The 102542-nt window shown below is 41.6% G+C and overlaps 5 protein-coding genes across 5 annotated transcripts; 2 read left to right on the top strand and 3 right to left on the bottom strand.

Annotated features, from left to right (window-relative positions):
- Nucleotides 1–10135: 10135 nt before the first annotated feature.
- lrrc41 (leucine rich repeat containing 41) lies at nt 10136–17817 on the bottom strand. The gene is made up of 10 exons (XM_064989263.1): nt 17404–17817; nt 15681–15767; nt 15393–15457; nt 14251–15064; nt 13773–14006; nt 13231–13395; nt 12802–12903; nt 12400–12528; nt 11861–11933; nt 10136–11576 (listed from the first exon to the last, which is right to left on the bottom strand). Exons 1-10 carry the CDS (start codon nt 17546–17548, stop codon nt 11357–11359), a joined length of 2034 nt encoding a protein of 677 aa, XP_064845335.1. The 5' UTR covers nt 17549–17817; the 3' UTR covers nt 10136–11356.
- Nucleotides 17818–26269: 8452 nt separating this feature from the next.
- Nucleotides 26270–28815, top strand: LOC135556242 (proteasome subunit alpha type-7-like). Its single transcript, XM_064989262.1, has 7 exons — nt 26270–26484; nt 26870–26996; nt 27155–27279; nt 27597–27719; nt 27932–28051; nt 28292–28354; nt 28455–28815. Exons 1-7 carry the CDS (start codon nt 26383–26385, stop codon nt 28548–28550), a joined length of 756 nt encoding a protein of 251 aa, XP_064845334.1. The 5' UTR covers nt 26270–26382; the 3' UTR covers nt 28551–28815.
- Nucleotides 28816–33981: 5166 nt separating this feature from the next.
- On the top strand, nt 33982–54228 carry LOC135556853 (transcription initiation factor TFIID subunit 4B-like). Its single transcript, XM_064990282.1, has 6 exons — nt 33982–34364; nt 46425–46614; nt 48815–48950; nt 51076–51216; nt 53807–53896; nt 54211–54228. Exons 2-6 carry the CDS (start codon nt 46556–46558, stop codon nt 54226–54228), a joined length of 444 nt encoding a protein of 147 aa, XP_064846354.1. The 5' UTR covers nt 33982–34364; nt 46425–46555.
- A 2289-nt stretch (nt 54229–56517) lies between these two features.
- On the bottom strand, nt 56518–71604 carry LOC135556852 (uncharacterized). The gene is made up of 5 exons (XM_064990281.1): nt 70048–71604; nt 68047–68240; nt 67706–67850; nt 67223–67528; nt 56518–58545 (listed from the first exon to the last, which is right to left on the bottom strand). Exons 1-5 carry the CDS (start codon nt 71602–71604, stop codon nt 58384–58386), a joined length of 2364 nt encoding a protein of 787 aa, XP_064846353.1. The 3' UTR covers nt 56518–58383.
- Nucleotides 71605–89257: 17653 nt separating this feature from the next.
- Nucleotides 89258–99643, bottom strand: LOC135556240 (aquaporin-4-like). Its single transcript, XM_064989261.1, has 5 exons — nt 99561–99643; nt 98316–98796; nt 97645–97809; nt 94992–95072; nt 89258–93105 (listed from the first exon to the last, which is right to left on the bottom strand). The coding sequence occupies exons 1-5, from the start codon at nt 99641–99643 to the stop codon at nt 92839–92841; spliced, it is 1077 nt and encodes a 358-aa protein (XP_064845333.1). The 3' UTR covers nt 89258–92838.
- Between the last annotated feature and the right edge of the window lie 2899 nt (nt 99644–102542).

Below are 102542 nucleotides of genomic sequence, written 5' to 3'. Positions count from 1 at the left end.
TTTGCTTCTTGAAACTCCCCATCCCGGATCCGGGATCGTGACTAAAGCCTCAGGCTCATTAGCATAACGCAACGTTAACGATTTCTGAAAATCGCAAATAAAATTAAAATAATGCGTTTGCTCTCAAGCTTAGCCTTTTCTTAACAACACTGTCATCTCAGATTTTCAAAATATGCTTTTGAACCATAGAAATTGACTAATTTGTGTAAGAGTATGCAAAGCTAGCATAGCATTTTGTGTAGCATGTAGCACGCAACATTTTCACAAAAACCAGATAACCAAATAAATAAAAACATTTACCTTTGAAGAGCTTCTGATGTTTTCAATGAGGAGACTCTCAGTCACATACCAAATGCGCAGTGTTTCCTGAAAGCGTCTGTGTGTAGGAGAAATCGTTCCGTTTTCTACATTGCGTCTGGCTACCGAAACGAACCGAAAATGCAGTCACCTACAACGTGAAACTTTTTCCGGATTAACTACATAATATCGACTGAAACATGGCAAACGTTGTTTGGAATCAATCCTCAAGGTGTTTTTTCACATATCTCTTCATTGACATGCAGTTCGTGGAAGCTTGCTTTCCTCTCTGTATCGCATGGAAAAATACTGGCAGGTGACTTTTGCGCACCAATTTCGGCGCAGGACACCGGGCGGACACGTGGTAAATGTGGTCTGTTATGGTCAATCTTCCAATGATCTGCCCACAAATACGTCACAATGCTGCAGACACCTTGGGGAAACGACAGAAAGGGTTGACTCATTCCTCTTGCGTTCACAGCCATATAAGGAGATCATGAAAAACAGAGCCTCAAAAATCCTTGTCATTTCCTGGATGCCATCTCATCTTGGTTTTGCCTGAAGCTCACGTTATAGGGCACGCACAGAGAAGATCTTTGTATTTCTGGACACGTCAGAGTGTTTTCTTTCGAACGGTAGCAATTATATGCATAGTCGAGCATCTTTTTGTGACAAAATATCTTGTTTAAAACGGGAACGTTTTTCATCCAAAAATGAAATTGCGCCCCCAGAGTTTCAAGAGGTTAACGAGCTCATCTATACAGTGGCTTGCGAAAGTATTGACACCCCTTGGCATTTTTTTCCATTTTGTTATACCTCACAACCTGGAATTAAATATATTGTTGGGGGGTTTGTACCATTTGATTTACACAACATGCCTACCACTTTCAAAATGCAAAACATGTTTTTTTGTGAAACAAACCAGAAATAAGACAGAAAATATGAAAACTCGAGCGTGCATAACTATTCACCCCCCTAAGTCAATACTTTGTAGAGCCACCTTTTGCAACAGTTACAGCTGCAAGTCTCTTGGGATATGTCTCCATAAGCTTGGTACATCTAGCTACGGGACATTTGCCCATTCTTCAAGGAAAAACTACGCCAGCTCCTTCAAGTTGGATGGGTTCCGCTGGTGTACTGCAATCTTCAAGTCATACCACAGATTTTCATTTGGATTGAGGTCTGGGCTTTGACTAGGCCATTCCAAGACATTTAAATGTTTCCCCTTAAACCACTATAGTGTTACTTTAGCAGTGTGTTTAGGGTCATTGTTCTGTTGGAAAGTTAACCTCTGTCCCAGTCTCAAATCTCTTGAAGACTGAAACAGGTTTCCCTCCAGAATTTCCCCTGTATTTAGCACCATCCACCATTCCTTCAATTCTGACAAGTTCCCCAGTCCTTGCCGATGAAAAACATCTACACAGCATGATGCTGCCACCACCATGCGGATTGTGTTCTCGGATGATGTTCTCGGGGTGAGAGGTGTTGGGTTTGCACCAGACATAGCATTTTCCTTGATGGCCAAAAAGCTCAATTGTAGTCTCATCTAACCAGAGTACCTTCTTCCATATGTTTGGGGAGTTTCCCACATGCATTTTGGCGAACACCAAACGCATTTGCTTATTGTTTTCTTTAAGCAATGACTTTTTTTCTGGCCACACTTCTGTAAAGCCCAGCTCTGTGGAGTGTACAGCTTAAAGTGGTCCTATGGACCGATACTCCAATCTCTGCTGTGGAGCTTTGCAGCCTCAGGGTTATCTTTGGTCTCTTTGTTGCCTCTTTGATGAATGCCCTCCTTGCCTGGTCTGTGAGTTAAGGTGGGCGGCCCTCTCTTGGCAGGATTGTTGTGGTGCCATATTTTTTGCATTTTTTAATAATAGATTTAACGGTGCTCCGTGGGATGTTCAAAGTTTCTGATATTTTTTTATAACCCAACCCTGATCTGTACATCTCCACAACTTTGTCCATGACCTGTTCGGAGAGCTTCTTGGTCTTCATGGTGCCGCTTGCTTGGTGGTGCCCCTTGCTGAGTGGTGTTGCAGACTCTGGGGCCTTTCAGAACAGGCGTATAGTCCCCTCTGTTCCATAAGGTATTTTTTATCTGTTTTTTAAATCTAATTTTATTGCTTGCATGAGTTACTTGATGTGGAATAGAGTTCCATGTAGTCATGGCTCTATTTAGTACTGTGCACCTTCCATAGTCTCTTCTGGACTTGGGGACTGTGAAGAGACCTCTTGTGTCATGTCTTGTGGGGTATGCATTGTCCGAGCTGTGCGCCAGTAGTTCAAACAGACAGCTTGGTGCATTCAACATGTCAATATCTCTCATAAATACAAGCAGTGGTGAAGTCAATCTCTCCTCCACTTTGAGCCAGGAGAGATTGGCATGCATATTATTAATATTAGCTCTCTGTGCACATCCAAGGGCCAGCCGTGCTGTCCTGTTCTGAACTAATTGCAATTTTCCTAAGTCCTTTTTTTGTGGCACCTGACCACACGACTGTACAGTAGTCCAGGTGCAACAAAACTAAAGGCTTGTACGACCTGCCTTGTTGACAGTGCTGTTAAGAAGGTAGAGCAGCGCCTTATTATGGACATACTTCTCCCCATCTTAGCTACTGTTGTATCAATATGTTTTTACCATGACAGTTTACGATCAAGGGTAACTGCAAGCAGTTTAGTCACCTCAACTTTCTCAATGTCCACATTATTTATTGCATGATTTAGTTGAGGTTTAGGGTTTAGTGAATGATTTGCCCAAAATACAATGCTTTTTGCTTTAGACATATTTAGAACTAACTTATTCCTTGCCACCCAGTCTGAAACTAACTGCAACTCTTTGTTAAGTGTTGCAGTCATTTCACTCGCTGTCGTAGCTGACATGTATAATGTTGCATAAATAGTCATCTGCATACATAGACACTCTGGCTTTCCTCAAAGCCAGTGGTAATTCATTAGTAAAGATTGAAAATTAAAGGACCTAGACAGCTTTCTTGGGGAATTCCTGATTCTACCTGGATTATGTTGGAGAGGCTTCCATTAAAGAAAATCCTCTGTGTTCTGTTGGACAGGTAACTCTTTATCCACAATATAGCAGAGGGTGTAAAGGCATAACACATTTTTTTTTAACCTTTATTTAACCAGGCAAGTCAGTTAAGAACAAATTCTTATTTTCAATGATGGCCTCAGAACAGTGGGTTAACTGCCTGTTCAGGGGCAGAACAACAGATTTGTACCTTGTCAGCTCGGGTGTTTGAACTTGCAACCTTCCCAGTTACTAGTCCAACACTCTAACCACTAGGCTACCCTGCCGCCCCAGCAGCAGACTATGATCAATATTGTCAAAAGCCGCACTGAAGTCTAACAAAACAGCCCCCACAATCGTTTTATTATTAATTTCTCTCAGTCAATCATCAGTCAGTTGTGTAATTGCTACGCTTGTTGAATGTCCTTCTCTATTAGCATGCTGAAAGTTTGTTGTCAATTTGTTTACTGTAAAATAGCATTGTATCAGGTCAAACACAATTTTTTCCAAAAGTTTTCTAAGGGTTGGTAACAGGCTGATCAGGGGCTTTACTGTTCTTAGGTAGGGGGAAGGACTTTTTCTTCCCTCCAAGCCTGAGGGCACACATTTTCTAGTAGACTTAAATTGAAGATATGGCAAATAGGAGTGGCAATATCGTTTGCTGTTATCCTCAGTAATTTTCCATCCAAGTTGTCAGGCCCCGGAAGCTTGTCATTGTTGATAGACAACAATCATTTTTTCACCTCTTCTACACTAACATTACATAATTTTAAATTACAATGCTTGTCTTTTATAATTTGGTCAGTTATACTTGGATGTGTAGTGTCAATATTTGTTGCTGGAATGTTATGCCCTTAGTTTGCTAATCCTGCCAATTAAAATATAATTAAAGTAGTTGGCAATATCAGTTGGTTTTGTGATGAATGAGACATCTGTTTCAATGGATGATGGAGCTGAGTTTGCCTTTTTTCCCAGAATTTCATTTAAGGTGCTCCAAAGCTTTTCATTATCATTCTTTATTTAATTTATCTTGGTTTCATAGTGTATAGTATATATATATATACCACTCCTATTTGAATGGTAGTATGTATATATATACAGTGGGGCAAAAAAGTATTTAGTCAGCCACCAATTGTGCAAGTTCTCCCACTTAGAAAGATGAGAGAGGTCTGTAATTTTCATCATAGGTACACTTCAACTATGACAGACAAAATGAAAAAAAAAATCCAGAAAATCACATTGTAGGATTTTTAATGAATGTATTTGCAAATTATGGTGGAAAATAAGTATTTGGTCAATAACAAAAGTTTATCTCAATACTTTGTTATATACCCTTTGTTGGCAATGACAGAGGTCAAACGTTTTCTGTAAGTCTTCACAAGGTTTTCACACACTGTTGCTGGTATTTTGGCCCATTCCTCCATGCAGATCTCCTCTAGAGCAGTGATGTTTTGGGGCTGTTGCTGGGCAACACAGACTTTCAACTCCCTCAAAAGATTTTCTATGGGGTTGAGATCTGGAGACTGGCTAGGCCACTCCAGGACCTTGAAATGCTTCTTAACGAAGCCACTCCTTCGTTGCCCGGGCCATGTGTTTGGGATCATTGTCATGCTGAAAGACCCAGCCACGTTTCATCTTCAATGCCCTTGCTGATTGAAGGAGGTTTTCACTCAAAATCTCACGATACATGGCCCCATTCATTCTTTCCTTTACACGGATCAGTCGTCCTGGTCCCTTTGCAGAAAAACAGTCCCAAAAATGTGTTATTTCAGTCCACTATTATTCTACAATGTAGAAAATAGTCAAATAAAGAAAATCCCTTGAATGAGAAGGTGTGTCCAAACATTTGACTGGTACTGTATATATATATATATATATATATAAACAAATAATAATTGATCTGAGGGCCGGGCCACGGCCTGCCAGTATCCAATCCATGGCCTAGCTAGTGCTTTAACTGTAAGGCATTTATCTAGTCAACTAGCGATTAGCATTAAAAATTAGCTATCATTACTTTAGGCACATGCCAGCTTTAGACTAACTAACACGCATTTTGCAGAGAGCAATATGTGCAACTGAATAGTATAATAGAGAACATGTGGATTCATATTTAGAAGCAACGTGAAAAGCAGCATCTTTCTTTTTTTGTGAGTGCATGAATGAACAGCGTGAAGGAACTGTGTGGTGCCTGCTTGAGTGACAGGGGGCGGGACATGGTGTGTGTGGCCTGGGAACTGGAACCAAGCTGCCGCGGGACGGCTTAATATTGTTACGAATCGAATTGTTTATTGTATTGTCTTTAAGTCGCACTGGGGCTCCCAAAGTAAAACTCCAGGTCGCACGTCAAAATATTCCTTCACACTTTAGAGCCCTGCTTGGTACACCCACATGCAGAGTTAAGATCTCAACAGAAGCAGTTGGCAGAACCCCTCTGAACTCTTTTTAAAGATAGTTGGGGAATTGCTGTTGCACTTTTCTACTTTGTGGAAAAATAAAACATCTGTCTTGTGTGTAGGGACGAACGTCAATCATAACAGTTTTGATTGGCCACTGAAGTGAACTATTGCCTCTCTGTGCTCCTGCCAGGTTCCGTTGTAGGCACAGGTGTCAGGTGTGTACCCCCCTGGGGACTCTGACTGTGCCTGTGACCTGTCCCAGTGGCAACACCACACTGATAAGAGAGGCCTGAGAGACCCGGTGCTGCCTGCCTCCTGGGATGCAGGTGTCTCCTTCGTCTTCCATCAGCGCTCCCACAAGGACCAGCTAGGCAGCCTGAGAGCACCAGGAGTGATTGGACAAGAGGGCCTAGGGTTGAACCAAAGACGGTCAACTAGCACACAGGAGCAACGTTACTGGACGAGAGGGCCTAGGGATACACAAAAAAATAGAAATTCTCTCGTGATGGAATTATTCAGTGGGGATCTGTCATTCAGGGCAGATGTGGCAGAGCCCCAAATGTTTTGAGTGGGGGGGGGGGGCTAACCTGTTTTGCTTGTAATTTTGGCTTAATAAGTGTTACATATCAGTTTGCAAACAATGTAAAAAAAGAACATGTCATTGAGTTCATTAAGCTGCATACAAACATGGTCTCTTCTTGAATAAGGCATCTCCAAAATGCAGGTGTTTCAGCCGAGCTCAGTGCTTTCTGTGGTGGTGGGGCTAGCCAGCAGAAAATACAGAGCGTTTTGCCTGATTGGCTCAGTTTTCTGTTATGATTGGCACAGTTTTCTGTCACTCATGGTACAGTATGTGATCCACAATTCTAAGGTTTGAGCACCACATCAAAATGGAGCACCACATCAAAATGGAGCACCACATCAAAATGGAGCACCACATCAAAATATTTTTCCACCGGCACAGGTTTCATACATTCACATATAACAATGAAATATTCACTTACTTTTTGAAAATATTCCTCTGATTTGTCATCCAAAGGGTCCCAGCTATAACATGTAGGGTCGTTTTGTTAGATACAATCCTTCTTTATATCCCAAAAAGTCTGTTTAGTTGGTGCCATCGATTTGAGTAATCCACTCATTCAACTTGCAGAGAAAGGAATCCAAAAATATACCCCTAAACTTTGTTACAACAAGTCAAAATACATTTCTATTTACTCCTCAGATACCCCAAAAATGTAAACAAACTATAATATTTCTTACGGAAATAAGTATGTTCAATTGGAAACTGGATTTGGATTTTAGCAGGTGCATAATGTCTTCATGGAGCGCGCAAACACGAATTTCCAAGACTGTGTCCTTCTGCTAAAACTGATATTACAGTTTTAGCAGAACCTTGAACATAGACTGCTGACACCCTGTGGAATTCTTAATATGATATTTCTCTTGCATTTCCAAGAGGATGGTCTCATTTTTTTTCAGGTTGGTTTTCTTTGGATTGTCTCCTATAATATCTACTGTGTTATATTCTCCCACATTATTTTAACATTTCTACGAACTTCAAAGTATTTTCTTTCCAATGGTACCAATTATATGCATATCCTGGCTTCAGGGCCTGAGCTACAGGCAGTTTACTTTGGGCATGTCATTCAGACAGGAAGTGGAGAAAAAAGGGGCCTAGCCCTATTGACTACGTCCGTTGTCGCTTGCTCATTAATGTCTTAATCTAAATGATGGATTGCCTCTTATCTGCTTGTCGTCACCTTATGCCATAACTTGTAGAGTTGAAGTAGGAAGTTTACATAAGCCTTAGCCAAATACAACTCAGTTATTCACAATTCCTGACATTTAATCCTTGGGAAAATTTCCTGTCTTAGGTCAGTTAGGATCACCACTTTTTCTTAAGAATGTGAAATGTCAGAATAATAGTAGAGAGTGATTTATTTCAGCTTTTATTTCTTTCATCACATTCGCAGTGGGTCAGAAGTTTGCATACACTTAATTAGTATTTGGTATCATTGCCTTTAAATTGTTAAACTTGGATCAAACATTTCAGGTAGCCTTCCACAATCTTCCCACAATAAATTGGCTTAATTTTGGCCCATTCCTCCTGACAGAGCTGCTGTAACTGAATCAGGTTTGTAGGCCCCCTTGCTCGCACATGCTTTTTCAGTTCTGCCCACAAATGTTCTATAGGAGTGAGGTCAGGGCTTTGTGATGGACACTCCAATACCTTGACTTTTTTGTCACAACTTTGAAAGTATGATGGGGTCATTGTCCATTTGGAAGACCCATTTGCGACCAAGCTTTAACTTCCTGACTGATGTCTTGAGATTTGCTTCAATATATCCACATAATTTTCGTTCCTCATGATGAGCTATTTTGTGAAATGCACCAGTCCCTCCTGCAGCAAAGCACCCCCACAACATGATGCTGCCACGCCCGTGCTTCACGGTTGGGATGGTGTTGTTTGACTTGCAAGCCCCCTACCCCTTTTTCCTCCAAAATTAACGATGGTCATTATGACCAAACAGTTCTAATCTTTGTTTCATCAGACCAGAGGACATTTCTCCAAAAAGTACGATCTTTGTCCCCATGTGCAGTTGCAAACCGTAGTCTGGCTTTTTCATGGCGGTTCTGGAGCAGTGGCTTCTTCCTTGCTGAGCGGCGTTTCAGGTTATGTCAATATAGGCCTTGTTTTACTGTGGATAAAGATACTTTCTACCTGTTTCCTACAGCATCTTCACAAGGTCCTATGCTGTTGTTCTGGGATTGATTTGCACTTTTTACACCAAAGTACATTCATCACCAGGAGACAAAACGCGTCTCCTTCCTGAGCGGTATGACGGTGGCGTGGTCCTATGGTGTTTATACTTGCATACTACTGTTTGTACAGATATACGTAGCCTACTGGTTAGAGCGTTGGACTAATAACCGGAAGGTTGCAAGTTCAAACCCCCGAGCTGACAAGGTACAAATCTGTCGTTCTGCCCCTGAACAGGCAGTTAACCCACTGTTCCTAGGCCGTCATTGAAAATAAGAATTTGTTCTTAACTGACTTGCCTGGTTAAATAAAGATAAAATAAATACTTGCGTACTACTGTTTGTACAGATGAACGTGGTCCCTTCAGGCGTTTGGAAATTGCTCCCAAGGATGAACCAGACTTGTGGAGGTCTACATTTTTTTTCTGAGATCTTGGCTGATTTCTTTTGATTTTCCCATGATGTCAACCAAAGACACTGAGTTTGTAGGCCTTGAAATAGGCCTTGAAATACATCCACAGGTACACCTCCTTTTGACTCAAATGATGTCAATTAGCCTATCAGATGCTTCTAAAGCCATGACATCATCTTCTGGAATTTTCCAAGCAGTTTAAAGGCACAGTCAATTTAGTGTATGTAAATTTCTGACCCACTGGAATTGTGATACAGTGAATTATAAGTGAAATAATCTGTCTGTAAACAACCTAAGCGTATGTAAACTTCCGACTGTACATCTGTACAACTGTACATCTCAATTGTCAGTAGAAACCACATTTGTTTAAGCAAGTCTGCCATATCCGCTATGTTTTTTTAAGGCAGTAAATGAGGCTTAATGAACTGTTTCGCTGTCAGGCAAGGCTCCGCTGAAAGCCAGGTTTAGCAGTGGTAACGTGTTTGGGACAGTTTTATGTAGGCCCAAACAGTTTGTGGGCACAGTTTGTCAGTTACAGTGCAATTCGTGTTGTGTAGTGGCTTTGCTGGCATGCATGCCACATTTTCTTTTTGCCCCACCAAGATTTACATGCTAATATTGGCACTGCTACTTGTCAAGGTTCAATCCACTATACTCTTTTTATAAGGGTGTGTAACAATGTAATAACCATATTGAAGACTATTTTATTTTTATGTAAAGGCAATTCCTATATGTAATTGTCGCCACATCTTTCTTTCCAGTCCGTTTTAGGTTCTATTCACTGTGTAAATATTCATGTATATTGTCTAAATGTACTTAAATTTGTTTTCTATTGAATTGTATACTTTATTGCCTTGATAACAAAAGTATTTTGAAAAGACTTTAGACAATTTCACTCATGTCAGGATTTATTGAACCAAGACAACTAGCAATTCAACAAACAAGATATTCTAGGTCATGGATGGTCAACTTTGATGGGGGGTGGTGGTGGTGGGGGGGGGGGGGTACAAAAAAAATGTAGGGTCCGCAGTGGCTTGCAGGTCTGCGTACCCACATTCAAACCCGCACATGCAGTCAAAACCTTTTGGGGGCCCCAAGTCAAATTGTTGCCCACCCTCCCCCCAATTTTATCAGCCCCCCTCTTGACAGAGAGAAAATATTGAAGGTTTAGAGCATAGAGAAAATAGGCCCGTTTTAAAGCAAGTTTGCTGCAACTCTACATAGGGACACTCGAAGTTCATCTTAAATGAATCATTGTTTATTAACAGGAAGCTGGAGAGGTCACAGTCAAATGTAGATGCGTAAAGTACCGGTCTTAACGGAGCTCTATTGGGGCAGTCCCGTTAGATATCTTTTATACTGCTTACAGACAAATTATATTTGCATGATTTATCTTATTCATAATAAATTCATCATTAATGTTGGGTTCATGCATGGGACAGACCAATACCTTACAAGGCTTCTTCTCTCCAAGCTGAGACCTTGAAAATCTCTTAAAACAAGTTTCTGGGCGTACTGCCAAATTGCAGATACTGATGGTGAGGATTCGTTCAGTCACATACTTGCATGAACACAGAAATTGGTTATTAGAAAAGCACAAACATCGAACACAGAAATTGGTTATTTGAAAAGTACAAACAATACAATTTTCCATCACAGATGTTTGCAGTTTTAATATATCAGACTGTAAGTTACAAAATCAAATGGGGTCCCCCCGGTCAGTAATTCGACCATGATTAGATTGGTAAGTTAGTCTAGCCAGAAATCTAAAAATGTTTTGATGACATCGGCTAATTGAGTGACTCGGTAACTGATCCGCAGTTGCCTATCCCTGTTCTAGGTCAATGACCCAAAAAAAACAACAAACATGATTTTTAAGGGCTGCAGATGCTGCATTACAAACATGACAATATATCAACAATAAAGATGCTGAATAAGCTCTTATGCCATTATTTCACAATTTAAAATGCCAAATATAAGGCCACTTGTATTTATGTAACACATTGTTTTTGGCTTATTAAGCCTGCAACAGCCACATACAAAACAGCAACATATATATGTGTTGTAAACTGGAAAATATTGTTCCTTACAAAAGTTCCTTACAAAAGACTTAAAACTGAAGCAATTTCGATTTCCAGGAACGTCTCTTGGGTAGCAGCAAATGTTTGTTCACTTCAGGTTAAGGAACAAGATTTTATCCAGGGTCATGTTCAGTTGGTCCGAACTGGAGTGAAACAGGGAAGTACTATCTGTTCTTGTCTAAAAAACAATGCTCATATTTTTTTCCATTGCAAAACGTTTTAGTGTTACTAATGAACACAACCCAGAATTCGCAGGATTACGAGGCGAAGGTTCCCCTATCTAGAGGTCTTGGACCAGCTTCCTCTTCCTCACAAAACTGTCCTAAGATCAGCACCTAGAGGCAACTTCACCCTACTCCATTCACATGACCTAAGACCTTGTTCACATGATGCTGATGTGGTCAGCCATGGTGTCCCTAGAGTTCCAGTGGTCGGTGATGAGGTCACAAAGGTGGCTGAGCGTGCCCAGAGCCGTGTCCCTCAGCTCCATGTTTCTGTCCAGTGGGTTGCTCTTCAGGGTGAGGAGTAGTCTCTGGGGAGGACGGTGGGTCTCCAACAACTTCCCTAACTCTAGCAGCTCAGGAGGCTGGATGAAGTTGGAGCTATCAACGACAAAGACAGGAAATACAAGAAACAGAATGGCTACGTTCCAATTTGCCACCCTTCTCTCAAAGTCTGCAGTTGTACACTACATCATGGATTTAACAGTGGTGGAACTTGAAACTCCCTACAGCCAATGCTTACACCAATCCATGACGGGGAGTTTGCTTGTGCACACTTTGAGGGAAGTGTGGAGAATAGGGACAGAGTCCAACTCTTAAGACAAATTAGGCCTCTTCACAAAATGCCAAAATAGCCTACTGAAATGCTTATAGCAGCTACTTGCCTGATGTCCAGCTCTTTCACTGTGCTTGGTGAGGGTCCTTTGAAGAGTTCCCCCAAAACTGTCACAGTCTTGGCTAAAAGTACAAAATAAAAATAGTTGTTTCAATTCATGCACTCAAAAATCAAATTCATACCATCCAGAGGTGTAGTAGCTTTGCGTGATGTATTGTTGTCTCTACCTTCTTGCCTTTGTGCTGTTGTCTGTGCCCAATAGTGTTTGTACCATGTTTTGTGCTACTATCATGTTGTTGTCATGTGTTGCTGCCATGCTAGGTTGTTGTCTTAAGTCTCTCTTTTTGTAGTGTTCTGGTGTCTCTCTTGTCGTGATGTGGGTTTTGTCCTATATTTGTCTTATTTTAATCCCAGCCCCAGGTCCGCGCAAGAGGCCTGCCTTTTGGTAGGCCGTCATTGTAAATAAGAATTTGTTCATAACTAACTTGCCTAGTTAAATAAAAGTTAAATAAAAGGTGGCAGGGGCGGGGGGTGTAGCATGAAAAGTCTGAACAAAACCTATGAAACAAAGCTAAGTTGGCCTCTTACCGAGGCGGTTTTGAGCCAGGTTTAGAGACTGGAGAGATGGAACCTTTTTGAGAGAATTAACCAGCTGTCGGACGACATCTTCCTTGTCACTGCATTTCTCCAGAAGCCGACAGTCCTTCAATGACAACGCTGTCATTATGGAGCAGACAGGAGAATACAATTAGGATGCATTCCAAATGGCACCGTTTTACTTTAAGGCCCTTGACAAAAGTAGTGCACGACATAAGGACTAGGGTGCCATTTGAGACACAACCATAGAATAGACTGATCAAATGCAAGAGGCTTTGCTTGTTTGTGATATCCATGCTGCATACCACTTTTTAGAGCTGCATACATATTAGATAAAAACAGATTGCATATGAATTTTAATACAAAAACTATTTCATGGAAATCATTCCTTACCTTCCAACATACAGTAGTTATCCAGTAGCTGGAAGATTGCACAGTGACAATCAGACAGGTTGATATCCTCCAAGGTGAGGTCCTTCAGGTGGCGATTGGACTCTTGACAGCAGGAACACAAAAACAATTTTACCATATGGGAGAAAATATACCAAAATATCTCCTACGGCTATGAAGAGTTCCACATATAATGCACATGAAGTTATTGCTGAAGCAATTGGAAGCACACTAATAAAAAAACAGATAGCCCATTATGTGAGCACAGCAGCATCAACTTACACATACAAAACTGCTAGAAAATAGCACTTGGATGCACTGACTAAGTCGCTCTAGATAAGAGCATCTGCTTAAGCTAAATGACAAAACTGTTAAATTAAACGTAGTGCTTGTACTCTACGTTGACAGTGGTTTTAAATGACTCCATGTTACCTGCCACTGTGTTGAGGAGGTGGCTGGGTGAGAAGCCAGTTGAGCTATTGATTCCTGAGACGTGAAGTGAGGTGAGGCGAGGAGAGCGTAGCAACACACACATCAGACTCTCCACACTGGTCCTCAATTTGGGTACTTTCACACACAGCTTCTCCAGTGAGAGTTCTAGCAATGGAAAGTTGGGACAAGTTCTCAAATACAATGCAAAAATAAATGCTCTTTGTAGACATCCAATTCTCTGCGACTCAATTTTAAAAAGTAAACATTTATATACCATTGTTTTATAAATGCGCATATGCAATCCTCATGTCTTAATATGTTAACCTTTCTTATGTTGAGATTTCACTTTTCTTGTTAAATTAATCTCACATAACCCAGCAACTCGCTAAAACTTGATTTTAGTTCAAATCGGCATTTAATCTAAGATGAGGATTACTCTATGTCTGGTAAACCGGCCCCACAAACTACAACAAAACAAAAACATTTTGTACAGGTTGGATATGAATAACTTTGGGTGGTCCATATACTAGATTGTCGGCCACCTGCATGGTGTGCAGGCTGGGGAATGCTTCTCAGTGGGGCTCTGTGGTACTCTGCTACAGGGTGGATCTCCATGGAGAATGACCTGAGGGTGGGGCATGCATTCAGCAGGGACTCCATGAGAGCAGGATGTGTCAGGGACCCCACACTCAGCTCAATCAGGGAGCAGCCTGGTGTAGCAGACAGCTGCTGGAGAGACTCTGCCAGGCTCAACGCATCACCCTCCTCAAAGGTCCCTGCAGACAGAGGCATCAAGAACAGAAACACTCGCCCTGTGTCCGAATACACCCTATAGCCTTTATAGTACCCTATTCCCCTTACCCTGGTAGTGCACAATAAAGTGAATAGGGTGCCATTTGGGAGGCAACCAACAAGTGCATTCCACAAGTGCATTCCACTTTCATAACTGTCCTTTTTAGCATACCCTTTCTTTGTAATAAACACATAAAGCACAATAGACTGTATAGATTACACACTTACAAGCACTTTGCAGGCTTAGAGAGTGGAGGCACAGCCAAGAAGGCAGGAGAGGAAGCAGTACAGGGAAGACTCCACCCCTGAAGTCATTGATCTTTAGTGAATGGATTTGCCCCTTGTGGCAAATCTCTGCCGAGTGACCAGCCGAGGGAATAAACATCTGGCACAATGGCTTGGGTACCATACATTGGCATGGAGTGCTGGTCAAGTCAAGCTCTGCCTTCGCAGAGGCAATACTCAACCTTGGACGCTTGCATGGGGTCCCACCATTATTATCTTCTTCATCAGGCTCCTCTTCCCCTAGGACCTGGCAGTTGGCTGCCTCAGCATCTCCAGCGCTGCGTCCTGCAGTGTTTGGCGCCTGGCAACATTTGACCATCTCACCTTGCATGGACTCCATTGGACATTGGTGGCTTTTACTCCGAGGTCCCCTGCCATGAAGAATCCAAGCCAGCAGACGAGGATCTGGGCTCTGGTTTATGATGACATCACGGGCTGCCCCGTGGTCCAGTAAACGGTGCAGGGTGTATAAGACATCACTGGGCCACTCTCTGAGCTGAGTGCTCTCTCCCAGTTGAATGCACCTTACACCCTTCTCCAGAACGCTCAGAACGGACCTCCTCGCGAAGAAGTAGCCGTGTGGTCGTGATGTTCGAAGAACCAGGTGCTGGATGTATTTGGCCATGACTAAGAGAAGGGAGTTAAAGTTGACATTCAGGAGGTATTTTGTATCACCTCCGAACCTGAAGCCATAGAAGGCCAAGTTAAAGAGCTTATGCATGCTTATCTCCCTCCATTCATCTTCGGTGAGTATAGTCTGGTAAAGAAACAAGAATAACATAATAATTAGGGCAAAGGAACACATTCTCTAGAAGGTTTAGTTCAGAACTATTGTTATAGGGTTCAGAACTAGTGTTTCAGGCTATAGATCACACACAGAGCCAACCTTGGAACTAAAACTAGTTAGAACTAGTTATCCGGCTGTTGTTTTGTACTTTTCAACATTCTCAGTGGATTGCCTCACCTTAGTATGTGGTGGAGAGTGAAGTATGTGGTGGAGAGTGAAGTTAACTGCACGATGGAATTTAAATAGTGAAAAAGCCAGATGGTACAAAGGTGGATTATTATGTGGATAAGATACTTACACTCCCTTTGCGAGGCCCAGAGATTCTTCTCAATATTCCTGCCCACACAAAGGAGGTGGAGATTCCTGAAAGACAGACAAATAAAATGTTTAATAGAATAGCAGTAGTTAGCTACACTCAATGAGCTTCCCCCTGTCTGAAAAATCAGCGGTGTGACTTGAGGCCTGTTGGGTGTTATATAACGCCAGTCCAGTATGTAATTTGGCTGCGCTGATCTCTCCAATGACAGTCATAGTGAGAGTGTAGCTGACAGCGCCTGCGACCAAAGCTAGGCTTTACAGTACTTACCTTTCTGGTTCACTGCAGGCTGAATTCTATCCAGATCAACAATGTTTAAATGCTGCAGGAGCTCCTTGATCAGTGAGATTGGTAGGTCTAAATGGGTAATATTAAAAACGGTTAATATTCAGGATATTCAGACTGCATTTGATCTTGTTTATCCTCTTTAGGAATACAGTCAGTAAGGAACATTCTAGCTAGTCATTACACATAAGAGTCATTGGACAAAGGATTCTTCTGCATGGGGGAGTTTTGTTAAGAGCCCCAACGCTCAATCTGAACATTAACAAGCGTCGCTTGAGGTACAGTTTTGGAAGCATTAGGGCCTTATCTTTCATATCTGCGAGAAATAATTTTAAAAAACAAACAATAAAAGGTCAAATTGATACACACCTTGATATGATTAGTGTGCCCACACGGCCACATCTCCGTGTTACAGCGCTTGTTTGACAACAGACAACCACCTGTGCTAATTGCCTATCTATACTGAACAAAAATATAAAATGCAACATGCAACAATTTCAAAGATTTTACTGAGTTACAGTTCATATAAGGAAATCAGTCAATTGGAATAAATTCATTAGGCCCTAATTTATGGATTTCACATGACTGGGCACACAGATATGCATACCTTAAAAAAAGGTAGGGGTGTGGCTCAGAGAACCAGTCAGTATCTGATGTCACCACCATTTGCCTCATGCAATGAGACGCACAGAGTTGATCAGGCTGTTGATTGTGGCCTGTGGAATGTTGTCCCACTCCTCTTCAATGGCTGTGCGAAGTTGCTGGATATTGGCGGGTACTGGAACACGCTGTCTACAAGTCAACCCAGGGCATCCCAAACATGCTCAATAGGTGACATGTTTGGTGAGTAAGCAGGTCATGGAAGAACTAGGACATTTTCAGCTTCCAGGAATTGTGTACAGATCCTTGTGACATGGGACTATATATTATAATGCAGATGAATAGCACGACCATGGGCCTCAAGATCTCGTCATGGTATCTCTGTGCATTGAAATTGACATTGATAAAATGCAATTGTGTTTGTTGTCCATAGCTTATGCCTGGCCATACCCTAACCCCACCACGGGGCACTCTGTTCACAATGTTGACATCGTTGGAGACGGTTTATGGTAGAGACATTAACATTACATTGTATGGCAACAGCGCTGGTGGACATTCCTACAGTCAGCATGACAATTGCACACTTTCATTTCAGCTCATGAAACATGGGAGCAACACTTTACATGTTGCATTTATATTTGTGTTACGTGTAGCATGCCCCCGAACACCTGTGTGTAAGTGTAATTCAAGAAGTGCCGTTTCGTTGGATGGAGACACCCATAGCTGTATGGTTCTTCGCAAAACTCCTACAATATAGTTTATTTTTTATTTGAAGGATTCTTTATCGATGAAAGATATAGGCCATATGTTTCAAAAGCCGTATCGCAAGCTATGATTATTTACGTTTCTAAAAGTTAAAACTGCGTCGGGATTGTAGTTCACACGAGTCAGTTGTGGGCGAAGTTAATAATGGCTGAAAACTGTAGGGAGAAGGCAGAATGCCACCTAGCGTTTTCTAGAGCTAGTTTGGGTACCAGTCCATTCATGTATTGTACATGCATTAGCTAAAATAGCTGAGTAACACTTAGCTTTGATGCAACCAAGATCGTCCTTCGTCCAGCACAATATAAAAAAACTCCCTTGGTTGCATCGAAGATGAGACACTTACCAAGAGCTTTCTTGTCTAGGACATCCATGTGACGACTCACTGTTTTGATGCATATCTTCTTCAAGGTGGGTGTAATGGTGGAAGTAACTTTGGCATCCTGCCACTCCTTGGCTCTTCTAATTTGTTCAAGGTAAGGAGCAGGCATGCTCAGTATCAGATGAAAAACGAGGCAGATTAAATAAACATGCAGCAGATCAGCTCCACAGATATCAGTCAGAGAATATTTGCTAATACTCAAGAGTTCAGCTGCGCTATTTCATCATTTAGGCATAATACCAACAACAACAAAAAAGATAGCAAAAAAACGAGCTAACTAACCAGCAAATGGTTTTAATAAAAAATAAAAACTCCAGCTATCTCTTCAAATTGATGCAGGTCGTAGTTTGGGTCCTGTAGACTTCCGGTTAATCACTTTCTATTAAAACGTCATAGTAGGCAAGGATAAAGAAGTACTTCCGGATCACGTATTTTTGGAATCCTTCAGAATAATAGTCCCGTCCTGTATAAATTGTATATGAATAATTAGGGGTATAATTATGGAAAATATGCGCAATTATCTATATATTTCATACTCGTTATCATACAAATAATAATTAAACGTATTTCTATGAGATATGTCATTATTTTATAAAATAAATAAATGTCAAGCCTAAATGGTCAACAATGTTTTTTTCTGTGTCCTTCGATCATTTATTGCACTATACAAATCTATCTGTAAATTGTGCCGCAGTAAAAGGCTGGTCCATTCTACTCAGGAGAAGTTCAGCTGTCCAACTCCACAGAGTTTACACCCAGAGGAGCATCGCTGCTCATTTGGCAGAGCGTATAGTGTGGCCCATCAACATAAATCCAAAGGTATTTTCCATATTGGACATTCATATTGCACCATACAAAATTCTCTATAAATTGTGTCACATTAAAAATGGCGTCCATTCTACTCAGGAGAACTTCTAGTTTCTAAATCCACAGAGTTTACACCGAGGAGTGACGCTGCTCATTTGGCCTCCCTTATAGAGTGGCCCCTCAACTTCAATCCAATCGTTTTTCATATTGGACATGCATATTGCCCATGTTTCTACAAATAAATACTAACAAATCACAAACTGCTGGGAAACACCAATAAAAAGATGAGTCACTAGACAAGTAGAAAAGCACAACAACCCAAAACATAATTACACAAAATAAATGTTTAAGAATTACAAGTCGTACATTGAAAGCTGACCTAAAATCTTTGTATTCAAACTTTGCTAATATAAACATTATAACTAATGCTTATGAATTTAAACAAGAATATTTACAAGAATATCAACACAACTTCCATTTGGTTCTTTTGTGATTTCAGCAAATGCCCTTGGCGAGGAACATCACATCTCAAAGGTCCCAGGCTTTCAGTTCCTGAAAGACAAAATTACACCTCTGAGAATCATGCACCATATAACATTCAACAGGTGGCTTGCATGATTGGCTTGCATTCTTTCACATCCAGGTTTGGAAAAGTATGTGAAATAATTATTAGATCACACTAACTATAGAGACCCAAAACCTCAAATTATGTCCATAAAGATTGTCTTTCAATAAACCCTCCAGTACAATTGATAAGATTACTAATTTCATTGTATGAGTCATTCATTACACAACAGGCATTTCATAAAATTATATTTTCCTCAAATTCATGACTTCCTTGATCTCATTAGTCATTTAAATAAAAATATCACATTTTTTAAATAATTGATATAAATAAGAATAATTCAGAAGGTAACTTGTCATTTCATGCAAGCCATTCAAAAATGAATACGTCATCTTAAATCCATATGAAAGTATAGAGCTTCAATTCATTATTCAGCTCCAACTTTCTAAGTAAATACTTAATTTCTGTCAACACATACGACAGACAGTCTCTCATACCCTTGTGACAAAATCGATTAATGCTTCCTCCAAAAAGGACTGCTTTGGAAAACAAACATATAGATACCACAACTTCTGCTATCTGTATGTTTTATACATATAGGGCATTGATGACAGAATTCATAGTCGAGACTAATATCTACCAGAACTCCATGACATGCCAAGTATTGCATGGCCAGGTATTTTTGCAGTTGGTACATAATGCCCTCAAGCTCCATTTCATATAGCTGTAAGGAGTTCATTATTCTACAACTTAATGCTATGTTTGTATCGTTTGTCACTCTCTGATTCTTGTCAATTGCTATGGATACCCAATGTGAGGATCTCAGATTCACAGGTATTATCACTACCTCAAAACACCACCAATTGAACACTGCTTCTAGGACCTTTGGTAGAACATCTGTGTTTTGCCAATAGACGTTATGCAATTCTTTGCTACCAAAAGAAGCAGGAGCCATTAATACATTATTTTATTTCTTGTGAGATTTCACTTGACTGTTGTAAACATCTATAATCCCACCATTAAGCAACTTTCCATTTCTTAGTGTATCATAATCCTCTCTACTTGTTGGACATGGTAGGCACTTCGACGGACTGGGAATTTTGCCAGGTGAATACTTGTCATTCCATTGGTCAGTGCACACGTTAGTGGTCTGTTTCCGATGTGTTCTTCTTTAAATGCTACAAAACAAATGAAGCTTCAGAAAATAAATGTTAGACTAATTCAAAGATATAGGCTAGTGGAGATTTTGATCTTTGAGTACAGTTAATGTACCAAAGTTGATCCTAAGAGTTTGTGTACATTTTCAAAAATGTATATTTATCTGAAAATGCCATTCATATGTGTGCTTGCTATGTCTGCTGGACAGAGTAAAATGTGTAGGTACATTGTTTTATGTTGTCATAACCATTTTACTAGTAGTGTCTGTGGTGCATGGAGTACATAGCTTTGGTGAATATTGCAAGAAGTATTGCACATGCTAGAAGTCCCGCTCTGTTGGGCCAATTGCTGTTCAAGATAACCTTTGATCCCGTCATCTGAAATGTATCTTACTTCAACGATAAGATCTTTCCTATTCTTGCTATCAACCACTGCCTTATTATCCTACTGGCTGCAAATTAGAAAATCTAGACTGTGAATATAGAGTAGATCATTTGTTAAGACATTTTCTAGAAGTACTTGTTTAGCAAAGTCCTCAATGTTTGTCACATCACTGTATTTCAATCATTGCTCTACCATCAACTGTGAAACCTTTAACAATTTTAATCTATTCCACTGTTTGATGGCTTGAGTGAAAGGTGGACAACAAGGCCTATGTTCCTGGATAGCACTTTATAATCTAGATTGACATTCTGTTAAAGCTGACGTCTGACTAAGAAAGGCTAAAACAGGTCAAGCGCAACCCTTAGAATAACAGAGCTTTTCTCCATCAATTTCTCCACGAGGGCAAATTTGAAAATAAATCACTCCGGCTGTGTTTTCATTACGTTTGGAAATGTATGATATATGCAGGTCATCTGCCTTCAATTCAAAACCTGTGTCCAGTAGTGCCCCTTTTTTGCTGTTTTGCCTGAGTGGCATATTACCGAGCTCAATCTGTATGCCTGCCTGTTGTCGCCAGCTGGAATGTCAATACTATGAGATGGGGATATTGGATCTTGCCTTATATACCATCTGAAGTAACACATTTAATAAAGGATAAGAATACCTGGAGTGGCCGTCCATACTGTTTGTCTGACGAGCACTAAATCCCATTTTCTACAGTGCCTTAAGAAAGTATTCATACCCCTTGACTATTCCACATTTTGTTGTGTTAAAGCCTGAATTCAAAATGTACATATACAAAAAATCCATAATAACAAAGTGAAAACATGTTTTTAGACATTTCTGCAAATTTATTGGAAATGAAATACAGAAATATCTAATTTACATAAGTATTCACACCCCTGAGTCATTACATGTTAGAATCACCTTTGGCAGAGATTACAGCTGCGAGTCTTTCTGGGTAAGACTCTAAGAGCTTTGCACACCTGTTTTGTGCAATATTTGCACATTATTCTATGAAAAATTCTTCACGCTCTGTCAAGTTGGTTGTTGATCATTGTTAGACAGCCATCTTCAAGTCTTGTCATACATTTTCAAGTCGATTTAAGTCAAAACTAACTAGGCCACTCAGTAACATTCAATGATGTCTTGGTAAGCAACTCCAGTGTATATTTGGTATTGTGTTTTAGGTTATTGTCCTTCTAAAAGGTGAATTTGTCTCCAAGTGACTGTTGGATTTTGTTTCCACTTAGCTCTATTCCGTTTCTTTTTATCCTAAAAAACTCCCTAGTCCTTTCCGATGACAAGCATACCCATAACATGATGCAGCCACCACAATCTTGAAAATATGAAGTTGTACTTAGTGATATGTTGTGCTGGATTTGCCACAAACATAACCTTTTGTATTCAGGACCTAAAGTTAATTTCTTTACCACATTGTTTGCTGTTTTACTTTAGTGCCTTATTGTAAACAGGATGCATGTTTTTGCAAGGCATTGTAAAAACCTCCCTGGTCTTTGTGGTTGAATCTGTGTTTGAAATTCCCTGCTGGACTAAGGGACTTTACAGACAATTATGTGTGGGTTTCAGAGAAATATGTTACATCTGCTCATGCCACTCCCTCTACTTCTTGTCTTGTATCTCCCTAACCTGCCGCCACTCTCCCAGTGCTCTCTCCCTCTTCCTCTTTGTGTGTGTGTGTGTGTGTGTGTGTGTGTGTGTGTGTGTGTGTGTGTGTGTGTGTGTGTGTGTGTGTGTGTGTGTGTGTGTGTGTGTGTGTGTGTCTGTGTGTGTGTGCGTGTGCGTGTGTGTGTGTGTTTGTGTTTGTGTGTGTGTGTGTGTGTGGGCGAGACAGATGTGCTGGAGGCAGATCAGATCACCACCAGCTGCAACCTGTTCCATAATCAAGATCTCAACAAATACTCAGTCCTGCCACTTCCATGCTGTAAGATTGCAACCTCTGCTCAGTCAGTCTGCGGTATATGCTGTCCGGCCATCGCGCAGCCATATATTTATATGTACATATTCTTATTTATTCCTTTACACTTGTGTGTCTAAGGTAGTTAATGAGCGTTTCGCGTTCAGAGCACACACTGGAAGCTCTGGCCAAAGAGTAGGGTTGATCCGAACATTCTGACCTCACAACAGCAGTCAAGCTAACTGACTAACATTGGCTACCTTGCTAGCTACTTCCAGAAACATAATGAGAGAACACCCCACTCTGACCATTTTACACACCCTAGCAGTGCTGGTTAGGCTGTTTTCATGTTATCCAGAGCGTTGATGACTGTAACTGTACTGCTGGCAACAATTTATTTACGTTTTTTTGCCAATGTTTACTGACACCGGCCATATTCAACGGGTGTTGAGCGTTTGTAAATACTTCAGTTATTCTGCGCTCTGGCACACTAAAATGAGCATCTTTTGTTCAGACATGTAGCTAGCTAGCTAGGTAAACAATTAACCATAATCCCAACTCATGACGCTACTACCCTGCATGAATCTACAGGTAGACTAACCAACCAGGTTCAATGTTAGCTAGCTAACATTAGGCTATAACTAGTGTCTCTGAGATACGAATTATAAGATCATACACAAAACGTTAGTTAGCGAGTAAGCCAGCTAACGTTGGCTAGCTAACTAACAGTACACTTTAACTTGAAATTAAAAGACCTTATGTCAAAATTATAAACGTGAAATATCTGAAAATGTTACCCGTGGTCTGAAATCGGAGTAGATAGCCAGAACAAATTTACCAGCGAGTATGTCTATTAACAGCAGCTTCATTAAATAGAATCCGCAAAACACCAGTCTCAACGTCAACAGTGAAGAGGCGACTCCGGGATGATGCCATTCTAGGCAGAGTTCCTCTGTCCAGTGTGTGTGTTCTTTTTCCCATCTTAATCTTTTATTTTTATTGGCCAGTCTGAGATATGACTTTTTCTTTGCAACTCTGCCTATAAGGCAGATAACAATTTGATAATACAGAAAGTAACCACCACAGCACCCAGCCTAGACAACGCAGGAGTTGCTTCGGGACAAGTCTCTGAATGTCCTTGAGTTGCCCAGCCAGAGCCCGGACTTGAACCCGAACGAACATCTCTGGAGAGACCTGAAAATAGCTGTGCAGCAACGCTCCCCATGCAACCTGACAGTTTGAGAGGATCTGCAGAGAAAAATGGGAGAAACTCCCCAAATACAGGGGTGCCAAGATTGTAGCATTATACCCAAGAAGACTTAAGGCTGTCATCGCTGCCAAAGGTGCTTCAACAATGTACTGAGTAAAGGGTCTGAATACTTATGTAAGGGTGACATTTCCATGTTTTATGTTTTATAAATTACATTTCTAAAAATGTGTTTTTGCTATGTCATTATGGGGTATTGCATATAAATTGATGAGGGAAAAACAATTTAATCCATTTTGGAATAAGGCTCTAACGTAACAAAATGTAGAAAAAGTCAATGGGTCTGAATAGTTTCAGAATAGTGGCCACTGTATGTCTGTTATAAAAAGATGTTCTGTTTTTTTGACACAAAGATCAACTGTACTAGTTGCTCAGGCTTTGATCTTGTCCCATCTTGAGTACTGTCCGGTAATATGTTCAGATGCAGCAAAGAAATACCTAGCAAAGCCACAGCTGGCTCAAAACAAATCATCACCTCTTGCCCTTAAATGCACACAGAATTAACATCAACATCATGCATGATAGTGTTTCATGAGGGTTGAGGAGAAATTGACTACTTCTCTTTTAGTCTTTTTAAAGAAACATTTGTGTGTTGAAAATGCCTAACCAGTTGTATAATCTATTTGCATACACTTCAAACAGACACACAATCCCCACCAGACATGCCACTATGGGCTTCTTCACGGTACCAAAACTAAAAACAGATTTACTGCGTCGCTCAGTTGTCTATAGAGCCATGCCAATGTGGAATGCTCTGCCAACAGAGGGAACTCCGGCAAAAAGCAAATTGAGCTTTAAAAAACACTTCAAAAACATATTGTATCACAGCATCTCTCCTCTTTCTGAAGATCTAATTTAACTGTACTGTATATAAGAATATATTATGAATATTCATATATGAATAGTTTGTAAATAGTATTTTAGTTGTCCCTTCGTGTCTCCTATATTTAACTCTTATTTTATGTTGTTATTGTCTATTTGTCTTGTGTTTGTACTCAATGTTTTATGTTGACCCCAGGAAGAGTAGCGAATGGGATCCAAATGAACTAAACTGAACTAAACCCAACTGATAGTCCACTCCTGCCCTTGATCTGACCCTGTCCATACTCCACTGACTGTCCCCTTCTCTCCTTTACTAATTATTCATATTTATATATTTTTAATAAAGGACTAGTTTTCCTTTATTAAAGTGACTAGTCCCATTATTAAAGTGACCAATGATTCCATGTCTACAGTATGTACATAGGGCAGCAGCCTTTAAGGTGCAGGGTTGAGTAACCGGGTGCTAGCCGGCAGAGTGATGGCTATTTAACAGTCTGATGGCCTTGAGTTAGAAGCTGTTTTTCAGTCTCTCAATTCGAGCTTTGATGCCCCTCGCCTTCTGGATGATAGCGGGGTGAACATGCAGTGGCTCGGTTGGTTGATGTCCTTGATGATCTTTTTGGCCTTCCTGTGACATCGGGTGCTGTATGTGTCCTGGAGGGCAGGCAGTGTGCCCCTGGTGATGCGTTGGGCAGAACGCACCACAGTCTGGAGAGCCCTGCGGTTGCAGGTGGTGTAGTTGCTGTACCAGGCGGTGATACAGCCAAACAGGAGGCTTTCAATTTTGCATCTGTAAAAGTTTGTGAGGGTCTTAGGGGCCAAGACAAATTTCTTCAGCCTCTGGAAGTTGAAGTTACGCCTTCTTCACCACACTGTCTGTGTGGGTGGACCATTTCAGATTGCAGTGGTGTAAAGTACTTATGTAAAAATACTTTAAAATACTACTTAAGTCATTTTTTGAGGTATCTGTCCTTTACTTTACTATTTATATTTTTTTTACAACTTGTACTTTTACTCCACTACATTCCTAAAGAAAAAAATGTACTTTCTAATCCATACATTTTCCCTGACACCCAAAGGTACTTCTTACATTTTGAATGCTTGTTCAATTCACGCACAAATCTCTGGTCATCCCTGCTGCATCTGATCTGGCAGACTCACTAAACACAAATGCTTTGTTTGTAAATTATGTCTGATTTTTGGAGTGTGCCCCTGGCTATCCGTACATTTAAAAAACAATAAAATCATGTGCTCTGGTTTGCTTAATATAAGGAATTCAAAATTATTCATACTTTTACTTTTAATACTTAAGTATATTTAAAACCAAATACTTTATGACTTTTATTCAAGTAGTATTTTACTGGGTGACTCACTTTTACTTGAGTCAATTTATATTAAGGTACCTTTACTTTACTCAAGTATGACAATTGGGTACTTTATCCACCACTGTCAGATTGTCAGTGATGTGTACTCCAAGGAACTTTTGACTGTCCAGTCGATGTGGATAGGTGCGTGCTCCCCCCTGCTGTCTCCTGAAGTACACAAGATTGTTACTATTATTATGAATAGTAGCCTTGTAACTGTTGTTACCATGACAACTATCTAGTAATCATTACTTTTAATGCTGTCAACAATAAGGTCAATGCTATAATATAATTTGTGCTATAAAGGCAATGCACTTCATTTATTTTTTCATATTGTTAAAGTCTGCTAACATTTCATCATAAAATTTGTACGAATTTCGACCACTTGTATTATTTTTCACAATCTTAATTCCAGACTTGTATTTTGAAGGAAAATCACAGAGGTCACGGCCTTATGCCGCTTAGTCTTGCTTGTTCTTGCTGGTGGAACGGACGTGATGGGATCAAACGCACCGCCCTTTCAGCGTTTCCATACCAGCGCATGCGCAAATTGGTACCATTCCAAAGCTGTCATTGGTCCAAAGCCTTAGCGGGTTGTTTAGCTAACAGGTGAACCCTTCGTATTTTTTATTTATTTAACTTTTCTTAGTAGTTAGATATGGCTGCTAGATATGATAGAGCTATAACGGTCTTTTCCCCCGATGGACATCTGTTTCAAGTGGAATATGCGCAAGAGGCTGTGAAAAAAGGCTCGACTGCGGTGAGTGTTTTTAGCTGACGTTAGTTAGCTTAACTAGGCAAGCTAGTTAGCTAACGTTAGCTAGCTACTTGAAGTTGCGTTTGGTTTCCAGTCTTAACTAAGATACTTCAGTTGCTTTGTGAAGTCGAATTGACAGTGGATTGTCGTTTTAGTTGCAGAGAAGCATCTTGCTCATTTTCAAGCTAGCTAGTTACATCGTTAGCAGATAGTTAACGTTACTTACACATCGGGGCCAGCATGACTTGCATGTTGTTGCTAACCTGCCAACTATCCCAGCTAGCCAAAGTTGCCGAACAGGTCGTCTTTATGCTCATCTCAGAAAAATGATATCTGTATAACCTCATATGAATCTATGCAGACTAAGCATTCTTCTTAATGTGTATAGGTTGGCATCCGTGGTAAAGACATTGTCGTTCTGGGTGTTGAGAAAAAGTCTGTCGCTAAACTCCAAGAGGAGAGGACTGTACGCAAGATCTGTGCACTGGATGATCATGTGTGCATGGCATTTGCAGGTAATGGGAATAGTTATCATTTAGCCTGTGCTGTGTATTTCAGATGCAAGGCCTGCTTTTTAGTGTGTGAAAGAGTAGGTGTTTTGTGTTGGTTTTGAGTAATAGGCCTGAAATGTATGACGTGTCTAGATAATATTGTCTTTCTCCTGTCCTTCCAGGTCTGACGGCAGATGCTCGTATAGTTATCAACAGAGCCAGGGTAGAGTGTCAGAGCCACAGGCTCACTGTAGAGGACCCTGTTACGGTGGAGTACATCACACGCCACATCGCTACACTCAAACAGGTAGGCTGCATCAACACTGGTATGAAAATGTGTCGTTGCCACACTCCACTTAAGTGTTAATATATATCCCATTTAGCAGACGCTTTTGTCCAAAGCGACTTACAAGTCGGCTGGGGCCACTACTTTTACATATGGGTGGTGTTCATTCGGGCAAGCTGTAGTGAAATAGAAAATGAAAGTGAGTTTCTTATTGGTAGTGGTATTCATCTCTGTTTCACTTCTCTACCATTTGGTGCCTAATGAACATGACCCTGCCATTTCTCACACACAAACACCTTGAGTAAGAATGTATCTCTCTCTTAACCCCCCTCCTCCAGCGCTACACGCAGAGTAACGGACGAAGACCCTTCGGTATCTCTGCTCTAATCGTGGGCTTCGACTGTGATGGAACCCCACGGCTGTACCAAACCGACCCGTCTGGAACATACCATGCCTGGAAGGTGTGTGGCAGACAGTGGCCTCATGTCTGGCTTTATGGATAGAAAGCAGAACACACATGCCCACACTAGTACTGGCTTTATTCAACTTATTTGGAGTTTTTAAGAAATGGTGTAGTATATTGCCTTGGATGTGTGGTTTAATCAGTCACTGTTTCGTAAGGTTACTTGCTTAGCTTTTTTTGTTGGTAACCTCTCCATCTACTCTTCTGCAGGCTAATGCTATCGGTCGCAGTGCGAAGACTGTCCGGGAGTTTCTGGAGAAGAACTACACAGAGGAGTCCATCGCCACTGACAACGAGGCTATAAAGCTGGCCATCAAAGCCCTTTTGGAGGTAGGCTAGTGCAAGCACCAGCACTTGCCTGATCCACACTATATGGCCAAGGCGAGCTCTACTAGGCTAACCTGATTACGTGTCCACTATAGTTGCTGGAAAGGACTGTGAAATGAAAATATCTACACCGGCAACTATGGTTTGGGTCGGTTCTATAGTGTAAATCGGGCAACTAAGTCACTCATGGTGGTTGATGGTAGTGAACAACAGCATGCTGACCTCCTGACCCTATCCTCACAGGTCGTCCAGTCAGGAGGAAAGAACATTGAGCTGGCTGTGATCAGGAGAAATCAGTCATTGAAGGTACACGCACTAATAGCTCAAAAGCAGTTAACTGATTTATTCTCTGGATGGAAGGATTTTGTAATCATTACTAATTCCCTGTTTTGTACATATTTCTCAGCTTTTGGAGTCTAAAGAAATTGAAACCCTTGTGACTGAAATTGAGAAGGAGAAAGAAGAGGAGGCAGAGAAGAAGAAGCAGAAGAAATCAACATAAATCAAATTGGTCTTTCACATCACCTGTTTTCACTTTGTGTGAGGATAGGGTACGTTTCAATTCAGGGTGCCTGCATTCAATACCCACTGTATCCAACAACACACATTCCTGTCTCCATTTCTTTTGTAGTGTGGTTACATTAGCTATGACCATTCTGTTCACTTATGTTAGCACATTACCCTGAAATGGAGCACTTGACTCCAAAAATAATGCAGTTTATTAATGTAATATTGAACAATAAAATATTCACCTTTTCTATTTTCAACTGACCAAATGTCTCATTTACATGTTATCAAGGATTGAGAAGGAAAAAACTTTCCCCTTCAGGAATTGATCTGTATGCAAGTGCTTACTCTAAATAGCAAATAGAATAGAACCAAGAGATGAGAATTGTTATGCATTTTTTGCAAATGGGATAGCATTGGCCAATTTAGTAGTGTACTGTTATGTGCAAATAATAGGTACCAGTCTTTCCAGAACTTTTATAGTGAAACTGAATATGGTTCATGTGCTCACCTTTGGGGATGCTTGGCTTGCAGGCAGCATCAATTCTGGAAACCAGTTTATTTAATTTTTTTGTTTGTCAGGCAAGAACACATTACAAAACCACTGTACACATCTAAATAATATAAGATGACAGATCACATTTCATCATTCATCAAAGATTGCATTGTAATATTTTATAGTCAGTTTCACCACAGGTTTTAAAGAGGTGTGGCAATTTGTATGTGTCTTTTCTGGGGCTTGGGAGTTTTTCCTTATCTCATGACCTGGTCAGGTTAAACTTGGGGTCCTATATTCGTAGTCTACAGTGCAACAAAATATTATTATACACTAAACAAAATGAGCTGTTTCATGAGCTGAAATAAAAGATCCAAGAAATATTCCATACATAGAAAAAGCTTATCAAAAATGTTGTAAAAATTTGTTTACATGCCTGTTGGTGAGCATTTGCCAAGATAATCCATTCACCAGCCAGGTGTGGGATATCAAAAAACTGATTATACAGCATGATCATTACACAGGCGGACCTTTAAAAGGCCACAAAAATGTGCCGTTTTGTCACAACACAATGCCACAAATATAGCAAATTAAGGGAGTGTGCAATTAGCATGCTGACTGCAGGAATGTTCACCAGAGCTGAAAATCACATTTTAATGTGTCTTCCTTAACAGTCTGACACCACTTGTGTGCGCTAGTGTTGCAAAATAAATTTAGAAATCTGTTATTCAATTATTGCACCCACACTGCTTGCATGCTCCATCGAGTGTCTGCTTTGCCAAGGGCTAAAATAGAAATAAGTTCTATTTCTGACGCAGATCTCGCTGCAAGTCCTGCCTCTCCCATCTCATTGGTTCATAGAAGCAGGTACCCACGTGCCATTTCCTCATTGGTTATACCCACGTGGGTGACTGAAAGACAAATGAGGTCGGTGGCGGTAATGCACCTAATTTATATAAGATGCCAATCGCAATATAAAGTCCAGAGAGGAAGAAGCCTGGAAGGAGGAGAGATGACTAGAAACGATTCGGTTGACCGTTTAATGTGTGGAGTAATTGTCGGAGTAGAGGACCTTGTGCATTTCGGGTAAAATAACAACTCAATGTTTATATCCCATGACAAATTAGCTAGCAACAGCAAGCAATCTAAATAGGACAAATTAGCTTGCAAGTGCAAGCAAGCTAGCTAAATTGCCATACATGTTTAATGCTTTTCAACCTACCCTGAAATTAATGTAATTGGTTCAGAGTTTGTTTTGAAAATTTAAACTGTGTGTCGTGATCGCGTTTGGTGTGGGGGGACAAAATAAATTTATGCACGATGATGCACCACACAGCCGTATTAGGTTCCGTGTAAGCCCCCCTCCGTATTCGAGAATATGAGACTACGTCCAACTGGCCTCACAACCACAGACCACGTGAAACTGCCAGCCCAGGACCTCCACATCCGGCTTCCTCACCTGCGGGATGATCTGAGACCAGCCACCCAGACAGCTGATTAAAGTGGGTTTGCACAACTGAAGAATTTCTGCACCAACTGCCAGAAACCATTTCAGGGAAGCTCATCTGCATCCTCATCGTGCGTCGGCTTCGTAACTGACTTCAGTGGGAAAATGCTTACCTTCGATGGACACTGGCACACTTACTCTTCATGGTTGAATCCCGATTTCAACTGTACCGGGCAGATGGTAGACTGTGTTTGGCGTCGTGTGGGCGAGGGGTTTGCTGATGTCAACGTTGTGAACAGGCATAAGCTACGGACAATGAACTCAATTGTATTTTATCAATGGCAATTTGATTGCATAGAGATAATACTGTGATGAGATCTTGAGGCCAATTTCCATGCCATTCATTTGCCGCCATCACCTAATTTTTCAGCATGATATTGCATGGCGCCATGTCGCAAGGATCTGTACACAATTCCTGGAAGCTGAAAATGTCCCAGTTCCACCATGGACTTCATACTAACCAGACATGTCACCCACTGATCAGGTTTGGGATGCTCTGGACCGAAGTGTACGATAGCGTGTTCCAGTTCCCGCCAATATCAAGCAACTTCGCACAGCCATTGAAGAGGAGTGGGACAACATTCCACAGGCCACAGTCAACAGCCTGATCAACTCTATGCAATGGAGATGTGTTGATGGTGGTCACACCGTATAGTGACTGGTTTTCTGATCAACGCACCTACCAACAGATGCATATCTGTATTCCCAGCCATAATCCATAGATGAGGTCCTAATACATTTTATTGCAATTGACTAATTTCATTATTCCGACTCATAAAATGTCAGATACTGTAGGACCAAAGGACATTTAATCTCTGATGTAATATAAGCATTATATTGTTGTATATTTTGATTATATAGTGTATTCAGACCCCTTGACTTTTTCCACATTTTGTTATGTGACAGCCTTGTTCTAAAATTGATTAAATTGTTATTTTTTCCTCATCAATCTACACATAATACCCCATAAAGACAAAGCGAAAACCGTTTTTAGAAATGTTTGCAAATACCTTATTTACATAGCTATTCAGACCTTTCGCTATGAGACTCAAAATTGAGCTCAGGTGCATCCTGTTTCCATTGATCAGCCTTGAGATGTTTCTACATCTCGATTGGAGTCCACCTGTGGTAAATTCAATTGATTGGACATGATTTGGAAAGACACACAGTTGACAGTGCATGTCAGAGCAAAAAACAAAGCCATGAGGTCAAAGGAATTGTCCGTAGAGCTCCAAGACAGAATTGTGTCAAGGCACAGATCTGGGGAAGGGTACCAAAACATTTCTGCAATATTGAAGGTTCCCAAGAACACAGTTGCCTCCATCATTCTGAAATGGAAAGTGTTTGGAAGCACCAATACTCTTCCTAGAGCTGGCCGCCCGACCAAGCAATCTGGGGAGAAGGGCCTTAGTCAGGGAGGTGACCAACAACACGATGGTCACTCTTACATAGCTCCAGAGTTCCTCTATGGAGATGGGATAAACTTCTAGAAGGACAACCATCTCTGCAGCACTCCACCAATCAGGCCTTTATGGTAGAGGGGTCAGATGGAAGCCTCTCGTCAGTAAAAGGCACATGACAGCCTGCTTGGAGTTTGCCAAAAGGCAACTAAAGGACTCTCAGATCATGAAAAACAAGATTCTCTGGTCTGATGAAACCACGATTGAACTCTTTGGCCTGAATGCCAAGAGTCATGTCTGGAGGAAACCTGGCACCATCCCTATGGTGAAGTATGGTGGTAGCATTATGTTGTGGGGATGATTTTCCGCGGCAAGGACTGAGAGACGAGTCAGGATCGAGGGAAAGATGAACAGAACAAAGTACAGAGAGATCCTTAATGAGAACCTGCTCCAGAGCGCTCAGTACCTCAGACTGGGGCAAAGGTTCACCTTCCAACTAGACAACGACCCTAAGCACACAGCCAAGACAACGGCGGAGTGGCTTCGATCGAAGTCTCTGAATGTCCTTGAGTGGCCCATCCAGAGCCCGGACTTGAACCCGACATGAGGCTGTAATTGCTGCCAAAGATGCTTCAACAAAGTACTGAGTAAAGTGTCTGAATACTTGGGTAAATGTGATTTATATGTTATGGGGTATTGGGTGTAGATGAATGAGGGGGAATAAAAATAATAATATCAGTTTTAGAATAAGGCTGTAACGTAACAAAATGTTGAAAAAAAGTCAGGTGGTCTGAATACTTTCCGAATGCATTGTATATATTTTCATAATGTGTTATATTGTAGCATTGTATTAATTTTGATTGTTATCCGCCCAGAGACTACAGATGAAAATTTGCTGTCTAGCTAAGTCTGCTGCAATGGCATGTTGTACATGGTCCCTGACAAATAAACAAATAAAATATGAACTGTAACTCAGTAAAATCTTTGAAATTGTTACGTTTATATTTTTGTTAAGCATAGATAGCTTCCATTTTAATCTGTGCTATGTCTGTAGGCCAGTTTTTTTTAATTGTCGTGTCATGTCATTCAGGAACACTCTGGCATAAGGTGGATCAAAACCTTTCAAACTACCACAAATCTTGTCATTTGTTCTGAATCTGATATCAAAAAAGCCAGAGACAACTTCAATGGACAATTTACTCTGTAGTTTTGTGTACCACTATAGCAGGGCAGCGTGTTATGCAAAGAATGGCTCCAATAGCTAGGTTTCCATCCAATTGGCGACCGATTTGAATGTGAGCATTCTGAAATCCGCATCAAGAAAATATGTGCATTTTCTACCAGTGGTGTGTTTTCAACCAAATGACTTGTTGCAGATATGCATTCATGTACAAATAAAAATCTAATGTTCAATATGTATCCATTGCATTTTCAACACTACTGATAGTTTTGTCACAAAAACGATTGCGTTAAATATCAAATTTGCCTACTTTGGTCTTGGTACGTGGGCTCGAGCCATCAGCTTGCAGATACTGTACCATGTGGGTTGGCCAATCTACAAAATTAGATTATTATAGATAAGAGCAAGAATATTTGTATTGTCAAAAAGACAGTCAAAGCATCGATCATCATGTCACCAGAATACGACCCTCAATATTTATTGGAAAAGAGCATCAAGCTCATATCTATGGGGGAAAATGACAAACGTTGTTATGCACATGTGCTGTATGTGCCTTAAACCTGTACATTTCCACTGTCTGTTTCTCTCATGTAAGAAGAAGCCAGTGTTTTTCCTCTCTTGTTTCTGAGTAACTTAGTCACGAGGCCAAAAACAAAGGGCCCTCTGGGAGTGACCAGTTTTTGGTCCATCCTGTTCGTTTTGTATCTTTCAAGGACACAGCTGTGTGGAGATATGAAGAGAACAGAGGGAAACTTGAGCAGCAGCAGAAAAGATAAACAAAACTGGCATTATCACTTGTTTGTACTCTATGTTCCCATCATGATCTCACACACCTGCTAAACTGCCACGTAGACTACGGTTATAAAAGCTGAGACCCAACTCTTGTTCATTGGTCTCTTAACTTTGCACCTTTTGAGTGATTGTTAACCAGCTCCGGAATTGCAATTCTTATAATTAAATAACTTGTTTTGAAGAATCTACAGTCTCTCTTCCTTTCTGGTTAGAATTTCCACGACAATTTTTGGCGATGAGGACGAGATGGCTACCTCCGCTTCCTGATCGTTCCCAGGGAGACCGAGGTTAACTGTGCACAGAGTCTACAATAGGTGTGGCTCAGGGAGCCCACACACCAATCAAAGGAGCAGAAGGGACCCGACTCGGATCCAGCAGGGAGCGTCAGTGGACGGATTCACCATCCTGTTCTGGGAACAGGTTGTGCACATTAGGTATTTGTTGACGCAAAGACACCCCTAGTTAGAAACTTGACAACAAATCAGTTTTTGACAACTACAATATGGGTAATATAGCTCGGTTTGACCATAGTGTCAATGTTAAAGGGATACTTCGGGATTTTGGCAATGAAGCAATGGCATTGAGGAGTATACCACCTCAGTCATCAGCTTCATCAATTAGTGTATTGATTATGTCATCCCCACAGTCACCGTGCGTAGATATCCCAACCAGAAGCCATGGATTACAGGCAACATCCGCGTTGAGCCAAAGGCTAGAGCTGCGGCTTTCAAGGAGCGGGACGCTAATCTGGATGCTTATAAGAAATCCCGCAATGCCCTCAGATGAACCATCAAGCATGCAAAGCGTCAATACAGGATTAAGATTTATTCCTACTACACCAGCTCTGATGCTCATCGAATGTGGCAGAGCTTGAAAACTATTACAGATGAGCACAACCTTTAAACAGGTCAACATTCACAAAGCCGCGGGACCAGATGGATTACCAGGACGGGTACTCAAAGCATGCTCGGACCAACTGGTAAGTGTCTTCACTGACAGTTCAGAGACCTCTCCCTCAATGTGAGAAGACAAAGGAGCTGATTGTGGACTACAGGAAAAGGCGAGCCGAACAGGCCCCCATTAACATCGAAGGGGCTGTAGGGGAGCTGGTCGAGAGATTCAAGTTCCTTGGTGTCCACATCACCAACAAACTATCATGGTCTAATCACACCAAGATACTTGTGAAGAGGGCACGACAACACTCCCCCCCCCAGGATACTGAAAAGATTTGGCATGGGTCCCCAGATCCTCAAAAAGTTCTACAGCTGTACCAACGAGAGCATCCTGACCGGTTGCATCCCCACCTGGTATTTCAACTGCTCGGCATCTGACCATAAGACGCTACAGAGGGTAGTGCGTATTGCCCAGTGCTTCACTGGGGCCAAGCTTCATGCCATCCAGGACCTATATGCTAGGTTGTGTCAAAGGAAAGCCCAATAAATTGTCAAGACTCCAGTCACCCAAATACCAAAAAGCACATGAATGAAACCAGAGAGGAATTTTTGTATGGCGGTCAATGAGAGAGTGTGGAAAAATTTGCTACCTAAGGCTTATTGGATCAAATATACGTTTCGTAATGCTTACATGCTGCCTACACCAGGCATGCGCGTGCACCATCGCACACATGTTGATTCTGTCCATCCACACAGGATCAGGACACACAGATTGAAATAAACAAAACAAACTCTGAACCAACTATATTCATTTGGGGACAGGTCAAAACACATTTGAAACATTCATGGCCATTTAGCTAGCTAGCTTGCTGTTGCTCACTAATTTGTTCTGGTATATAAACATTAGGTTGTTATTTTACATGAAATGTACAAGGTCATTTTTTGGGCTGGATCTTTGTAGAATATCGACCCATTTTGAGTCACACAAAATTGTGTGTTCTCTACTACGACAATTCATCCACAGATTAAAAGGGGATACCTAGTTAGTTTCTAATAATCTCTTCTAGTTCGGTCTTCTTCTTCTGTGGATTTTATGTGTCATTAATGCAGCCAACTGGACTGCAGTGTAGACCTCATTCATCTTTCAATCACCCAGTTGGAAATATGCTCCTATGAGGAGATGGGAGAGGCAGGACATTTTTATTTATTTATTTTACCTTTATTTAACTAGGCAAGTGAGTTAAGAACAAATTCTTATTTTCATTGACGGCCTAGGAACAGTGGGTTAACTGCCTTGTTCAGGGGCAGAATGACAGATTTTGACCTTGTCGGCTCAAGGAATGAATCTTGCAACCTTCCGGTTACTAGTCCAACGCTCTAACCACTTTTACCTTCTGCCCAACATGCAGCTTGGCAAGCGTCTAAAATCAAACCACATTTTATTTTAGTGCCTGGCTATGCAGATGCTTGTTGACGTACTCGAGCAGTTTGGATGAAATTATTGAATAACATGCATTTATCTTGCAACGCTTGCAGACGGAACACGGCCGGTGTGGTCAGCATGTTAGAATGTTTGGAGTGTACTGATATAAGTAGGAAACGTGACTTCCAGGCAACTTTGAGAAAACCAATTTTATATCGGAGTTGTGCCTGTTGTTCACTCGGGTATCTGCCCTCTCATTGGCTATAAATTTATTTATATAGCCCTTCGTACATCAGCTGATAGCTCAAAGTGCTGTACAGAAACCCAGCCTAAAACCCCAAACAGCAAGCAATGCAGGTGTAGAAGCACGGTGGCTAGGTAAAACTCCCTAGAAAGGCCAAAATCTAGGAAGAAACCTAGAGAGGAACCAGGCTATGTGGGGTGGCCAGTCCTCTTCTGGCTGTGCTGGGTGGAAATTATAACAGAACATGGCCAAGATGTTCAAATGTTCATAAATGACCAGCATGGTCCAATAATAATAAGGCAGAACAGTTGAAACTGGAGCAGCAGCACGGCCAGGTGGACTGGGGACAGCAAGGAGTCATCATGTCAGGTAGACTTGAGCCATGGTCCTAGGGCTCAGGTCCTCCGAAAGAGAGAAAGAGAGAATTAGAGAGAGCACACTTAAATTCACACAGGACACCGAATAGGACAGGAGAAGTACTCCAGATATAACAAACTGACCCTATACCCCCGACACAAACTACGGCAGCATAAATACTGGAGGCTGAGATAGGAGGGGTCAGGAGACACTAGAATGGTCCCATCTGATCTTGCCTCCTCCCGACTGCCTTACATCTTTGAAGACATGTATTTCATTGTTAGAGCGGCCACTTGAGTAATCTGTGATTAAACAAAGTTGTATTTCCGACATCACAGCTAGGAAGTAGGAAGCTCTAACGACCATGTGAATGCAGCAATAATGACAAGATGCTTGTGTCTCATCCCTGAAAATGGGATTTGTTTGTCCACATAGCAGAACGGAGTGCTGTCAAACTCCTGCCTATTCAGCTCTTTGGATGGGTGAATACTTTTTTGGATATATTCGATGAGGGTTGTTGACGTAAAACTCCTGTATTTAATGGAGAGTGAGATAATATGCTAGCCTTGTGAATATGCATAGACCGTCTCGAACTTCATCAGGGTCAACTTGTTTTTTTCTCAAAGTTGCTGGGATGTCACATGCATCACACATCAGCATACTCACAACTACCTATGCAATACAAAGCTTTTATTAGATCAAATAAGCCTCACATATCAAAATAGAAATTCATTTTTATCTTGATTAAATTCAACACTCTCATTGCCCCCCATACAAAAACTCCTCACTTGCGTAATAATTAATAATCTGTTTAATGTGGACCAATTTTGGGCGGATTTTTTCTGCTGAAGCCAAATGTCTTGGCTTCCAAGAGATGTCTTGGGGAGGGGAGGGGGAGATTAATGTGGGTGTCTCGTGTGTGTGTGTTCGCACATGGCAAGCATTTGTACTTTTAATCTGACAAAACAGTACACAGTCAGTTACTCACACTTTTAGATAACTTGAAACAATCTAACCAGGTCCTGTGTCTTGAAGTTGCCAACTTATTTAGCCAATTAGCTTCACCCAGCAGGTGTGTGACTGTGGCAAAAGTTGGTTTAATATGGGATAGCCTAGTTCTGGGGCTAGTTAGGGACTGTCAATAAATTGCATACTGTAAATGGTACAATATCTTCATGTTGCACATTTTTATTTGCTTCATTCAATTCTTTCAGTATTTCTCTACACATTTCTACAATATATAGTTTTGAAGTTAAGTCATTAAAATGTTTTGCTATTGATATTTAAAAATATTGTCCCATGTACATTGTGTAATTTACTGAAGGTCCCTAACTAGCTCCATGGAGATATTACATGTAAAACCAAAATGACCATGGACATTAGGATGGGGTAGGGTGCAGCTGATGATTACTTGGGTGCTGCCAGCTGTGGACAGGATTGAAATAAAGCAGTGCTATTCGGGATCCTACACTTAATCCTAACCCTAACCCCTACCCACCCTAACCTTAACCCTTACCTAACCCTATCCCTCACCTTAACTGTTCAATTTCAACTTCAATGAGAAGGGATGTACCAAGGATCCCTAGTTGGGATGTCCCAATGATTCCATTTAGACGTTTCCTTGAAATAATCCCAACCCTAGGAAAACTGTTAAAGTTCCCTTCATTCCATGACATACAATTTTTTCCTATCATCTCTCAAATTTACGTTTTGGATAAGACTGACTTTATGACCAAAATGATCCTATTTACAATTTGTAGCCAATTTTGACACAAGAATAAATGTTTCTGACTCCACATAGGCCGTTGCCACAGGGGCAGTCGTACATGTATGAATATAGAAATTACTCATAGTATTATAACATGTACAATGATCTCTAGCTTCTTATCAATGTTTTCAAAATATAAAAATAATGTATTTTTTTGCTGAAGGTGAAATTCCTTTCTTGGAAGCTCTTTCCCAACATTGCAGTATTCAATATCAGTAGTAAATACTATAAAATAAAGTAAAGTAGAACAAAAACACACAAGAAATAGAAATAAGAAGAACACAAGAAAGTATGTAAGCTACACTGATCAAAAATAAAAACACAACACGTCAAGTGTTGGTCTCATGTTTCATGAACTGGAATAAACGATACTAGAAATTTTCCACACACACAAATAGCTTATTTCTCAACATTTTTTGGCACAAATTTGCTTACATCCCTTTTAGTGAGTGTTTCTCCTTTGCCAAAATAACCCATCCACCTGAGAGCTGTGGAATATCAAAAATCTGATTAAACAGCATGATCATTACACGGGTTCACCTTGTGCTAGGGACTGTAAAAAGCAACTCTAAAACGGCCAGTTTTGGCACTCAACACAATGCCACAGCAGTGGTGGTCAGTGCCGTTTAAGATGAGGGAGGATAAATGTTTTTTTTTCATGAACATGGCCTTATTTCTATCACATTATATTGGATGACTGTCATTCATAATCCATTCACCCAGGTCAATGTAACAGTGATAGGTTTAGGCTACCACATGATAACTCAAATTTTCCCTATACTCTTGAGGATGCTACAACCTAGCCTATGAATGAAAGTTTACAACGTAAGTGCACACAAGAAACACATTTGAGGTGACAGACAGTGACACATGGACAGACAGTGACATTCAAAACCGCCTGGATCACTCTTGCCTGCAGCTAGCTGATGCAGGTTGTAGTCTTTAGTCTAACAGTTGCAAATTAGAGTTTCTATAACACAGCCCACAATCAACAGCCTGATCAACTGTCTGCGAAGATGTGTCGTGCTGCATGAGGCAAATGGTGATCACACTAGATACTGATTGGTTTTCTGATCTACATCCCTACTTTTTTAAAGGTATCTGTGATACCACAGAATAGGGGCTCATTTATTAATTTAAATTGACTGATTTCCTTACATGAACTGTAACAGTAAAATTGTTGAAATTGTTGCATGTTGCGTTTATTTTTGCTCAGTATATATACAGGGTCAGTGCCAATAACATATTTACAATGTTCAGCGATACTCGAGTGGTAGGGTAGAGTTTTGAGAATAACACAAAAATTATTTTTCACAAAGTTTGCTACTTCTGTGTCTTTAGATATTTTTGTCAGGTGTTACTATGGAATACTGAAGTATAATTACAAGCATTTCATCAGTGTCAAAGGCTTTTATTGTCAATTACATGAGGTTGATGCAAAGACACAATATTTGCAGTGTTGACCCTTCTTTTTCAAGACCTCTGCAATCCGTCCTAGCATGCTGTCAATTAACTTCTGGGCCACATCCTGACTGATGGCAGCCCATTCTTGCATAATCAATGCTTGGAGTTTGTCAGAATTTGTGGGTTTTTGTTTGTCCACCCGCCTCTTGAGGATTGACGACACGTTCTCAATGGGATTAAGGACCGGGGAGTTTCCTGGCCATGGACCCAAAATATCTATGTTTTGCTCCCTATGCCACTTAGTTATCACTTTTGCCTTATGGCAAGGTGCTTCATCATGCTGGAAAAGGCATTGTTCGTCACCAAACTGTTCCTGGATGGTTGGGAGTTGCTCTCGGAGGATGTGCTGGTACCATTCTTTATTCATGGCTGTGTTCTTAAGCAAAATTGTGAGTGAGCCCACTCCCTTGGCTGAGAAGCAACCCCCACACATGAATGGTCTCAGGATGCTTTACTGTTGGCATGACACAGGACTGATGGTAGCGCTCACCTTGTCTTCTACGGACAAGCTTTTTCCTGGATGCCCCAAACAATCGGAAAGGGGATTCATCAGAGAAAATGACTTTACCCCAGTCCTCAGCAGTCCAATCCTTGTACCTTTTGCAGAATATCAGTCTGTCCCTGATGTTTTTTTGGAGGGAAGTGGCTTCTTTGCTGCCCTTCTTTGACACCAGGCCATCCTCCAAAAGTCTTCGCCTCACTGTGCATGCAGATGCACTCACACCTGCCTGCTGCCATTCCTGAGCAAGCTCTGTACTGGTGGTGCACCGATCCCGCAGCTGAATCAACTTTAGGAGATGGTCCTGGCGCTTGCTGGACATTCTTCACAACCTTCTTCACAACAATTGAACCTCTCTCCTTGAAGTTCGTGATGATCCGATAAATGATTGATTTAGGTGCAATCTTATTGGCAGCAATATCCTTGCCTGTGTAGCCCTTTTTGTGCAAAGCATTGATGACGGCATGTGTCTACCATGGTTGACAGAGGAAGAACAATGATTCCAAGCAACACCCTCCTTTTGAAGCTTCCAGTCTGTTTTTTGAACTCAATCAGCATGACAGAGTGATCTATAGCCTTGTCCTCGTCAACTCACACCTGTGTTAACGAGAGAATGGTGTCAGCTGGTCCTTTTGTGGCAGGGCTGAAATGCAGTGGAAATGTTTTTGGGGGATTCAGTTCATTTGCATGGCAACGAGGGACTTTGCAATTAATTGCAAGTCATCTGATCACTCATAACATTCTGGAGTATATGCAAATTGCCATCATACAAACTGAAGCAGACCTTGAAAATTAATATTTATGTAATTCCCAAAACATTTTGCCACAACTGTGTAGGGGTAGGGTGACTAGGCATCAGAGTATGAGTAGTAGCAGTGTGCCCCGTGTGCCTCCCCCCAAGAAATATTTGGGGCTGCCTCTCGGGCTTCCAGCCGCTCTGCCGAGCTAGCTCCTCATAATACCGCCTCTCGGCTTTCGCTGCCTCCAGCTCTGCCTTGGGGCGGCAATATTCACCCGGCTGTGCCCAGGGTCCCTTGCCGTCTAATATCTCCTCACAAGTCCATCTCTCCAGTTATCGCTGCCTCGCCTGCTGCTGCAGCTGCCTGTTACCACGCTGCTTGGTCCTTTCTTGGTGGGTGGTTCTGTAACGGTTGTCGGCGGTGGAAGGAGAGGACCAAAGCGCAGCGTGGTAAGTGTTCATCCTTTTTAAATCAAACTGAACACTTCAAAATACAAAACAACAAAGTGAAAACCGAAACAGTTCTATCTGGTGCAGACACACAAAGGCTGAAAATAACCATCCACAAAACAATAGAACACAGGCTACCTAAATATGGTTCTCAATCAGGGACAACTATTGACAGCTGCCTCTGATTGAGAACCATATCAGGCCAAACACAGAAATAGAAAAATATAGAAAAACTAACATAGACAACCCACACAACTCACGCCCTGACCATACTAAAGCAAAAGACAAAATAATGGAACTAAGGTCAGAACGTGACTTGTTCCGGTACCGCTTGCCATATGGAAGCAGAGACACCAGTCTATGGCTCGGGTGGCTGGAGTCTTTAACACCGCCTGATATAGAGGTCCAGGTGGCAGGAAGCTCGGCCCCAGTGATGTACTGGGCTGTCTGCACCACCATACCTTCTGTAGCACCACGTGATCGAGGGCAGAGCAGTTACCATACCAAGCAGTGATGCAGTCGTGTAACCTTTTGAGGATTTGAGGGCCCATGTCAAATATGTCAACCTCCTGGGGTAGAAGAGGAGCTGTCGTGCCTTCTTCACGACTGTAGCAACACAGCGACTCAGATTCATTACCACAAAAAGAGCAATGGAAAGACCCGGGGTGCAATCATTAGTCCAAATAATTGCAAACAGTTGAAAATTAGAGTTTCAAATAGATAAATTCAGGTAGGTCCTTACAGTTTTGTTCTGTTTGCTCCAGTTTAAAAAACGTTTTGCTACAAAATCGGTAGAACGTTCAATGAAATATAAACGATTCTGTACGTTATGATCAGTTGAAAAATGAGGATGGTTGGATTGTGGGTTCAAAACGAATATATATATATATATATATATATATATATATATATATATATATATATAAACTCCCTTTTCAGGACCCTGTCTTTCAAAGATCATTTGTAAAAATCCAAATAACTTCACAGATCTTCATTGTAAAAGGTTTAAACACTGTTTCCCATGCCTGTTCAATGAACCATAAACAATTAATGAACTGCCACCTGTGGAACGGTTGTTAAGACACTAATAGTTTACAGACGATAGGCAATTGTCACAGTTATGAAAACTTAGGACACTATAGAGACCTTTCTGCTGACTCTGAAAAGCACTAAAAGAAAGATGCCCAGAGTCCCTGCTCACCTGCGTGAACGTGCCTTAGGCATGCTGCAAGGAGGCATGAGGACTGTAGATGTGGCCAGGGCAATAAATTGCAATGTCCGTACTGTGAGACTCCTAAAACAGAGCAACAAGGAGACAGGACAGCTGATTGTCCTCACAGTGGCAGACCACATGTAACAACACCTGCACAGGATGGGTACATCCGAACATCACACCTGCGGGACAGGTACATGATGGATACAACAACTGCACGAGTTACACCAGGAATGCGCAATCCCTCCATCAGTGCTCAGACTGTCCGCAACAGGCTGAGAGAGAATGGACTGAGGGCTTGGAGAGAATGGACTGAGGTCCTACCAGACATCACCGGCAACAACGTCGCCTATGGGCACAAACCCCCCGTCGCTGGACCAGACAGGACTGGCAAAAAGTGCTCTTGCCTGACAAGTCGCGGTTTTGTCTCACCAGGGGTAATGGTCAGATTCGAGTTTATCGTCAAAGGAATGAGCGTTACACCGAGGCCTGTACTCTGGAGCGGGATCGAGGTGGAGTTAGAGGGTCCGTCATGGTCTGGGACGGTGTGTCACAGCATCATCGGACTGAGCTTGTTGTCATTGCAGGTAATCTCAACCCTCTGTGTTACAGGGAGGACATCCTCCTTCTTCATGTGGTACCCTTCCTGCAGGCTCATCCTGACATGACCCTCCAGCATGACAATGCCACCAGCCATACTGCTCGTTCTGTGCACGATTTCCTGCTAGACAGAAATGTCAGTGTTCTGCCATGGCCAGCGAAGAGCCCGGATCTCAATCCCGTTTAGCACGTCTGGGACATGTTGTTTCAGAGGGTGAGGGTTAGGGCCATTCCCCCTAGAAATGTCCGGGAACTTGCAGGTGCCTTGGTGGAAGAGTGGGGTAACATCTCACAGCAAGAACTGGCAAATCTGGTGCAGTCCATGAGGAGGAGATGCTCTGCAGTACTTAATGCAGCTGGTGGCAACACCAGATACTGACTGTTACTTTTGATTTTGACCCACCCCTTTGTTCCCGGACACATTATTCCATTTCTGTTGCTCACATGTCTGTGGAACTTGTTCAGTTTATGTCTCAGTTGTTGAATCTTGTTATGTTCATACAAATATTTACACATGTTAAGTTGCTGAGAATAAACACAGTTGACAGTGAGAGGACATTTCTTTTTTTGCTGAGTTTATATTTATATATATATTTATATGTGAAGGTTAAAACACTCCGCTGCCCTTCAAATACGTCACTATTGCGTCAAGCCATACCCCACCACACCCACCAAACTGAGCAAATGTACTCAAAGTCTGTTATTAAAGAATGTTCAAGAACGTTTTGGGGAAATGTGTTTCGTACAAACCGTCCCACAGCGTTGCAAATGTTAAAACGAACGCAATGCAGCTCAGTATTATTTATTGTATTTTTTTCTTCACGTTTTTATATATACACTACCCGTCAAAAGTTTTAGAACACCTACTCAATCAAGGGTTTATATATATTTCTACTATTTTCTACTTTGTAGAATAATAGTGAAGACTTCAAAACTATGAAATTACACATATGGAGTCATGTCGTAACTAAAAAAGTGTTAAACAAATCAACATATATTTTAGATTTGAGATTCTTCAAAGTCCGCATCCTTTGCCTTGATGACAGCTTTGCACAGTCTTGGCATAGTCTCATCCAGGATCAACTGGAATGCTTTTCCAACAGTCTTGAAGGAGTTGCCATATACGCTGAGCACTTGTCGGTTGCTTTTCCTTCACTGCAGTCCGACTCACCCCAAACCATCTCAATTTGGTAAAGGTCAGGGGATTGCGGAGGCCAGGTCATCTGATAGAGCACTCCATCATTCTCCTTCCTGGTAAAATAGATGGTGTATCAATACTAGGTGTATTGATACACCATCCAAAGTGTAATTAATAACTTCACCATGCTCAAAGGGATATTTAATGTATGTATGTATGTATGTTTTTTTTTTTTGCCCATCTATCAATAGTTGCCCTTCTTTGATGAACATTCAGTTTTAACAGTCAGGAAACTTATGGCTTCATTCCTAAAACCAATGGGAAACTAAAAGCCTTCGTTCCACTCCATGCCTGTCAGTCCTGATTTGAATGGGCACTTTTGTTCTATGGATTCTATTTCTCTTAGCGCTCTCGGTAAATAGCTAAAGACCTTTTGCAAATTTCAAAATATAATTGTGGGAAATACATTTGGTAAGCAAATGCCTACTGCTGAAAAGAGAAGACTAATTTGTCAGTAGAAGCTACACATTTTTCAAAGTTTTTCAAAGTAACTCAAGCCTATCTTGAGACCATCACCAGTTCAGTGAGAAGACTAGGCTACGCATATTCATGCTATCTTCATCATTGGGTGAGTCAGTTGCACTGGAAAGTTGATTTATTAGTCTACTGTAGCCTATAATATTTATACATTTCCTCCTAATATTGTACAATCTGTGCGTCTCCCTCCTTTTATTGGCCCTGGGCCAAGTCAAAGCCAAGACCAGTTTCCCAAAAACAAAGTCAATCTAAGAACTATATATATGGTTATTTTTATTTATCTGTTTGACAGTGTCAGAGTAGCCACTCATTTGTGTATTATTAAAAAGGATTCCTGTTTAATCAGCTTCTAGATATGCCAAACCTGTCAGGTGGATGGGTTAACTTGGCAAAGGATAAATGGTCACTAAAAAGGAATGTAAAAAAATGTGTGCACAAAATGTGAGAGAAATATGCATATTGAAACTTTCTGGGATCTTTTATTTCAGCTCATAAAACATGGGACACTTTACATGTTGCGTTGATATTTTTGTTCAGTGTACTTTCCTATTTGCCCCCCCCTCTTCTTTTCCCTTGCACGCTGTCTTCTGTTCTCCAGGATGGGTGATTTTAACCTGAGTAGTTCATTAACCAACTCTACCTTGAGCACAAGTCTTCTCCCCAGCCCTATCTGGTGCATTTTCTCAAGGTGATGTGATCAAAGAGAAAAAACAACATTTTCAGACCACAGACACATTCAAACCAGCTCATTACGGATCAGATAATGTCCTGTGAGCAGATTCTGCGTGAAGTCCGAGAGAATCTGCCAGGACTGAATGGGATGCATGAGATATAGTACAAGCAGCATTCGTTCCAGTTTTGGGGTTTTCCTCACTGGTTATTTGGACGTATCAGGATTGACTGAGAGTTATCTTTTGTGAGGGTGTAGACTTTTGGGCCGGCACTCTCAATTTCTTACACGTATGAACACCGAAGTTAATAGAGATTACAGACTGGACATTCTCTTCCTTATTCATCTCTATCTACTCTCATTTTCTTCCTCCTTTCCTTTCCTTTCCTCACCTCTCCACTCCTCACCTTTTCTCCCTCTCTGTCTCTGTTCTCCTCTATCTCTCCTCTCCTCTCCACCCCCCCCCCCCTCTCTCTCTCGCCTTACTCCATGCCCCCAGAAAAGTCGCCCAGCTCACCCCCAACCCACAGCTCTTCATCCAGGAGGTAGACCAACCCAAGCCACAGGCTCCAGCAGCCTTCAAGGCTCCAGCCCCCACCCCAGGCCACGCCCCTACCCTTCTCTCCGCCAATGCCAGGCCTGCCCATCTCATCACTGACAGTGGCTAGCCAATCAAGTTTACTCAGCTGGTAAGCTACACCCCTCAACAATGACCCCCTTTTCACCCAAGATTCAGGCAGATGATTCTGTCAGGATGTAAGGTATCCATTTTTATTCAACACAACACAACCACCCAAGCATGACAACCAGGGACTTGGTTAATTAAGGCTCCTATATTCTCAGGAATATATACACTCAAATGATCTGGTCCTGTAGAGGCCAAACCTGTATGAAGTACCTCAGATCTTCTCCACAGGTTTACATAGTAATCCACTTTAAAGTGTATTGGATTTATACCGTCCCTGTTGTGTCGCAGGGCAGCTCACGTCTTAGGTTTTTCTCTGCACTTTGTCTTCTTTCTCTCTCTCTCCCATAACATGCAGAGGCCTCAGGTAAGGCCCAATTCAGTTAGAGCCTAGGCTGAGGACTAACTAGGTTACAGCTACTGCTCCCAAAATTAGGATTCGCATCAGTTATCCTCTGCAGACGACATACAGCTCTCTCACCTTCAGAGGGAAAACTCATAATGTGGAGAGCAGTCACAACATTATTCTGATTTTCTGTAATGCTATTTACTTTATTAGCAGCTTTGCGTGAATGCCCTTCTCCTACTGTAAACACAGATAACACACTCTCTGAAAAGCTCTGCATGAGTGACTATAGTTCTGTTTGAATTTGACCTTTAGAAGTGTCAAACTTGTGTGTATATGTGTCGTTGTGTGTGCCTCTGCCCACAGGTCATATACTGTTTTCTCTTGTGTATATAGCCAAGTTATTGTTACTCATTGTTGATTCATTGTGTTATTATTTTTCTATATTTTCTCTCTGCATTGTTAGGAAGGGCCCGTAAGTAAGCCTTTCACTGTTAGTCTACACCTGTTTACGAAGCATGTGACAATTAAAAGTCATTTTATTTGAGCCAACAGCCTAGAGGTGTGGTCTATAATCCTCAAGGCCATACATACCTGTCAGATCAGAACAGGAGCCTGACCAAGCCACTGATGTGTATAAACCCTGGATTGCTGATGTTATGTATTGGCCAATGACAGGCTTTGAAGACACTGGTCAGCCATATTAGCGCTCCTCAGAAAAGCAGTCCTCCATAGGAATGAAGGGAATTCTACAGTATTTCAATTCAATCTTTCAAGGACAAATTACATGTATTTAAGTATTTTGTTGTTCTCATGGGGACAGTAACATTAGTACTTACAAGAAATAATACTTTAAGGAAAATGTTTTAATAAACAATGCATTCAGAAAGTCTTCAGACCTCTTGACCTTTCCCACATTTTGTTACGTTGTAGCCTTATTCGGAAATGTATATTAAAAAAAAGATTTTCTGATCAATCTACACACAATCCCCCATAATAACAAAGCGAAAACAGGTTTTTAGAAATGTTTGCAAATTTATTCAAAACAAAAAACAGAAATTCCTTATTCAGACCCTTTGCTATGAGACTCGAAATTGAGCTCAGGTGCATCCTGTTTCCATTGCTCATCCTTGACATGATTCTACAACTTGATTGGAGTCCACCTGTGGTAAATTGAATTGATTGGACATGATTTGGAAAGGCACACACCTGTGTATATAAGGTCCCACAGTTGAAAGTGCATGTCAGAGCAAAAATGAAGTCATGAGGTCGAAGGAATTGTCCGTAGAGCTCCGAGACAGGATTGTGTTGAGGCACAGATCTGGAGATGGGTACCAAAACATTTCTGCAGCATTAAAGGTCCCCAAAAACACAGTGGCCTCCATCATTCTTAAATGGAAGAAGTTTGGAACTACCAAGACTCTTCCTAGAGATGTACGCCCTGCCAAGCTGAGCAATCGGAGGTGCAGGGCCTTGGTCAGGGAGGTGATCAAGAACCTGATGGTCATTCTGACAAAGCTCCAGAGTTTGTTTGTGGAGATGAGAGAAACTTCCAGAAGGACAACCATCTCTGCACTAGTTCACCAATCAGGCCTTTATGATAGAGTTTCCTGTATAAGCAAAACCTTTGCTGCGAAAAATATCAGCACTCCTTTTTAATCTTAGACAGGTGTCATTCATTTGGTCACCAGCAGGGAGCAATGTTGAATAGAAATGGACCTTAACCTCAGAGAGATGATCCAATCAATCTGGCTCTCTCTCTTTTCTTTCTTTTCTCTATCTATACATATCTCTCTTTCTTTCTTTCTTTCTTTCTCTCTCTTTTTGTTATTCTTGTTCTCTCTCTCCCTCTCCCAAGGTGTTTGGAGTGTCCGAGGTGGGATCAGATATGGTCAGTCAATGTGTCAGTCCACACAGGAGCATCTCAGAGACCTGCTGGAGAAAGTCACTGGAGAAAGTCACTGGTGGCACAACATCGCAAGATGGCCTTCAAGGTGTCCTACTGTGCTACCCTGCCATCACTATACTATACACATTACAACACCCCTACCCTGGCATCATTACATATATTAACAATACAACAGGGGTCTTCAACTCTACTTCTGGAGAGCTACTGGCAGTACAGGCTTTTGATTCAGCACTGCATCACACACCTGATTAAAATATTCAACTAATCAAGCTCTTCTCTCTGCTTCACCATGATTAGCTGAATCAGGTGGGAATTTTAGTTGTACATACTTTTAGTTATGTACAGTGCCTTGCAGAAGTATTCATCCCCCTTGGCATTTTTCCTATTTTGTTATATTACAACCTGTAATATAAATTGATTTTCATTCGGATTTCATGTAATAGACATACACAAAATAGTCCAAATTGGTGAAGTGAAATTTAAAAAAATTACTTGTTTCAAACAATTCTAAAGAAAAAAAAAATGTCAAAAAAAGTGGTGCATGCACATGTTTTTACCCCCTTTGCTATGAACCCCTAAATAAGATCTGGTGCAACCAATTACCTTCAGAAGTGACATAATTAGTTAAATAAAGTCCACTTGTGTGTAATCTAAGTGTCACGTGATCTGTCACATGATCTCAGTATATATACACCTGTTCTGAAAGGCCACAGAGCCTGCAACACCACTAAGCAAGGGGCACCACCAAGCAAGACCAAGGAGCTCTCCAAACAGTTCAGGGTTATAAAAAAATATCTGAAACTTTGAAAATCCCACAGAGCACCATTAAATTACATTATAAAAACATGGAAAGAATATAGCACCACAGCAAACCTGCCAAAAGCCCACCAAAACTCACGGAACAGGCAAGGAGGGAATTAATCAGAGATGCACAAAGAGACCAAAGATAACCCTGAAGGAGCTGCAAAGCTCCACAGCGGAGATTGGAGTATCTGTCCATAGGTCCTTTAAGCCTTACATTCCACAGAGCTGGGCTTTATGGAAGAGTGGCCAGAAAAAAAGCAATTGCTTAAAGAAAAAAAACAAGTATAAACACATTTGGTGTTCACCGAAAGCCATGTGGGAGACACTCCAAACATATGGAAGAAGGTACTCTGGTCAGAGACTTAAATTGAGCTTTTTGGCCATCAAGGAAAACACTATGTCTGGCACAAACTCAACACCTCTCATCACCCGGAGAACACCATCCACACAGTGAAGCATGGTGTGGCAGCATCATCAGCGGTGATATTTTTATCAGCAGGGACTGGGAAACTGGTCAGAATTTAAGGAATGATGGTGCTAAATACAGGGAAATTCTTGAGGGAAATCTTTTTCAGTCTTCCACAGATTTGAGACTGGGATGGAGGTTCACCTTCCAGCAGGACTCAAAGCATACTGCTAAAGCAACACTCAAGTGGTTTAATTAAGGGGGAACACATAAATGTCTTGGAATGGCCTAGTCAAAGCCCAGATCTCAATCCAATTGAGAATATGTGGTATGACTTAAAGATTGCTGAACACCAGCAGAAACCCGTCCAACTTGAAGGAGATGGATCAGTTTTGCCTTGAAGAATGGGCAGAAATCCCAGTGGCTAGATGTGCTAAGCTTATAGAGACATACCCCAAGAGACTTGCAGCTGTAATTGCTGCAAAAGGTGGCTCTACAAAGTATTGACTTTGGGGGGATGAAAAGTTATGCACGCCCAAGTTTTCTATTTTTTTTGTCTTATTTCTTGTTTGTTTCACAAGAGAAAATATTTTGTATCTTCAAAGTGGTAGGCATGCTGTGTAAATCAAATGATACAACCCCCCCCAAAATCTATTTAAATTCCAGGTTCTAAGGCAACAAAATAGGAAAAATTCCCCAGGGTGGGGTGAAGACTTTCGCAAGCCACTGTATATTATATATCATGTATTTTATTTGTTGTGTTTTATTTCCTTTTTGGACCCCGGGAAGAGTAGCCGCTACGTTGGCAACGTTGCATTGAGGATCCCAATAAATACTACTGAAGATCTGGAGCGAAAGCCTGCACACCAAGTAACTCTCCAGAACCAGAGTTAAGAAACCCTGCACCACAACATTATTACCAACATGATAATACATCTACTACAACCATGGCACTATTTCACTACAGCTCTTATAGAATCTTCATGGTCTCCGTGTGTAGGAGGACTACCGTCATGTGCAGACCAATGAAGTGCGTTCCCAACTCTGCTTTCTGGAAGAGCAGGAGCGTCGGGAGAGGAGAGAAGACGAGGAGAGGGAGACACTGCTCCGTAAAGCCAAGGGTCATGTTGCAGAGTTAGAGGTTACTAAGAAGATACTAACATGCTGACTAGACCGGTCACGCTGTGTGCGTGAGTCTCTGTGTGTGTGTGTCTGGAGAGCTACTGGGTGTGCAGGAGCTCTTCCATGAGTCAGCTTTTACTCTTCAATCAAACTGATTTCCAAACAGTTCGAGGTAGGGATTGTCCCAGGCAAGACTGAGTAGAACACAAACACACACACACAAAGACACAGCTCAATAAGGCTCTATGCTTTTACTGCTTTTTCTGCTGAGTGAGCTCCATTTTAGATTGTTCTCCTATACAAAGTTATAGTGCGGTCGGGGAGCTTTTTTTCTTTTACCTTCTCTAAACTAACAAACTCAGCAAAAAAAGAAACGCCCCTTTTTCAGGACCCTGTCTTTCAACAATAATTAATAAAAATCCAAATAACTTCACAGATCTTCATTGTAAAGGGTTTAAACACTGTTTCCCGTGCTTGTTCAATGAACCATAAACAACTGGCACCTGTAGAACGGTTGTTAAGTCACTAACAGCTTACAGATGGTAGGCAATTAAGGTCACAGTTATGAAAGCTTAGGACACTAAAGAGGCCGTTCAACTGACTCTGAAAAGCACCAAAAGAAAGATGCCCAAGGTCCCTGCTCATCTGCGTGAACGTGCCTTAGGCATGCTGCAAGGAGGCATGAGGACTGCAGATGTGGCCAGGGCAATAAATTGCAATGTCCGTACTGTGAGGTGCCTAAGACAGCGCTACAGGGAGACAGGATGGACAGCTTATCGTCCTTACAACACCTGCAAAGGATCGGTACTTCCGAACATCACACCTGCGGGACAAATGCAGGATGGCAACAACAACAACTGCCCGAGTTACACCAGGAACGCACAATTCCTCCATCAGTGCTCATAATGTCATAATGCAGGTCCTCACCAGACTTCACCGGCAACAACGTTGCCTATGGGCGCAAACCCACCGTTGCTGTACCAGACAGGACTGGTAAAAAGTGCTCTTCACTGATGAGTCGCGGTTTTATCTCACCAGGAGTGATGGTCGGATTCGAGTTCATCGTCGAAGAAATGAGAGTTACACCGAGGCATGCACTCTGGAGCGGGATCGAGGTGGAGGGTCCGTCATGGTCTGGGGCGTTGTGTCACAGCATCATCGGACTGAACATGTCATTGTAGGCAATGTCAACGCTGTGTGTTACAGGGAAGACATCCTCCTCCTTCATGTGGTACCCTTCCTGCAGGCTCATCCAGACATGACCCTCCAGCATGACAATGCCACCAGCCATACTGCTCGTTCTGTGCATGATTTCCTGCAAGACAGGAATGTCAGTGTTCTGCCATGGCCAGCGAAGAGCCCAGATCTCAATCCCATAGAGCACGTCTGGAACCTGTTGGATTGGAGGGTGACGGTTAGGGCCGTTCTCCACAGAAATGTCCGAGAACTTGCAGGTGCCTTGGTGGAAGAGTGGGGTAACATCTCACATCAAGAACTGGCAAATCTGGTGCAGTCCATGAGGAGGAGATGCACTGCAGTACTTAATTCAGCTGGTGGCCATACCAGATACTGACTGTTACTTTTGATGTTGACCCCCCCTTTGTTCAGGGACATATTTTAAAATTTCTGTTAGTCACATGTCTGTGGAACTTGTTCAGTTTAGTTGTTGAATCTTGTTATGTTCATACAAATATGTACACATGTTAATTAAGTTTGCTGAAAATGAACACAGTTGACAGTGAGAGGACGTTTCTTTATATACACTTCGGTTTATACACTTCAGAATTAATGTTTGGGAATTCAATAAAGCCTGCCATTTTTCAGAGTAATTGTTCATTTATTACATCAGTGTGAATGTTTGTTTGGGGGGTTATAGGGGACGGATCTCGAGTTTGATGAGACAGAGGCAGATGTAGGTAGTGTGGTTATATAGATTGAGAAGAGGAGATACTGTTTGAGATGTTGTTTTTTTCTCTGGTTGGAGGATCGCTCACAGCAACAATGTGCCCAGCGGCCTCTCCACGGCAACAGCAGAAATCAGCAAAATCTGTTAATTTCCATGCCCAACCAATGTGTGTTTGTTTGTGTGTGCGTCTGTCTCCCCACATCACCCTGTCAGACTCACCCTACACACACACACACACACACACACACACACACACACACACACACACACACACACACACACACACACACACACACACACACACACACACACACACACACACACACACATACATACATACACACTCATCCAAATCCAAGCCCCAGAGAAGGTGCAGCTCTAATTGGAGCTCATTTTAATGGAGTCTGTTTTTGAGGTTGGAGTTGAGGCCTGCGGCAGGCACAAAGCTGAATCAAATTAAAGCACCTATAGAGAGTGTGTGTGTGTGTGTCTATGTGTGTCTGTTTGTGTGTGTGTGTCAGCGTGTGACCTTGATACCATTTACATATTAATTTGTTTAGATTTAGCTAGTGTGATACTTTATTGACCTGACTGTATTGCGTTTTATAGAAATTACCCTAGCTTCACACTGTTTCAGTTATTCCTTTATGAGCATTCAACTACCCATCCTTTAGAGGGTTTTAAAACCTTCTCTCTCCTGCAGCTGCAACACAGAGAAGCCAACCTCACTGCCCTGGTTGCCATTGGACCTCGCAAGACGGGACCACGTGCCTCCCCTGGAAACCAGGTACAGGTACACCACTCGCCTGTCTGTGTGTGATTATTCTGAGAGAGTGGATGGAGGTACTTGATTATCAGTGGTTTTATGGTGGGTAGGGATGCTTCTATGGGGAACACCTATGTTAATGTCACTTCTGAGAAACAACTTCAGGGGAGACAAGATCTGTACAGTATTATAGCAGACATGCGCAGGACTGTTAGTTTAGGTTAATGAGTCTCTAATTGTACTCAGTTTGTTTAATTCCCTGGCCCTGTAGGCGATGGGTTTAGAGATGAAGCTCTGTAAATTGAACACATTAACCATTGCCTTTGAACTCCTTTACCTAGAGAACCCTGCTCCCTTAGGAGCTTTTCCTCTCTTGCCTCATCTCTCTTTCCTCTGTAGAGCTACAGGGCCTTCCTTTCTGCTCTCCCAGGCATTGCTTCAGTCTGTCAAAATGTGAAGAAGAAACAGGGGAGAAGGGAAACTGTCTGGCATAGTGGTGTTGCCATTTATTTTTATGAACATTTTATCTCTTGGTGGTTTCGTCCGTCCGTCCCTCTGCACCTCTGCACCTCTGTCCGTCTGTCCGTCTGTCCATCTGTCCGTCTGTCCGTCTGTCCGTCTGTCCGTCTGTCCGTCTGTCCGTCTGTCTGTCTGTCTCAGGTGGGGCCAGCAGACAGTACGTCAGTACTACAGAGGGCTGGGGTTCAGAGGATGACTTGAGTCTTTCTGCCTGGAAAAGGACCCTCCTCTACGACACTCTCTCAAGTCCCTGCTTTAGTGAGAACAGTGTGATTAAACAGCATAATACAATAATACAATCCATCTCTCTTCCACCTATTTTATTTTCTAACAATTTGTAGCACTGCCAACAATGTCACTGAGCTCTGCTGGTACATGCTGAGAAATATTACAGTCATGTTGGCAGGACCAAAAAACAAAATATTTCACTTATTGACAGGGCAATTCTGTGTGTGAGAGAAGAGGTCAGAACAGTTTAAGTCAGCTCTGTGTGTTACAGCCCAAAGCATTGGCCCTCTGCCCTTAGTGTGATTCAGAGAGTGGTCTGCCGTGAGGTCACTGTCTTTTTCCTTGTTTTTCAGTTCAGTTTCATGCTAAAAATATCCCAGACTGATTGATGTCTGTGACAGCCATTCCTTACTCTGATGTTTACATGGGTCACCTGATGATTGTAAACCTGTGACAATTCAATTAAGTTTATGGAGGGATTCCATACAAAACCAGGACAAAAAAATACAATGATTTTAGGGATTTTCACAAAAATGAATCCTTACAATGGTCCTTTTAAAGAAGGAATATTAACATATATTCGAAATTTGTATCTAAAAGCATAATTGAGAAATGATTTATCAAAGTTGGCATTTTGACCTTACCCAGACCTCCTTCAAAGAGCGACTGAACTTCCTGATTTGACCTCATTTTAGATTTGGTTCATTAACAAATGTTTGCGGCCATGACTAAGTTGATACGCAAGTTGGTTTCTTGGTATGGTTTGATGTGGGGGTCTCATCTGTGTGTTGGTTAGAAGGAGGCTAGAATCACTCTATAGCCAACCAATTTGATTGACTGTATTGTGTACGTTTATAGTATATCAGTGATTCTGTGTTTTTTGCCTCATTACTCACATATTGTCATTTAAAGTTTATGTTGACACCTTTAGGTGGTCGCTTGGAGGAAAAATAGCCATCCTTTGGGGCGTGTGTGTGTGGAAATGTGTGTCGGGGAGAGTTGTGGATGTGGGTTGTGTTTGAGATTCATTATTCCATTACCTTTAAATATGGCACAGCTTTAGGCACAGCTTTAGGCACAGCTTTAGGCACAGCTTTAGGCACAGCTTTAGGCAGAGCTTTAGGCAGAGCTTTAGGCAGAGCTTTAGGCACAGCTTTACCCTGGGTTATGAAATACGGAGAGAATAAAATGGATCAGAATTATTTTAGCTGAAATGACTGCTGACCTCTAACGTAACAGTAAGCTAGGCAAATCAACAGTGTGCCAGTTAAAGCAGGATCTGATTGCTGAAATGAGTGTTGGCCCTTTAATCGAGGTCATCTATGCAGACTGTTCCAAATAACTGCCAGCTACAGCAGGGATCAAAAAGTGTGAGGGTATTTTCATTTGTGTGATTACTGTTTTATTAGGTGATTGTTAAATCATTGATTGTTGTCGTCGGTAATGTTAACAAGCGCATCATCATGTGATCATCACTCTTCCTGTTGCTGTTCCAGATCAAAGACAACCCCCTCCCTCCTCTGACAGCTCGTCAAATCCAGGAAGACAAAAGCAATTCTGAATAATTGAGATTCATAAATTGCTCATGCATATTCATGAACTACTTCCTCTTAAAAATCTGAAGCAAGTGAGATATTTACCATGGCGGTATCTAAAGTTAATGCAAACCTCCCCATAAACTTTCCGGTTTCAATTCTACCATCAGTCTGCAGTGATGGAAGGCTCAGATTACAAGTGTCCTCTGATCAGTGATTGGAGTGTTCCTCTCACCTGATTGCTAGAGTAAAACTGGCCTTGAATTAAAATAAACATTTGAGTCAATATTCTCATTGTTTAGTTTCCTGAATAACAGTTAACACACACACACACACATATTTTGTATGAAACATTTATTAACATTTTTGTGGTACATTCATCCACACAGGTTTTCCTCTAGTGAAACAAAGGGAGACGGTTTTGATACAGACCTCAAATCCTCTCTGCTGCTCTGTAATGATCATAATAAAACATGCATCAATTGAATCTCTGACAAGACACATATCTTTTATCAATGTGATGAATATAAAATGTTGAAGTCTCATGAAGAACCTCTTCACAATTCTATTTTCATGACAAGTTAAATACTTAAAACTGGGAAAACCATATTTTTGGTTTACAACATTTTCTAGAAGAAAAACGTCCATAAGTGCCTCGTAATAATAACTGTAGCTTCACAGAACCACATATGACCTTTTATCTATTTAGTTTAGGCTGGGTTAGATTTCCCAGACAATGATGGCTGTGCTTGTTTGCACTTGTGCTTTTTAACAGTCAACTGCACATCTTCCATATGCATCAGTGCCGTTTCTCAATTGTTGAGTTTCAGTCATGATCGCATCCCATTTCTATGACTATTTACATTATTGTAAGAATCTGAATGAATTCTAATTCCAATGAATTATTATGACACTATGAAACAATAATCCTACATGAAAACACGAGTAGTCCTATGACAGTGCTGATGTTGCTGCTCTCTGTGTGCTCTAGGTCCCTGCTCGAAGGGAGAGAGGTGTCAGTCACTAGGCAAGTTTCCATTGATCCAGGTTTATTCAACAAAGGATTGCGACATCTGTAATGGAAACGGCAGTTGTAGGATACCTTTTTTCCCCCGAAAGATCTAATACATTTATTCCATTCGAGGGGTGGATTTATTGTGACAAATGATGATGGAATAAAATTAAGATTGCAAAGAAAATCAGAAAGGTACGCTGGGCGTGTGACGTTATCGCGTAACTATAAAGCTCCACTCCACATTTATTTCTAAATGCCTACTGCTTGCTACATGAATTTTTCCAGCAACAAAAAATATTGTTTCTTTGCAAGTAGAGTATTGTTTTGACTTTCAACAATGCCTGAATTGCTTTACATTGGAACTTGAAGTTTCACCATGAAATGGTTTCAAATCTTAACTAGTGCAAGTTACACCCTGACACAGACCACAGCAATAAGTAGGCACATGAGAATGATAAAAATATGGCAAATATTAGTAAATTCTTGCAATCTATCCATTCTGGCTTTTGCGAGCTACCTGAGACATGAAACAGATACGTGGACACTTTATTAATGCACAATTTGCCAAAATTGATCATTTAAAACCCTTCAACAACCTCATTACATCTAGCTGTTTTTATCAACACAAGACAGTTCAATGTAAATGCACCGGGACGGGCAATTGTTGCATCTACTTCCTATGCAATCTTTCTAAATGTCAACAAAAAATGACTGTACAAGTTAATGGAAACCTAGCTAGTGTCTAGCTGCGTACCGCCAGGTTAGTGACTTCCATGGTTCATGGCGGAGAGGTCATAGTTATACTGCGCTCCTATTGGTGTAGGTAAGATCACCATCACCGACATAGCACCGACTATGTAAAAAAACAAAAAAAATAGGTGTACACTAGTTACCACAGCCACAAAGTAAGAATTGTCTATATAGTAAAAATGAATGAAAACAAAAACATGCTTTTTTGTCTTAACCTAAACTTAGAATTAGGCTTATGGTTATCAGTGTGGTTAAGGTTAGGGTTATGTTTAAAATCACATAATTTAAGAGAAATTGTAGAATTAGGCGGGGTTTATGAATTTGTGGCTGTCGTAACTAGCGACGACCCTACAAATTTAAAACAAACTTCAGGTCAGACTCTCTTGGTGTTCCCTTGGAGATGGAGGCATGGCTTTCAGCTCCCCTCCTGACCAATCATCCACTGTTACCCCTGACCCGGGCAGGGCTTAGTCCAGTGCTTCCTGTTTGATGCAGATGAGGGTGGGGCCACACTGTCTGTTGCTCTTCCCCTCCCTGCGTAGGACGTACTCGCTGAAATGGGAGGAGTCTATTCCTCCACCACATGCCCCTGCTATCTCGAACCCTCTCTGCTGCAACCTCTCCAATACCTGTCAATCAAACACATATGCATTACAGACACCGCACACAAAAACACACACCATTGTGGTCAGAAGTCATTTCAGAAAGGCTCTGATTCAGGGTTGATAGTCATACAAGAATACAGATGGTGGAAGAAAACCAACGTGTGTGTAAATGTGAAAATGTGTTACTAACAATAGCACAAACAGTGCCCAAAATTATAAACACAACATGTAAAGTGTTATACTCACAAAAAGCTTATTTTTTCTCAAATTGTGTGCACTCATTTGTTTACATCCCTGGTAGAAGGGACTTCTCCTTTTATAAGATAATCCACCATCTGACAGGTGTGGAATTTTAAGAAGCTGATTAAACAGCATGATCATTACAAAGGTGCACCTTGTGCTGGAGACAATAAAGACCACTCTAAAATGTGCAGTTTTGTCACACAACACAATGCCACAGATGTCTCAAGTTTTGAGGGAGCGTGCAATTGGCATGCTGACTGCAGGTATGTCCAACAGAATTGTTGCTAGAGAATGATGATTTATCTACTATATGCCACCTCTATTGTCATTTTAGAGAATTTGGCAGTACATCCAACCGGCCTTACAACCACAGACCATGTGTAACCACACCAGCCCAGGACCTCCACATCTGGCTTCTTCACCTGCAGGATCGTCTGAGACCAGCCACCCAGAAGCTGAAACTGTGGCTTTGCAAAACCGAAGAATTTCTACAAAAACTGTCAGAAAACGTCTCAGGGAAGCTCGACTGCGTGGTCGTCCTCCTCACCAGAGTCTTGACCTGACTGCAGTTCGGCGTCATAGCCAACTTTAGTGGGAAAATGCTCACCTTAGAAGGCACGTTGGAGAGGTGTGCACTTCAGGGAGGAATCACGGTTTCAACTGTACCAGGCAGATGGCAGACAAAGTGTAGTGTGTGGGTGAGAGGTTAGCTGATGTCAAGATTGTGAACAGAGTGCCCCATGGTGGGGTTATGGAATGGGCAGGCATAAGCTATGGACAACAAACACTATTCAATTTTATCGATGGCAATTTGAATGCACAGATATACCGAGATGAGATCCTGAGGCCCATTGTCATGCCATTCATCCACCGCCATCACCTCATAATTCAGCATGATAATGCATAGTCCCATGTCACAATGATTTGTACCCAATTCCTGGATGCTAAGAATGTCACAGTTCTTCCATGGCCCGAATAATCAACATACATATCACCCATTGAGCATGTTTGGGATGCTCTGGATCGACGTGTACAACTTGTTCCAGTTCCGGCAATTTCCAGCAACTTCCCACAGCCATTGAAGAAGAGTGGGACAACAATCCACAGGCCACAATCAATAGCCTGATCAACTCTATGTGAAGGAGATGTGTCGTGCTGCATGAGGCAAATAGTGGCCACACCAGAAAATGACTGGTTTTCTGATCAAGGCCCTTACTTAAAAGAAATATATTTGTGACCAACACATGCATATACACTATATATACAAAAGTATGTGGACACCCCTTCAAATGAGTGGATTCGGCTATTTCAGCCACACCCATTGTTGACAGGTGTGTAAAATCGAGCACACAGCCATGCAATCTCGATAGACAAACATTGGCAGTAGAATGGCCTTACTGAAGAGCTCAGTGACTTCCAATGTGGCATCATCATAGGATGCCACCTTTCCAACAAGTCAGTTCATCAAATTTCTGCCCTGCTAGAGCTGCCTTGGTCAACCGTAAGTGCCTTTATTGTGAAGTCTAGGAGAAACAACGGCTCAGCCATGAAGTGGTAGGCCACACAAGCTCACAGAACGGGACCACCGAGTGCTGAAGCATGTAGCATGTAAAAATCCTCTGTCCTCGGTTGCGACACTCACTATTGAGTTCCAAACTGCCGCTGGAAGCAACGTTAGCACAACTGTTAGTCGGGAGCTTCATGAAATGGGTTTCCATGGCCGATCAGCAGCACACAAGCCTAAGATCACCATGTTCAATGCCAAGCATCAGCTGGAGTGGTGTAAAGCTCACTGCCATTGGACTCTGGAGTAGTGTAAAAGCGTTAACTGGAGTGATGAATCACGCTTCACCACCTGGCAGTCCGACGGACGAATCTGGGATTGGCAGATGCCAGGGTAATGCTACCTGTCCCAATGCATAGTCCCAACTGTACAGTTTGGTGGAGGAGCAATAATGGTCTGGGGCTGTGTTTCATGGTCGGGCTAGGCCCTTTAGTTCCAGTGAAGATAAATCTTTACGCTACTGCATACAATGACATTCTAGGCGAATATGTGCTTCCAACTTTGTGGCAACAGTTTGGGGAATGCCCTTTCCTGTTTGAGCATGACAATGCCCTTTGCACAAAGCGAGGTCCATACAGAAATGGTTTGTCGAGAATGGTGTGGAAGCACTTGACTGGCATGCACAGAGCCCTGCCCTCAACCCCATCAAACACCAATGGGATGAATTGGAACACTGACTGCGAGCCAGGCCTAATCGCCCAACATCAGTGCCAGACCTCACTAATGCTCTTATGGATGAATGGAAGCAAGTCCCTGCAACAATGTTCCAACATCTAGTGGAAAGCCTTCCCAGAAGAGTGGAGGCTATTAGCAGCAAAGGGGGACAAACTTGATATTAATGCATATAATTTTGGAAGGAGATGTTCTACAAGCAGTTTTCCACATACTTTTGGTCATGTAGTGTGTTTATTCCCAGTCATGTGTAACCTATAGATGAAGGCCTAATAATTTAAATCGACTGATTTCTTTATATGAACTGTAACTCAGTAAAATCTTTGAAATTGTTGCATATTGAATTTATATTTTTGTTCAGTGTATATTCAAAAATATATGTTGCCATGTATTTTAATGAATGGAAAATGTAGCTTTTTACCTTACATACTGTAGCTCACTATCAAAATAAATGCATAAAACTACAAAGTGCAGCACTAAATCACAACAGCATGCTGTGGTGTAGTTTTAATGAACGACTCATGACTGAGAGAAATTGATGATAAAAATATTGTGGGTGCTGTTTTGTTAGACTTCAGTGCGGCTTTTGACAATATCGATCAGTCTGCTGCTGGAAAAAAGTATGTGTTATGGCTTTACACCTCCTGCTATATTGTGGATAAAGAGTTACCTGTCTAACAGAACACAGAGGGTGTTCTTTCATGGAAGCCTCACCAACATAATCCAGGTAGAATCAGAAATTCCCCAAGGCAGCTGTTTAGGTTCCTTACTTTTAAAAATCTTTACTAAAGACATGCCACTGTCTTTGAATAAAGCCAGTGTGTTTATGTATGCAGATGACGCAACACTATACGTGTCAGCTACTACAGCGACTGAAATGACTGCAACACTTAATGACCTGCAGTTAGTTTCAGAACGGGTGGCAAGGAATAAGTTAGGCCTAAATATTTCAAAAACTAAAAGCATTTGATTTGGGACAAATCATTTACTAAACCCTAAACCTCAACTAAATCATGTAATGAATAATGTGAAAATTGAGCTCGTTGAGATGACGAAACTGCTAACCCTGGATTGTAAACTATCATGGTCAAAACATATTGATACAACAGTAGCTAAGACGGGGAGAAGTTTGTCCATAATAAAGCGTTACAGTGCCTTCTTCACAACACTATCAACAAGACAGGTCCAACAATCCCTAGTTTTGCCGCACCTGGTTCCATAATGTGTATGTTTACCAGTTTTTTAATCTGATTCTACTGCTTGCATCAGTTACCTAATGTGGAATAGAGTTCCATGTATTCATGGATCTATGTAGTACTGTACTCCTCCCATAGTCTGTTCTGGACTTGGATATTGTGAAGAAACCTCTGGTGGCATGTCTTGTGGGGTATGCATGGGTGTCCGAGCTGTGTGCTACTAGGTTAAACAGACAGCTCGGGACATTCAGCGTGTCAACACTTCTTACAAAAACAAGTAGTGTTGAAGTCAATCTCGCTTCCACTTTGAGCCATGAGAGATAGACATGCATATCTTTAACATTAGCTCCCAGTGTACTTTTAAGGGCCAACCGTGCTGCCCTGAGCCAATTGTAATTTTCCTAAGTCCATCTTTGTGGGACCTGACCACTCTACTGGAACAGAAGGGACTGTGAAGAGGCACACACAAAGGTACAGACACACACATACGCACTGTACACACACGTACATTGTAATATTGTTGTATGTTGGTATTATACATTTTGTATTATAGATATGTAGTGGTGTAATAATGTTATAATGTTTTATCTTTTGTTTTAGATGCAATGTAAGTACCCTAATGTGTTTGGACCCCAGGAAGAGTAATGGAAATCCCTAATAAATACAAATACAAATGATTGACAAATAAAAGTGTGCTCTCAATAATCTTTATTTTTTTGCTCAAATAGCTTGGTCCATTGTTGAATTGTGTCATGTTAGTCACTGGGAGGTGGAATCTGAAACACAAATTATAATGTACAAATTACCTCTGTGCAGTTAACATCTGTATTTGAACATCAAATTGATACAATGCAGATTCCTTCACCTCCAGTTTACATTATCAGACTCAGAAGTTGAGAGTTACCCTGTGGATAATGCAGAGACAGAGTCAGTGAAATGCTTCCACATAAGATGAAGATTTAGGGGTTAATGTTCATGAACATCAAATTGATACTTACTATGCAGATTACTTTACCTTCAGTGTCCATTGCAAACTCACAAGCTGAAAGTTACCCTGTGGATAATTTAGAGACAGAGAGTCAGTGAAACACTTCTACACAAGATGAAGAATAAATAAGGGGTTAATGTTCATGAACAAATTTTTATTTAATTGGGAACTAGCTAGCTAAATGTTCCCATTGACTACTTACATTGATTGTCCATAGGCAGTTGAGGCTCCAGACCGGAAGGATAACGGATAATGTTTTGCGAGAGATAATCTATCAAGTATCAGAGACACCCAACCCTCACTAAAGCCAGCTAAGCTAGCTAGTTAGCAAGCAACACAATGCTTGGTTGGCCAATAACATTTAATAATAGCTTTGGCAATTAAATTAAAAAATAATACATACGGTGCATTCGGAAAGTATTCAGACCTTTTGACTTTTTCAACATTTTGTTAAATTACAGCCTTATTCTAAAATAGATTTTTTTTATCTACACACAATACCAAAGTTAAAACGTTTTTTTTTTGTGCAAATGCAAATGTCAACTCTTATCAACTTTAATTTTCAAAACAATTCTTACCTTGGGCAGTCACACTGCACATTGGTGGCAAGCTAAAAAGGAGCTAGGTAGCTTTGTTAGCAAATTTATGAAAACTCTTGCTTGCAGTTGAAGAAATTATATTCTTCCTCTGTTACCCACCCGGTTAAAAACATATTTTAATTCAATGTTATGAACATATAATCAAATAAAAGGCCATTATCAACGAGAAAGCTTCTTGATGGTGGCACATGCTCTTTTCCTTCTTCTAGAGAAAATTCTAAATTGCAATGGCTGCTCTGTCAGTTGGAGGCGGGCTTGGGAACATTTCAAATTGTGATTGACAGCTCAGGAAATCTTAAAATATATTTACAGATATGTTCTACGTTCAAGTGACTTTGCGAAATAAACACCTTATTTAAGGTACAGTGCCTTGCAAAAGTATTCACCCCCTTGGCATTTGTCCTATTATGTTGCATTACAACCTGTAATTTAAATAGATTTTTTAAATTGGATTTCATGTAATGGACATACACAAAATAGTCCAAATTGGTGAAGTGAAATAAAATAAAATAATTAAAAATAAACTAATTGAAAAGTGGAGCGTGCATATGTATTCACCCCCTTTGCTATCAAGCACCTAATTAAGATCTGGTGCAACCAATTATCTTCAGAAGTAACATAATTAGTTAAATAAAGTCCCCCTGTGTGCATTCTAAGTGTCAAATGATGTGTCACATGATCTCAGTATATATACACCTGTTTTGAAAGGCCCCAGAGTCTGCAACACCACTGTGCAAGGGGCACCAGCAAGCAAGCCGCACTATGAAGACCAAGGAGCTCTCCAAACAGGTCAGGGACAAAGTTGTGGAGAAGTACAGATTAGAGTTGGGTTATAAAAACATATCCAAAACTTTGAACATCCCAGGGACTACCATTAAATCCATTATAAAAAAATGAATGAATATGGCACCACAACAAACCTGCCAAGAGAGGACCGCCCACCAAATCTCACGGACCAGGCAAGGAGGACATTAATCAGAGAGGCAACAGAGACCAAAGATAACCCTGAAGGAGCTGCAAAGCTCCACAGCGGAGATTGGAGTATCCGCCCATAGGACCACTTTAAGCTGTACACTCCACAGAGCTAGGCTTTACGGAAGAGTGTCAAGAAAAAATGCAATTGCTTAAAGAAAATAAATAAACAAACACATTTGGTGTTCGCCAAAAGGCATATGGGAGAATCCCCAAAGATATGGAAGACGGTACTCTGGTTAGATGAGACTAAAATTGAGCTTTTTGGCTATCAAGGAAAATGCTATGTCTGGCGCAAACCCAACACCTCTCATCACCCGAGAACACCATCCCCACAGTGAAGCATGGTGGTGGCAGCATCATGTTGTGGGTATTTTTTTCATAGGCAGTGACTGGGAAACTGGTCAGAATTTAAAGAATGATGGATGGCACTAAATACAGGGAAATTCTTGAGGGAAACCTGTTTCAGTCTTCAAGAGATTTGAGACTGGCCCAGAGGTTCACCTTCCAGCAGGATAATGACCCTAAGCATACTGCTAATGCAACACTCGAGTGGTTTAAGGGGAAACAATGAAATGTCTTGGAATGGCCTAGTCAAAGCCCAGATCTCAATCCAATTGAGAATCTGTGGTATGACTTAAAGATTGCTGTACACACAGCGGAACCCATCCAACTTGAAGGAGCTGGTGCAGTTTTGCCTTGAAGAATGGGCAACAATCCCAGTGGCTAGATGTGCCACGCTTATAGAGACATACCCCAAGAGACTTGCAGCTGTAATTGCTGCAAAGGTGGCTCTACAAAGTATTGACCTAGGGTTATGCATGCTCAAGTTTTCTGTTTTTTGTGTGTCTTATTTCTTGTTTGTTTCACAAGAGAAAATATTTTGAATCATCAATGTGGTTGGCATGTTGTGTAAATAACATTATACAAACCCCCCAACAATCTATTTTAATTCCAGGTTGTAAGGCAACAAAATCTGAAAAATGCCAGGGGGGGTGAATACTCTCGCAAGCCATTGTAACATATACTCAACATTTATCATCGGATAGAGAATGTTGTGGGGTGTGAGTGTGTATTTTACACATATATTTTACAAATACGTACATACTGTGTATTTTATTTAATTATATAATTGCTAAATACATTTTCCCAATATATTTAAATATTTTATTGAAATATAGTCCAATATATTATTTTCCCCTATGGGGTCACAGTTTGTTTCTGAGCAGGCAGAAGCCAGCCATCTCACTGTGTCCTTCCCTGATCTAAAAACACACATCCCCTCTCCCATGACAACTCACACATACAACATAGACAAACAGATGCAGACAGACGCAAAAAAAAAATATATAATAATATTGGGTGTGTCCCAAATGGCATCCTATGTAGTGCACTATAGGCCCTTGTCAAAAGTAGTGTACTAAATAGGTAATAATGTGCCATTTGGTAGGCAGACATTCTCTCTATGGCTGCAAGATGACATTCCATTAGCATGCCCTGAAGGAGCAGCTGTTACTCTATCCTCTCTGTCTGCCTCCATCCCTGGCTCTCTCTCTCTCTCTCTCTCTCTTACTCTGTCGCTCTCTCCTTCTCTTTCTGTGTGACTGTCACAGGCAGTACAATAGAAACCTTTGTTTGCCTCCATCTCTCTCTCTCTCTGCCTCCTTCTGTCGGTCTCTTTCTCACTCTCACTCTCCCTCCCTCTCTCTGTGACTGTTGCACTTTCCTACCATTCCAGCAGACCCGGTAGCCGATGGCTACATTTTTCATATCTAAAGAGGATTAATCTCTCTTTCCCCTGGCTGGTCTGGCCCTGTATGATATTATTTAAGGTTGTACTATGCTTATGCCATGGGTGCTGGTTAGTGTGATGTTACGTGTCCGGAGTTAAAGAGATTTTGTATACTTTTTAGCCAGTAGTTCTGAAAGTAACACTCACAAGCCAAAAGGTTTCCCAGACCATTGCGTACTACGTCACATACCGTATGTGAAGATATGTACACCGTGTCATTGTGCTCTGTCTCGTTCTGCTATGTGTGCATGATGTGCCTCTTGCTAGCTGTCACTCAAATGGCGAGGGGCTGAAGCTCATTGGTTGAACTCAAATTGCTAGGGGGCTGGCCCATGTGGGAGAAAATGTAGAAAAAATGGCGCAGCACAGCTTCCAGAAAAACCGGTTGTTTTCATGACTAATTGAGGCAAAACCGTAACTCTGCTCATAGATTATGCATGTATGAACTACACATTGACACATCCAGCGCAAAGATAAAAAATACTTTGTAGTCGCCAAAGTTCTGGAGCATGTCTTTAAGGCTACATACACAGAGTTGAGGTGGGTTAATGTGATATGAGTTGAGGTGACCTTATTCGTTGTGAGTTGAGGTGACGTAATCTGTTATTGTAGGATGTTGGATAGTTATTTTCATGGTAAGCAGTGGTATTGATAGGGTAGTGTCTGTCTTGTTACCTGTACAGAGTTGAGGTGACAGTATCCATTGAGTGGAAAGCGTATGACGTGAGTAGAGTCATGATTCCAGCCTGCGTTCATGGAGTTGCACATGACGTCCCCAACCTCTGGAAACACATCCTCGATCAAAGCCCTGTCTCCACTCAGAGTGATCCTCTCCCCCAGCTCTGGAGCTACACGCACCACCACACACTCACACACACGCCACACACTCCTGGCCTCACGCTCACTCCTCCAGCGTTCTAATTCTGCTTGTAGTGGGGATAGCTTGAAGAACCTGGCCTCCTCGTAGAGTAGAAAGTACTCCTGGAACACGCACACACGCAATCACACACACACACACACACACACACACACACACACACAATGATACCTCAGATTCTTTTAAAAAGTGAACCCACAAAGTTTCACGCACTATGTTGTCAGAAATGAATTATGGACGAGGTTTTCCAGTATCTCTCACTCAGTGTCAGAGATACTCACTTTGAAGTCGTCAGGGAGGAGCAGTTTGGCCGTCCGCAGGAAGTTGAGGATGTAGCGGAATATATGGCCGTCTCGGTCTATGAAGTAGTGCTGCTTCAGACTATCTAACACTATGGGCTCTGTCCCGTTGAATAGACGACCAATCCTGGTGGAAGGTGATATCATCATTGTGTGCATGTTCATGTTTGAGGGGATCAGTTTGAGAAAGGCAAGGCGCAGAATCCCTAATGTTGATCACATAATGAGTAGTTATTTGGAGTGCAATGTCATTTGTAGATCAGTGACTGTTCAATCCACTTCAATGTAGTTGATCTCAAACACCCTATGTGTGTGTGTCTTACCGTGACTCGGGGTACTTGGTGAGTGTAGCCAGGCTGCTGGTGTACATGTGTCCTCCTACATCTATGTGTACAGGGGCGTTGGTCTTTGTGAGCTGGGCGGGGGTGGGGATGCCCCCGATACCCCCAGAGCCCAGTGGAGAGGCAGGGGACTGGGAGACCAGCGGCCTACTGGCCATGCTGCTATTACGGCTATCCTGGGAGACAAGAAGAAAAATAAGAAGAATACTTTATTGTCCAATGTACACAAATGTCCAACGACAATTTGTCACACATACTGTAAACCGTTAAACACACGAGGCATTACAGAGTTCTTCCATGAGCGACCAAGTAGAGACAGGACACTAGTAAGGAGTAGTAGACTGAGACTTCATTCATACTGCGTCAACGCTTTGAGCACAGAACTCATGATGCACTGCACTGCATGACGAAGAGTGTATTTACCCTTTTCAGAGTCTGTGTGTATATCAGGGGTAGCTTTTGGTTGCGAAGAGAGATCTGAGTGTAGTTAAAGGAGCTCAGAGACAGAAAGGAGTCTGCCTCCTCTGGTCCTCTGCTAGACAGGTAACGTTTTGAGACAGGTGAGGACATTACCTTATCGAGGAGGGTTTAAAAACCTTTGTAAATGCTTCACGAAAATCTGCACTTCAGAAAAACTAACAAGCTATAAAGTCTACTGGTCAGCATTTACTGTGGTAAGTGCAGTGAGGGAGAAAGACAGCCATGGCCCGCAGGACAGAGTCTGCCTCTTAAAGCTGAGAGCACAGTAAATAGTAAGATACTGTAGGTATACAGAGATAGAGGGAGATAAAGGGAGAGAGATATAGCTGATAAAGCAGAAATCAGATGAGCAGAGCTGTTGGTAATGCAGTAGACATGTCCATCTCCCCAGGACCACATAACAGGCAGGCTCATTAGAGGAATGGCTCAAAAACATGAAACTCATAAGAGACTGGACACACACACACATTAATTTTGTCATTGGAGGAAAGATACTTACTTGAGACAGCCTGCCATACTTTTTTTCATTATAGTGCCTGTGTCTCAGGAAAATGTGAGCTTTAGGCGAATGGGTATAATAGATGTATGTATGTATGTATGTATGTATGTATGTGTGTGTGTGTGTGTGTGTGTGTGTGTGTGTGTGTGTGTGTGTGTGTGTGTGTGTGTGTGTGTGTGTGTGTGTGTGTGTGTGTGTGAGAGAGAGAGAGAGAGCTTGCATGCTCTGGCTCTACCCCTGCCGGCTCCACTGTGGTGCATGGTTAATAACTGTGGGCCTGTGGTGCAGTAACCCATGGCAACAGACAAAGTCCCAAAGAAAACTCACTACTGTCCTCTCCTCTGCACTCACAGTGTGCGTCCCAAATGGCACCCTAATACCTATTTTTATTGAACATTTATTTAATCAGGGGAGCCCATTGAGACCAATGTCTCACTGTCAATTGTGCTCTTAGGACAAGAATTTCAACATGGACATTCCAACAACAACAAAAAATCAACAACTACAGGTTACAATTTCAAAAACGACCATTTCAACACCACAATAAATGTGTACATTTAATCAAAACAAATGCAATTCTCCTTTAACAAAATCAACATTAGATTCCTAAACTGAATCAAGATGCAGTTGCACTACAACAGGGAATAAGGTGCCATTTGGAATGCAAGCACAATATTCATGACCTCTTTACTAAAGCACCTAGAACACCCAAAGAGAATACAAAACTCACTCCTACACAATACAAACCCACACACATCCTACAGGTCAATGCTTTCACAGTAAATTGGAAATGATGTAAGACTCTATACACTTAAACACCAACACATTAACACAGAAAATGCTGCGTGACCAAATGGCGACATAACCTATTACGCACTCATTTACTTTCCGCATTAAATCCGAGGACGTTTTTGAGAGGCTGTCTATAAGTAAGGTTATCCTGCATTACATTTAAAAATGCAAAAGCATAATCTCTGTCGGTGCACTGTATGAAACTCTATTACCTGCACGGATACCACGTCAGTCAGTAAAGGAGCGGATTGCTGACCGTGGGGCTCCTGGGGTCGGTTGTCCACGGGCTCTGTACCGTCCACTATGACCACAGGGGACATTGCGCGTTCTCCGGGACGCACACAGAGCTTCTTAGGAGAAGGAGGTCCCGAAAAATCGCAGAGAGCACGAGCTTTCCTTGTTGTTCTCTGCGGCTTCAGTTCCACTGTGTCTGTGACCTGTTGGGTGTACGGGATCACGAGCTGGAGATGAGACTGCACGCCACCATTAACTGTTTCCGAGGCAATCTGAAGCGACACCAACTTTGATCCTATACCGGCAATGCTGTTGAGCGTTGCTATGGAAACGGCGCCGATGCAGTGGTTGGTGTAGGTCTTTGACAGTTTGGCAGCACGCGACAGCATCTGCATCCTCGTGCCAAGCAGGTTTTTACCAATGGCTTTGTTCTCATACCATGTTATGTCGCTTGCGCAGCAGTGGTCTCGTGGTCGTTGGAAGAATGCTTTGCACACTGGGTTCCGTTTGGAGACATACCTAACAAAGCTGGCATATGGACAAAACTCAGTTCCAGTCTCATACATGCGCGGCAAAGTATCTTCATCCGGGTCTGGTCTCTTTTTATTCCAACACGCGGAGCGAGACTTGTGATACGGCCCCAGTGCTTTGAAATAGATAAACTTTCTCCCATTCTCGTCTATGGCCAGGCCGAATGAATCCTCCTCCAGCTCGCGCTGATTCTCTCGCCCCCTCGTACAGAAATACATGCATGTCTCGAACCACACTTTGTTGAGCAGCCCGAACGGCGTATCGATGTTAAACACACTGGAGGTGTAGAGTTTTCTCAGGTCCGCCCGCGTGATTGCCTGTTTTTGCACCACGGGACCAGCACCCTGCTCCTCCAGCTTTCTGATGACCGCGGCCAGGGTCAGGTTGGCGCTGCGTAGCTCCGGGTCTTTAGTGAGATCCAGGGTGCGACAGTACGGTGGCTCATTCAGGTAGCGGTTCAGAGAACTCCGAATGCTAATGAGGGAAGACTTGCTGTAGAGCTGGCCGCTCTTAGAGCGTGCCTCCGCGTAGAAGGACTGCAGGACCGCGCACAGCGCCTCCTTGTCCAGAGTTTCAAAGTCAGGACTTTGGGATTTCTCGCTCAGGTACTCCCGGAAGATCCGTACCGCATACCTGGTAGCCAGGCGGGTGTTTTCGCTCAGTCTGGAGCGGTCGGACGGCTGCAGGTCTCCCTCAGGATCCGAGTCCAGTTCGGGGATGTGAAACAGTCCAGGGTCCGCTCCCGGTCCCAACCCGCTGCACTGGTCCGTACTACGCATAAGGACCGCTTCTGTCTCCATAACGGTGCAGCTGCTGGGGTCTGCGCACTCTGCCTCCCACTCCAGTTCATCCTCCCCGTACTCCTCCCCGGTGATCTGTACCTCCTGGATCTCATCATCCTCCTCATCTCCGCTCCTCTCAGTCTCCGGGCAACTCATGTGCTCCTCCCGCTCTGTCCCCGCTGTGTCACTAGAGCAGTCTGCGCTGCCAGGCATTCTCGCCATATTGCAGTCTGTGTAGCAGTCCTCAGGCAGAGCGCATGCGCTATATTGGACCACAGAGATGGGAGAGCTTTGTGTTTAGTGACCTTCAGCTAGGCACGCACTCTTAAAGGTGCAGGGAGCGAGCGCTGCTAGTGGGTAAAGGGAGCGCGCTCCCCAAAAAAGGCTGCAGTATTGGACTGCATATTGGACCACTCACAAGCACCATGGGATATATCTAACAGGGTTTCATATCTCGTTTTATTGGAAGTAACTACTGCAATATCTGACTAACACACACACACACACACACACACACACACACACACACACACACACACACACACACACACACACACACACACACACACACACACACACACACACACACACACACACACACACACACACACACACACACACACACACACACACAAACACACACTTGCCTATTAGAACAGTGTTGCCAGCTCCAACAGCTTGATTTGAGAGGATGCAGCTTTAAAGACCCACAGCTTCCATCTCAAGGCCATCAGACTTAAACAGCCATCACTAACATTGAGTGACTGCTGCCAACATACTGACTCAACTCTAGCCACTTTAATAATGGGAAAATGGATGTAATCAATTTATCACTTGCCACTATATATAATGCTTACATAGCCTACATTACTCATCTCATATGTATATACTGTACGCTAGACCATCTACTCCATCTTGCCATCTTGATGTAATTAAATGTATCACTAGCCACTTTAAACAATGCCACTTTATATAGTGTTTTCATACCCTACATTACTCATCTCATAGGTATATACTGTACGCTAGACCATCTACTGCATCTTGCCATCTTGATGTAATTAAATGTATCACTAGCCACTTTAAACCATGCCACTTTATATAGTGTTTTCATACCCTACATTACTCATCTCATAGGCATATACTGTACTCGATACCATCTACTACATCTTGCCATCTTGATGTACTGTATCACTAGCCACTTTAATGCCACTTTATATAGTGTTTTCAAACCCAACATTACTCATCTCATATGTATATACTGTGCTCTATACCATCTACTGCATCTTGCCTATGCTGTTCGGGCATCAGTCAGTCATATATTTTTATGTACATATTCGTATTCAGTCCTTTACACTTGTGTGTATAAGGTAGTTGTTGTGGAATTGTTAGGTTATATTACTTGTTAGATATTACTGCAATGGTCGGAACTAGAAGCACAAGCATTTCGCGACACTCGTAGCGGCAAGCATTTTCGCTACACCTATGTGACAAATTCATTTTGATTTGATGTTGTGTAACTGCAGTGATATGTGTTCTCTCTCATCTCCCATAAGATAATAACCATGCAGCATGTTCACATAATTCTTGCTGCGCAGGGACATGAGAGATGCGCAGGTCACTGGAGAAAATATACATCAACTCTTTATCGGACACTCTTTCCTGGTTGTCGTGTACAGTACTCCACTAGGCTACACTGGGGTGGCAGTGTAGCCTAGTGTTTAGAGCGTTGGACTAGTAACCGCAAGGTTGAGAGTTCAAACCCCCGAGCTGACAAGGTACAAAATCTGTCGTTCTGCCCCTGAACAGGCAGTTAACCCACTGTTCCCAGGCCGTCATTGAAAATAAGAATTTGTTCTTAACTGACTTGCCTGGTTAAATAAAGGTTAAAAAAATCTCAGTGCTATGTGAGATGTGTTGTTAGACTTGTGCATTGATTTGAGAATGAATGCCAATTCCTCAGAAGTGCAAAGCAATTATATTATATTATTTTTTAATGTAGAACATCATCACCCTGCTGTACCTCCAGGCTAAGAGCACTGCTTCTCCCCTGGGCACACGTGACCTTAATACAGCCTCATCCATGGTGTTCTCCATGCGATGCTCCTTTTACAACTTATAAAGGCTATATGAGCTCTTATAAAGGCTCATAGGTTAGCTCTGTTGCCCTTCTGAAGGTACAGTTGAAGTCAGAATTTTACATTCACCTTAGGCAAATACTTTTAAACTCAGTTTATCACAATTCCTGACATTTAATCCTTGTGAAAATTCCTTGTCTTAAGTCAGTTAGGATCAACACTTTATTTTAAGAATGTGAAATGTCAGAAAAATAGTAGAGAGAATTATTTATTTCAGCTTTTATTTCTTTCATCACATTCCCAGTGGGTCAGAAGTTTACTTACACTAAATTAGTATTTGGTAGCATTGCCTTTAAATTGATTAACTTGGGTCAAACGCTTCGGGTAGCCCTTCCACAAGCTTTACACAATAAGTCAACTTTGGCCCATTCCTTCTGACAGAGCTGGTGTAACTGAGTCAGGTTTGTAGGCGTCCTTGCTCACACACGCTTTTCCAGTTCTACCCACACATTTTCTATAGGATTGAGGTCAGGACTTTGTGATGGCCACTCAAATACCTTGACTTTGTTGTCCTTAAGCCCTTTTGCCACAACTTGGAAGTTTGCTTGGTGTCATTGTCCATTTGGAAGACCCATTTGCGACCAAGCTTTAACTTCCTGACTGATGTCTTGAGATGTTGCTTCAATAAATCCACAACATTTTCCATCCTTATGACGCCATCTATTTTGTGAAGTGCACCAGTCCCTCCTGCAGCAAAGCACCCCCACAACATGATATATATAATAAAATATATCCCATTTAGCAGACGCTTTTGTCCAAAGCGACTTACAAGTCGGCTGGGGCCACTACTTTTACATATGGGTGGCCCCAGCGGGAATCGAACCCACGACGCTTGGCGTTGCAAGCGCCATGCTCTACCGACTGAGCCACACAGTCTCAGATGCTGCCACTCCTGTGCTTTACGGTTGGGATGGTGTTCTTTGGCTTGCAAGCCTCCCCTTTCTCCTCCAAACATAATGATGGTCGTTATGGCCAAACAGTTCTATCAGACCAGAGGACATTTCTCCAAAAAGTATGATCTTTGTCCCCATGTGTCTGGCTTTTTATGGCGGTTTTGGAGCAGTGGCTTCTTCCTTGCTGAGCGGCCTTTCAGGTTATGTCGATATAGGACTCATTTTACTGTGGATATAGATACTTTTGTACCTGTTTCCTCCATTATCTTCATGAGGTCCTTTGCTGTTGTTCTGGGATTGATTTGCACTTTTCGCACTAAAGTACATTCATCTCTAGGAGACAGAATGCATCTCCTTCCTGAGTGGTATGACGGCTGCATGGTCCCATGGTGTTTATACTTGCGTACTATTGTTTGTACAGGTGACCGTGGTACCTTCAGGCATTTAGAAATTGCTCCCAAGGATGAACCAGACTAGTGGAGGTCTACAATTTATTTTCTGAGGTCTTGGCTGATTTCATTTGATACATCCACAGGTACACCCCCAATTGACTCAAATGATGTCAATTAGCCAATCAAAAGCTCTAAAGCCAGGACATAATTTTCTTGAATTTTCCAAGCTGTTTAAAGGCACAGTCAACTTAGTGTATGTAAACTTCTGACCCACTGGAATTGGGATACAGTGAATTAATGTCTGTAATCAATTGTTGGAAAAATTACTTGTGTCATTCACAAAGTAGATGTCCTAACCGACTTGGCAAAACTATAGTTTGTTAACAAAAAAATTGTGGAGTGTTTGAAAAACAAGTTTTAATGACTCCAACCTAAGTGCATGTAAACTTCCGACTTCAACTGTACATACTTCTGATGCTGCTCTTGTGTAGGCTCATTGTTATGCTGCTACCTTAGGTTCATATGTCCTCCATACGCTGCTGCTATTACAGCTTATGAGGACAGTATGAGCTGTTCCTACTAAGGTTAATAGGTTAACTCTTTTACCCTTGTGAAGGTCCATAGACTTCTTATGCTGCCCACTTAGGGTTCATATAGACATACACTAATAGTTTTCCTTATTGTCCCCTAACGAGAGCCTTTATATAGCCTTTATGAGTTGTTAATGACCCTCTTCGCCAACTATACCCAGAGTAACAACACAGGAAGACCCGCGAGAAGCCAAGTGCCTAACAAAGCTGTTAGTTAAATTCAAGTATAATATGACAGTTAACAAATCTCAGACTGTCTCTGCTGCTCCATGACAGTGCTGGATGTCGCGGGGTATTTGGTGTTATGTGTGAGAGGTGGCAGTAATGGATATTGTCAGGCAGACAGCCTCGACAGTGTGTATCTACGGGGAGTGTGTTAATGGCATTTATTACAATTGAAAAAGCAGCGTGATCCACTTCAATCCATCACAGTAGTGCAGAGAATAGAACAGAGCAATATAAACATATTTCCTGAGTGAGTGTGTTGTGATAGGATTGTGTCAAAATGTTATGTGAGGAAATTAATATGAGCACAGATTGAGTGCCTTTTCCCAACCCACATTAAGCCTGGTTCTGGACTGAAATCACTTTTAATGGACATTTTTCATGTAGAATGCTATTTTGTCCATGATTCATTTTAATCTGGGTCCATTATGGGAAGGGGTCAGGGAATGGGGAGAAGCAACCAACAAGTAAACACTGCCCTACAGAAACAGTCGTTATGAATCCTTCCTTCCTGAAAACTCTTTTCTCTCTGACTGTGTTCCAGCTCCCAGGCATGTCACCAGGAAGGACGGCTGAGACATTTGGAAAATAAAAAAAATAAGAAAAAATACCCACGTTTTAATTCTTGTTAGCAGCACCTCGTTTCGCAACTCCATACCCAATTAGCTCTTTAAGTTGAGGCCTTTGCCGTGGTGTCTGATCCCAACCTGATTTGTATGCCGCTTGTGCAGTTGATGATAAGAAGAGGGCCCCGGAATATGGAGTTTTACATTTCATTTTATGATGATTTGCATGCCAGGAGAGCCTTCGGGGTTTGAGGAAATAACATGGCCGCTCTTCAAAAGAAGATCTATGCGCCGCGTGGCAGCAAAGTGTGTAGGATTGCGCTTTTTTGTGTGCAGGCAGGTAATTTACTCCCTGACTAATCTGCAGAGATAGGGAGAAGCTGTAGAAGAAAAAGCACTTACACAAAGAACAAGGCTCTCTCTCGCTCTGAGGCTCCTTGTCAAAAACCTTGGGAAATTAACACCAAGGTGTGATAGCTAGACCTGCTCCCGTAGCCTAGGGCTGGCATGAAAGAGTAGAGAGATGTGTTAGTTTGTGGGGGTATGTTTGTGGGTGTGTAGAAGAGTGTGTGAGCATATCAATTTCTTCGGTGTGTGCATATGTGTGTGTGTGTGTGTGTGCACTCTCTTATAAACAAAAAGCCCTCACTCTACACCTGCCCTTTACACACTGCCCAAACCGGACGTGTTGTGTGTGCGAGCGTTGCAAAATTACTTTACACATACATGTTATTCAGTCACAGCACCCACACTGCTCGTGCACGCCAACGAGCGTCTGCGTTAACAGGCACTAAAATAGAAGTTGCTTCTATTTGTGACGCTGAACGCGATGCAAGTCCTGCCTCTCCCATCTCCTCATTGGCTTTTAGAAGCATATACCCACGTGCCATCTCCTCATTGGATATACCCACGTGGGTGATTGAAAGATGAACTGAGGTTGGTTGTGGTAATACACCTTATTATGAAAGTTAGTTGCCAATCGCCATATAAAGTCCAAAGAAGAAAAAGCCTGGATGTAGGAGAGATGACTAGACATAATTCGGTTGACCATTTTATGTGTGGATTAATTGTCAGAGTAGAGGACCTTGTGTATTTCAGGTAAAATAACAAATCAATGTTTATATCCCAGGACAAATTAGCTAGCAACAGCAAGCTAGCGAGCTAAATAGGGCAAATTAGCTAGCAACTACAAGCTAGCTAGCTAAATTGCCATAAATGTTTAATGCTTTTCGACCTGTCCCCAAATTAATATAATTGGTTCAGAGTTTGCTTTGATATTTCAACTTGTGTGTCGTGATCGCGATTGGTGTGGGGGGGACAAAATCTATTTCCGCACAACGGCAGACTGATGCACACGTCTGGTTTGGGCATGGTATTACACTCATTATTGTCTAAAACAGCCAATCTTCCCAGTAGTAGTTTGTAATGAGAACACAGTCAGGAACAAACACTCTGTTTAATCTGTCTGTCCCATAGGAGATACCTGCAACACTATGTACACATACACCAAATCAAACAACAGGTACACATACACACTAATTCGGAAACTATTTGTACACATACAAAGTCTATTAAAGCAATACTTGTCACAACAAAGAATGAAGGGAAAACTTTGAAGACGAAATTACACAGCCAGTAGGACACCATCCCTTACATAACCAACATAATTAAGCAACAAGGTGCGAGGCGGTGCGGTATATGGCCAATATACCACGGCTAAGGGCTGTATCCAGGCACTCCACGTTGCGTCGTGGTTAAGAACAGCCCTTAACCGTGGTATATTGGCCATATACCACAAACACCCAAGTTGCCTTATTGCTATTATAAACTGTTAACAAACATAATTAGAGCAGTAAAAATAATTGTTTTGTCATACCAGTGGTATACGGTCTGATATTCCCCCACCTTCAGCCAATCAGCATTCAGTGCTCGACCCACCAAGTTTATAATAACATTAATACACAAAATACCTACACAACTGCACAATCATTATTAGTGCAAAGACTTTACAACAGTGTAATAACCACATGTGAAGTAAGCCTTACCTACTCTCTATCAAATATACTTTCTGATCATATATTTGGTTTTCTGTCCTTCTGAAACATGCCATTATCCTGAAGAGGTCTAAACAGCTGGAGTACAGAATGTTTTCGGAATGTGCATCTATAAGAATATTTCTCTCCCTGCCAGCCGGTGTAAATAGCAAGCTGTCACTTCAGCTTTAATGAGTTCCAGGATCCATTATTAATGACATGCCAAACAACTGGATGGCTCAGGGGTGACTGCATATCCTATACGGTACACATTGTCTGCTCCACTACCTCTACACACAAGCACACAAATGTGCATGCACGCACACATGTACGAGTGCAAGGAACCACACATACACACACGTACACCACAAACACCTACACACATACACAAGGGTTGGCTTGGATTTGAAGGCAATAATTTCAGGAAGAAAACTAAAATTACAATTCAATAATTGAACATTAAATTGGGCATTTATTTTCGATGATTTCTCAATAAATGGAAAAGTCAAAGTTATTTATTTCCAAAAACATAAATTCTGATTTAAAAAAATTGAAATCACTCCCTGAATTGACACACACACACGCACGCACGCACGCACGCACGCACGCACGCACGCACGCACACACACACACACACACACACACACACACACACACACACACACACACACACACACACACACACACACACACACACACACACACACACACACACACACACACACACACACACAATATGAAACAAAGTATGATGAGATGCTAACTGGAACAATACAACTGCAGTATAACAACAAAATATTGTCATTATTCTATTTCCATATTTAACTTTACATTTGAATAAAGTGTAGTGCCATGATAAGGCATTCCCACATGGGACACACCAGAGAGCTGTCATTTCAGCATAAAATTGACCCGGACAACAACCCTAGACAAGCCATAGGCACCCTCTACATGTGCAGAACCATGGACAGCGACACATAACAAGGATACAGAGCTTAGAATTTCCTCACCACAAGTGATGAATAATTTTGGCAGCAAATTGTAGTGCTTGTCCACTACCCTAGCACATGTGTAAAACACCGCTGCTCGCCTAACAAACTCCACAACCTGTACGAGGAAATGAAAAACTAACCCAGTCTCAGACAGTTCTTACCTGAAACATCCAACATCAATCCTTGGCTTCCTGATCTGAATCCAGGCGATATGCTGCTTCCCCGGCGCGCCAGAGAGAAAAGGCTAGCGAGGGAGGGAAGACAACCACATACAGTGAACAGGCGCTCCGAGGCTCCGCTAGACCCTCAGGCAAAGATCAGAAAACAAATGTAGGCTATTCCTCCAATCTCTGTACACACACACAAGAGAGACAACAACTTCTATCAAATCAATATTACTGGCTTCCATTTATAGCTTTCATAATAATCAACCCTATACAATAATAGTTATATTACAGTGCATCCGGGAAGTATTCAGACCCCTTCCCTTTTCCACATTTTATTGAGTTTCAGCCTAATTCCTAATTTTTCCCTCATCAATCTACACACAATACCCCATAATGACAAAATGAAAACATGCTTTTTACCAATTTTTGTAAATGTATTAAATATAAAAAACAGAAATACCTTATTTACATAAGTATTCAGAACCATTGCTATGAAGCTCAGGTGCATCCTGTTTCCATTGATCATCCTTCAGATGTTTCTACAACTTGATAGGAGTCCACCAGTGGTAAATTCAATTGATTGGGCATGATTTGGAAAGGCAGACACCTGTCTATATAATGTTTTGGTGCATGTCAGAGCAAAAACCAAGCCATGAGGTCAAAGGAATTATTCGTAGAGCTCCGAGACAGGATTGTGTCGAGGCACAGATCTGGGGAAGGGTACCAAAACATTTCTGCAGCATTAAAGGTCCCCAAGAACACAGTGGCCTCCATCATTCTTAAATGGAAGAAGTTTGGAACCACCAATACTCTTCCTAGAGCTGGCCGCTTGGCCAAACTGAGCAATCAGGGGAGAAGGGCCTTAGTCAGGGAGTTGACCAAGAACCCGATGGTCACTCTGACAGAGCTCCAGAGTTACTCTGTGGAGATGGGATAACTATCTCTGCAGCACTCCACCAATCAGTCCTTTATGGTAGAGTGGCCAGACGGAAGCCACTCCTCAGTAAAAGGCACATGAGAGCCTGCTTGGAGTTTGCCAAAAGTATTCTTAGACCATGAGAAACAAGATTCTCTGATCTGATGAAACAAAGATTGAACTCTTTGGCCTGAATGCCAAGCATCACATCTGGAGGAAACCTGGCACCGTCCCTACAGTAAGGCAAGGTACTGGCAGCATCATGCTCTGTGGATGTTTTTCAGCAGCAGGGACTTGGAGACTAGTCAGGATCGAGGGAAAGATGAACGGAGCAAAGTACAGAGAGATCCTTGATGAAAACCTGCTCCATATTGTTCAGGAATGGACTGGGGTCGAAGGTTCACCTTCCAACAGGACAACAACCCTAACCACACAGCCAAAACAATGCAGAAGTGAATTCGGGACAAGTCTCTGAATTTCCTTGAGTGGCCCAGTCAGAGCCCGGAGATGAACCCGATCGAACATCTCTGGAGAGACCTGAAAATAGCTGTGCAGTGACGGTCCCCATCCAACCTGACAGAGCTTGAGAGGACCGGCAGAGAGGAATGGGAGAAACTCCCCAAATACAGGTGTGCCAATATTGTAGCATCATACCCAAGAAGACTACCAAAGGTGCTTCAACAAAGTACTGAGTAAATGGTCTGAATACTTAAGTAAATGGAATATTTCAGTATTTGTTTTATTTAAAATTTGAAATAATGTATAAAAACCTGTTTTTGGTTTGTCATTTTGGGGTATTGTGTATAGACGAATGAAGAAAAACATCCATTTAATCAGTTTTAGAATAAAGCTGTAACGTAACAACATCTGGAAAAAGTCAAGGGGTTTGTTTGGATAGGTTCCTCACCATAGAGTCCTGTCTCTTTCGCTCTCCTGCCTCCATGTCGCGGGAGAGGCTAGGAATGAAAAGGATCTCGGCCTTGATGTTAATCGTGCTGTGTGGTTTTGATGGAGACCCTCAGCAGGTGGGTTTCTTCTAATGGATGGAGAGCTACTGCTAACGGTGGTTATGTCAACTGTAGTTTGTGTCAACCGCAAGTATTTATCCAAAGCGTTTGATACGAGCAAATGTGTAGGCCTACTGCACATTAGAGAAAAGAGACCTCTTGGACACTATTTGACCAATCAATAGTGTGCATCTCAATCAAGGGGAAGAGATAGGAGTCAGCGTGTGTTGACTATTCAGGAAGGAATGGATGAAGTATGTATCAACATCTCTAATTTCATTATTGTGTATGCTGACCTGTATCTATAGAGAAGAGATTATGCTGACCTGACTCATGTTTGCCCTTTGGGCAGCTGCACTGTGAACCACAATGTTTGCACATTATGCTGGCTCAAAACTTTTGAGGAAAACATTTGCCCATGATATACAGTTTACTTAAAGTGATTTTGTAGTTATTACTCAAACCCATAGAGTAACTGTGACCCTGTAGGGCACATGTGTCAAACTCATTCCATGGAGGGCTTAGTCTCTGCGGGTTTTCACTCCTCCCTTGTACTTAATTAATCAATTAAGATCACTAATTTGCAAATAATGCTTCTTATTTGGGTGTCTAGGTCTTAATTGAAAGGACTAACCAAAAACCTGCAGACACTAGGCCCTCCATGGAATAAGTTTGTGTCACCACTGCTGTAGGGGGTCCATATTTGAGTTGCATCAGCTTGAAAATGTTGAGTAACGCCTTCAGTACGCCACTCCTCCAATATAATTTCCCAGTGTGCCTTGCCTTTTCGAATGAATTGTAGAGTTACCACTCATGACTGTGTTTGTAAATGATTTAGATATGGTTGTTGAATTTATTCATTTTCAGTCCTTTGGCCATCTCAAAGTTCATTATAAATAAACTCCTTATGTCAATACATTACATATCTCATAAGGCCTTGTTCTGAGGACTAGCTTAATTCTAATACAGTGGCCTGAAACTCATGGTTTACAGGCCACAACAGGCTTACAAGTAGAGTTACTAAATCCTGCCAACTTTCCCAAAATTCTGATTGGAGCATTACCTGGAATCTTCCAAATGGGGTTTCTGGAAAACCTGTGAACTCTACCAGAATTTTTCAACCCTACCTGCAAGTAACAGCATGCTGGCTTCCAAAGTGATGTGTAATTACTATTGGAATCCATCTAGAGTTAGGATATCCAGTTGGCATCCTCTCCTGGTCCTTTTGGAGGTTGCCTTGTTCACTCTCGTGTTCACTCTTCTGCGTCCCTACAGGTTACCATGCCGACGATGTACCGCAGGTGGTCCACTTGCAGTTTTTTCCCACCCAGAAGGATATGGTCCCTATTGACCAAATGGATAGTGTTGACTTTGTGATACCATAGCAGCCTTGTGGTGATGTGTTGAATATTGTGCCACATACAGTCAGGGAGACAGATGGCATGTGGGCAGAGCCACCCTTCAGGCATGTCTCCTTTGATTGGTCTCCTGTGATATCCACCATGGTGGTTAATATTAAACACCAGTCAGTCAGTCAGTCAGACATCTTTTAATATTTAAATTGTATAATTCCTCAGTGGAATTACAATGGCTGCACATGGCTGTTTGTGTGTGTGTGTGTGTGTGTGTTCAGTATTTTGTTTTGCCTGTAACTAAGTGAGTTTTAATCTCACATTTTTTGGTAATCATCCATCCTCCTGCCCTCTTTCATTCTCCTTCAGTCTTGTCATCTGGTGCCTTCCATTCACTGTACAAGGAGGCTGTATGATTTCAGACACAACAACTCTCAACATCTCCATTGCCAGCAAAAGATCAAGGTATTGACATAGCCCTTTATGTGTGTCCCTGTCTCTAGTCCTCGTGGCATTTATGTGCAACTACAGTATGTCTGTGTCTTGCTTCTCTGGTCATTTAACTTTTAATGAGAATGTGTTTTTTCTCCCTCCAATTCATGTAAACAGAGCAATTATATAAACACTTAATAAATAGAAATTGCCACATGATAGAACACAGCTCTGTGAGGAGAGAGGGGCTTCACTGTACCAACAGCACAGTTTACTAAGCACTTTCCTGGGAATGGCCTAATGTACACACACACACACACACGCACGCACACACGCACGCACGCACGTACGCACGCACGCACGCACACACACACACACACACACACACACACACACACACACACACACGCTCTAACCCCTTATAGAAAAAAAAACATTATTTTCACGTGATCACATATGATTTAGTTGGGGGCAAAATACATGTGGGCTCATGATAAGGTCTAATAAATATGTACATTAATCATGTAACAATTAACTCGTAAGTAACTTGGGGCACCATGGAAAAAGGTTGTTTTCAAAGTTAACGTTTCCCGAATTAACTGAAGAATATATCAGAATATATCGTTATCATACCAGTCATCCATTAATAATTTCCTCATATCAGTATCATTCTGAACGTCACTGACCTCGTAAATCACACAAACCCTAGCCGAACAATTATGATCCAGCGATACACAAATTGTCTTAATCATTTGGGGGGCTATATGTTTGTCCTGTGCCAAGCTGATCTGGGTCCTACGATCTTCACCCAAGAGAGAGAGTCATGCCAATGGTTATGCTGATGCAAGTTGAGCACCTTCTTCAACACTGTCTGTTCTGCAAACGTTGTAAAAGCAAGTGTCACTAATGAGCTGCTCTGTAAAAAGGTAATGGTGCATTTTCCAGTAATTTAAGTGGCAACAAGTTGTCAGTAAATTATTGTGAGACTCACAATAACACACACCAGTAACCTACTGTGCCTTAACTGACTCTTCTGTTGATAAACATTGCTTGCTAATTGGCAGCATACTGTAGCAGTGGCAGCCTCTCAGAATATTGCAGGTGTCGCTTATTGGAGGCGCCTTGCAATTAGCTCTTTTTGGTCTCCCATGAGAGGTAATGTCATCCCAATTAATTAGCTCTGTTGAATTCTGTACTGAGACAATAAGCTTGAAAATGGTCCGTTTTCCAGCCTTGTGAATACCTGGCATAAGTGGATGTGATACAGGTCATTGCAATGCTAACTTTCCTGTCATACCATCAGGTCAGTGAGTGTGGCACATAAGCTACACTAAGTTCCTTTGATATGTACAGTAACTGACATGCAGTTAGTTGTCAGTGACTTATTGAAAGTTTAAAATTAACTTTATGAAACAGTTGTCATTAAACTGCTGGAAAATGCATAGTAATTTCTTCACAGTGCAGCTCTTGATTGTCTCTAGATCTTACAAAGATCGCAGAACTCACAGTGTCAAAAAAGGTGCTCAACCTTCATCAACATAATGATAAACCACTTCAACTCGTACACTATTTCTATTGACAGTTGGCACAAATACAACATGAGCCCGAGCCAGCACATTGCCACCACCTAAATTTCAAAGTGTGTTAATGAGTGTACCTTATATTGAATACATTGTGTACAGAAATGTACCATTATGCTAAATTATCCACACATGTCCCCTAAAAGGTATTGACCAGTGCCATGTGAATTCCTATGTGTATCTCTGAATGTACATTTTGTGTACATGTCACGCCCTGGTCGATGTATTTTGTGTTTGTCTTCATTTATTTGGTCAGGCCAGGGTGTGGCATGGGTTTTTGTATGTGGTGTGTTTGTATTGGGATTGTAGCTTAGTGGGGTGTTCTAGTTAAGTCTATGGCTGTCTGAAGTGGTTCTCAATCAGAGGCAGGTGTTTATCGTTGTCTCTGATTGGGAACCATATTTAGGCAGCCATATTCTTTGAGTGTTTCGTGGGTGATTGTCCTTAGTGTCCTGATGTCCTTGTTCTGTGTTTATTTACACCAGTATAGGCTGTTTCGGTTTTCGTTACGTTCTTTGTTTTGTAGTGTTTGTAATTGATTCGTGTTTTACGTTTGTTTATTAAACATGGATCGCAATCTACACGCCGCATTTTGGTCCGACTCTCCTTCCCACCTAGAAAGCCGTAACGGTACATTTGGCCTTTTTTAAAACCAGGGAACAACATTGTACCGTAACCATACTCTTATTTTTGAGAGTGTGTGGATACAGTGGGGCAAAAAAGTATTTAGTCAGCCACCAATTGTGCAAGTTCTCCCACTTAAAAAGATGAGGCCTGTAATTTTCATTATAGGTACACTTCAACTATGACAGACAAAATGAGAGAAAAAAATCCAGAAAATCACATTGTAGGATTTTTTATTAATTTATTTGAAAATTATGGTGGAAAATATGTATTTGGTCACCAACAAACAAGCAAGATTTCTGGCTCTCACATACCTGTAACTTCTTCTTTAAGAGGCTCCTCTGTCCTCCACTCGTTGCCTGTATTAATGGCACCTGTTTGAACTTGTTATCAGTATAAAAGACACCTGTCCTCAACCTCAAACATTCACACTCCAAACTCCACTATGGCCAAGACCAAAGAGCTGTCAAAGGACAACAGAAACAAAATTGTAGACCTGCACCAGGCTGGGAAGACTGAATCTGCAATAGGTAAGCAGCTTGGTTTGAAGACATCAACTGTGGGAGCAATTATTAGGAAATGGAAGACATACAAGACCACTGATAATCTCCCTCGATCTGGGGCTCCACACAAGATCTCACCCCGTGGGGTCAAAATTATCACAAGAACGGTGAGCAAAACTCCCAGAACCACACGGGGGGACCTAGTGAATGACCTGCAGAGAGCTGGGACCAAAGTAACAAAGCCTACCATCAGTAACACACTATCCCGCCAGGGACTCAAATCCTGCAGTGCCAGACGTGTCCCCCTGCTTAAGCCAGTACATGTCCAGGCCCGTCTGAAGTTTGCTAGAGAGCATTTGGATGATCCAGAAGAAGATTGGGAGAATGTCATATGGTCAGATGAAACCAAAATAGAACGAAGGAGTGGCTTCGTAAGAAGCATTTCAAGGTCCTGGAGTGGCCTAGCCAGTCTCCAGATCTCAACCCCATAGAAAATCTTTGGAGGGAGTTGAAAGTCCGTTTTGCCCAGCAACAGCCCCAAAACATCACTGCTCTAGAGGAGATCTGCATTGAGGATTGGGCCAAAATACCAGCAACAGTGTGTGAAAACCTTGCAAAGACTTACAGAAACCGTTTGACCTCTGTCATTGCCAACAAAGGGTATATAACATAAAGTATTGGGATAAACTTTTGTTATTGACCAAATACTTATTTTCCACCATAATTTGCAAATAAATTCATTAAAAATCCTACAATGTGATTTTCGGGATTTTTTTCTCATTTTGTCTGTCATAGTTGAAGTGTACCTATGACGAAAATTACAGGCCTCTCATCTTTTTAAGTGGGAGAACTTGCACAATTGGTGGCTGACTAAATACTTTTTTGCCCCACTGTATATGTTTTTGGTAAGGATCTGGTGGCAGTGCTGAGACCTTAATGAAATGGTGGTTTTAAAGTTAGCTGTACACAGTTCAGCATAAGTATAAGCCACCTGTGGTTTGAACTCACAACCTCTGGATTGGAGTTGCATTAATCTTTCTGCTGCGCTACACATTCTAGTGTCCTTACACACATTCATTACCTATAATACATCTCTGTATTCAGCAAAAGAGCCATCTCCACTGCTATTTTCATCACCAGTTAATCTGACTATTCTCTTATTATTGATTTAATTGACTTAGTTTAGCAATTTGAGGGTTTTCTGTATCGTTGTCGAATGTTGGTGAGGCATATATTATTCTGTTTTAATGTTCCTCCTGAATCACTATGATATGAGTATATTTTTTAACAAAGCTGAGATTCACTGTGTAAGTGTAAAAATACAGGTGGAATGTGTTATTAGCACAGGTGGTGTAGCAGAAAGATTGTAATACTGTGAACCAAGATATTGTGAGTTCAAAAGTCCTGGATGATTAATTGTTTTTGAGGTCAGTTTCGGTTTGATTATAAAAACGTTACTTTTTTCCATTTTAGTTTTCAATTATTATATATATACATTTTACATGAAATCAAATCAAATTGTATTTGTCACAGACGCCGAATACAAAAACCTTACCGTGAAATACTTACTTACAAGCCCTTATTAACCAACAATGCAGTTTTAAGAAAACAGAGTTAAGAAAATATTTACTAAATAAGCTAAAGTAAAAAAAGCAACACAACAAAATAAAATGCACTATGCATTATGCAGATTGACTGCTATAACAACACAGAATAAAACCATGAAAAAAAGTCCCATGATGGTAGTGACGGCCCATTACTGCTTATCAGTCATTAACCATAATTTATTCACATGACTTTGCTTTAATAAAATACTTAAGTTGTGTATATTACATTTGTTTTATTTGATTACTATTATTTAATTCAAAGTCATCATCTCATCTATATAGAGCTACTTCCTATGCTGCCTGACAAAATCCCTATTTTATTAGTTGTTCGAAGTAAATAAGGTATACTTTTATGACTGCTGAATATCAACTATCAATCAATATTTTCAGGTAGAGATACCTCACGACTGTTCTCTATCCCTCCAGAGACAATGCATTCTTCTCTCTCGTCTCTCTCTCCGTGTCTGCCCCACACCAACCTGAGGTCGCATATAAGAAACACACAAGACCGTACAAGTAGGTGTGTAATGGATTATGGTCATTGTTGTTAATTACAATGTTTTCTGCGCTGAACTTTGTTGCTTATTGATTGAAACTAAATCTCCCTACTCCATCGCACAGTTCTGGCTTGATCTGCTTTATCTCTAGAGAAAATGTTCAACGTGTGCATTGAGTTCACAAAAAATAAAATAATAATAAACGGAATTCAAATAAAATAACCAAAGTCGCTCAATTAGTTGTCACACATAAATCCACACTTTTTGGTTAATGGCTCAGCACTTCAAATCCCATGTGCTTTTCTACATGTTAAATCATGTGGTTTTTCGCTAAGGGGCACATACCTATGCGCTCACAAACGAACATCACGCACATACTGTACGTGCATGCTTGCGCTTTCCCAAAAACTAAAACTTCCCACTCAAGCCTTTCCTGAGGTCGTTAGTGCCCCCTGCTGTTAGACAGCGGTAAGTACACCAGTTGAACTTTGGGGAAAGCGGAATACAAGTCATTTGTACAACTGAATGCATTCAACTGAAAAGTGTATTCTGCATTTAACCCAACCCCTCTGAATCAGAGAGCTGCAGGGGGCTGCCGTAATTGACATCCACGTCTTCGGCGCCTGGGGAACTGTGGGTTAACTGCCTTGCTCAGAGGCAGAACAACAGATTTTTACATTCTCAGCTCCGGGGTTTAATCCAGCAACCTTTCGGTTACTGGCCCAACGTTTTAACCATTTCTAGCCTCAAACATGCAGGGGATTTGTTTTGGAAAACATTGTATCCCATTGTGCTGGGATATGGAAAAAATAATAAATCATGTTGCTAAATCAGCCAATCAATTAATCAATCAATTTATCAACCAATCCATCGGTTTAACTTGATTAGTTATGATGTTCCTCAGTATACTGCAGCACAGCTCAGGGGAGAGACAATTGATATTCAATTCAAGAGATATGTTCAACATATTAACAGTAGAAAAACAACATGAAACAGCTACATTATCTGCTTTTTATACAATCACTCTATAGATTATAGGAATTACCTTAAACAAAGGAAGATCGGTCTGTGAGTGTATGTAAGTGTGTGTGTCTGTGATTAAGGGCTTGAACTTTTCATATCGCTGAAGCTATAGCGTGATTGCAATTTAAAGGTAATTTCCGATCCAGCTCAGATATGCAGTCTCCACTAACGTGGGAAAATTGCCTTTCAATTCCTATGCCCTGTAGCGCAGCTCTTTGCGCCACGGATTGAATCGAGCCCAAAATACGAGAGGGATAGGAGGGGAGGACATATTAACAAAAGCAAAAATTGTAAGGAAGGGAGACAGTAAAAGAGTAAAAATGAATACAGTAAAAGTAGAATAAATCTGTCCAACCCACCTCCAATAATCTTTATTCATGAACATTGTTTATCCCTGCCACATCTTATACACACATGTAAGCAGTGTGAATTGGCTAGCTAGATAGTGGTGCGCGCTAGTGGCATTTCAATCGATGACATCACTTGCTCTGAGAACTTGAAGTAGTTGTTCCCCTTGCTCTGCAAGGACTGTGGCTTATGTGGAGTGATACAGTTAAAGTCGGAAGTTTACATACACCTTAGCCAAATACATTTAAACTCAGTTTTTCACAATTCCTGACATTTAATCCAAGTAAAAAATTCCCTGTCTTAGGTCAGTTAGGATCAGCACTTTATTTGAATTAACTTCTTATGGCTGCAGGGGCAGTATTGAGTAGCTTTAATGAAATGTGCCCAGAGGTCCCCAGAGTAAACTGCCTGCTCCTCAGTCCCAGTTGCTAACATATGCATGTTATTATTAGTATTGGATAGAAAACACTCTGAAGTTTCTAAAACTGTTTGAATGATGTCTGTGAGTATAACAGAAATCAAAAGGCAGGCAAAACCTGAGAAGAAATCCAAACAGGAAGTGGGAAATCTGAGGTTGGTCGATTTTCAACCCAGCCCTATTGAATACACAGTGGGATATTGGTTATGTTGCACTTCCTAAGGCTTCCACTAGATATCAACCGTCTTTAGAAACTTGAATTAGGCTTCTACAGTATTGTGGGGCAGGATGAGAGCTCTTTGAGTCAGTGGTCTGGCAGAGAGCCAGGTCCTGGTCACGTGCATTTCACATGATAGCGACCTTGCTTTCCATGGTATTTCTATAGACAATTGAATTCTCCGGTTGGAACGTTATTGAAAATGTATGATAACACCATCCTAAAAATTGATTCAATGCTTAGTTTAACAAGTTTCTTCGACCTGTAACATAACGTTTTGAAGTTTTTGACGGACGTCCGGCTGGACCTGCACGAGCGTTCGGATTTGTGTACTAAACGCACTAACAAAAGTAGCTACTTGGACATAAATAATGGACATTATCGAACGAAAAAAACATTTATTGTCGAACTAGGATTCCTGAGAGTGCATTCTGATGAAGATCATCAAAGGTAAGGGAATATTTATAGTGTTATTTTTGATTTCTGTTGACTCCAACATGGTGGATACATTTTTTCTACTTCTGAGTGCTGTCTCAGATTATTGCATAGTTAGCTTTTTCCGTAAAGTTTTTTTGAAATCTGACACAGCGGTTGCATTACGGAGAGGTATATCTATATTTCCATGTATAAAAATTGTATTTATCGACATTTATAATGAGTATTTCTGTAAAATGATGTGGCTCTCTGCAATATCACCAGATGTTTTTGGAACTAGTGGACGTAACGCGCTAATGTATACTGAGATTTTTTAAATATCAATATGAACTTTATCAAACAAAATATACATGTATTATGTAACATGAAGTCCTATGAGTGTTATCTGATGAAGATCATCAAAGGTTAGTGATTAATTTTATCTCCATTTGTGCTTTTTGTGACTCCTCTCTTTGGCTGGAAAAATGGCAGGATTTTTCTGTGAGTTGGTGGTGACCTAACAATCGTTTGTGGTGATTTTTATGTAAAGCCTATTTGAAATTGGACACTGTGGTGGGATTAACAACAAGATTACCTTTAAAACGGTATAAGATACACATATGTTTTAATTTTAATTATGAGATTTCTGTTGTTTTGAATTTGGCGCCCCGCACTTTCACTGGCTGTTGTCATATCGATCCCGTTAACGGGACTGCAGCCCTAAGAAGTGTTTAAGAATGTGAAATGTCAGAATAATTTTTCTATTCTACCTACAAATTATCTATAGGAGTGAGGTCAGGGCTTTGTGATGGCCACTCCAATACCTTGTCTTTATTGTCCTTAGGCCATTTTGTCACAACTTTAGAAGTATGCTTGGGGTCATTGTCCATTTGGAAGACCCATTTGTGATCAAGCTTTAACTTCCTGACTGATGTCTTGAGATGTTGTTTCATTATATCCACATCATTTTCATTCTCATGATGCCATCTATTTTGTGAAGTGCACCAGTCCCTCCTGCAGCAAAGCACCCCCACAACATGATGTTGCCACCTTGTTTCACGGTTGGGGTGGTGTTCTTCGGCTTACAAGCCTCTCCCTTTTTCCTCCAAACATGAAGATGGTCATTATTGCCAAACAGTTCTATTTTTGTTTCATCAGACCAGAGGACATTTCTCCAAAAAGTACAATCTATGTCCCCAAGTTTAGGTCAATATGGGACTCATTTTACTGTGGATGAAGATACTTTTGTACCTGTTTCCTCCAGCATCTTCACAAGGTCCTTTGCTGTTGTTCTGTGATTGATTTGCACTTTTTGCACCAAAGTACGTTCATCTCTAGGAGACAGAACGCGTCTTGTTCCTGAGCGATATGACGGCTGTGTGGTCCCATGGTGTTTATACTTGCGTACTATTGCTTGTACAGATGAATGTGGTACCTTCAGGCTTTTGGAAATTGCTCCCAAGGATGAACCAGTCTTCTGGAGGTCTACAATCTTTTTTCTGAGGTCTTGGCTGATTTATTTTGATTTTCCCATGATGTCAAGCAAAGAGGCACTGAGTTTGAAGGTAGGCCTTGAAATAACATCCACAGGTACACCTCCAATTGACAAAAAGTATGTCAATTAGCCTATCAGAAGCTTCTAAAGCCATGACAACATTTTCTGGAACTTTCCAAGCTGTTTAAAGGCACAGTCAACTCAGTGTATGTAAACTTCTGACCCACTGAAATTGGGATACAGTGAATTATAAGTTAAATAATCTGACTGTAAACAATTGTTGGAAAAATTGATTGTGTCATCCACAAAGTAGATGTCATAACCGACTTGGCAAAACTATAGTTTGTTAACAAGAAATTAGTGGAGTGGTTGAAAAACGAGTTCTAATGGCTCCATCCAAAGTGTATGTAAACTTCTGACTACAACTGTAGATCGTGATGTTTCTAAGGTGACTGTCGTCAATGTGTTCAGAGAGTCCCTGGTTCAAGCCCAGGTTGGGGTGAGGCGAGGGATGAAAGCAACACTGTTACATACATATAAACTCATAAATTAGTAAATCAATATCTTTTAGCTATTGGAGAAACATCTCATATAGATCATTCAGGCCATAAAGGATAAGAAGAGAAAGAGAGGAGCACCCAGTTGAAAGGGTGGAGATTTGAACACGTACACTGAGAATGGAGGACCGCTGCTGTATGTTATCTAGGGGTTGGTCTGTGTTTGTGTCTATATTGCAAGTGTCTACATACGAAGTATGCTGTATGTGTTAAGTCTGTCTATATCTCTACAGAAGGCAAGTCTATTGTTGTGTCTATAGTCAGTCTACAGTCTTTGACTGTCAGTTTGCGTAGCAAGTCAGTTTCCATAGGAGGTCAAGTCAGTCTTAAGAGAAAGTCTTTAGGTCGGTCAGCATTAGAGATGTCAGTCCAGCAGAGATCAGTCTCTATAAGAGGTCAGTCTCTTTGAGGGGAGGGTATGGGTTAAGGGACTGTACAGTGGTCTGGTCTTCTCTCCCAGTGCACCTCACTAGTCATACAGAGGAGAGCACCTCCCCTGACCTCTCCCTCTCCTTCTGTTCAGCTCTCTCCACATCCATCACGGTGAAGGGGTGTTCTTTGGCCAGTTGGTCACGGTCTACCCTTAAGCTGCTCTGGACCTCTCGATATTTGGTGGAGGTGAAGCCAGTCTTGGAAAGGACCTCAGTATAACGTCTCTTCAGCTCAGGGTCGGGACAGAACAAGTACTCATACAGAGTTGCGGCTGTCACACCGCCCAGCACTGGGCCTACCCAGTACACCTGAGATGAGAGAGGGAGAACTATTAGTATACTGTATTTACCCGTGTGGGTATGTATGTGTCGGTGTGTGTGTCTATGTGTGCATCAGTATGAGAGCATAACAGTGTGTTTGATGTATATGATGTACAGTATATCACCAAAGTGAGTACACCCCTCACATTTTTGTAAATATTTGAGTATATCTTTCCATGTGACAACACTGAAGAAATGACACTTTGCTACAATGTAAAGTAGTGAGTGTACAGCTTGTATAACAGTGTAAAATTTGCTGTCCCCTCAAAATTACTCAACACACAGCATTAATGTCTAAACCGCTGGCAACAAAAGTGAGTACACCCCTAAGTGGAAATGTCCAAATTGGGCCCAATTGGCCATTTTCCCTCCCCGGTGTCATGTGACTCGTTAGTGTTACAAGATGGGGAGCAGGTGTGTTAAATTTGGTGTCATCGCTCTCACACTCCCTCATACTAACTGGTCACTGGAAGTTCAACATGGCACCCCATGGCAAAGAACTCTCTGAGGATCTGAAAAAAAAGAATTGTTGCTCTACACAAAGATGGCCTGGGCTATAAGAAGATTGCCAAGACCCTGAAACTGAGCTGCAGCACGGTGGCCAAGACCATACAACGGTTTAACTGGACAGGTTCCATTCAGAACAGGCCTCACCATGGTCGACCAAAGAAGTTGAGTGCACATACTCAGCGTCATATCCAGAGGTTGTCTTTGGGAAATAGACGTATGAGTGTTGCCAGCATTGCTGCAGAGGTTGAAGGGGTGGGGGGTCAGCCTGTCAGTGCTCAGACCATACGCCGTACACTGCATCAAATTGGTCTGCATGGCTGTTGTCCCAGAAGGAACCCTCTTCTAAAGATGATGCACAAGAAAGCCTGCAAACAGTTTGCTAAAGACAAGCAGACTAAGGACATGGATTACTGGAACCATGTCCTGTGGTCTGATGAGACCAAGATAAACTTATTTGGTTCAGATGGGGTCAAGCGTGTGTGGCGGCAACCAGGTGAGGAGTACAAAGACAAGTGTGTCTTGCCTACAGTCAAGCATGGTGGTGGGAGTGTCATGGTCTGGGGCTGCATGAGTGCTGCTGGCACTGGGGAGCTACAGTTCACTGAGGGAACCATGAATGCCAACGTACTGTGACATACTGAAGCAGAGCATGATCCCCTCCCTTCGGAGACTGGGCCGCAGGGCAGTATTCCAACATGATATAACGACCCCAAACACACCTCCAAGACGACCACTGCCTTGCTAAAGAAGCTGAGGATAAAGGTGATGGACGGGCCAAGCATGTCTCCAGACCTAAACCCTATTGAGCATCTGTGGGGCATCCTCAAACGGAAGGTGGAGGAGTGCAAGGTCTCTAACATCCACCAGCTCTGTGATGTCGTCATGGAGGAGTGGAAGAGGACTCCAGTGGCAACCTGTGAAGCTCGGGTGAACTCCATGCCCAAGAGGGTTAAGGCAGTACTGGAAAATGATGGTGGCCACTCAAAAAATTGACACTTTGGGCCCAATTTGTAAATTTCCACTTAGGGGTGTACTCACTTTTGTTGCCAGCGGTTTAGAGATTAATGACTGTGTGTTGAGTTATTTTGAGGGGACAGCAAATTTACACTGTTATACAAGCTGTACACTCACTACTTTACATTGTAGCAAATTGTCATTTCTTCAGTGTTGTCACATGAAAAGATATACTCAAATATTTACAAAATTGTGAGGGGTGTACTCACTTTTGTGATATACTGTATATGAGTTAAGTTCTGAGACAGGATGTTTTTGGTTTTGTTTGCGTGATTGCACGTGGTTGTATATTATTGTGTGTAGTTTGTATATGGTTGTATGTGCATTGTGTATCATTTGTTCTCTCTCACCCAGTGGTTCTCCCAGCTCCAGGTGACCATGGCAGGTCCAAATGATCGAGCAGGGTTCATACTGGCACCAGTGAAGGGGATCTAAACAGAAGTGTATAGAGACATTACACAAATATACTAATTGAGATATTCCAACCCGAGGACGTGTGTAGTGGAGTTTCCCTGGTTAATTTGGCCCCATGTAGCAACATGGCCAGTTTGGCAACCCATCATGGATATAGGATGACCAGACTCCTACACTGGATATGGCTAGGGTTGCAATTGAACATTCAGTAATTAACTGGCAATCTATGGTAACTTTCAGAATTTATACTTGAACAACTTGTGTTCTTCAAAATGTTTAAAAAAAACAGTAGTATTCCGGTTTTATATCTGTGTCCACATTGTCCATGAGTTTCTAGTGGATGGATAGACCATATGGTTCAAGAGGAAATCGCCATAGCAGGGCTCTAAAGTGCGACGAAATATTTTGATGTGCGACCAGAAGTTTTATTTTGGGAGCACTGGGACAATGAAAAAATAACCAAGATAATAATTATTGTAATCATCAGGCTACCCTGTACCGTTGTTTCCGAGTGCTTTAGAGACACAAGCGAGTGCAGATTTGTTTGTGTGAAGGTTGAATCCTTACTACAGAGAAAACGGCTTGCTTCTAGCCCAACAAGTTCAAAAGATCTGACCCATTTAACAGGTGTTGTGCCGAAAATCTCCCCCTGCCAGAATCCCCCCCACCCTTCTAATTTCCTTAATTTTGAAGCTAGAGTCAAATACTTTCTGTGACACACATCAGAATCAAATACTTTCTATAGCACACACTTCACGTCAGGATAGGCAACCGAAATTAATAATTCATGTATGTGTGTTATATTAAACATAGAGGAGGGAGTAAAATATTGGCAAGCAATAAACATTTCAGAACAACTATGACTGAATTATTATCCTTACACTTTCAAAAATGCTAGTCGAAAAAGACATGGGAGAGATGACGAATTTTAGCGAAGAGATTTATTTATAGACTAATACAAAATCAGTTGCGGATTTAGGTACAGGCAACATGACCAGCCGTGCGGGCGGGGGCGGGCGCTGAAAGGGGGATTCTACTTGAAACAAATAGCCAAACTGAAAACTGCAAACAAAAATGCTTTCTGCTACTAAGATCAGTGAAATGTAGGCTAAACTGACAACAGAGTGAAGAGCAGAAATCTCAACTAGCAAGCAAGTCACAGCAATGAAGAACGCGAAGGGGAAGGGAGAATTCTGTCAGGGGGAGATTTTCGGCACAGCACCGGCGCAACATTTCTATCTTCCTATCGCAGGGATTACATTTTACGTTCAGAAACCATGTCCGGGTCTGTTCTAAAACTACTCGCGCGTCGACATTGTTAACCATTTGTTTATACTTTCGTCAGTCATGTTACCTCATTGGCTAGCTAGCTCACAACCTGGTAACTTTGACCAGTATATCTAAACATTGGGGGGGCACAGAAAGAAAGGAAAAGGAGATAAAAAAAGGGGGGGGGGGGGTCGTCACTAGTTACCACAACCACAAAGTCATAATTATACCTAAACCCTGCCTATTTCTACAATTTCCGGTGTTAAATTTAACCATCAATGTAACCCTAACCTTAACCACATTGCTAACCGTATACCTAACCTTAAATTAAGACCAAAAAGCGTTTGTTGTCATGCATTTTCATAATAAAGCAGTTTTTAATTCGTGGCTGTGGTAACTAGTGACAACAATATAGAAACCTAATATTCCACAAATTACTTTGTAATTTCAATAAAACATTTGAGCTTTTATAATTTACAGTGTTACATATTAGTTTCTATGACACAACATGTGCTTCAAAAATAGCTAGAAACTCATATAGAACTCCACATCCAGTTTCCTACAATTCATCCGAACTTCCCTGGATCTGCACTTCATCTCTCCCTGGTACAATAAATATATTGGTTCATTCATTCCTGTTTTCTGGTCTGAGTCTGCTCTTGGGTTACCTTGTGCTGCTCCGCCTAACACCCACACTCTGCAAAAAAATAAAAATAACTCCATTAACACTCACACTTTACTTTTTCCCACTAGCACTGCCTTTGCTGATAGCTAATAGCTGAGTAATTTTAAGTCATTCATGATAAGAGTGTCTGCTAAATTACGATAAATGTAATTTAAAATGTAGCCTAATGAGAAAACACTCCAACTACTGTCTGTTTTGGTGCCAAAACATTTACTACAAAGACAAATTGACATGGTATTCATTAAGTTGATGTTTTATATTTATGATTTACAGCTTTGTCATTACATGTTTTAATCATACTTGATTATTTGATATATTTTACATGTAATAAGGCCACACAGAGGGCCAGAGATAGACGCTTGTGATAATCTGAAGTAGCTACCCAAAAATGGCCACTAGATGTCATGCGATAAAATTCCCCTAAACCTTGAAAACTACCAAAATTCTGATAGTTTACAGGTAAACTTGAAATGTTATCAGTAATATACCCTCCCTTTGCAACCCTAGCTATGGCTGAAAACAGGTGAGGGCAGGGCTAGAGTTAGGGGTAGGGGTAGGGGTAGTGTTAGGGTTAGTGTTCCTTGTTGACTGATGAAGTGTTGCTAACTATTTTGGCTATCTGAGGTATTACTCACAGCAAACAGGTGTCCAATGCAGACAGAGACGCCGATGGCCAGGGCAGCCGAGCCCTTCAGGTCGCTGCGTTTGGAGTCACAGGTGGCGAACACGGTGAAGACGAGCTCAAAGGTGATGAAGAATTCTATCACCAGAGCGTGACCCACGGAGATACTGGTGTTCACCTGGGGAGAGTCACATGACCTTGGTTAGCCAACAGGAGCGGATGTAAGGCCCGTGCAGAAGACATGAGGACAAGGTCCCAAATGGCACCCTATTTCCTAAACTTTCCATGGAAAGGGTTCTACATGGAACCAAAAAGGGTTCAAGGATTCCCACTGGGCACACACTAATTAAATCAACGTTGTTTCCAGGTAATTTCAATTAAACTACGTTGAACCAACGTGAAATAGACGTTGAATTGGTGTCTGTGCCAACTGGATTAGTTTATGGGGCCAGCCAAATAACATTTAAGCTCTAGATATAGCACCTTTTTTCAAAGTGTGTAGTTTCTCTTCAATGATGATGAAAACAGCTAATAAACCCTATAATAAGTCAACAGAATTGGCTGTCAGACAAAAGACACACTCAATTTATATTCATTCTACACTTAAGACAACTATTTCAGTGACATTTAAAGTCCAGAGTCAGTCCCCCCCCCCCCCCCCTCCCCTCCCCTCCCCCTCCTTACTGATGTGACACCCATCTCTCCCCTGACGGAGCCTGGAGTAACCCCGTAGAGCACAGCCGCCCCCACCACGGCCCCCAGACACTGGGCCAGCAGATAAAACACAGCCTTTGCCAGGCTGAGTCTCCGGGTCACCACCATGGCAGTGGTCACCGCAGGGTTGATATGAGCACCGCTGATGTGTCCGAAGCACTGGACCAGGGTGGCGATACTGAGTCCGAAGCAAAGGGAGATGAGGACCAGGTCAGGGTGGGGTGGATGCTCCTCCTCAACCGCCCAGTTGATGGTGGAACCCAGGCTGAGGAGCACGAAGATCATCATGGCCAGGAACTCCGCCCCGACGCAACGCCAAAACTCCTGCGTCCAGATCCCCTTGAAGGCAGCCATGATCCTGTCACTAGCGCAACACGCAGGCCAGGAAGGAAAAGAGATGGGTAGACACTGTTCGGCACGGAAAGGAATCACACACCGGGACCAACACGTCCTGCAGAGAGGGAGAGAGGAAAGAGGATGAGGGAGATAATGAAGAAGAGGAGTGAGGGAGATAAAGAGAGAGTGAGGGAGATAATGAGAGAGAGAGAGAGAGAGAGAGAGAGAGAGAGAGAGAGAGGAACAAAAACAGTGTGAGAAAGGAGACAAGGAGAAATCAGGTGCCCTCCTGCTTCACTCACTTGGAGCTTAACAATATCCATCAACATCCCCTCACTGCTGATATAGGCTACACTGCTCCGTTTGGATAGGGAACAGACAGATCATCGCTGTCCATCATGAAGTCTTTCGAGTTCCTCTGCCATTCTAGCTCTAATTTGCGAGTAATTCCTATGGAAATGTGTTCCATTTGAGTGGCTCGATCTGCGCACTCAACATTCCGGGAAGCACAAGATGGGAGAGAAGCAAGGGGGCAGAAGAGAGACGATGGGACAACAGAGATGATAAACAACCCCCACACCGAATGAGAATGAGAGGTGCAGACCAAAGCCTACCAAAATGGGCAGGACAGAGAACACAACAGAAAAAAAACAACTAAATAATACAATGCCATTTTCGTTATAAAAATAACCAAGGTTATATATTCGGCTGCAAAAGGGACACACTCTTTTACATTAATGTATGTGGTGAGAATAACTAATAATGCAGGTAGGCTGAAAATAAATCCATATCAAGGAATAAATAGGTTACCCTATCAGACAAACTTAACGGAAAATCTATCAATAAACCAATAGTATAGGCTATGAAAGACTAACTTACCGGCAACTTTCACTCCTTACATTTTCTGAAATATTAACGCGGGTATAGTCTCCACTGAAATGTAAGCCTATTTGTGATGGCATATTACCCACGAACTATAACCTAAGCTACATATAAAAACAAGTAAATCTAAAACTTAACATTCCAAAGCACATGCACCTGCCACAGACACATGTCGGAGACATAACTATTGTAATCAAAACCGTCCTTGTACTCCATTGTAACTACTTACGTGGGAATGGTGTGTCTGGAGCTGTGGAGAAGTGCGTGTGAGTGAGTTTGGAAGTTTGGAAGCGACCTTGAAGGCAGTGGTGGAAAAGGTACCCAATTGTCACACTTGAGAAAAAAGTAAATATATCTTAATAGAAAATGATTCAATTGAAAGGGAAAGAGTACAATTCTACTTGAGTAAAAGTCTAAAACTATTTGGTTTTAAATATACTTAAGTATCACAAGTAAATGTAATTGCACAAATATACTTAAGTATCAAAAGAAAAAAGTAAAAGTCTAAATAATTTCAAATTCCTTATATTAATCAATCCAGATGTCACAAATTGTATTTATTGTATTTACTGTTAGCCAGGGGCACACTCCAACACTCAGACATAATTTACAATGAAGCATTTGTGTTTAGTGAGTCAGCCAGATCAGAGGGAGTAGGGATGACCAGGGATGTTCTCTTGATAAGTGCGAATTTGGCAATTGACCTGTCCTGTTAAGCATTCCAAATGTAACACGCATTTTTCAGTGTCTGAGAAAATGTATGGATTAAAAAGTACATTATTTTGTTTTGTAATGTAGCGGAGTAAAAGTAAAAGTTACTAAAAATATATGAATAAAAAAGTAAAGTGCACATACCCACAAAAACTACTTAAATAATATTTTTACTTAAGTATTTTACACCACTGCTTTAAGGATATTAATAAAGGTCTAACAACACATTTCCAACCCAGTCAATCCTCGAGGTAGCCCTTGGTCATGACTCTGTTCCATTACATTACACACAAAGGCATCTTCTATACGGGGGAGTTATGTTACGAGCCCAGACGCTAAGTCTGAAAAAAAAACCTAGAGTCGATTGATGCACTTATACATCATAAGGTAAATTCATTTTAATATTGAATAGCTCCCTGTGTGTTTATGCTAGAGACTTGCCGTTTCTTGCTGTGGCTGCAGCTCAATGCCCTCTTTCCGCTGATATAACGTTTGCTCTTATTCCATATCATGGGGCTTATTAAAGCGTTTTCTACACAAGAGCATCCGTACAAGACAATTATAATGAAACTGTCTGTAAGTTGTTCTGCGCTACAATGCACACAAGCTTCCAAAGGTAACCTAGTACCAGGCTGTAACATTTGCTAAAAGTGCATAGGGGGTCAAATGTGTCATAAATAAGGTGACCAGACATGGGTCTAAAAATATATATATTTCTCCTGTTTTCTTATATCTCTCAGATATAGGACAGACAACCTCTTGGGGCTAGGGGGCAGAATTTTCACTTTTGGATAAATAGCGTGCCCAATTTCAACTTCCTGCTACTCATGCCAAGAATATAATACATGCATATTATTCATAGATTTGGATAGGAAACACTGTGAAGTTTCTAAAACTGTTTGAATCATGTCTGTGAGTATTACAGAACTTATGTAGCAGGCAAAACCCAGAGGACTAACTGTTCAGATTATTTTTTTGCCACTCTCTGTTCCCTGACTTGTTATTGCCAAGGGATATTTCTTAGGAACCCGTTTTCAGTTCCTACCGCTTCCACTGGATGTCACCAGTCTTTGCAATTTGGTTGAGATTATTCCTTTGTGCAATGAAGAAATAGGCCAATTAGGAACTGGGTACACTTTTGTGAGTTGTGCAAGACGTGAAAAGTGGCGCTGGTTTGTTTTCTTTCCTGTATTGAACACAGATTGCCCCATCTACAATTTGATTGATTATTAACGTTTAAAAATACCTAAAGTTCTATTACAAAAGTAGTTTGAAATATTTTGGCAAGGTTAATAGGCAACTTTTGAAATATTTTGTAGTGACGTTACGTTTTTTTGTAAGCTGTTTTTTCTGGATCAAATATGCTTTATAAATGGACATTTTGGATATACATGGACGGAATTAATCAAGCAAAAGGACCAATTGTGATGTTTATGGGACATATTGGAGTGCCAACAAAAGAAGCTCATCAAAGGTAATGCATGTTTTATATTTTATTTCAGTGTTTTGTGTAGCGCCTGCAGGGTTGAAATATGCTAACTCCTTTGTTTACTGCTGGTGCAGATGGTGCAGGCTATCAGATAATACTTTCTTTTGCTTTCGCGGGAAAGCACTTTTAAAATCTCACATGTTGACTGGATTCACAACGAGTGTAGCTTTAATTGAGTATCTTACATGTGTGATTTAATGAAAGTTTGAATTTTTATAGTATTTTATTTGAATCTGGCGCTCTGCATTTTCCCTGGCAATTGGCCGGTTGAGACATTTGCGCCCCGCCTATCCCTAACTAGTTTAAAATCCTTGTTCCTTATGATAAATTTTTTGACTGTCTGTGTACAAATGTGTTATTCAATGCATTTCTATGGGCTATAGCATTTGAGGCCAAATTCAATGTTTCATCAAATAATTATTACAAATATTTGTTTTATACCTAACTAAAATTATGCAAATGTTTTAATTTTAGAGTTAATTTCATGCACAAATCAATGGCCTTAATTACTACAAGTTTAGATAGCAGTCTGGTAGATTAACTTACCAACCTAAAACATTTTAGCTGTCATGGGCTAATTGTGTGAATATCAGTGAATTGACATAACAAGAGAAAAACTGTTGATGCACAATAGTTCTACTATTTGACCTCGTAAGTTGAGACTCAGACAAAACAAAGTATTTTAAATTGGTCCGAGGGCCTTCAAAAGCTGGGCCACGGGGCACCGTTTGCCCATCCCTGGCTAAGACCTACTGGACAGGGGTTTAACACGCATATCA

Source organism: Oncorhynchus masou, chromosome 15 (assembly GCF_036934945.1).
Source record: "Oncorhynchus masou masou isolate Uvic2021 chromosome 15, UVic_Omas_1.1, whole genome shotgun sequence".
Classification (NCBI taxonomy): Eukaryota; Metazoa; Chordata; class Actinopteri; order Salmoniformes; family Salmonidae; genus Oncorhynchus; species Oncorhynchus masou.
Note: the sequence above shows the minus strand (reverse complement) of the source record. Positions and strands in the feature narration are given on the sequence as shown.

What these genes read in the sequence shown, in the direction of transcription:
- LOC135556242 (XM_064989262.1), top strand. Translation starts at nt 26,383, where the DNA reads ATGGCTGCTAGATATGATAGAGCTATAACGGTCTTTTCCCCCGATGGA. An exon ending in GAACATACCATGCCTGGAAG is followed by an intron (nt 27,720 to 27,931) that starts GTGTGTGGCAGA and finishes ACTCTTCTGCAG; the next exon opens with GCTAATGCTATCGGTCGCAG. An exon ending in CCATCAAAGCCCTTTTGGAG is followed by an intron (nt 28,052 to 28,291) that starts GTAGGCTAGTGC and finishes CTATCCTCACAG; the next exon opens with GTCGTCCAGTCAGGAGGAAA.
- LOC135556240 (XM_064989261.1), bottom strand. Translation starts at nt 99,643, where the DNA reads ATGCCATCACAAATAGGCTTACATTTCAGTGGAGACTATACCCGCGTT. An exon ending in GAGAGATGGGTGTCACATCA is followed by an intron (nt 97,810 to 98,315) that starts GTAAGGAGGGGG and finishes GACTCTCCCCAG; the next exon opens with GTGAACACCAGTATCTCCGT. An exon ending in GGAGCTGGGAGAACCACTGG is followed by an intron (nt 93,106 to 94,991) that starts GTGAGAGAGAAC and finishes CTCTCATCTCAG; the next exon opens with GTGTACTGGGTAGGCCCAGT.
- LOC135556852 (XM_064990281.1), bottom strand. Translation starts at nt 71,604, where the DNA reads ATGGCGAGAATGCCTGGCAGCGCAGACTGCTCTAGTGACACAGCGGGG. An exon ending in CTGACGTGGTATCCGTGCAG is followed by an intron (nt 68,241 to 70,047) that starts GTAATAGAGTTT and finishes CTTGTCTCCCAG; the next exon opens with GATAGCCGTAATAGCAGCAT. An exon ending in GTCACCTCAACTCTGTACAG is followed by an intron (nt 58,546 to 67,222) that starts GTAACAAGACAG and finishes TTTGATTGACAG; the next exon opens with GTATTGGAGAGGTTGCAGCA.
- lrrc41 (XM_064989263.1), bottom strand. Translation starts at nt 17,548, where the DNA reads ATGCCTGCTCCTTACCTTGAACAAATTAGAAGAGCCAAGGAGTGGCAG. An exon ending in CCTAGACAAGAAAGCTCTTG is followed by an intron (nt 15,768 to 17,403) that starts GTAAGTGTCTCA and finishes TTACCCATTTAG; the next exon opens with ACCTACCAATCTCACTGATC. An exon ending in CCTCCTCAACACAGTGGCAG is followed by an intron (nt 12,904 to 13,230) that starts GTAACATGGAGT and finishes CCTGCTGTCAAG; the next exon opens with AGTCCAATCGCCACCTGAAG.
- LOC135556853 (XM_064990282.1), top strand. Translation starts at nt 46,556, where the DNA reads ATGCCAGGCCTGCCCATCTCATCACTGACAGTGGCTAGCCAATCAAGT. An exon ending in ATCGCAAGATGGCCTTCAAG is followed by an intron (nt 48,951 to 51,075) that starts GTGTCCTACTGT and finishes CTCCGTGTGTAG; the next exon opens with GAGGACTACCGTCATGTGCA. An exon ending in GTCATGTTGCAGAGTTAGAG is followed by an intron (nt 51,217 to 53,806) that starts GTTACTAAGAAG and finishes TCTCTCCTGCAG; the next exon opens with CTGCAACACAGAGAAGCCAA.